At 40.9% G+C, this 144,179-nt stretch overlaps 1 protein-coding gene across 2 annotated transcripts; it reads left to right on the top strand.

The window, feature by feature from the left end:
* Window positions 1-31,585: 31,585 nt before the first annotated feature.
* Window positions 31,586-119,866, top strand: PTCHD4 (patched domain containing 4; the record flags this gene model as incomplete). 2 transcript variants are annotated; one of them, XM_082305670.1, is made up of 3 exons in its annotated part: window positions 31,586-32,185; window positions 56,883-57,363; window positions 118,233-119,866. In XM_082305670.1, the coding sequence occupies 3 exons, from the start codon at window positions 31,586-31,588 to the stop codon at window positions 119,864-119,866; spliced, it is 2,715 nt and encodes a 904-aa protein (XP_082161796.1). The 2 variants fall into 2 exon arrangements, with proteins under 2 accessions (XP_082161796.1, XP_082161797.1); XM_082305671.1 differs by having other exon boundaries at window positions 31,586-32,011.
* Window positions 119,867-144,179: the final 24,313 nt, after the last annotated feature.

The raw sequence follows: 144,179 nt of genomic DNA on the forward strand, positions 1-144,179 counted from the left end.
TACCATAGATGATATTACCAAATTCTGTCCTGGTAGGTGCCACAGTGACTGTAAATGAAGACCAGCTAAGAGGTGATCTTGGACAGAAATATTTTTTTCACCTTGTTTATGGCGTTGAGTTTAATAGAATGATCCAATCTCTATCTGTCTAAGTCAAGAGCAAAAGTAAAAAGCATTAGGGTAACAGGCACGCAGGCTGTAGGTCTGATACTCAACAAAAAATATTATTCAGTAATTCTTAGCTAGTCCACTGTGGTAAAAGGCTATGGAAAAAATATAGCTGATCCCTTAATATAATTGTGTTTACAACATAACACTATACAGACCATCTGCTAATAAGCAAAGAAGCTAAATTAAAATAGTCAAATAGCATCATCTGCCAATGATTTGCAAGGTCATGTCTTCTTTCTTCTTACTATTTTTTTATTGACCCTTTTCTGTGATGTCTACAAAACTTTGATAACATTCAGATTTGTTGGGTGCTGCAAACCACTGCCTGTAACATCATCAGTTTCTTTATGACTGCCTTTTTTGTTCACCTATTAGAAATTACCTGCTTAAGGAGTTTTGAAGAAGGAATCACTTTTTCTTTTATGTTTGTACAGTAGCTGTAGGGACTACAGTAAGATTAAAAAAAAAAATAGCTACTATATTTAAACCCAATTACTCAAACCATTTCTAAAAGTGAATAGCTTTAAAAAAAAAATACTTTGAAACAGATAGCTCAATTCTAGCCAAATATCAGAGTAATCTTGTCAGAGCCATCCCCATCTTTATGGAAGATAATGACCTTCAAATAAAGGTAAATCTGAAAACATTTGGAGTCATCCTTCTTTATAAGACTCCAAGGCACACATTTTAAATGGGATCAGTGTTTACCTCTCATCTTTACTGAACTGATAATTTACTTTATTCCAGTTTGGTTACTCTACAAAATGAAACTAATGCCTTCTAATAATGGTTGGCACAGAATGTTGTGCTACTTGGACATGTTTACATGAATTTTACATAAATGAATAAGTAAAGTAATGGTGGCTGTCAGTGCAATATTTATCATTACTTGCTGAATTGCGAGTGCATAGTTTAAAGGCCATAACTTGCTAGCAATGACAATCTGCACAGTATGCTCTAGCAAATGTCATCTTTTGTGATTTTAGCTTCAGCTGCAACCTAGTAGCCAGCTGTATTAGCTATAATTCAGTTGTCAGTAAAATAGAGTTGTGTTCATGGAAAACATCTGCAGCCTCACTGCTCTTCAGGGTTGTATAATTGTGATCCTGCGCCAAAACCACTCAGGCAGGGACAACTGCAGGGACCCTGTCCCTTTGGACCCCTCCTGGAGAGCGGTACAGGAAGGCACCAGCATCCCATAGGATCCCTGTCACATCTGCCAGAGCCAGGTGTGTGTTTCAGATGCTCTGATGCATCTCTAGAGGTATTAAAGCCTGATGTGTGAGCAGTTGTGTTGAGTCCCTGGGTCATACATAAACATGCCTGTAGACACCTGCAATTAGATGTGAATCTAGAAGGGAATTTTCCAAGTACTTGCAGATGTTCATGAACTGGGACTGAGCTTGAAAAGAAATCCTTACACCACTTCAAAAGTCATTCCTGACAGACAGAAAAGGTGAAAAATTAACCTTAAAGAGCTTATTTCTGAATCTACACGTGCAGAATTTGAGGATGAGTATGATACCGACACACCAGGAGATGAATCCAGCATGAGATGACAGGAAATGATACCTGAACCAAGCCCAACCTTCAGGAAGACAGTAAAACTCACTTCAGAGGAAAAAGTTCTAAGTATAGCAAACTATCAATGGGTTTTGGTTTGTTCATTTTCAATTTCCTCATCTAGTGCTTTGGAACTAGACTAAGAGAGGTGGCACCTCACCCAGATCCCAGAGTATATGTTTTTAGGACAGGATTCATTTTACTGAACTTCTGCTGTCCAACACTTAGCCATAGAGCTTAAGGTGGTTGTCTCAGTTTCTACTGCAATCAGCTTACTTCTGGGGATGGATTTGTCAAACTTGTTTCGGCACTTGCCTTTTGATGGGATGAATTCACTTCAGGAGGTGCCCATCTTTCCCTGCTGACCATGAGTGTTTAAGATCAGACATCCATCGTGTGACAGCCAAAGTCAGACTGGATGAACCATATCCTCCACATAGAAAGTCTTAGCAGCAATTAAAGTAGAGCTAAACATCAGCCTGCAGCTCCACTTTAACGTACATAGCTTGAGTTAGCAAGTGATAGATAATGATAGATTCATAATAATAAGATTTCCTTTGGCATATTTCCAAACTTCACAGCCTGGCGTGGTGTAGGATTCCAGTTCTATGATGGGAAGAAGCTCCTCCTTTGAGTTACCTTTCCCATTCACAGCACCCTGTACAACACCACTACATCTGCATTCAACCTTATTGCTCAGGCTTAAATTGGCTTAATTAGTGGCATTGATTTGAAGTGAGAATCATGGGGGCGGGGGAAGCATACATAATAATTTTTCAAGACTTTTGCTGATTAAACTCTGACTTGCCAAACACTGGGAGGATAGTCATAGATTCTCAGCAAAATGGAGTGGATATTGTGTTGAAGCTTGGCCCAACTTCTGTTCTACCTCAAGCTACTTTTAACATTAGCTCAGGTAGTTACTAAAACAAGAGCAGTGTTTTAAAACAGCCTTATCTAAGCAGCTTGTTGTGATGCATGAGAGCAATTTCTTATACCTGCATAAACTGGAGCCATCCTGGCTGTAAGTTGTTGACACATTGGATGCTGGGTTGTTCTCAGCTGGCCTATGGATATTGGCACCCATTCAGAGCTTGTCCCATCGAACACAACCACAGTCTCCTCTTCGCTAGAAGAACTGCTATGACTTGGACTTGGTAAGGTTTCAGCAGATACTTCCCTTGTATCAATGGACTTCACAGTGTTGCTTCTTATCTACGAACAAAATTGTCACAACTATTAGTTTTGGAGCAATTAGGTTTCCAGCTTTGATTCACACAAGAAATGTGCCTGGGGCAGGATCTAAGTTTGTCATAATTCTCAGAAAGAAGAGGAGATGCAAAAAAGGACTGACCCATCGACAGGCTTTCTGTAATTTTCCTTGCATGCAAAGTGGTCTGTCCCGAGTTATTTTAGCTGAGAGACCACATTCAACATGCAGAGCCAATGTTTGATTACGCAGTTTATCACACCCCTGAGTTTAAATCAGCAGTAACACTCCCCGGTGCTTATCATGGCCTCTGTGCTGCATATAAAACCTATCAAAGATCCTCCGTGAAATGAATGACATCCACGTAAACATCAGCAATCAAGGTGGCAGGCCCAGCTGTGCCACAGTGCCTAGCTCATACATATAATTATAGCAACAATATAGCTATATTATATATATATGACATTATATATAAAATGTGTAACATAATATAATGTAATGTAATATAATACATAATTATAGCTATAATATATATAGTAATACATAATTATAGCTATAATATAGCTATATATATTTGATCTTATCTATGCAAAAAAAAGTTTAATCTTGAGCACATATACAAAAATCATAGCTTATACTCTTTCTTGCATAGATAAGTACTAAATCAGGTCTTGCTCTGTATCTAGTTACATGCAAAGAGTGTCTTCACCAGCTTTCCTATTGACTTACCTACATACTTCCCGTATGTTCTGTTCCTGGAGGGGCAGCTGTTTTGAGTATAATTTACACAGGGTACATGGCATGCACTGCTGTGTGCAGCAGTTCTCTTCCACAGGGATTGCATTTTGGTTATGATTTTCCCTCCAGGTAACACAGAAAACACTCTCTTTGAGATTCTCTGAGTACTGCTTGTACATGGAGTGGTATTGCAATGTCTATATTTTTCCCAGTGACCCCTCAGGCAGCTGGATTCCCTTAAACACCTGGATGATCCACATTATGCAGAGTGTTCTCTATAAATGGCTGGGATAAATGACGAGATTCAACTGCTGGGGGAGTAAGCTAATCAATATACAAGATGACATTCAAAAGCTTGAATGTTACTTCCCAATTAGAGCTATGTATCAGATGGAAGGCGAGAGATTAAATATTGATGATTTTCTTCACTGGCTAGTGATCTTTTTTCAGGGAAGCAGTTACAGTTTTTCAGCCAGTGTCCATGTACAAGATGCATTTTTCCACTAAGTATTTTTTTCTTCCCTTAAGTCAGTAAAATAAATCTCAAATAAAATTTGAAAAGGTACGCTGCAGTGAAGACAAACTCAGAGGTGGGGTTTTTCCGTTATTCACGTTGTGGATTGAAATCACAGAGATAATTGGCTACATTCTGTTTCCAGTTACCCCTATTTCTACTCTACTGATATGATTAGGGATTGCATAGATGATGCAGAACAAAATTAAGTTCACATCTCTTCAAGATGGTAGGTACCTCCATGTAGTGGGTAGATTGTTCAACAGGAGAGGTTTCTGAATGGGAAGGATAAACAAGATCTAGATGCAGCCTTGGTGCACTGAAACAAATGAATCTGACCACTGAGAGAGGTGTTTGGTGCAAGAATGTTGGACCACACTAGCAGTGAATAGGGCTTTTCCCCTCTTCTGCTTATAAAAAGTGATGTGGCAAAGTATTTCAGTGACCAGAAGAGAGTTTCAGGCTGTACCTTTCATAATGCCTATTTCTGGGCTGTAGCTGTCACCCACCCTATGCAGCCGCAGACTTGTTGTTCATTGTTTTCCTATTCTTTTGCCCATTACCAATAATTCATTGCCTTCACTCAACATCATACATTTGCACCATAGAACAACTGGGTGATATTTTTCAGTGAATTGTAGACTTCTTTAACAAAGGCTCCAGAGCTGTTTGAAACAGTGGGCTATAAGCCCACTGTTAAACAGTAGAGGTGAATCTGTCACCAACAATGCTGAAAAGGCAGAGGTTCTTAACACTTTCTTCACCTCTGTCTTTACCAACACTGTTGGATCCCAGGTGCTGGGAATGAAAATCCAGGAGGATCCAAACATAGAGCCACCATCAGTGAAGAAGGTGTTAGTATGTGAATGATTACAGGAGCTTGATCCCTAGAAATTGATGGGCCCTGACACCATCCACCCAAGGGTGTTGAGAGATCTGTCTGATGTCATTGCAGGGCCACTCTCTATAATCTTCGAGAAGTCGTGGAGATTGGGGGATGTCCCAGAGGACTGGAGGAAGGCAAATGTTGCCCCTATCTACAAGAAGGGCTCAAGGGAGGATCCAGGTAATTATAGGCCCATCAGTCTTACTTCAATCCCTGGGAAAGTCATGGAACGGATCCTCCTGGGGGCCATCACGAATCAAATGAAGCACACGATTGGGAAAAGGCAATACGGCTTCACAAAAGGCAGATCGTGCCTGACGAATCTGGTGGCCTTCCATGATAAAGTGACCTGCTTGGTTGACATGGGGCGAGCGGTCAACGTTGGCTACTTGGACTTCTCCAAGGCTTTCGATATGGTTCCCCATGGCCTCCTCCTGGAGAAGTTGATGCGTTATGGCCTGGACAAGTGGTCTGTGCAGTGGGTGAGGAATTGGCTGGAGGGCTGCACCCAAAAGGTGGTGGTAAATAGCTCTGTTTCAAACTAGCAACCTGTCACAAGTGAGGTCCCCCAGGGTTCGATATTGGGCCCAATGCTATTCAGTATCTTCATAAGTTATCTGGATAACGGGATCAAGTGTAGCCCGATGAAGTTTGCTGATGGCACCAAACCGAGTGGGGAAGTAGACACTGTGAAAGGGAGAGCCACCCTGCAGGAAGACCTGGATAGGCTGGAAGAGTGGACTAACAAGAACCTTATGAAGTTTAACAAAGACAAGTGTAAGGTCTTGCACTTGGGAAAACATAATCCAGGAGTGCAGCTCAGACTGGGATCCACCTGGCTGGAGAGCAGATCCATGGAAAGGGACCTGGGGGTCCTGGTGGACAGGAAGCTCAACATGAGTGAACAGTGTGCTGCTGCGGCCAAGAAGGTCAATAGGATGCTGGATTGCATCAAAAAGGGCAGCACCAGCGGAGATAAAGAAGTCATTATCCCTCTCTATTCGGTGCTTGTCAGGCCACACCTGGAATACCGTACAGTTCTTGTCCCCGTTATACAAAAAAGATGTGGAGAGGCTGGAGGGGGTCCAGAGAAGGGCCACCAAGATGATCAAGGGTCTGGGAAGCCTGCTGTATGAGGATAGGCTGAGAGAGCTGGGTTTATTCAGCCTTGAGAAAAGGAGGCTTAGAGGTGATCTCATCACCATGTACCAGTACTTAAAGGGGAGCTACAAAGAAGATGGAGACTTCCCTGTTTACAAGGAGTCACATGGTGAGGACAAGGGGCAATAGGTACAAGTTACTCCCAGGGAGATTCCGATTGGACATGAGAGGTAAAATTTTCACAATGAGAACAGTCAGTCATTGGAATAATCTTCCCAGGGACGTGGTTGACTCTGCTATGCTGAACATGTTTAAGACTCAGCTGGACATGGTGCTGGGCCATCTCATCTAGATTGTGCTAGAAAGGTTGGACCAGATGATTCTTGAGGTCCCTTCCAAGCTGGTACTCTATGATTCTATGATTCTATGAAAGTTTTCATATTATTTGGAGAACAGGTTTTGACTACAAATATTGACATTTATTTGAAACTGTTTGTTTGTAAACTGAAGTATTCCCCCCAACCCCCAGATATTATGTTCCCACATCACCCGGTCTTACGAAATGATCTGAAGGAAATGAAAAGGAAAAAAAGCTAAAAGTTTCATGTCAAATCCATCTACACTGAAAATACAGCTGAGATAGTCACAGGGCAGTAACTGAACTAAAAATACTTTTTCACAAGCTCCCATTCTTTTCCTAGACTCTTCATATTTGTTGATTGCTGGATTTTCTTGCTATAATAACTGCTTCGTTATGTAATTAATTTTACTGGAGAATTCATTCACACAGTCATTGTTTTGCATTTTTCAATAATTAATTCTCTGTAAGCAGGTTCATGTTTTTTGTATATTCCCCGTATTATTCCTGAATTGTCTTCACTTTGTTAAGGTGACTGCAACAGACTTCTTTCCAGCCCTTCTCTCTGTCCTTCTCTCGTCTCTCTTACTCTATCATCCAGTCCTCAGTGCTGCAGCACCCTCCAGTCCTCCCTCTTGACAGAGCAAAGACAAATTTCATTCCTTGCATCATGGCCAAATGAAGCCAGTTTCAGGACACAAAAAAAGTGGATGGATGAGGCAGTTATAAGCTTTTTTGAAGAACGATTCAAGCTAATGCCTGGCTGGCTCTGGGCTTCTTGGCAGTGGTAGGGTGGTCCCAGGGACAGCAGGGTGGGCTGGAAGTGGCCAGTAAGGGTTTGTGATGTCTGAGGTTAAGAACTGGGAGGACTTTAGGAGACTTTCTGAGGTTCCAAAGACCTGGAGTGAGTGAAGAGGCCCGGGAGTATATTTCAAGGTGCCTAGTGGGGGGAAACATAGGATGAGACCATTTAGTGGGGTTTCAGAGGGCTGTTGGTAGAAGGAGGTCCTTTCTGTCTCCTTACTGTGAAGGGCCTCATAATAAATAGAGCAAGTTTGGTGAGCTTACTTCTCCTGGGAGCTTCAGCAAATATCCTTTGTTTTTTTGGATCATAGCACTCAAGTTTTACACCTCCTTGTGGCTTTACTTCGAATTTTGGTATTCACAAAGCTCACATTTTCTTCACAGGTTGGCTGTTTCTCAAACACAGGCTTAATCTTAATACCTGTTTCTTAATTTCACAGTAAGTGATTATCTGCATTGTTACATTGTTTATTAGTTGGTTTCCCCCCATTTGTAGTGCTTGATCAAACAAATCAAGAGTAGGGCAACATTTTTTATTATTTTTTTTTTCTGTGTGATACATTATACTGATCACTGTTAATAAGTAAATGGCTTTTTGGTACAACTTTGGCTTTTCAAAATTGAATGTGACCCTATACTTTTTTGTCTTAGACAGGAGTTATGACAGTGTTATACAGAGTGGACTTTTTATACTCCTTAGGTGGATACAGTTAGGTGAGATGGGTCCTCCACATGGTCTCTTAGAAGAATTTCTTCAGTGAATTTGCATGTTTACAGGTTTGTGAATTTGCTTTTGCAAATATTCTCTATTTCCCTCAAGCTCTTTTTTTTTCCAAGTAAAATTTCTGCCACACAGCTTGATTACTCCATTATCTAAAGGAGATGAATAAAAGAAAACTGGAAAAGTTAGAGCAACGTTATTAGTTGACTCCTTTGCTCAGTCCAAAGGGCACAATCCAAACTTTCTTGATGACTTTATTTGCCTTTGGATTAAGTTCCAACTGCAAAGTTTGGTTTTCAGGCACATTTCTGATGCACAGGACACTGTGTTCAAATCACCAGCCCAAGAGAGATCTGAGCTTCATGGGCAAGCAGTCAGAGCACAATTAAAAGATGATGTCTGGATTTGTCAAGCTTATGGAGATTTTTTGTATCAGAGTAGAACTCACATCTTAATATGTCAGGGCTCATCTACTTTAAATAGTCCATGCTATTCCAAATATTAGGTTCTAAGCTGCTCATCTGAAATATTCTCAGTAACCATCGTTAGAAAAGTAATACACTCTTTAGGGATTAATCCAAATATCATTGCTAGGAGCTTTACTTTAAATACATTGGATAAGAGATACACCCAATTAATCTGCTTTTAACCTGCTTGTTTTGTAGCTGATTTCATGGCCTTTTGCAGGCTGGTATGGGTTCATCTAACCCACAATCTGCAATGGCTCAAAGCTATTAATAATGGCAGCATGACACTGACTTTGAATTATGATATCTTTTTGCTCCATATAGCATCAGAGCTGGTTTCTCGCTGATCATGACTATGCAGCTTCTTGTCAGCCTGAAGTGTGGACACTGAATAAGCTCCAGTCTGCCCGCAGAAGGTGCTGCAGCACATCATTGTCCTCCATCAGTATTGACCCTTAGCAACAGAGGAAGAGCAAATATTTCAACCTCAACCATTCAAGTCTCATCCTTTGAAAGGCTCTGGAAGGACAGCCTTGTGCCATTTGCAGCGTGCAACAACAGACTGGATACTTGGCCCTATCAGAGGCACAAAATCTTTGCTGTGAAATTTCCTTATGCAGGCACAGCACATCAGGATCAGCACATTGGGTGCACTCAAGATGCTCAGAAAGTCTGCCCTTGCTTACCCCTCATTAAAACAAGATTTAATATGAACTTTATTTGAATGCATTAGCATACATATATTACGATTATTCCTTAATATTTTATCATGAGAACACATTAAGATGGCTATATATGGGGACTGAGTCTCTGCTGGGTGAAATTTGCCTGTATAATACACTCACACAGGATTCAAGCTTTCCCTCATCCCTGCCAGCATAAGGTATTGTTAAAAACATTAAAATAAAATTTAAAAAAAACTGAGCAAAGACCAAGGTGTAGTGGTACATGGTTCCTTGCCATGGAAACAACAATGAAATTTACAGTTCAGGAAAGTTTAATTTAAAAAAAAAAAAGAAGAAAGTAATTTAGGTTTAACATTTCTCAATTAAATGCCAATTCCAAATTGAAAAAGTTATGAGTTACATGATAATTTCTTTAAAATTTTCATCCTGGTTTGGGATGAAAACATTTGGGAAAATAGTTTCAAAATGTGTAAATCTCAGTATTTCCCTCAGGATGGAACCTCATGTTTGCTATTCGGCTGCAGACTCCACAAATGCTGTGTGCAAATGCTTGCAAAGACTATGATGTCCTCCATCTGAGAAAAGGGAAAATGTTCTCACTTGGCTAAAGGTCTTGCTCCAGGCTCAGTGAATACCTGCAACAGATCTGCAGTTAGCCAGCGCTTCTTGCTTCTTGCTCCTGCAATGACCTGTGTCCATGGTCGATGGACCCAGCCTGTATCCCTGATGAAGGTATCTTCTGTGAATCTACTTTATTCTGTGAACCAGTAAGGGTATTAATTCTGATCATTAAAATCAAACCTTGGCATGCAGTTTTCTGGTAGCATCCTAATCATGAAGATTAAATACGTGTAAACTATGCTTTCCTTGGTGTTTCAGAGAGGCCTTTCAATGAGATTGAAACTCTAACTATTGCACTTCAGAAACTCGTATTAGCTTTAACCTGAGAGGTGTGCAGAGTTTATATGCTCAGCCATCTTTGTCATCAGAGCTATTAACTTCTGCAGTTGCTGCTGCAGAGTTTATATGCTCTGTAGTTTCCTTCCTTCTCTAGGAAAGAACGTTCCAAAGAAGGAACCTATAGAGATTACTATCTTTGGATAAAATTTCCTTCTGTAGAGGAAACTCGTGTTTTCCTCAGCAATTTTGAAGCCATGTAAGTTCTTCAAAAGAATGCAATTTTCATTAAAGGATTAACTTCTTCACTGAAATGGATGCCTGTGTCACTCTGTATTAACACTGATTCAATTTGATTAAGTGTTAATTTTAACAAAGCCACATATTCCAAAGGAAAAATTGTTCCCAGTCAAAAATGTTGACCAGCTTTGGTATTAGCTGCAGAAATCTATCTTCCTTTTAATTTCTAGATGACTTTCAGGTTAAGTTATTCATTCCTCCTACCATTCAAACACACTGGATCTAGGAAGGGTAGCTGTGGCTTCCAAGATTATGAAAACATATAGCTGCTTCGCTATTTAAAAAAAACCCCCACACCTATTTACCTCTCGCATTAATTCCCTTTCATTTTAATAGTAGCTTATTAAGCTAATTTTTTAGAAGACGTAAAGTAAATAAAAAATACATTTCACATTCTTTCTGCCTTTCTCCACACTTATTTCAAGCAGTGATATTCTCTTTCCTCAGTTTTCTTTCTGTCTTACATCTTCCTTCTCTTCACTTGCCATTACAAGGCCAACTCATGTGATTTCTTACAGTTATGCTCACCGCCAAGGTATGAAAACATATCATGGTTTATGTTTTTGGCTAAAATACCGACATAATTTTGCATCTGAGGCTTTTTGACAGGTATTGATCTGTGAGACTTGGTGTTAATGCGACTGTTATGCCAAAAAATTTAGAAGAAAGCAGAGATTGGTGGCCTAAAGCTAAATTGCTTTCTTCCACACCCTCCTCCACCAGCTGTGTTTTGCATTATGTATTAGGCGCTTTTTTAATGCACATAATCTTTAATGTCACTGGAAAGTTAAGGAGGAAGGAAAGGGAATGTGTTTCAGTGTTGGATGGCAGCCAAATTTTTTTTGGCAGGTCTGAGTTAAGAAAGCAAGAACGAAGTTTTCAGAATCCTCTTTTGAAGATAGATGTTTACCAAGGAAAAAAAAAAAAAAGTCAGATTACTTCAGCATACTCAAAACCAACAAAAATTTTAGAAGTGAAATCCTGACTCAATTGAAATCCTTGGCAAAACTCTGGCTTGTTTCAATGAGGCAAAGGTATTTGTTGTAAACTCATTGATCTTGGAGTATTTTGGCTGATGGAAGTAATTGCAGATGATCTCTTAATTTGGACAAAGAACAATCAATTAAATGATGAGGGATTGTATAATGTTCAGCAGCCCATTGAAGAAAAAAGTCTTAGCCTGAAAAAGACCAAATATCAAGTCAGGAAGGGTTTGCTGTACAGAGCAAGATTAGCCTCATCAACCTTTGTTCTTTAAAAATCAGGCCTCTTCTCTGAGCTTGTCATAGAGGCTGGGATTCAGCTCCAGCTTCAGACATCTACGTGTTGGCACCCACGTCTAGGCAGATCCATGAAAGTGTTTAAATTGCCATTATGCTTAGTGGGAACCTAGTCAATACTGTCAAGCAACCTGCAAAGAGATTTGATTCATGCTATACTCAATGTCATGATGCTGTTTGCAGTCACAGGGAGGAAAATGGTACCTCTGGAGGGAAATTTATCCCACTGATTTTGAGACAAGATGGACTGTGCTCACCCATGGGCCGTTTGCCTCTCTGCTGACCACAGAGGGAGCCCAGAAAAACCAATAGAGATTAGACCTCTGAATTGTTGTGCAAAATAAAAGTATCTTGTAACAGGAGAATTTTTGCAAATGTTTATGGCAGGCTAACATGTCAATCAAATTGATTCCTAATCATTACAGATGTGATATTTGACTCCAGTAGCCTCTTGGCAGATAGAGGATGGTGATGGGATAATTGCCAGGGGTAAAATTTCTGTCTGGGGAAAAAAAAAAAATGTCAGAAAACCACTGGTATTGAAATTTTGAGATCAATAAGATACTTGAGATTTCTGGGGATGAAATATAGGTGAATGCATATACCAGCCTTGAGCACCATGGTCATGTAGCATTATACCTTCTCCATGGAAATATGTTTTGGAGCATTTTCCTCCCTTGGCATGGGACTTCTTTTTGACATCTTACTCCAACCTAAGAATGACTCCTTAGTGTGCTTCAGAAGGGAAGATGGCTCAAAAAAAGAAAGAACACTGTCTTAAAAAAAGGAAAGCTATTAAACACAGGACACTACAGCTTGAAAAAAGGAATTATTTATAAGTAATGGCTATTTTTAAAAAGGCAATTCCATGAGTCTAACATTCACAAGCTCTTCCAATCCCAAACTTAGGAAATGACAGGGATGTAGTATAGAAAGCTTACGCACTTAGAACTGGAGATAAGGAAAAAATGGAAATTAGATAATGCTTACCTTGTCATTGAAAAACAAGACATTTTTATGTCTGTTATAGTGGCTATATGTAAGTGTTATCTGATATTCATCAAGAATTGGGCATATTTGTCAGAGCTAGGCAGTACCACAAAGCCCTTAGTGCCAAACTTTCCCCTTCTGGAGCTACAAAGAAGCAGTTTGGAGGTGGTGAAACAAAACACGAGGTACTGGAAATTAGAAATGACGGAGGCAAGGATGGCAAGATCGCCATCTTTGCAAGCAGGAAATAGCATGAAACTCTAAAGAGAAGAGACTGTAAAGCTGCCAAATTAATACCTGTAGCCTCCTTACCATGGTGGCACATCACACACTAGAAATTCAGTCCCTCAGTAGGAAGTGAAGCCTTCTTAATAAAAATAAAATATTGCCTCTGCTTCTAATGAACATCAAAATCCCAAAGGTAGGGCTTATGTTCTCCAGGTGAAAGCTCAAAGGAAGCCTCTATGCTTGGAGTATGAAGGGTAACAGAAGCAGAAAACTGAGGCTGCAGGTAAAGCATAAATGAAAGTGGTCCAGCTAGAGAGGGAACAGCCTTGCAAAGCTAGATGTCAGATTATGAAGGAGGTAGGAGTTGCTGTATAGGAGTTATGGTGCATTTCATAAATGAAAGTGAACTAGATGTTCAAAATGCTGCTACAGACTCACAGCATTGGAAGATTTTGATCAGCTCTCTTTCCTGGGAACTAAGTCTGTGAATTTTATTAACTGGCTGCAAAAGACTATGGTCGCTGCTTTTCATGGATTTCTTTTTATTACAACATGAGAAATCATTAGTTAGGCTAACAAGAGGGATGGTTCTTATGGGTCTCTGAATAGAGGAGTTATCAGTTCCCCTAAAACAATACATCTTTGAGATATTGAGAAACTGTCTCTGTAGTTTCTTCCAGGAAGCACATATTTCTTGAGGTGTTAGCAGACTATAAACAGTGGCTTTTCACTGGATCCACAATTTAATAAGTGCATTCAAAAGGGTTTTTTGGTTTGGCATTGGAAATACTACAAAACACTATGGCAGAATGCACATCATTTTCATGTTGCATTGGGTTGGTTTTGTCAGTAACCGTATCTGGCCAGTCTTAGAATCTTTTATCTTCATGCAGAAGTAAATGGATGCAAATTAACACCGGGTTCTGTTTACATTCTATTTTAAAATTTCATTACTGGGCATATGCTTAGGGTGATAATGCCCCATAAGATGCATGGTATTACCAGGTTATTCTCTTACTTTGTTTCTAGGCACAGTAAAATAATTATTAGCATCCTCTGAGAGGCTGTGATTCTGTGGTGACAGCTTGTCCCATGCTCTTCGTACATATAGCAAGCCCTGCTCCCATGCAAGGAAGGAAATAGCCCTCCTGTCAATCCAGTTGCCAGGACTTTTCCCACCAGCACCCATTCTTCTTCACCAGGTACCTGAGCTGGTCCATCCCTTGAACCTTGGTGCAGTACCATCACCTGTGTCTTCAAAGATGTGCCCTACCTTGCTTTGAGCCTTCAGCACTGTAAGGCTGGAAATACCCACAGAACTGTAAATTCAGTACCAAAATTTGCTTAAGAGATAATGTCAGTGCAATACAGCGCTGTGACAGGATAATGGTCTCCTGACACAATAAAACTGCCAAAAAGAAGCCAAGCAGTTTATAGATAATAAATGTCAAGACGGAGGTAGATGTTTATTTTCAGAGCATCACAAGCCCATTATCCTGTCAAACCCTCCTGTTTCGATTTCTTTATTTCCATTATACTAAATGAATAAAGAACAGTAAGGAATGAGATATCCTGCAGGCCAATCACAAGCCCGTTCAGCCTGACAGCTCCAGCAAGGCATTAGCTCACGTCAACGTATGTCTTTATTGAGGAACTGCATTGCTCTGGATCACTGACACATGAGCTTCAGACGAAGAGAAATCCTTCCATCTCTTCCAGGAGGTGTTCACCTGCCAACCATAAAGTTCTTGTTGCTGTTAAACCATCTTCACTTCAGTGAAGGGGGACATGTGGAGGAAACAAAGAGAAAATGTTTGTCCTTGCATTACACTACTGACATCTGTATCAGCTTGGCAGAGATGAGCATTAAACGGGTGTGTAGAGGGGGTAGATGAGGGTTGTGGGCAGAGCCAAACAGGTATATATTAGTGTGGGTACAATGGCTGTAAGTTTCTAGAAGGGGATAACGAGTATCTTCATTTATGCCCACATTGCTAATAGATGTGCGTTGGGTGCTATCTTGATATATGTTTCCTCAAATGAGCATTTTGCATCATTCACTCATCTTTTGTTGTTGTTGTTATTATTATTGTTATTATTATTAATATTTAACAATAAGTATATGTTTTATGGAATGGACTGGTAAAAATAATATCTGCTCCAAAAGATGGTACAGTCTGGAAGTGAAAGAAATCTTGTATGTTGCTGAACAAAAAAAGGAAGTGGAAGAGGAGCTGGTTGTGTATTTATTTGCTGCTGTGTATAACAAATAAGATTCAGAGCTGCTGTAGTGGATAAGATATCATGAACAGGCCATGCTGGCATGGGTCTGGAGAATGGATCTAAAGGGAAGCAAGTAGGAGTATCTGAAATGGGGTGAAAAGGGTGTTTCCAAAGGAAAATACACTGAGAAGTAAAGACCATCATGTGAGAAGAATGCTGTGGTGACATTTGGTCTCACAAACATTATTTATTTCGCATGCAGCTTTCCATTCACCACCTAAGTGAAGTCAAAAGGCTTCCAGAAAAAGCAGCATGACAAAGGAAACTCTTGGCAGCTTTCCTATGCAGAGAATGCCAAGGGCACGGTATTAACCTTCAGACTTCCCGCTGGTCCCTTTCTCCTCCTTTGCTGGTTTTCCTGAGGCTGCTCCACCTCCTCTTGGGGGAATGGCATTGCATTAACATTTTTTACTCCCCTTCTTTCTTTACAACTGAAAGAAAAACACCCAAGATAAAAAGCCTCCACAGAGGAGTGCTCATCTGGAGATGAGCCCTAATATACCCTGGACAGCAGCCTGGACTTTAACTCATGTACTGACTAGGAATGCCTGAACATCCAATGGTCAGCATGTGAAAAATACACTTCCAGGGGGAAGATTGATCTGGGCACCAAGGAAAAGTGCCAGCCTGTTGTGATGAGGCTGTTTCAGGATTATCTCATGGAAGATGCAGTCCTTTGCGTTTGCTGTGAATTGTAATTACATCTGTCCACAGAGCCATGTTAATTTACACCAGTACAGAAGGGGGACAGACTTACTGAAACATTCCACAATTTCTGCCCAGAGGGAAGCTTCCATGCCCTTCCTGACTGGGTGTTTTTCAGCCCCATTGCAAGGAGTGATGTCTTTGTTAGACCACCTGGATGAATGATGGTAGCTGACAATGCAAGTGACCCTCATAGTCTCTAAGGGTACGTTCATCTTACCTGACTTCAGCCATCTGAAGGTTAGGTATCTGGTCTGAACTAACCATCGAGGAGCCATCAATAGTCCCTGGAGACAGACAGTCATGTCCAAAGGCTATCCCCATCTAACAAAAAGTTCTACGATAAGTCTAAGATGAATCCCCCCGTGAAGATGTCTTTTTGATGATTATTAAAGGACTTACCTAACTAGATGAGACTAGGCACATAATTTTTAAACGGCCAATGTTAAGTGAGTTGTAACCCATCCCATAAATGAATTTCATGACTTCTTATTGCATACTATTTCAGTACTGCAATACAAAATACACTGTGTAAACTGAAATCACAGGAAAAATGTATAGATAATAAAATGTTAAAAATCAATTATAGCAGATGAAATGATGGAATTTTCAAGTATGTTTTTATTTCAATAATAAGTGTCCTTAATATTTAATTTTAAATTCTGACACCTCTATTAATCTATTTAAAATAAACTAGAACTGAGATATATAGTTACTGCCATTTATATAAATCATTTAAATTAAAACAATTTCAAGTAGTTCAGGGTTCTTACCAATGTTATAAAAATGTGAAACCTTTTAACCTGTGAAAAGCACTGAGCAAGTAGCAGGAAGTAGAACTTGTTAAAGAGCTAAATTAATGCCGATGCCACTAAGCTCTGTCTCAGTGCAGAGTATTTTCTGTTTATACTACTGATATAGTCAAGTTGTTTAGGTGCTAGCATGTTCACAGTAAATAAATCAACTGGGAATCAAAGAAGTGGGAAAATTCTTTATTCCCATCTGGAAGGATGAGATCTACTACTGTAATGCTATGGTAAAATCTTGTGGAGTTCTGAAGCAATCTGTTCAATTTATTTCTATGGATTATAGTTTAACTTCATCCTAGATGCAAAACATATCGTTAAAAGCTCTCCAACCCTGCTTATGCATCTAGGACATTTAAGATAATTTTATTTAACTAATAAAAATGATTTTTAAAAACCTTGGTTTCTGTACTTTAATTAAATTCCTGTATCCATGTGAAAGCTGTTTGGCACTTACTATGCAGGGGGAGAGGAAGCTAATTACGTCTTTAAAAAATAAGAAATTTGTCATTCACACTTTTTCAGCAAAACAGAAATGAAAAAATAAAGAACCTAAATGCGGTTATTCTGGGTTATTCTGTGTGTTTTCTTATGTAAATGCATATAGACAGAGAATATCCAATATTTGCAAAAGTGTGTTCCAGATTCTGCCGACCACTGAAGATGAACGTAAGAACATATATATATTATAAATATTTTTTTCTTTCTCTTCTTGACTTAGGAAAAAAAATACCATCCAGGTTTTCATTTTTTTTTATCCCTGAGGAGGGTGAGATTGGAGAAATATGATCTGCTCCACAGCTGATGATAAGCTTTGCACCCATACTCCTCCATTAGGAGGAACTTCATGACAGGGCCTACTAGGAAACTCATAGCAGACTCATAAAACCTTCCAGTGTTGGATATTGGACCACTTCTCTGGGCAGCCAGTGCTAGTGCTTACCTGTTCTCTGCGTTAGAAGGTTTTGATGCAATATCCAACAACCTGCTCGCTGAAGTTTATTACATTACCCTAGTTACCAAGGACATGCAAAACACATTAATTCTTCCTTCTTTTTTATCTGCTTTTCGTATATTTGAAAAAGACCATCATGTCCCCTTTGTTCTTTGCATATGCATATTGCAAGGAATATGTTTCTTAAAGGGAGCAGTACTGTCTGAAGAGGAAAGTGAATAGGTAAAGCATGAAGAACTGAGAAGTTTGCAGAGGGAAGAAGGTTTAGGATTAGGGAAAAATCTCATCAATACTTGGGAAGAGGAAGGAGTGTGATATTCTTAGAGTATCACATCATATTCGATAAGTTGGTCCTAATATGCAAAGTACTTCATGATCTTGGCATGGCATTCCTAAAAGACAACCTAATTTTCTCCTTTTGGCAAGATGGAGCCATTCACAGCAAAGAGAGGGCAATCAGGTCAGCTTATAGCAGAGCCCTGTGCAATTACTTTACGGAAATTCTACTTCATAGTCCCTCACCATGGCACAGTGTGTAACTGAAATCAGCTCAGCAAAGGTGAAAGAGGCACCTAATGGCTTTCATAACCACTGACATTTCAGCTGGGCAACTTGACTTCACAGGAGACAGAACCAGAAATATTTAAACAGACATAAATTTGCTTTTGAAAAGTTTTGTTTATCTTTTATTGCAATTCAATTAAAAGCCATTGATATCAAATGATGAGGTTTCTGCTGCACTAAGTTACTCAGGCGATCATTTTCATGCTGATAATGACAGAATCTTGAAGTCAAACCCAATAATTAAATTCAGAAAAGAATATCAGAGGAAAAATATTGACTGAAGCATCAATTCATGGTTTGTTGACGTACGATATCTCGTGCCTTGCAGTGGAACCTGCCTGTAGTGAAGTCAGTCTGATGCATTTTGCAGCTGTTTCTTGGGTAAATGGCATGACAGAAGTGGGCACCGATTCCTGAAACTTGCTATCATACGGATGTGAATTTGCAAGGGAGAGAAAAAAAAGCCACTATTGCAATGATAGAGGTTTCTGCAACATGAGGAAGGTACGGGGAGAGTGATGCTTTATATCCCCTTTAGGGTAGAAAAAGGGTAACAGTCACATTGCCTAAAGATAAACACTCAATTTATCTTTGTCTCCTTATAGCTTCTAATGTATAAGTGATGGAAACAGTCCTTCAACAAATGAAACAGGTAGCCTTCTTTGGCCAGTAGGTAGAAATTAAACCTCAGAGCGGACTGGTTATCATGAAACAGCACTGAGAAAGGATCTTTCAAACAGCATGTGGTCCTTGAGTTTTGTCCTCAGAATTAAAAGTCTGGACTACCCTTTACACTGGCCAAACCAAGTATATTTCTGTTTGTGCTGGTTTTGGCTGGGATAGAGTTAATTTTCTTCATAGTAGCTAGCATGGAGCTATGTTTTAGATTTGTGCTGAAAACAGTGTTGATAATATAGAGATGTTTTCATTATTGTTGAGCAGTGCTTACACAGAGTCAAGGCCTTTTCTGCTCCTCACCCCACCCACCAGCGGGGAGGCTGGGGGTGCACAAGAAGCTGGGAGGGGGGACAGCCAGGTCAGCTGTCCCCAATGACCAAAGGGATATTCCACACCATATGACGTCATGCTCAGCATATAAAGCTGGGGGAAGAAAAAGGAAGGGGGGGTATGTTCAGAGTGATGGCGTTTCTCTTCCCAGGGCACCGTTATGCGTGATGGAGCCCTGCTTTCCTGGAGATGGCTGAACACCTGCCTGCCGATGGGAAGTAGAGAATGAATTCCTTGTCTTGCTTTGCTTGTGTGGGCAGTTTTTGCTTTACCTATTAAATTGTCTTTGTCTCAACTCACAAGTTTTCTCACTTTTATTCTTCCAATTCTCTCCCGCATCCCACCAGGGGGGAGCGAGCAAGCGGCTGTGTGGTTGCCAGCTGGGGTTAAACCATGACACTGGTTCATCACTTTATAACCTGCAACAACACCGGGACTAAACCATATCAGGCCTTAAAGTGTAAGCAGAAGGATTATGTGACATGTCTTACAGACACATCTGATATGATGTTTCACCATTTTGGAAACTGCCTGATTTTGTTGAAACATGTCCAGATTGTGATGCAGTAAAACCCCACTTTTATTCAAAAATACCTTTGAATCCAGACATTCCATATCCTGTCTTAAGGTGATTATTATCTGAGTGCACAAACATACATTTAGTTGAATTGCATGCATTTCTCCCACCCCGCTTTGATTTCTATTCCATTCTCCTCTCCTTTCAGTCCTCACCCCATTTGATCCCATTTGCAAGTGTAATACTCCCTGTTTGATCATCCAAGGCATAACTCAAAATATTTGGTAATACCTGACCAAAGAAAGAGTCTTGAGAAATTTCTCACAGTACATCCATTTGGAAAATGAACCAATCATAATTACTTTCAGGCGGCCATTTTTGTAACCAGTTTTTCACCCACCTTACTTTGTTTTTATCAGGACTATCTTTCCCCAGTTTGTTTGTGAGAAAATAATATGAAACAATGTCAGTAGACATCCTAAAGCCAAGTATTTAACTGCTGCTTCTTACCTACCCTGAAGGCTGCCACAGAAGGAAATTAAATTCATTTCACGCTTTTTTTTCCCTTGACAAAACCATGTTACTGCTTATTTCTCTCTATGTGTTTTCAGATAGTTATTGTTCAGTTATGCCTGGTTGGTTGGCTGGTCAGTATCCTTTGGCCTTCTATTCCTCCGCTTCCTTTTTAAAAAAGTCTGTTGTATTTGCTTTTTTCCTATCAGACACCTGATAATAACACTAAGATATTTTTCCATAAATTATTGGAGAATCCAATTTAAATTAATCTAAGTGTTCTTTACAACCTTTTCTATTTTTGTTCCTCTTTGATTTTTATTCCTTTGTTTCTGGCATTCACTTTTTTAGCCATCTGATTTGATCACACCTGACCGTCTTGCTGAAAATGGGAGCAACATTTATATTTAAACCATCTTGTACTGAGTAAGGGAGAAAAGCAGTTTCTTAAAATACCCATCTTGCTGAAGGATCAAGAGGATCCAGTCTAAGAAAATGTTAATGAGTTTGATGTATAGCAGTGTCCATTCCCTCATGGGACGATCTAAACCATCAGAGATTTCCTTATTCCTGACCAAGAATACTACCAGATTCTTGCAACAGTGGATGTGAGCTGAGAGGAAGGAAGGTCCTCGTATACAACAGCTCTTAGAAACTTGAGGTCTTTGGCGAGGGCTAGGATCCACCAAAGGCAGAAGAAGCTGGTTAAAGTAAACAGTTTTAGAGAAGCACTAAATGCACATGCAGAAGGGAGGGGAAGAAGGAGGGGGAAGCATTTGTGTAGTGGGGTGGGCTGGGACTGAAGTGACTGTTCAGGTTTCCGTGGATAGGTGCAGTTCATGTCAGGTCATAATTGCCTATCGATCTTCTTACTATTCTAGCTCTCTGTACTCCTTCTCATATTTCAAAACTACGAGGCTCATTTGGGACTGGAGCGTTTTTTCTGCAGTTGCTGCCTCTCTCCTTTCCTCTGTATTCCTCATCTCCCATAGAAGTTGTCTGAAATGACACCCCTGTTTTTGACACAGCTACTCAACACAATGACAAAAAACTAGAGAGGCTATGTGTCGAAACACAGGAAAATTTGCAGGCTGAGGCAACTTTCATGCCCTAGAGTTTCTAGAAAAGCATTTTCCAAAAGAAAAGAATCCGGGGGATGTTCCAAAGAGTGGGAAACCTGCTGTTGTGTGTCAATAACAAATGACGAATGAGATCTCCTGGGAAAGCCAGTGTAACATCAATAACAGAACTGATACAGGAAAAAAATGCAAAAGTAATACAGAATTAATAAAGAATAAATCAGTAATAGGCAATATAATTAATCAATACTAGTCACCAAAATTTTAGAGAAAACATTTCTCAAAGAACAAGTGCAATTTAAACAGTTGATGATTTTCCAAGGCTGGCTAATTAAAGTAACAACAAAGATGTCATCTATTTAGACTTCTGTATGGTGTTTGACTTTTTGCTGCATAATATTTTGATTAAAAAAGTAGCTCCACATAATATCATGTTAAGGAGATTAAGAACAGGGTAATTCACAAACCTGCAAGAGGGTTTGTCAATGGGAAACCATGATGGAGAGAGGATGCTCTTAGTAGGGTTCTGCATAGACTGTTGCTAGGTCTGTTGCTATCCCATATTTCTGGAAGGCAGTTTGCAATCACCATTGGTAATATTTGCAGATAACACAAAGGCTGTCAGCATGCTAAATAATGCAGAGAATGGAGCAACACTGCGCAGCAATACACATCACTCAGCAAGCTGATCCCAGACAAGGTTATGTAGCCAATGATGAGGAGGAGTGGGGAGGAGGATTCTCGGGGCTTAGCATGTGAATCACTCAACTTGAGCAGTGGTGTGTCAGGAAAGGGACTGCAACCTCTGCAGAGAGCAAGCTAGCACACAGGCAGGGAGGTGAGTCTTTGTTGAAGGACATGCTTTTATTTTTTTTCCTTTCACTGACACCCCAATGCTTTCATGTGATTTTTCTAATAGATCTTTTCCTTAGAAGGGATCCAGTTTGCCAAGGTTGACTTTCTAAGCAACACCTGTATTTTTGGCTCTTATCAGAGCAGTCTTGCAGTAAGTACCTAAGTTCCCAGGCAACTAGTGATGACAGATGCCCTGAAGGCCTTGAAAGGAAGATCCACTTTATCTAATTTAGGTGATTAAATTTAGGCAGGCAAAATCTCTCCTTGGAGGCCTCCAGAGCACCCTGTCTGTCTCCACTGACCATGTTGGGAATTTCAGCTCTTCTTTTGGGAGGAACTTGACACTGAGTCAGATAAACTGGATCACATTCCCTGTGAAGCCACTTGGCCTATATAAATCTATAGTCTCTACTGATAGGAGAATCTATATTGTTCACTCACAGGTATTGGCTAAGCATCCTTTCTTGCTATTAAGTCCATTAAATTAGTCCAGTGCAACAAAAACCTGATACCACATATGAGAATCACCTTTACTCTATGCAGTACATATACTGTGTCAAAAGTTAACACCAGCCAGAGTTTTCATTAAGGCTAAGATATGTCCTGAATTAAATTCATGCTTTGCCAGGAATTTGGGGCATGAAAATTGAATTTCCAGCTGGTGTAAATGGGAACAAAATCACCGAGTTCCTGGTTTTATGGAGAAGTAATGGCCCTTTGTTTTTCGAACGGTATGCTTTTCTTTTCTCTTTGCCTATCTTTCAGTTCCAGTCATTCATAATCCACTCTTCTATTTTTCTGTTTTATAGCCATCCCACAGGAGTAATGTGAAACATAATCAATCAGTATTTGTAAAGCACTATGAGGCTATCAGGTGGAAGGAAGTGTATAAATGCAAATTGTTACGATTGCTCTTACAGTGCTGCCAAGGGACCTGCAACCAGAATCAGGCCCCCGTGTATTCAGATATACACTGACTTAGTCACATCTTGTGAAAGCAGCCGGAAGATAAAACCTGAGGAAGTGTAGGAAGATAGAAGTTTAATGAAATATAGGAAAAGATGGTTCAGGGATTTTTTACGAGTTTAAGACTGAATCTTTGTTCTGCCACAGATCTTTGTCCAGTTTTGCTTCTAGCACTGTCTACAATACCTACATTTGGAGTATAATTACCCTGTGTTGTCTATATTGGTCTACGTTGTTCATAATGTAGTGACCTAGTCTTTCTGGGTTGCTCTTACAGTCAGTGTTACCTAATACAGCTTTTATGGTACAATCCATGTGACTGTTATTAGACATCCACTTAATGATAAGTAGATCTCATATGATGAGAGAAATTACGCCCAAGTGTTTCCCTTCATTGACTATACATTGTCTGGGGTAGACCTAGGCAACTGTCTCAGATGTAGGCATCTATATTTGATTAGGCAAATCCCATCTTATAATTGCCTCTGTCAGTAGATTGAACAGTGCCAGGGAACATTCCCAAGCACTGGAATGCAATCATCTATATTCTTCAATTTTCAGAATGGTGCCTGGAATGATTTTGGCCCAAAACAACCAGCACTTTCCCAACGCATTCCTGAGCGTGGGTCAGGATCCAGCACCAGCCAGGGACTGTTCTGAGCTGTCAGTTTGGATGCAGCTACCCTATTCCAGAGACTGAGATACTTTAATGCTATAGACACAGCTAGGCTGTGCCAGCTGGCCCCAGGGCTAGAAAATGGGCCCTGGCACTGCTTAGTTTACTAGGATAGTCATATCCACAGCTTATCACAACTGTAGCTGGGAACGTTCAGTTGTTTGCCAAAACAGACCTGGAGATCCCCAGTTGACAGAAGACTTACAGCCCGGCTGGATCTAAGCCATTTGAGTAGCATCCTATAGGAACTCTGTGGCAGAGGCAGGAACAGGACCAGATCCCCTCCAGGCAGTATTCAAATGCTTCACACTCCTGCAGCCACTGTCCCACTGGTTTTGGTTGGTTTTTTGTGTTTTTTGTTTTTTGTTTTTTGTTTTTAAAATTCTGCATTACTCTTTAAAAGACCAAAAGAAAGAAGCTGGACTGAGACATTTTGCTTGACTCATGACCGTGTAGGTTTGCTCTTCATGAAACATGTTCTCTGGTTCCCTGTTATAAATATTTTAAGGCAATGAAGCTTTTAGGAACAATAAAGTATTTTATCTTGAGACTTTTTTCCTAGGTAATAAATTCATTAGTTTTCATGCTCCTTTTTACCTCTTGCTGAAACAACTGCAGCAGTGTGCTCCCCCTGCCCCCTGACCTGATCTTTTCCCGTAACTCTGACCAAGTGATAACCACCAGTGGTGCCCATGATGGATGCATCTGGTCTTGGTGGCTGCATCTGGCTCAAGGCTCAAGGTGGATTTGGGGGAGACAGATAACAACACAGTAGCCAAGGACTAATTTATGGTAATGTGCCCACCTGATCAGAGTGCTGATCTGTGCTCGACTCAAGCCAGATTTGGAAGAAACGCATCTGTGGTCAGTATGCAAATATGACTATGAGTCACTCATCTTACCCCCATAAACAGTCAGCAGCCCAAGAGCCTGTTGAGCTCTCCTGCTTGGCAGCGGGCTGCACGCCGGGATCTCCCCTTGAGTAGGGCAGCCTCTCAGGGTTACTCCTCGAGGTTGAGAGAATCCTTATCACATCAGATACTTGGTAAGTGAATCGGAAACAAGTGCAATGAAACTTTGTAATCTTAGCTAATGTAATCTTAGCTTGACTGCACATATATAATCCTTTAGACATAAACCATTGACCAAGTCTGAGGTTAGGTCTGGATCTAGCTGCACCTAGACTCTTCTCTGAGAAGTTTAGAAAGCAAGGGGGTCCTTTCTGAACCTCATGACTCAATGGCAGGGTCTCCCTGACAGATTTTGTCTGACCCTGTCCCCTATGCAGTAACTAATCCAGTGTACCTTGCCATCGAATGTTGTTAAACCACTGTTGCATTTACTATCAAACTTTGTTATCAATAAACATATTGCTGCAGCTCTCTTACGAGTGAAGTGCATCACTCCATCCATGACAACCAACATGCTCTTCATGTCATTAAACAGCCAAAAACACCACGAGGTGAGATTTATTTCATATCTCTTGATTTCATGCCAGTCTAAAGAAATAAAGTCCTGAAGTTGACTGCACTTTGCTCCTTCCCATCAGTTGCTGTAGCAGCTTCTCTTACTGCATTCAGCCCTGTCCTCACAGGACTCACAGCAAAGGCCATCTCAGGCCATCTCCAAAAAGGCAGACTAAGGCTGACAAAATTAGCAGAGCTAGCCTGCAATAAAGAAGAAGAGGGAAGCCTCTTAGGAGGACATTTTATGCAGGCAGTCTCTTCTACAAGACCTATAGTATTGGCTTTCCATTCTGAACTCACCTTTGTAAACAGAAAATAACACTGTCGTATGGCACCACCCTCTGATTTGGGCTAAATAATGACACTACCCTCCATTCTCAATGAGGAGGTGAAATAATGCAAGGCAAGTATCCAAGATGTTGTCAGACCAAGGATTAATACCATCTATTTTCTTACTGGGATTCCTGTGCTTAGGAGGGTCTTTTCCAGCTTCCTTTGGATCTGTAGCATTAAAAACACATTGCAGTAGCTTCCCCAGTCAGCTTGAAAACCCACAGGGTAGATATGGTCTCTATATAAAGCCCTTAAGGAGGACGCAGGTAGCAGGTATAATTTACAGTTCCACAGATCTCCATCTAGAGATGGGTTGTAGCAGACACCTTTGTTTTCAAAGTACTTTTCCAAATAGGCAGGGACATGAAAATAAAGACATATGGTGATGGAAGAAATGAATATTCATTGTTAGCCTTTTATGACAGTAGGAAGCACAGTAACAAGAGTTGAAAAGATGGGTTTTAATTTTTGCAGAAGTGATAAGGAGAAACACATGTGGGAGCGTATTTGTTTGATTTTTTCACTCATCTGAGGTAGCTTCCTCAGTCATTTCCATTTTCTCCAGCTGAATCAATATTTTCTCTCTCACAAAAGAAAACAAAATCACAACTTAACCTCCCCCACCCACACAAAACATATTACTTAACTGCCTGCTGCTCCCAGCTATCCTTGCAAGCTGTCTTCTTTCAGCATTTTAATTTTTCAGTCCTCTCAAGAAATATAATACATTAGCATTATGCATTTTATGATGCTCTTACTTGTCACAGATCTCGCAGCTCCTTGCTAACACTGGAGGCTTTTATCAGGTAACAGTGTGAATTAGCTATAGTTGCTTAGAAAATGGCAAGTATATTTTTGCAACCAAAAAAAAACCCAACCTAAACAGGAGCAAAACCTATTTATTTCTTTCTAATAAATTTCCAAGAAAGCTTCCAATTTTTGACGAAAAACTGAAATTTAAAAAATATTTGCAGAATTAATCAGAAAAAAAATGTATTTACATCTTTTCCCAAAAGCTTGATTTTTGAATTGACAGTTTTTCCTTTTCAAAAGTAAAAGAACTTGTTCGTTGTAGGAGAGACAAAACAATCCGCTAAACGTAGAATAAATCAGTGGGTTTATGCCCAATATTTTTCAAAAGCTATTTTTCATATGTGAGAGTATTGACCAAATTTATTCAACAAATATTAACCCTTTGAAAACCCTGGCTTGGCAATCTTTACTTATGTGAGTAGTATTTTAGCAACTTCATCAACTGCCCTGCACATACTTAAGGAAATAGCACCTAACTGGGGGAATAAAACTTTTATGACAAAGCTGAACATTTGAAAATATATCAGTACATAAAGGATCTGATACTTGCTTCCTCCCATACAAGAGTTTCAAAGGCTCTTTGGCATCTACTCCTTTTGTTATTACCACTATAGCCTCCTGTGTTTTTACTAACAGCCTGACTGTCCATGCTTTTCGTCAGTCATAGGTGTTTCTGTTTAAAATCTCCAAAGTCAATGGGTGGAGGTTTCTGGTCCTACAGGGCCTGACATCCTCCCCAAGAGGCACCGCAGTGTTTCATACTCTCCATTTCTGCAGCTGGCAGAGTTTTCTCAACTATTTTCAAAACCACCACATAGCACAAAAACGAAACAGCAAATTCAACCACAGTAACCGCAGTTTGGGTGTTTTCCCCTGAAGGGTCACCCCAGCTCTTACATCCTTTCTCCAGTGCCCTGGTCCCCAGCGCTATGCACAGACCCCCTCTCTCTCCCCCTTCCCCCCCCACCCTCCCTGCCTGGCTCCTGTGTAGTGCTGGCCCTGCAGTTTGAGGAAGTTCAGCATTTAACTGAGAATTGCTGGGAAGGTATTTTATCTTAAAAATCCACATTTCTAAAACTAAATTCACTGTCACACTAAAGTTTTTCTTTCCCAGTTTGAGGTAGAAAATCATATAAGTGTATAAACATGAACTGCTAGTCGGTCTGAAGTCTGGTTTATTTACTCTTGTATACACAGCCTCTGTGGCTATTCTAAATCATTCCTCTGGTTTTTCACTATTTAATGTCTTTTTGTACCATTAATTTCTACTATATCCACCCAGATATTAAACCATAACAACTTAAAATCACTATGACAATAGGACTGTTTGTAGCTTTACTTGCTTGTGAATCAACGTATGGCAATCTGGCTCTTGGGCACTCAACTCTACCTTCTTCAGTACCTAATCAGCGCACCTATGCCAACCCCTCGAGCCCGTTGATAATTCATATTTAAACTATCGACAAGTCTCTTGTGTCTCAGTAACCCTCCGAGCTGAACACAGTCCCCCAGTGCAGCCACATCAGAGTAACACAGAGGGACTGTTCCCTCCCTGCTTCAGGAGATCTCTGCAAGTAAATTTGTATTGCTTTGACTTTCTGCTATGTAATGTTTTTTCCAAAACCACGTCTACCTTGCCCTGTGCTGTAATCCCGTTTTTTTTTTTTTTTTGTGCTGAATCATTTGTTTCCAAAGTTGTCTCCTTTCTGGGAGTAGGCAGCTTCAACTATTTTCCCCAGATACAGTTGCATTTTTTTCCAAGCTGAATCTTGTTTCAGATATTTCTGAGTGTTTCAAATCTCTCTGTGGTTTGTTATTTCTCTGGGCTCCAGACTCTGAACCATTATTCAGTTCCCCCAGCTAACATCCCTGAGATGCCGGTTATTCCCCTTTAAAGAGGATTCATTGGATGACACCAGGGAGGATATAAATATCAGCATATCCCAACACTGTTCTCAGAAAAGGTGCTGATGCCCTGCTTGTTTCTGAGACATACTTCAAACTGACTTTTTAGATCCTCCGTGGATTTTGCCATTTGAGATGACCAATGTAGTGCATTGGTCACTTTATCATCCACATTACCTGTGGGGGCACTAATGCCGGATCACACTGTGTTATTGTGTACTCCAACGGACAGGCAAGACCAACTGCCAGTGCCCTTTGGCGATATTGCTTTATTTTCCTGCTCAGGAAGGAAGCAGCGTGTGTTCAGTCACACTTTTCATTGCACATATTTCTTTGCCCTGCCTTTGCATGGTCTGTGCTTCAGCAATGCCGTGTCTCAACACTCCACTGCAGCACCCTGGCACACAGAAGTTGTCCAAGATCGGGAGAAGCTGCAGAAAAAAACATCCTTTGCCGTATCTTATTTAGGCACTAGAGGGACCTGCTCCTCCAAGGGTGGTCGGGACTGCTTGTACTGTGTTCCTGAACTCTTCCTGTGGCCTACAGGGAGATCTGGCCAACCTCCTGAGCAATGACCAGCTCTGTGGAGGGCTTACTGGGCAAGGCCACGGCAACCAAGAGAAGTGATTGCAGCTTTCTCCCTGCTGGACCAGGTACCAGCACCATATAAGCCACAGAAGCAATGAGTACCAAGGACCCAAAGGCTCCAGGCAGAGCCTCTGCAGCCTGTGCTGAAGCCCACAGTGCTAAGGTATCTTTGCCAGTAGCACCCACAGCTTAGGTATGGTGACATACTCTGTCAAAGCCTATTATGAGCCTGCATGTGTAGAAATGAAGAATCAGGTTCCGACTTCCCGCTCAAGGTCTCATTTATGTGTGTAAGTACAAAGGCTCCATAAAGCCTTTGCATTTAGACTTTATTCACTGGGAGCACTCAACCATCGGCATAAGTGCATCATAAAATAGACAAAGAGCTGTAATTTGTACCAATGGAGCTTAGCATTTCCTGGGGTTGTTGAGGCAGATTTCCATCATGGGCAATGCTTTAAGACGAGCAAATAGGAAGCTGATAGGGTCTTTTCTACAGAATTTCCCACCTTCAACCTCTCCTTCTTGTTGCCTGTAAGAACTCCAGCCCACATTTACAAGTGCTTCCAGATCAGCAGTATCTAGGCCACTAAATAAAAACAGCCTGAATTTGAAAGGCGTGATGTGCTTGCAGCATCCATTCAAATATCTAAAAATTAAGCCAGTTTTACCAAGGCAGTTGTGAATCTTAGCCACGCATTTCAGTCAGGTAGGTTTCCAATCCAATGCTCCCAGTATATCTCTTGCATCCCTTGGAAAAAAATTCACGTTTCCACACTTCTGCAGGACCTCAGGCTCCCAATGTGAATTACTGTCTCAGTGACCTAACACAAGCCCTCCAAAGCCCTCAAAGATGGGCTCCTTCTTTGGATGTCCTGTTCATCCACACAACAGTGTGTGCATGTGGGTGTCAGCATGAAAGGGATTGCTGAGTATGCTGTTTTTCTCCGACACAGATAATTACTTCAAGCTGAGCATAGCCCGCTGTTTGTCTAGTCCTGGGTCAGGCAGAGTCTGCTAACTGACAGTCTCGAGCTCCCCAGTTTCCACTCTCCCTCCTTCTGTTTCTGTAAGGGTTTATTATGGAAGAACCTTGCTCTCTCAGGCTTTGCACAACGTCCTTGATCCCGTCCCAAAATAAATCGATTTCTGCTTGACAAAACTAGCTAAAATACAGCAGGAATTTGGTAGGGGGAGAGACACCAAGCAGAGATCTCCGTTTTTCAGGTTTTATTTTTTAATTATATTTCTGCAATTTAAACTTAGGAGTTAAGTATAAAGCTCCGGCAAAGCAAGCCTGCCTTTTCTCCTGCCTTGCCTGCAAGGGGCTGTCAGGTCTGCTAGGGCTGGATCTGCTGTCCCAAGCAGTCCTGCCTGAAGCTCCCAGAGGAGCAGAGCTTGCTGCCTGGAGAGTTGGTGGGCAGCTCTCCTGCTGCAAATGCATGCATTTCTCTGCTGCTCTCCTTTGGTCCGGGGAGCTGCAGAATTTTTCTCCTCTTATGTAATGGTCTGCTAGTGTCTTTGCTTGGAAACCCTTTTTTTTTTTTTTTTTTTCCAGCTGGAGGGTGTCAGGATCCCCGTCCTGCCTCTCTTGGGTCACTGCTCGGGGAGCTGCTGGCTGCAGGGGGAGAGGTGCCAGGCTGTTGGGCAGCGGAAGGGAGCAGCTCACTCCCCCTTCCTCCCCTTGCCCCGAGCCCTTCCCGGAGTCACTCTCCCCCTCGTTAGGAGCAGGGGGCAGCTCCGCCTGGGCGACCTCGGGCTGCAGATGGGGGAAAGGGGAGGGGTGGCAATTTGGGCTGGGACCTTTGCCTGGAGTGGTGGGTGTCCCCCCCGCCTGCAAGGGCCACAGCCCGGCTGGGGCAGGGCTGGGTGCGGCGGGGGGGAATGCAGCAGCCGTGGGACCGGGGGACGGAGAGCGGAGCGCGGCCGCTGCTGCTGCTGCTGTGGGAAAGCGCTTCGCAAAGTCTCCGGGCAAAGCTCTCCCTCCTCCGGCAGCCGGCGGGGAGCGGAGGCGCCCGGGGTGGCCCCGCAGCTGCGGCCGGGAAGGGGGGAGCGGCGAGGGAGGGGCACGGTGGGGTCGGGGGCCGTTAAAATGCAGCATCATCCTCCTGCCCCGGCAAATTCCTCGTGTGTGTGGAGGGAGTGGAGGGAGGAAAGCGAACAGCGGTGCTTTGCAGCGAGGCGAGGGGGGACGGGGGACCCCGCTGCCGGCTCTCGCTGCACCGCCCCGGAGCAGCGGTGCCCGCCGCGGGGCTGCGCGGAGCGGCGGCGGGCGCGGAGCGGAGCGGGCACTGCAGAGCCGGCAGCGCTCCCGGTGCAACGCCAGAGCCTCGCCGGCGAAAGGGGGGCACCCGGGCGGGGAGGGGGGGCGATGCTAGTTGGCTGGGGGGGGCGGGGGGGGGGGAGGAGAGAAGAAGAAAAAAAAAGAGAAAGAGAAAAAAAAAGCAAGGACCCCCCCCGCTCCTCTGCCCGGTCCCTTCCACCCGCGACACACACACACACGCGCGCACACACACACCCCATTGATCAATATTTGGCTGTCTTGCTGCAACTTGCTGCAGTCTTTTAAAGGAGTAGTAGAGAGAGAGGGAGAGAGAAAGGGAAACTGACAGGAAGGGGTAAGGAGCTACACATGTCACATGTGCTTTCTAAGACGGCCAGGAGCATCTGCAGGCTGGATCTGGTGGAGGATGCTGCGGCAGGTGATACACAGAGGGCTCCAGTCGTTTTTCTACAAGCTGGGCTTATTCGTGAGCAGGCATCCGGTGTTTTTCCTCACTGTGCCCGCAGTCCTGACCATCATCTTCGGCTTCAGCCTGCTCAACCGCTTCCAGCCTGACACTGACCTGGAGAGCCTGGTAGCCCCCAGCCACAGCCTGGCCAAGATCGAGAGGAGCTTAGCCAGCAGCCTTTTCTCCCTCGATCAATCCAAAAGCCAGCTGTATTCGGACTTGCACACCCCGGGGAGGTATGGCAGGGTGATTCTCCTCTCCAAACCCGGAGGCAATATTTTGCATCAGGCTGATGTGATCCTGCAGATCCACCGAGCCGTGCTGGAAATGAAGGTGAACTACAAAGGCTATAATTATACTTTTTCCCATCTGTGTGTGTTGAGAAATCAGGATAAGAAATGCGTGCTGGATGATATTATTTCAGTGCTAGAGGATCTGAGGCAGGCTGCCCTCTCCAATAAGACAACAGCCAGGGTGCAAGTGAGCTATCCCAACACTAAATTAAAGGTATGCTCTTACTGCATGCTTTTGCCAATTAAAGAGGCAGCACTTCATTTCTTGTCCTAAACAGCAAAGAGAAATATAATCATATCTCTCTATATATATCTAAATGTGTGTGATCTGGGCTTTCCTCGGGAAGCAGCTGAAACCGGTGCCTCGCTATTGTTCTGTACGACGAGGGAGGGTGGGGGGACTGTACGCTAACGCACCAGGAGAAGCAGGGAGTGGAGAACAGCCTCGGGACTGGGAGAGCTTGTGATGCCTTGAAGGGTTAATACATCGGGGAAAAGGGACAGGAGGTCGGGTTTGGGGGGGTTGAGACCTGGGGGTTCACTATCACCTTTTCCAGCCCCACTACCGTGGTGGGATAATTTATCTTTAATATGGCCAGAAAAGGCTTTCCTCAAATGCACAGTGAGCTCCTGTATCTCCCTGCCTCTGCGAGTGCCGTAGGAGCAGCAGGAGGTTTGGGCCAGAAGCGATTTCAGGTGTCCTGCCTTCTTTTTCTTTACCCGCATGCAAAGAAGGGGAAGGGAGGTAGAATTTTTTCTTTTGGTGTGAAAATAATTAACTCTGCCACTGATGGATGGGCTGGAGTTTTGGGACGGATCCCATCAGCTGGAGGCTTCCAGCAAAGGCGAAACAAGGTAAAAGGTGAAAGAAGTTTCAGTCCTTCCTATTAAAAGAATAGACAATTCGGCACAAATGATCTCAGGAATATTTCCCTGGCACAGAAGCACCCATCCGCTTTCCCTCTCATCTGGAGCAATCCAGTTTCACCAGGACTAACCTGCTATGAGCGAATAAGGTGCAAAGTTTGCAGGTGGCTGCCGAAAGAAGTTCCTGCGAATTACAGTGTATCTGCGTGCTCCCCCAGGCATTGCACCAGAAGCAGGATTTCTTTAATAGAGTGTAACAAACTCCCTAGGACACTAATTACTCATGGCTCAGGTCACAGGGAAGAGGACATGGTCCTTCTTGTAAACTAGAGAGACTCGTTGGGGTTACCTGTCCCCCTTTTTTCAAAGAGGTCCTCAGGGATGACAGAGGTAGTGCTCTTGCAAGTACTGGCCAGATCCTGAAGTTACCATTTGTTTCTTACTGCTCATTTACCAGGAAAAAAGTACAGGCAGTCCTTGGCCCAAAAACTGAAGCAGAGATGTAGATTGATTTTATTGGTCTTTTTGCTTCAGTAAAAGGGCCAGGTGGGCCAGGTGGGATTTGGTCCCGTTGCTCTAGATGTTACAGTAATTGCTTTGTGCAGAGTTGTGGCTGTTCAAGTTGAGTGTGTGGAAATGAAAAGGTGTCCTTGCTGCTGCTGGAAAGTCCTGAGTGCAAGTAGTGCTCAGAAATAGGAGTTATTGTGGATTAAATATCCCTGAACAAATTCTATGTTTTAGTTTGCTGTGAAGACAATGCTGCTATTGCAGAATTAAAGTGCTTTCTTTCCATTTTGCTTATTTTTAAAGTCATGATTAAGCTAGTTCAGTGGAGAAGACTGATAATCTGGACTAACGTAATTATAAACCAGCTTTATGCAGAAATAGTTATTCTATTCTCTCAATCCAGATTAATTTTCTTGTGTAGAGAAACCTTAACTGAGCTTGGCAAAACTAGGATGGGGTGACTTGCAATGTGCTTTTTTTTACTAGGAGAATGCCTAGAGCTCCTCCTTTTTTAAAGATAAAAGCAAAGGGAAACATAACCTGGTCTGGATTAGAGATTTATTGGAATTGGTAGATAATTCACACAGAGAGAGGTTTTCCCAAAGCATAGATGTCTGAGCACTGCCGAATACCAGCCTGGCACCTCCAAGCCCCCAAGTAGTTGTTGTGCATCATCTTCTGGATGAAGGAGTAAATGCCCTTAAGCACCTAGGTTTAAAGTTGAACAGAGCGGGCAGCTTTCTACCCACTTCTCAGCGAAGGGAGGTAAAGCTGCCAAAATCTATGACTGCGCTTTAGGGGAAAGCTAATGGTTATGACCCATTTTTGCGGATAGGGAGAGTCCTTGGTGTTACTGAGAAAGAGAAACGCGCTTTGCCACAGTTTTTCTTTTTCTGGTACAGTAAGGACTCTGTTGTGGGACCGTGGTCAGCCCTGAACATGGACTGGCCTTCAGCTATGGCGTGTCCTCAGAGCCTCACCTCCTCTGGTCTCTTTGGCTCCAGCTGCTGGGAATAAATTACTACTTTGCACAGATTAATTCACTAGGTGAGCCCACTCTCTGTCATCTCTGTTGTCCCATCTACCAAGCTACAGGGTTAGGAAGTTGTGGGCAAACATCTCTCGCTCTACTTCAAGCCACGGCCAAAATATTGATTTAATCTAGGCTCCCAGGCTATTTACTGACCTCCCTCTCTCTGCAGCTCTGAGCAAAGAGTGTAGAAACCCAGGCCTGTGTTGCTTGTTTTGGGGTGTTTAACCAGAAATACCTCAGATGCTGCACCCACTAGGGTAGATCAGTCTCTGACTGTTCAGCAAAGGGAACAACCCCTGTGGCTGTAGCTATGAGGTGTTTTATTTCTTTTTACTTCAGTTGTGACATGAAGGAGCAGTTGTGTCTAGACCTCATAGGAATGCAAAGAAGAGGGTCAAATCTAGCTGCCCTTATTCAGCGTGGACCAGTGTTCATCACACTCACCAGTCCATGTCCTCAGGAGCTTTCTCAGCCAAACTTTCCTGCACCATAAGAACCCTCCAGGATCTTCTGGGTTGCCTCACTTTCTCAAAGGACTCTTTGCTTTGTAATACTGGTAGACTTTGCTCTGTCTTGTTCTTTTAATAATGGCTTCAGATCGAATAAAATTATTCTAAGAACAATACGGTGAGTTTACAAACTGCGAAGGTGTCCCAGATGTGTTTAGTCTGCAGCTGACATGGGTCAAGTGTCAACCTGTACTGGTTTGGAAACCACAATGACAATGTTGAGCTGTTCCAACTGCTCCCCTGCATATCTGGGAGCTGCAAAAACATCTCATAGTTTTTTCTTTCCCTCAAGTCTTGTGAGTAGCTCTCACTTTGTCCCTCTTCTTGTCTCCTCCTGGAGCCCAAATTGGTTTGATTCTCTCAGGTGAGGCTGGCTGAAGGCTGGCTGTGGGTGAGCTCTTGCCAGGTCTTTCACGGGAACTTTGTGGGAGCCATACGAGTAGGTTTCAGCAAACTGCTCTGGTTTTGAAACAGCTGTTATTACGCTGCAAAATCTAATGAAATTTCTTGGCTTTTCCTAAGAAGGTCTGGCTGTGAAGGGTAATGATTGTTTAATCGTTACTTGCTGTAGTGTTGGAAGAGCTTATAGCCTTGAATACATCTATCTTCACTGCCCCTCTGTAAGTCAGGAGGTCTTGGTCGCTCCGCTTGCCAGAGGAGGAGCAGAGAGATGACACTTACATCCAGAGTGCAGACTGCAGTGTGGTTTTGAATGCCTGAGATGGGTTTAAAATCCACTCTGGCAACACAGGGGTCATTGTAGCCTAGTTTATTCTTCTGAAAGTCTAAACCAGGCTGTACAAAAATGCCTGCTCCCGTCGCTTTGGGAACACTCTCTAGCCCGTTCACAGTTATTTCTATGCTACGCTGCAGTCTGCAGCCCAGCCAGAAGAGTGACTTGCCCAAGGTCATGCAGATAGACCGTGGCGGAGCAAGAAAACAAAGCTGGAGGTATGAAGTCTTGATGAAGGCTTTTGAGATACATCCTGGAGGAAGATTGTTCATGCTTTCCCCAGCCCAGGACAAAAACCCAATGTTCCTGTGCTTGGGGTCTGGATTGTGCCCTAACCACATAGACTGGGCAAGTCTACGCTGAGCACTGACCCTCGGGCATCAAACTGTTAAATCACAAGTTTTAACAAATCTCAGCATCATTTTTGTCAATGAAGACTTCCAGGACAGTGCCTGGGCATGGCTTGGGAGTTAGTAGGGAAAGGGTCCATTCCTGGTGGGTATATCTACTCCATTCTGGGGATAATAGTGTGTATCTCCTTGGATATGTTGTGCCCCTGTCCCCAGGGCCAGAGTATGGTCTGAAGCACATTTTATTTATTGGTATAGACAGAATTATTGATTACATGGGGATTACTTCTTGTGTACTGTCAGATATGAGGAAAGAGATTGGTTTATGACCCTGATTTGCCAATAACCCCAGTAAATTTGCTGTCCTTATCGGGAAAAAAGAAAAAAAAATCACTGCAAAGAGTGAGAATGATTTCTGAACACAGTCCTTACCTGAAGAAAAGAAAAAAAAAGCACGAAGGTATTTTTTCAAGTATTTTACCTTTACTGTTTCTTTTCATGTTTATTTGCTAGTTTGTCTGAGAAAACATAATAACTTAGAACTTATCTCTCTGAGATCAGAATGAATATGACAACTGCTGGTTAAAAGGAGCCTTTGTAAGCAGATTGGTTTTTGTAATACTGCCTTCGATTAATTAAGTATCAGTCATTTATGAACACTAGGCTAAACAACAGCAAATAAAACAGACATCTCTATTACCACACTTGTGATAAGTGCATCAGCTGGATATTGAATCCTTTATTGCTTAAGTAGAAAAGTTACTTGCATTCGCTTAGCATCTTGAAACCTGTAATTGCAGACTTGCTGCTGGCCAGATTCTCAATTTTTCTCACGCTGACAGCTGTACTTTTAAATAAGCCTTGCTCTGTTTGCATTCATGGAGTCTTTCCCACTGCTCTAAGATGCACTCCTCCTTACATGACCCTGAGGTACCGACCACCTCCGTGGGACAGAGACGATATAAAACCAGAGCCCACCTACATCAGAGTAGGCATCTGCATATCAGTAATATCCACAGTTATTCCTTCAGTAAAGCTGGTTCAAGTATAAGATTACTCTGACTCGAAGGACCAGATGCTTCCTCGGATGCAATGTGGCTCTGTACCCATTTCTGATACCACCTGTCCAGATCCAAGCCTGTGGCTCAAGATCCTGTGAAGTGCTCTGTGGCTGGCAAAAGTTGCTAAGTCAAAGCAAAACAATAAAACATGAGCAGGGAGAGGATCAGAAGAGGAAGGCTGGAGACTGTAGATAGTTTTCAACTCAGCTTCTTGGATCAAGACAGGATTGGGCAGGCTGAGCTTGGAGTAGCTGCTCAGTAGCATGAAAGCAAGCTGATAATATTTGAAGGCAAGTAGCCTCTTCTGGCTCACAGGTTGGGAAAATTTATTTCAGGAAAAAAAAAAAAAAAAAAAAAAGACTGTCTTTTTGTTCTTCCAACTGTGTTTCTGTACTGTCCGGCAGGACTAGGAAAGGCTCCTCACCCACCTTGCCTGGAGGGGCTGGCAGAGCTGGTGTCTGCAGCAGGTTAGCTGTGCCTTTGCTGGGAGATGTCCCTACAGCTGTCAGCTCTTGAGGACATGATCAGACAGCCTGCCTGCTCCATGTGGGCAAAAAATGAAGCATTTCTTTGCATTTTTAGGAAAATTCTCCACTCCTTCCTCTGCTTAGTACATTAGGAACAGTCTCTTAGCTCTGCTAGATCAGATCTTAAGAGAATCTTCTTGCCTAAAAGGAAGGCCAGACTATGAGCCCTGACTGCACAAGGGACATGAAACCAGGTTAACCTCTGCCAGGACAAGCTGTCCCAACATAAACAAACATCAGAAAGACAGCAGAAACCTATCAAAGCAAGGATGGGGTTTAGGGTGCTCTTTTTGCATTGCCATTCTTCAGTTAGGAACTTAACTTTCTTCATCAGTCTCTGGGGTAAATTCCACCTTCACCCCACCAGGGCTGTAGACAGCAAGTTTATTGGGTGTGGGGTTCATTTCTTCCCATCAAGCAGCTGACAGCAGTGGCCATGTCAAAGGTGGCAATGAAAATATTCTCCGTTGACCTCTCAGATGACCTTGGCCAGCTGCTTCATGCCTTTCCCTCCCATCTATTCCACTCTTCAGTTTTGTCAGCACTTGCTGGGAGACATGGCCTTTTGTGCAGTGCCAGGCCTTCTGGAGACCTTGCCGTGATGTGAATAATAATAAAGAAGCAATTGGAAAATTGTTTGGGTAGAGAGAAAAGGAAGATGCAATTGCAAGCCCCTTCAGTTAGTAACAACTGCTCATCACTGTGGATCTGGGATGGATGTCAACCACTTGCCAAAGGTAGGAAGTCCAGTAGCACTTTGCCATCTTCCTACAATAGCTACTCCACTGTGGACAGAGGAAAAAAGTATTTCCTTTACTAAATATTCAGTTAACTCTTGGCAGTGTTTCTATATGACATAACATCTTCTAATCTCAGTCATCCCTATGCCTTTCCAAAATGTCTTTCGAGCCCTGTATTGTACTGGCTCTGTGAGCTGTTGGAGGGCTCTGAACTTCTCCCTCTGAATTTACAATGGATGGGTATTCTTGCTATCTGTAACAAGAATTAAAACAAATTCAGATAGTGCCATGCTAGCAAGGCGAGAGAATACAATTGATGAGCCTTAGTAAAGATGTGTCATCTTCCCAGCCAGAGAAGATGCTTTAAAGGAGAGGAGATCCTTAAACCAACATTAACTGATTAAATATATGTTCTGTGGTAGAAGTGGGAGGAACTTCGTAAGGAGAAAATTAGATTAATAAATATGTCAAAAAAAGTTCTTAAATGTCCTTTAAGCATATGTGGGTATGTATATTACATACATATCTTTCTTAGTTGTTAAACAGTGATGTAGATAAGGTTGTGCTAGACATTCTGAAAATAGTAATCTAAGAACAAAACCTGTATTAAACCTTTTCAGCTATTAAAAGATGAAAGAGTCCTATGTAGAGCTCTGCACAGTTATTATTACAGAAGTCATGGTGGAAAAACCTGGTGACTGGTTTTCCAAGAGGAGTGAATTGAATTATTAAAATAAATTGCATTTCTACAGAAAGCCTTTAATTTATGCAGACCCCACATCCATTGCACACTCCTAGGGCAAACAGTGAGACATGCTGTGCATGGCTGGGACTTGAGCCGAAAAGCAGCTTATAAATACAGATGAAACAAAAAGTTTTCAACAACGTAGGAAAGCAGGTGCTGCGTGTGATGGAAAAGAGAGGGGAAGACAGCGGGAGGCAGAAAGGGCAAGCTATAAAGTCTTTTATACCTCTGTTGCTCACTATATTAGTCCTGTTCTCTGTTTTCCTACCTACCAAGGCGCAAGATGCTCATGTGTAGAATAGATAGTAAACAAAGTTCTTGGTAGTGGGGCTGTGAAGGATTCTACAAAGGCAGAGAACAGTGACAGAGCTCCTGAGCATTGCAGAGGTGATCACATACAGTGGCACATGTCATTGCCCTAGCCCTGGATTCACTGGGTGTGAATTAGCTTCACTTTTACACTGGTTAGGCCATTTGGGAGCAGGAGCTTTGGGTGAAGTGCTCGGAGATCTTTGATGACACTAGTAAGTGTGATCTGGCAGCAGTGGGAGGATTTCCAGCTACAAAGAATTACTGTGGAACCAGCTCAAGGGCAAACTGGGAATAATTTGTTGGTGGGCAGCTCTGGTACGGCAAAGAGATTTTTCTGCAGCTTTTTTTTTCCCCTTAACCCCGCTCACACATTGGTGGGTAATTCTTGTGCGATGCCAGTTCTGCATGCCCGGCAGTAGCTCTGCGAGACATCGAACAGCCCTCCCACAGCCGTGAGTCGGCCAGATCAGCTTTTCTCACTGGTTCTGCATTCTGGCACCAAACGTGGCCTCCCCCAGGCCACTCCTGCTAGCAAGCTGGCACCACAGGCAGGGAGCTGCTGGGGGGATCGCAGGTTGTGAGACCGGCATGTCACTACCTGGCTAACAGTGCAGAAAGGTTTTGGTCTGATAATGATCTATAACTAAGATGGAAAAAGTCAGTCGGCACCACAGGTGTATAATGTTTCCTCAATACATATGATGGCAAATGTTTCAATGTTTCCCAGAATAATTCTTCTTTAAAAATACCAATTGTACAAGCCCTAAAGCCTGCTTGTCTGCTCTGAGGGCATAGGAGAAGTCAAAGGGCAGTCTTGCCTACCTGTCCAGTGCCTTTGAAAGCAATGCCACATTGCAGGGACTTTAAGTGTAATGCAGCCCACTTACCTAGGGTGTGCAATTTGGGATTAAAGATCGAGCTCCTGATGGGCCAGTCCACCACAATTAATTTCCTCGTGCAGTCGGTGGGAGACCTGGAAGGTGCCATTGAACACCTCCACAGGGAAGCTGAAACACCTAATGTGTATCCTCTTGCAATATATAGGGAACATAAACATCACCTATAGGACCAGTCCAGTGGGCACCTAAAACTTGTGCCCAAGTTAGGTACCTAAGCAAGACAGAAAAGTTGCCCTTGTGTAAGACAAGGTCTTGCTTTTCTTACACATTGCATAATTGTTTCCACCAGCGTTACACAAGTGTTGTCAGTCTGATGGGGAGGTGTTATTCTTACCACATACATGGTATATTTTTGCATGTGTGTCAACAGCTTCGTAAAGGGTGCTACGATTCAGAAGTGGCCATGGAGTTTTTTGCTGCTTCTATGCTAAATCACTCATTTACCTGTGCTAAATCGCGCATTACCTGTGCTGCATGTAGGGTGGGCCCATAAAATTTCATCTGAATCTTTTTCTGTCAGAAGTTACGGTACCCTTGAAATCAAAAGTGTCTGTGAAACAATGTCTGCCTTGGCCTTAATTTTGTCTTGGAGGAAGAAAAGAGAAATGCAAGTTCCTCTAGTTTCATTTTGACATGTTCCCCACAAAATGCTTCTATTTTTTTTTGTTGAAATGATTATTTCAAATTATTCTTTCACAATTCTTTCAAAAATATTTTGCTCACATGTTATATTGTAGACTAGAAAATAAAGGAGAAAAAAAAAAAGTTACTTTAAAAAGAAATGTTTTCCTGTGTTCAAACTTTGGGGACGGAGAGGTCACTCTGGTTTGAAAATCACAGAGAAATGAAATCACCCCACCTGCTCTGCCTGGCAGGATCCCTGTGCGGCTGAGGACACAGCCCAGTCCCCGTGGACATGAATGTATCCCCCAGCAGGGTTTAATGCCATTTTTCACTGCAGACCAAGGATCCTCACTTCCAGTTTCCTGAGCAGGTTTAGTTTGTAAAACAATTTGCAGTTCGTTAAGAAGAAAGATGCTGTTAGAGGTACTTCATTATGCAACGCAATCTCTTGTTTAACAGGCCTATAACTTAAACATAAATCACCCTTTTCCTAACCATTTTCCGGGATGGTTTCTTAGAGTAGATTTTGATTCATTAACTAAATACATTAACAAATTCAGTGCTGAGCAGACGCAGCATGGAAATATTAATGTGCATTTTTCTCCTTAAAATTCACACTTCAGTTTGCTCATGTTCTTGACCCCTGTCCTACTGAGAGAGGTTTTATTCACAGATAGGTATAAAACATCCTCCAATAGAGACTGGACCACATAGACTTTTGGATCCAGATGACAAACCCACTTCTCTTCAGGAGTGGCTGGAAGGTGTGGTAATAAATGCTCTACTGGTGGTGTTTCTTTGTTAACAAACATTAATTTTCCTGTCCATAACCGATTTTCTATCTGCACGTAAAAAATACTGGTCACCCAGTTGACGCACAACAGATTTATCATTGTAAATTGCATAGAAAGTTGGGACATCAGCAAAGAAACATGAACGTTTCTGAATATTTACAAATATCTCTCCAACTCTTTCTTTCCCCAGGCTTCAAGATTAGCACAAGTATTAGGCTTTAGGTATATATCCAAAAATAAATTTCACAAGCTTGACAAGCTTAAGAGCTCCCCTGCTCTCATAAAGTATTTCGTGGTGTTTCATTTTTGAGAAGAATTTAATTTTAAAGAAAAGGGGTTTTTTTCTCCTAAAAGAATAAATCTTGTATTCTTACAACTTTTACCATCTTCTTGCCTCTAGTATAAGATTTTGGAGGTGGGAGAAAGGGGAGGACATCCTTGAAGGGAAAAAAATGTGTTACATAAATGCCAAATACTGTAATTGCGTATGTTCAGTGGTCTTTTTTCATCAAAATATTCACCTCAAAAGGAAAGTTAAAGCAGGTCATTTGTCACTACTTAACAGATCTGAACAACACTCCTTTAGGAATGATTCTGATACTTTTTTTGTGGAAAACCCAGTTACTCTTTGAAGTAGCAAAATGACAAGGAAAAATAAAGGCAGAATAGGACTTTTTTTGATTTCCTTTAGAGTAGCTAAATAAAAGGTAACCAAGATAGAGAATAGCCCAGAAAGAAACTCAAAGAAACTCAAGTGCATCCTGAAGTGATAGGACCAGTTTAAACTGGGTCTTTCCTGTAGCCTCTTCAATGAGGATACAGTGGACAGAGAGGACAACATTTCAGATGCTGCTTTGTGAAGGAGCAGTTTGGGGTGTCGGATGGTGATTTTGGTGCAGGACCATTATACAAGAATTCATATTCTGCTGCAACTCAGATCTTCCTCTCCCTTACATTGATTTTCCCCCCATAAAGGAGTGCTGTGGTGCAGCTGAAGAAATTCAGTCAAAGAGCTGTTGGAATTTTATGAGCAATCTCATGCCTTGTCTGGGTAACATCAAGAGGTCAAAGATGTAAAAGGTTTATAAGGTCAGTCTAGCTCATTCCCTGGCCCGTGCAGGATTATGAGGAAATCCTAAGAGAAAAATTAATTCAGATTGGCTTGGATGGGAAATCAGTCATGTGGGTTGGAAACTGGCTGAAAGATTGTAAACGAAGAATCATGATAAATGATAATGTAACAAGTTTATGGAAGGTACCTTGCAGGGTATCTGGAGAATTTGTGTTAGGTCTGGTCTCATCTAACATCTCTATTAACTATCAGGAAGTGGAATTGAATTGCACAGGAATGAAATTCACAGATAATAGTAAAGAAGGAGGAGATGTCAGCAGCAGCTGAGTCAGAAAATTTACACAGACAGAACCGGAGCAGTTAGAAACCCAAACAGAAAAGAAAACAATTTTCTGAAGAGTTTTGTTTGCATTCTGGTCTCCAAAGGGCAATCCAGGGTCCTCCCTTGAAACAGATTCCTGTGAGCTGAGTTTTGCAAATGTTGAATTGAAGATGCCGTGCTTAAATGATAGGACCAAGGTCAAAGACAAAGTTGATGTTAAAGTTGGGATTTTGCAATCTCCACGGAAAGGGCACTTAATTTTACTTCTGACTCTGACACTGCTTTGCAAGTAGGGACATTTCACTACTCAGTGTTGTCCTTCATCCTTCACCTTCTTACAGATCAAGCTCTGCAGGTCAAAGACAGCTCCGTACATTGAATTTGAACAGTGCTTTAGAGGCTGTAGATGATGTGTTAATAATCAGTGAAGCCTTAATAGATTGTTGTTTTACCTTGGTCCTTTTGTCATCTTTCTAGAATGAAATCAGTCAGCTTCTGGAGTTTTGTGCTGACTGTGTGGATTTTGGATGGGCCAACCTTGAAGTTGTTTTGCCATGTTGTGCATCATCTGATTGTTCACCAGCACTTCAAATTTGAATAGCTTCATACCACCAGTGTCACACATTGGCTCCATTTTGTCCCTGTTGAATTTTGTCATTCATTAATTATATTCTGGTTGTGCCAGGGAAAAGTTTTCGTAGCAGTCTTAAAACTCAGTTGAGCAGGACAGTTAAAAAATATTCAGCTGGATCATTTCTACTATTTTTTGTCCAACTTGAGTGTGATTGCAGACCAAGTATCTAGGAACAGGTTGATGATGTTTGTGAAATGGATTGTGGAGTCAGGCCGTTTCTTCTCCTCTTCTTGACAAATGTCCCCAACATCAGGCTGTGACCCTACTCTGCTCTGCCACTGATGTAGCAGTTTGTGGATGCTCATACAGATAGACAGGATGGGAAAACCCATCCCAAAGATAAGATATATTTCTTCTAATTTGAGCCCTTTTATGTTTTGCATCTAATCTAAACTGTGTTCAATCAGAGGAGAGAAGGGTGAACCTCCAGAAGCAAGGCATTTCACTTTTTCTAAACAACTATATTAAGCGGGGATGAATTCACCCTTCAGAGACATCATGGACTAGAGAAAGAATGTTCAGATTATGCATTTACCTTTCAGCTGGTTAAAATTAGGTGAGCTGAATCCCACCATACTTTCATTTCAAATCAGAAAAAAAAAAAAATTCCATGAAATATTCATAAGTGTGGGAATATGCTAAATTTTAAGATCGTTATAGCAAAGACATGCCAGGTAAAGTGTTTCTGAATGACCTATGGTATAATCTGCATTTGCACTGATATTAGAAAAAACTTCCCAGAATAATTTCATGGGGAAAATCAAGGTTTCTTCTGAAGCCCATTGCAGCTTTGTCTCACACCAAATCTGTGAAACAGTTTTGAAAAACTCTTTTTGGAAATTATTATTGGACAGTTGCAAAAGAACTAAAATACATTAATCTGAAAAAGGAATTAGCTTCCACTGAAGGAACTGGAATTAAATGCCATCCTCCTGCAAAATAGGTTGCCAGATATTGGCAGTTTATTGCAGCAGGGAGACTGAGATTTTGCAGAGTACTCAGAAGACACACGCTGAGGTTCTGGAAGTGCTTTACCGTCTGATTACTCTTTGGCTTACTTTATCAGAATTTTTCCCTAAATATTTATTTGTTTGAAATCCAAAGGTGGCTAGATACTACAAGGTCCCATCATCTGCAACATTTTTTTTTTTTTTTTAATTAAAAGTCCAGTCCTTCCTGTTCTGCCGGAACCAAAACCTTCCAAACAGGTTACACTAATATAAATTGACAAATCACTTTGCACTCCAGGGGACTTTGAAAAGCCTTTTTTTTAAAAACATGTATTACATTAAAGTAACCATAAAATGTGTATTTGGGGAAAAAAGTTTTGATGGCTTGCAGGGAAACATCTAAGATAAGTTGAAAAGGTGGTGGTTGTTGTTGTTGTTATGATGATTATTTACGATGAACATACTACATTTCTTCAGAAGTACTTGCGTACAGTAACTAAATATTCATCTTGGTATTTTGAACTCATTCTTAAAAATACCTCTACATTAACATATAAATCTAGGAACACATAGAACCTAACTTCAAGCATTTAATGAAGGTACTTAAATTAGGGTTTGGAACATCTTAGGCTTTAGGAGGACTAAAAACCCTAAGAATGAGATTCAGGCCATTTAAGATCAAAATTGCCCTCCGGAAGTGCCCCGTGTTTCTCTTATCCTTGAGCAGGCAGCCTGGTAGTCCTGGCACTTCTAACCTGGTAGGTTTAGTTAGCCAACCTGACCCAGGGCCTCAGAGTCTAAATTCTGACTTTTCATATTTTGAGTCCTGTTCTGGCTGAAGAGGCACATCCAAATCAGAAACTCTACTTAAAGTTAATAGCTACTGTGTACTCTCACGAAAGGACAAATACTCAGCTGTGAAATACAGCCACCTTGAGGATGAAGCTATTCAGGTGTTGCATAGCTGACACCACCACCAGACTATGGGGTTTGAGCACAGGAATTAAAGAAACCCTGAGCCAGCTGGCAGCAAGTAGGGAATTAAATCTTTTTTTCTTTTTCTTTTTTCCTTCCCATTGAGTCTGCATAAACCTGGATTAGTTCTCCAGTCCAGTTCACCACATGCCACATGAACTGCTGCTCCCAAGCTTGGCAGGGAGGAGGTGCAGGCTCAGGAAGGAGAGGGAAGGGACCCCTCCTTTGGCAGCATCACCAGTTTGTACTGTGAAATACAGCGACTAAGGAAACTCCAGCATCAGATGGGAAGATCTATGGAGCGTGGGCAGGTTCTCCAGCTGTGCGTTTGCACGGAACCTTGCACAGCAAGGTCTTGGGCCATGCCAGAACCTCACTGGTGACCAGTGATTATGGTCTGAACTGAGACCTCAGCATCTGCTGTACCTGATGCGGGTCCTCCTAGGCCTCAGCAGCGTAACGGCTGCATCGGGATGAATTGCTCCCAGCATGGGGAGCTTGATCAGCGGCAGTTGTTAGCAACTCCTGCAATCTCTAGATGAAGGTTTTGGGCTCATGTAAAATTTTCAGGTTGTCGCATGCTGTTGTTTAACACTTGTTTATCACTGCAAACGTTCTCTGTGCCGTCTGAGACAGCACGAGACACCCTCTCCCACAGAGTATGGCTGAAAAAAATAAAGAAAAGCTGTCCCTCATAGTGTCAGCAAACTTCCAGTGGGAGAGCTCTCCAGTGATGGGAGGCAATGAGAAGTCCAAAGTAGAGACGGTGCCATGAGCTTTACTTTTTTGACTGGAATTAAAGAATTAAAGAAAACACGTTAGAGAATGACACATGACACCACCCTCATCTCTGTGGGCTACTAAGAATATGAGATTTTACCATGAAGGACACATGTTACAAGGTGATCTTGAGACAAATTTTACAAATATATAAACTACCTGCTGATGTTCATATGTCCGGGTGAAAAATCTCTTTGAACATATTGAATTCAAAAGTACCTTGGGTGGGACTCAGCTATCTCATATACAGATCCAGGACCCCAGCTTCAGTTATATTTTAATGCATAAATACAGATCTACTTAAATGCCTCATTCCCACTCCCCCTTTCCAGATTCTGGTCCAACGTTATGGAAAAAAAAAAAGCAAAACCATCTGAAACTAGACATTTTTTTGGCTCTCTCCAGCTAACAAATAGCCAAACTCATTAAAAACCAGTGTGTGCTGGAGGGAAGGGGGGATGATTCAGGGTAGAGAAGTTGCTTCACAATGCCAAATTTGAGATTAAAAAAAAAAAAAAAGAGGGAAAACTGATTAATTATCTCTTAAAAAGGAGGAATTTTCAGCAGGAAGTGTTAAGTGCCCTTAACTGTATCTGCTTTGCTTAGTGCCTTGTTATATCTTATTGAGCACTGCAAGAGTGGAAGCTCCTGATAGGACTTGGGTAAGAGCACAGCAGCGCCTTGCGTTCAAAGACTGGGCTTAGTTAAGCCTGCAAACTGCTTAGCTGGAAGTTAACCTCAAAACCACGCTAGCCCCAAAATCTTGCCACATCACGCTTGTCTCTGTGTGATTCTCAGTTATTTCTTTTCTTCTTGTCTTTGATAAAACATTATCGCAGCGTTTCAGTACTTTGGCTGCTGGTCCCCAGAGAAACCAGGAAGAGCAGAGACAAGAGAAAATTAAAGAGATGTTTGCCAACATAAAACATAATTTAAAAAGAAAAAAGCACCCTTTTCTGTGCCATTATTGAAACTTCAGATTGTAAGAGCTTAAATGATTCCTGTGGATCTGCTTCACTCCTCACTTGTTATTCTCTATTGTTTGTTTTTTAACATTTCCTTTAGATGGAGTAGTAAAACTGGGCAAATCCAATTCCTTTTGCTTCCTGGCAGGTTTTCTTCCTATTTCTTGTGTGTATCGGACTTCAAGCTGTGTAGGAAAAACAATTAGTAGTGGTACACAGTGGGATGCACAGAAAACAAGAGGGCCTACAAACCTGTCAGTGAAAATGTGTGACCCCTTTTTAGGATCTCCTTTTAGGGACAATTATTGGATCCCATTCTCGTCCCCCCCCAAACCCTTCAGCTTGGGCATATGAAATGCGTGGTGAAGTTTTGCAGTTTTGTGCCTTTTTGCTTTTGTTGATATGGAAAGATGACAAGAAAGGAGGATTTCTTGATTTTTAGTGGGGTTTGCTGTCCTTTTTTTTTTACTTTAAGAATTAGGTTCTTGTTTAGCCTATAACTCCATGGACTTCAAGAAAGCTTTAAGATTAGACCTTCACAAGAGACACAAAGCATTCTGGTGGAATACTGTCCTATTTACTTCCATTTGGAGAAAGCAATGACCCTCTTCAGATAACAAAACTCTTGCATTTCACTGGGGCACAAGATAGATAGCTTTAATTCATTAATCTTGCTTACTTTTTATTGCCGATTTCATTCAAATCCCTGCATTTAGGAGAAGGATTTATTTGTTCAAAAATGAACAGTTGCATTCTTTCTCCCCCTTCCCAGCAGCTCATTTCACTTTTTTGTTTGTTAAAGATCTGGAAAATCCACAATAACTATGAGACTCCCAAAGGCGTCTTCCAGCCATGTTATGGAAGACACTATCTTGGTGTGTCATGCTTTAGAAATGCACAGAGACTGAAAACTGCGCTAGATGAACCACTGGCCTGCACTGAAAAATCACTTCTTGTCTTTTTACTCTCTGTGTAATTTTCTTCCTTTCCTTTGAACATTTTTAACATTGAGTTTGAGCTGTGGATGAAATCATGGAATATTCTTTAATATACAGTATTCAAGCTATAGATTCCTAGAATTTGCCAAATATGAGAGATGGTAAAAGTGTTCTTCACACACATGCCTGAATACATGAATGTGAGTGTTTGACTGTATATATCCAAATACTGGTGTTTTGCACATGTCCCTTGAGGTACTGCTGTCTCCTTAGTGATTCATTCCTACGTTTCGCCCTGGAACAAACAAAATCCTTTGGGATGAACGCTAACTGTGCTAGGGAGAAACTCAGGTTTTTTTAGTTGGACCCGGGTATTCTTCATGGCTTAGCACCTGGCAGAGGCCTAGATGTTGTCCCAGTTTGCATAGGTGGAAGACCACAATTGTACCAAGCAATGCAGGAACTCGGATTTCCCCTCCTAAAGCCATCTGGCACCTCCTCGCAAAAGTCTGTCATAAAGCAGGATTTTAATATATGAAAAAATATTGACACTGTCCTGCTTGGTGATGTGAAGAAGCATGGAGGTCCTGGGGTAGAAAAACAGTTTTTGAGGAAATTCTCACACGTCAATGCAAAGCTCCTGGTTAGCTGAATCAACCTGCCATGCTCTGGAGCTGGCCTGCAAACAGCGCAGGTGGGAGAATGCAGCCAAAAATCTCCAGCAATCAGGAACACATCCGTACACACAGGTCCAGGGCAGCACAGTACAGCCATGCAGAGCTTGCAAACCAGATGCCCAGGAGCAGATAGACACCAGCAGGAAGAAATAACACATGTGCTACCCAGCCTGAAGTGTGACTTTTGGGGTGGAAATGCTTGCTATTGCAGGAGGATGTCAAAGCAACTCTGCTCCCACCTGCCTTCTCCTGCCTTCTTTCTGGGTGGTCAGGGTGTAGTGAGAACTGCTGCTTCGTTATCCCTCACCCTATGTTTTCTCGTTCCTGCCTCCCTCTTTTTCACACCTCCAGTCTCTTTAGGGCACCCCGCTCCATAGCCCCACTTTTATTTTACAGTCACAACAAACACCACTTCTTTTGCATCATTGGCCACTTTCTTGTTACATAAATCCCCCCACAAAACACACTTCCCACTTACTTAGTTTGTCCACAGTCATACCTCAGACATGAACCCATTCATGGATGGGCAGGGGAAACTGTGCTAGTCCACGGTGATTATTTTTACCATCATCCTTCATCCTGGGGGATTTAGGGGCTAGATGCAGCCTGACTTTTTGCTCTGTGATACCAGGGAAGCTCCACTGGCAGGGACAGGCAGTGAAAAGCAGAGGGCTTAGCCCAAGGTGACTGCCTCGAGGGCTTTTGATCCTGGACAGGGCAGAGCACAAACTCAAAGGGCAATATAAAGTGGGGAGGGAGCCATGGCTCTGTGCCTGCTGGAAACAAGAGGGCAGTGGTATTTTAAGACCTGACCTGGTAGATTTACACACCCAGGCTCACCTACGACTTGAGAGGTCCTGTTGACATGAATCTCCTGTGGAAGGTGAACTAATGTCAAGTTTTGCTGAGCTGCCCACTGCAGGGCTTCCTCTCCTGCCATCTCACCAGTCTCCAGGCCACTGGGCACCCAAAGCCATCTGCGCCCTTCCCCCCTGGATCCATCTTGCAGGGCTGGGGTGCAGCCACCAACTCACCTGCCGCTGCCTGAACTGTCAGTGCCAAAGCTATTTCACTGCTGTGCCTGTGATCCTGCTCTTGGTGGAGGGAAGAAGAAGAAAAAGGCAGATAGGCCAGCTGTGCCCTGAAATTACCTCCCAATGCTTGTCGTCCTCTTTGTGCTGTTTGTAACCCCTCATCTTCCAGCAATACTCTTTCCCACGTAGGGGAGGTGTGTAACCACACCCAACATGGGTATTGCTCCGCAGCTCCAAGGACACCACTGTGTCCTTGGATGCACAGGTGCAGTTTAGGACAACCGGGAACAAAGCTATGCTGGGAGTGAACTGGGCAGTAAATCTACGACTCTTTTCCCAGAAGAATGGGGATGGGATCTGAAAGAGACCGAATGGGAATCTGACCTTGAGAGTGAAGGAGTCAGTTGAGCAATGAAGAGCTTGAACATAGGACAAAGAATACAGGAGGCTTGCAAAGGATGTAAAGGTGAAATGGAGTCTAGGAGTGAAGGTTTGGTGTGGAGTGAGCTGGTCTGGAAGGGAAAGAGCTTATCTTGTACTTTCATTCCTGAGGGATGTGCAGGGGAAGCAAAGGTGGAGGGGCAGCCTTTTCTGCTTTCCCTCTGGCCTTCCCCTCTCTTGACAGCTGAAAACCTAATGACGTGATACTGAAGGAGCAAAGTGGGGAGGAACACTCAGAAATACAGCATGTCCCGCACCAGAAGTTCCTCCACACAGAAGAGGTCTCCAGTATCAATCACACTCTGCTATTGCACCCTTATGAATTCCTCCATAATTTGATTTACTTGGAAGAAATAGATCTGTGTTAGGAACACTTCCCTTATTCTCTGTTATTAATACTAGAGTGTATAAGTCTTTTGAAATCCTTTTCTCCTGTGCTTGTCTCTTTTCAAATTATCTGATCAAAAACTAGAAACCCAAAGCAGTAAAGGAAAGGAGCACGAGCCCAGTCTCATCAGACAGAGGTGCCAGATGGTTCTGGTTGCCTTTTGGATGTTCTGGGTACACATCTCCTTCACTTAAAAATCACTCTGGTGGTCCTTGATTTCGCTGGGAGGGGGCTCAAGGTCCGTATGCTTGTTAACATGCAGGACGTGACTGTAAAGGGGCCAATATGAGCCAAGGATGACAAGACAGGTCAGATAGTTTTGTGTTTGCATCTGCAACTGAGGGTAAAATAATCTCTCCTAGCTTTTTCATCTAATAAAAGCTAGGATCAAGTCTTAAGTAATCTTGTGCCTCTGCTGCAAACAGAGACAGGCAACTGCAGAGGGCAAGTCTGGTTTTTACCTGTGCCTTAGGATGGGACGGATTATCCTTTGGATGTGCCTGACTCTTCCCAGTGACTATAAAACAAATTTGTTTGATGAGCTGGACCTCATCATTGCCAGATAGCTGGAAATAACTGAATTGCTCTTTATTGCAGCAGAGACCTACAGGATTATTTCCTAGATAGCTTCTCACAGCCACTTTCATGCATTTTATTTTTGCTGAGTGAACAGACCACATGGCCATTGCTCCATCCCTCTTCCCAGTCAGCTGAGGTGCAGTTTTACCTCAAATGTGTTGCCCTCAGGGCTCACTTGCCCTGGACTCCCTCTCCATCGCTGAGCCATACAGAATAGCTGCACAGGGACAAGCACAGCAAGCAGTCTGGTGGGTGTGCAAGAGCACCTACACAGCTCTGAGGGCAGGAAAACTGCTGTGCTTGCATAAATCAGCATTATGTGCGACCGTTTGAAAGGGATGCTTCAGGAATTGTTGGTAATTGGTGGCTGTGTAATAGGGATTGACTGGCATAAGGTCTCCATGGATAACTGTACTAGGGACAAGGACAGAGAAATCAATTCGGATGGGGAGAAAACTCCCTCCAAAGTTTTACAGTGAGCTAGAGGGAGGTAGGAGCAACCAAATATGTTAAACCTTAATTAATGTCTTGAAGAAAGGCTTTTTCTTATTCTGTTTTACCTTGAAAACTTTAGGTAAACTAAAACAATTGACTTCATCCTAACCTCTGTGGATTTTAGTGTAATACTTTCTATGACCTACGTTTGGTAGAGTAGGAATGTCCTTATCATGGGGAGAAACAACTGCATTGATCTCATTAGGATGTTTATCACACAATGTATTTCAACAGACACTCCTGGTCGCCCTCTGTTGAACATTTTTAAGCTTTTAAGATAAAATAGAGTTTAACCAGGACTGAATGCTTTATCCTAACATTTCTAGAATGTAGCTTGATAATTATCCATCACTCTAGTTGATAAGAGGTAGCAGTTAAAGAAAAATAAGGACAGAGATAAATTTGCTGGCAAAGGTTCTGCGAATGTACATGAATGAGAGTGATCTGGCAGCAGGGTACAAGGACTCCTCTCCTCCTTGCCAGGGATCTGAAATGACTTTTAAACCTCTCACCAGCCCTAGCCTCCACTGAGCAGGGTGCTGGGAAGGCAGAAGCCATGCCATCTCAAAAATACCTTAAACCCTCTGTTTTTCCCATGAGAAGGAAGTCAGTGGAGGCTGGTGCCATTCAAAGCAGGGAGGAGAAGGCAATCTGCCCAGGGCTGGTGTGGCAGCAGGCAGTGACCACACGGAACCCCAGGGATGGGAGTCAGGGCTGCAGCAGCTGCACTGAAACTATTAAGGAAACAAAAAGGGTCCCAGGTAATTTAGTAGTGAGGAAGTATTGCTAGGATCCCTCTGGGCTGCACGCAGAGAGGATCTATGCCTACATTAGCACCAGCAAAAGATATTTAGCTCAGTAGAAGCGCCTGTTCTTGTTTAACCTGAGAGGTCCTGCACTCAGCTGTGGAGCAAGCCAAACATCCCCATGCCATTTACATGTCTTCTTAGGATATTAAGGGTCCAAGCATCCTTTACAGACAAGTTTCTACCCTGAAATATGGTAAGGGTTTATTCTGCATCCATCCATTCACCATTAATGATTTTTACTGCTGAATGGACAAGGAGTTTGGATTTTCAACCACGTGCAAGGCCAGGTCTGCATAAACATAGGTGGAAAAATCCATCATCCTGGGGGAAAAGGTGGATGATGCTGTTGACATCTGTCATCTCTCACTCCTCTGAGAGTCCTTAGTTCTCGTCCTCCTCCCTTTCAGAGTCTAAATTGAACAAATGGTTTTGGGCCATCTAGAAAAAGAGAAGTGAGTACACAAAACCCAATTTAATAGTATCCATCAAAGCAAAGATTTTTGCTTGGCCCCTGTTGAAGATCAAATATCACATGCCCCAGCGAGTGATCTGTACTTCATGCCATTTTTAAAGATGCTCAGATTATGGAAAGAATTAGCTGCCATCAGAATGGATGATGGCCATTTTTGTCCTCTGGGAGAACAGACACTGTGAAGTTTTCACTAGACATTACAAAAAAAAAAAAAAAAAAAGAAAGAAAAAGACACATAGACACAGCCTGGGAATCTGAAGTTCAGGTTCCAGCCATGCTAGTGACCTTGCTAAAGACAGTTATCATCTTGTGTTGTAGGTCTTCTGGAGATACATGGGTGTAAAATGGTGTACAACAAATAAGTATTATTATTACTCTATTTTTCTAATTTCCTTTTCTGTGTATAAGATCAGAGAGTAGCAACATATGTAGGCAAAAGGTGTAAGGGATCTGTAGTCTGAAACACTAAACTATTGTTATGAAATTAAAAATAGCATCATGTAGGCATATACCAGGAAGGACATGCTAATTAACAGCAGAAAGTGTTTTCTTTTTCCTTGAGGAACTAGGCAGAATGAGGCATCTTGTTCAAAACCTGCCTGGTCTTCAGGCCTTGTTTATACAAGTCACTGTGGCCTCATTTTTTTTCCCAAACATTAGGCTTAGCCCAGGAGCTTAGCTGTTCATGTCTCTTTCTTTCACCAAGATGGTCCTGGAGGATAACAGAGAACTTGGGATGGTGAATAACTCCCTTGAAGTGCCCATGAGACACCAAGAGGTAGTTAGAGTCCTGTCTTGGAGGCCTCTAGGAAATACTGAAAGTCATGCTGGCAGCTGGGTCTTCATTTTCCCACACTTCAGTCTCCATCTGTAAAATGGGATGAAAAGCAATATTTTTTTTCCCATCTTTCTTCTGTCTTCCTTGCTGAGGAATTGCAACCACTGATGTGACAGCCCTGCCCAGCACAACAGGATCTTTATCTCACTTGGAGCATTTGGGAAAGCCACCATGTGAGCTGTATTAGAAAAGGGCCCCATTTTCCCAAATGTCATGGTGGCAGGTTCATGTTTGCATGCTATAAAAGCAGCAAAGGCAAAACTCTTGCATAGATCGGAAGCAATCTGCCTTTGGAAGGAAGGGGATGGACAAAACGACCTCAAAGCAATTCAGCATCTGTGATTTCCTCGATTCCATCTGAAAACTCACTCTCTATTTTGCTGACATATGAGCTGGGTGCCCTATTGTACATCAGTGTAACAAATAGCCCTTATCTTCTGTTTCATGGGAGATACAGCAGAACATGATTTATTTGTGCTTGCTCTGTTGCCTCTTTTGAAATGTTGCCGTCGTTCGGTGCACCTTTTGCAGAGGAAGGCAGATGGTCATCGCAAAGTTTCCCATAACCTTGCCGTGCGTGCTGCATAGTGAATCAATGAAATCTGAATTACAGTCCATTGTCTGAGTTTGAAGCTGTGCTGCTAAAGTATCCTGCAGTGGCTGAAAACGTTTGAATGTCAACACTGCATATATACTGACGAAATATGACATTTCTCCCTAAAATTTCAAAGCAGTGCCAAAGGGGATTTTTAACTGCAAAGTTGCATCTGATGTGAGCAGGGACTGCATTGCTCAAACCTTAATTACCAGCTTGGAAATGTACCTTTTGTGAGTGTGTGTGTTAGGTGTGACCTCTCCTTAGAAAAAAATAGAAATAATGAATCAAAACAGGATTCTAAAATGAAATGCCAGAGACGAGGATTTTTTTGGAGCCCAAACAGCACCAGCTGCCCCTCTGTGCTAGCTGTCTCTGCTTATATGACATTTGCAATGAGGCTTCAGGTGATTTGAGAAGCTGGCATTAGACTGCAAATCACCTTTCATGTCAGCTCATGCCAGGATACCTCGCCAGAAGCCATTATTTCAATGGGAAATAACAACTGAGAATAGGGAAAAAATGAACTTCTGAAAAGCACTTTGTCACGTTCCCTGGGCTGTGGCAGGCAAATGCTGAAAACAGTGTGAGCTCCTGACACGAAAGCAGGCATAGGCAGAAATTTCTCAGTGGGAGGATTACCTCCTTTACATACCAGAGACAAGGCAAGGTGAGTATATAAAACATTTTCAGCACTGTCTCTCAATTTCTGATATTTATTTGCTCTATGAGCAGACATCCTGGAAGACATCTATGTTTCATATAGCCTGGTACCTTGCTTCATTGATTTTTCCTTAGGATGGGAATCATTATGATGAGCAAGTCTGGCAATTTCAGATAATGACTTGTGTGCAGCACAGGTGTTTCTAGAAATGGTTAATGTTGGATGTAATAGGTGTTAAAAGTGTCTCCCCCAAATGCTTCTGGCCTTTTGCAGATGACTGCTTCCATGTGTGAGTGTAGGGCAGAACATCTCCCAAATTCAGGCTGTCAGTCAGCTCATTCCCATAGCACATCTAGGCAGAGTATTATTTCACGTGAACTCGCTGCTGCAAGATGTTTTATATATGAACTGGCTTGATAATTTTATGTTTTTATTAAATACAGGAGGAAAGACATATGAAAACTTTTAATCCCATTTACACAAAAAAAGCAAAATGTTTTTTGGTGTGCAATAGATGTTTAATCCCTGGGTTTAGGGTTTTTGATAGAAGAGATTACTTGTGCTAGGACATTTTTATCCAGTCTACCAAGTCTTTTTCATCAGTTTGCAACTGGCTTTGATCTAAATCCCCACAGGCTTCCCCTGTCTTGAAAGGGGCACATCACAGTTATTCTAGAGAGCTAGAATAACCAGTGGCTAAAAAGCAAGAACCTTTCTTACAAAACCTTTCTTACAAAAAAAGAAAACAAAAACATCTAAATGGGACCAGATGACTCTACACAAAAGTAGCCTGGTCTTGTAAATAGACGGGGGCTGATCATGAGTGCACCTGATGTGTCCTTTACTGATTGTCATGGAGTTTTTATGTCCTAGCATATACTGAAATAAGTGAGACCAGAGTAAGTTTTATATTCTTGAAATATAAAAAAACCAAATCCTGGCTAAATCGAGGTGTAAGGTAGATTCTTATCTCTGTGTCACTGATAGAAGTCTATGAAACTTCAAATAAACAATTCAAAAAGTCTGATTTTAATTATATTGTTCTAGAGCCAGAGTAGCTGTTAAACTGGATCCGTCTACATTTACATCTGTGTACTGAGGAACCAGGTCTCATTTTCTGTACATTCCAACTTTTTAATAGCATTTCCAAAGTGTCAGGAAATCACAAATCTTCCAGAAATTGATCTTCATCTCAAACATTTCATACATCTGTAACTGGAGATTTGTTGCTGTCTGTCACAGTTAAAATGCGGGAACGCAATCCTCCCCCGTGGGGTGAGGAACTTGCATGTTACATTTCAGTTCCCGAACATCTGGGACCGCAATGAATATCTGGGCAGTCCCTGAACTGCAGCACAGAATTGCAAATGAGTCTATAATGAGTAAGGAACAGAGCTGTGGCAGGGAATAGGGATGTGTCCCAAAGCCCACTGAAGTGAATGGCACGACTGCTGTTGACTGCAGTGGTCTTTGAGTCGAGCTCTTGGCATGTCTGTGAAAGGAAGGTAGAGTCAAACGATATCACTGTATCACATCTTACGCAGGATAACCACATGCTCATCTTTTTTACTTTCCCTCCCAGGATGGAAGGAGCAGTTTTATTGGCCACCAGCTTGGAGGGGTCATGGAAGTACCAAACAGCAAGGACCAGAGAGTCAAATCAGCCAGAGCCATCCAAATCACTTACTACCTCCAAACGTATGGCTCTGTCACCCAGGACCTCATTGGGGAGAAGTGGGAGAGTGAATTCTGTAAACTGATGCACAAGATGCAGCTGGATCACCAAGATCTGCAGCTCTACTCACTAGCGTCCTTCAGCCTCTGGAAGGACTTCCACCAGACCAGTCTCTTGGCCAGGGGCAAGATTTTGGTGAGCCTGATGCTGATTCTCCTGACTGCTACCCTCTCGAGCTCCATGAAGGACTGCCTGCGTAGCAAACCTTTCCTGGGACTCTTGGGAGTACTCACTATCTGTATTTCCAGTGTCACTGCGGCAGGGATATTTTTCATTACTGATGGAAAATATAATTCTACTCTGTTGGGAATCCCTTTCTTCGCTATGGGTAATTATTTATCTTCATAATAATAGGATTAACGGAGCTTAATGACAGGATTGTAAATTACATCCTGGGTTATAAAGTGCAGATTTTACCTTGAGTGAAAGTCTAAGTCGTTTTCATCTTGTTAAATTGATCTGTGCCTTGCCAAAAAAAAAAAAAAAGAAAAAAAAAAAAGAAAAAGGAAAAAGGGAAACACAACAAAGCAGTAGCAACAATAAAGAGCAAATGACGTTGCTGGAATCTCAGCCAATATGAGAGAGGGGCAGTTTTATTGATCTCTGTTACAAAACAAAGGAGAAATTGTTATTGAAAACTAGTCAGCTCAGCACAGAAAATGGATATGTGTTGACCCAGCTTTGATGGGAGGCCAGCCGAAAGAGTAAGTTAAAATAGGAGGGTGCCGAGGAAGGAAAGATTTTAGCATCCTTTCTGAGGAGGGCTTCTCTTCCAGCTCTGTCTGAGGGGCAGAGGGGAACAGGTTGGTGTAAGAATAAGATTGATGGACTTTATCTCAGAGAGCAGATTACTGTTGTGGTGTTTGCCAGGCTGTAAGCAAAGGGTGCCGTCAGTATCTGTAGTGCATAATCCCTCGGTTTGTGAAACCCCAGATCAGCTGCAGAGATTTCCCTTGTGTCGCACCCAGGCAGGGGAAGGTGCAGACGAAGAACTAACATAAAACCCAGCTCTTTTAGCAAAGAATTGTTTTCGTTCCTTCTGTTCCAAGCACTTTTAGTGCATCTGTGTGGTTAATGAGTTTGCTGGGAAGGTACGTTGGAAAGGGAGAGGGAAACGTGCCCAAAGAGCTTGCTGAGGCAGCGTTGTTCGGTGCAATCACATCCAAGTTTGTCAGAGTTTCGCCGTGTCATGAGTCTGAACTGCAGCGATGACTCTCTATGCAAAATCTCAGCAGTGGCAACCCAGACCCAAAAACCTTCATGCTGGCTTTTTGATGGCAGGAAAACTTACCTGTGGACAGAACTCTGCATCTTTACACTTAATTTCTTAAATTCCTTTCATGCTTGTAGTACTCAAGCCCAGTCATCTGCTATGGTGGGAGATAACTAAATATGCAAAGCCACAAGATAGAATTAAGGTCTGGAGAAGGGTCATATATTTTTCTTAGAAAAACTCAACCCCCTCCAAACTACATTTTCTTGCTTTTCCACTCAAGAAAAGTCCTGTAGATGTATGCATCCCCCAACACTCTGCCTCCTATTTTGCTGTCTCCTGCCCATGCATCTATATTCCTACCCAAGGGGGCCAAGCCTTGGCCTCACCAGTCCTGCACCCAGCATCTCTGGAGCAGCTGGCTGAGGTGGGAAGGAGTGGGATAGAGTGGATGGTCAAGATTCCAGAAGGGAAAGGAAGAGTGAGGCAAAAGACCCCAAGGAATTGCATGATTGGTTCAGCCTCATTACTACTGATAAACAAGGCCATGCCAAAGCCTCTAATTCAATCATCTGCACTGTTAAATTGTGACAACAGCCGCTGGCATGGTCTGACCTGTGCCAGCTCTTCAGAAGCTGTGCACAGCTCTGCAGTGTAAGTGGGTTTGATGGGAAAAAAAAGTGCTCAGGGGGAAGAGGCCAGCAGGAGGAGCAGAGAATGTGCCAGGTTGTGACAGGGAAGGATCCCAACCTGAGCAAGGGGTGCAGGGTTAGGAAAGAGAGATCTGCATGGCAGGATGAAGAAAAGGATGACAGCAGGGAAGAGGGGGCTCATGCTTGTTGTCAGATTATGTCAGCCTTTTTGTTGGGTGTCAGGAGGTGCGTATCAAAGAGTGGGGGCAAACAGCACTGCCTTGTTTGTGCAGCAAGTTGAAGTAAAAGCAAGAAAACACTGAAGTGATGAAAAACACCTTCCCTCAATTGTTTATTCCTCTGCTGGTGTCTCTTCTTAGTCAGGTGTAGAGAAGGGTGACCCGTCTTTGCTTGACAGGTCCCAAATTTGTCACTCCCAAGGAGTCCCAAACAATGTCTGTCGGTGAAGCTCATCTTCAGGCTGACCTCAGAAGGATCAGCATCCATACAGGTCAGGAGCATCAATTGAAATGGCAGTAGCGTTGCATTCAATTTATACACACCCTGCAGCCCCAGGACGAGGCAAGGGTGGGAGTTTCTGAAAGCAGAGTGGCTCAGTTTCCCATCTAGGATGGTGGTAATCAGGGAATTTGTCTGCTGTCTGAGGAAAAGTAATGTTTATAACTTTCTGTTGTGTTTTGCGCTGTCATTCTTGTTACAGCCACTGCCAAGAGCAAAAGAAAAGAAAAAAACTCCCTTTGAGTGAGATATTTGCAAGGGTTTCTTCCGTAACATTATATTGAATGAGCTTCAGGGTGAAAAAGAAAACATTTCAGTAATCCTTCTACCGAAATTTCATTCAGAAATCTCAGACTGAATGGGAAATATCGTTAGAGAACAGCTTGTGATGCCTGGGAACTGCTGCTGGTAAATATTAGGCAACAGTTTTACAGTTTGGTGAACTAAAAGCCAGGAAGAATGTTTTACCAAAGTCATACTGGGTTACATCCTGCAAAGTGCCATGTGCCTTTAGTCCCCTGAATGACAGTGTCAGCTAATGACACCTTGCTCTATACGTGATATGCCCAGGGCCTCACAGACCTGGGCTCCTCACAGGGCAGGGTTTTCTATTCAACCTGGTTTACCATGAAGTGTCCTGACGCCTTAGAGTAGATCCACTGAAGACCCCAAAGCTGTCAATTCTGTGGGGCAATACGTAACTGTGGCCCATGTTGTACTAGTGTGCCTTGCTGCTAGCACAGCAGAAAGCAAACAATACATCAAATAATAACTGAGTGAATACAGATGAAAAAGTGTGCAAAGTGAGATTTCCCAGAATTACAAATGCCAGATTTGCAAGTCAAGTTACTTAGATTAAAAAAATAAAAGCAAAAACCGGGCAATAGTGTCACAAAGTGCCTGCAAGTGCAATGCTACGCAGAATACACGGGCAACCTTAATTCTGGCAGCTCCTAACTTTGGAATGTTTCAACATGACATTTGCAAAATGTCCATTTAAAGTATATTTGTTTGGTCAAAAATATGCAGTTTCTTCTGACATTCACTTTTCAAAGGATTAATTTTAATGGAAATTCTGTGATGTTCTTCTGCATTTGTCCTTTTTCCTGCAGGGATGGCAGGATGCTGCCATCTGAATGACAGGAATAACCCTGGACTTGTACAAATGTTTACGTCCATAATTCCTATTCCAATGCAGAGGTCTGTGGGTTTCAGTAGGTGATAGAAGCTTATATAAAAATGAAATGTTTAATATTTTTCTAAACTTGGACTGAATGACATATGCATTAATTATTTACTGTAGTCCTGCTGTGAGGGAATGGTCTGCTGGGATAAAGCATATCTCTGATATACTGGGGGAAGAGTGTTAGCTCAGATTGGCTTTTCCCTTTATCCTTGAAGGTGAGAAACTTCAGTCTTAAGTTAGGCATGAGGACAGTGGTGGAAAATCCTGCTTGCTCTGACTGCCTCTTCCCAATTCCATGGTCTTCCCAGACAGCTGCCTCAGGAAACTCAGTTTCCCCAGTACAGTGTCTACCACTGTGTTTTTGGAGCCAGTGAGGAGCAACTCTTCAGAAAGGTCTTGTGCAAATAACATTCTGGCTGCCAGGATCTCCTGCAAACAGGAGCAAGAGGTGTTGATTTTTAGCTGTTCATACCCCAGGCAAATGTCTAAATGTGGTGAGTTAGAGAAAAGGTGCTGCTTTAGTTTCAGGGCTTCCTCCTTTAGGAACCGAACTGGACCTAAATGTTTCATTTGTCTCTTTTTTTTTTTTTTTTTTTTTAAGTGGAGTTTTAGTATCCACCATGTGAAATCAGAATATGGGACAGTTCTAATTTGCATTTCTCTTCTGGGACAAATACAAACTTCAGTTTCTTCTACAAGTTTAACACCAGCAGAGCTGTCACCATTGGATGTGTTTCAGATAGGAGATAGAGGGTCAAATCATTGAGTTTCAGATTTGTTCTAGATGTCAGAAATGAACCTGGTTAGATGTTCACATCTGCCTTTTGTGTTTGGATTCACAATGCAATTTCAAAGGGATGTTACGTACATGACATAATTATGGTTTCCTGTGCCTAATCATCACTAATTAATATAACCAGAAGGTTAACTACATAATTGAGATATTATTGCTCCCATGATTTGCTTTTTAATGCACAGGAACCAGATTGATATCATCAGAGAGATAATGATTTAACTTAGCTGAGGATCTGACTGTATATTTTTAAATGCAGGTATATTCATTATGTCATTTTACACTGTAATTATTTTTGGCCAGTCCATGAAGTACCTCGTTATATAGATTAGTGGAAATCTTAGGTTGAAAATGTAACTACAGTGTAATTAGAGTGTAATTATGCTTTTTGTATCATAAAGTGTATGTGTTTCTTAGAAGGCTGGATTCACAGTGGATGTAAGAAATATTTCCTGCCCTTTGTAAGTCCAGACCATGAAGACCATAAGATCTTCATGGGAGTAGCTCTTTCTCATTGAGTCTTTAGAGAACACTAAGCTCAATGGATGCCCTACAACATATCGCAATATTATTACTACTACTACCAATAACAATACTGTTAGTAACGGTGTAGTAAAGAGATACAAAAACTTTAGGAAGCAATAGATCACCTGTTTCCAGCAGTAACCCCATGCCTGATGTAAGAGTGCAAGATGGATGGCAAAGATTGTACTTACAGTACAAACTTTTCTGGTAAAATTCCCAGTTATTTCTTCCCCTGACTTATTCAAATGGAAGGAAGAAGTAAGGCAAAAGCAGACAAGACTCCAGGCAGTTATTAGCATTTCAGACAGAAGCTATCTAACTTCTTCTGGATGGCAGTTGTTAAAATAATGGCTGGTGATCACCTTCAAGTAAATTTGAGATGTCACAGTATTAGCATTAGTAGCAGACTTGTCGGAAATTACAGAAAAAAGCCCTAGTGCAGATGAGGAAATTTTTTTTTTTTAAACCTCAGAAGACAAATGTGAGTGCTAAAGTGCATACTATCACAAGTTTACCTGTAGATGACACTATTTCTAAACTTTGCTTCAAGCAATGGACTTTCTGATTACAGCTGCAACTTAGAAATATTTCAAGAGTGACCCTGACTTTGGTTTTGTCCCTTTGATGCAGCAGTAAAGCAAATCCTATATGAATCTCATGTTATGTGATCGTCTCATATCTGTATGAGGAGCAAGAGAATGACCCTGTAGAGCAAAGAGACCTACTGACATAAACCCCGACCACTCCATGCCTTAAAAATACAGTGAATCTGTCATTTTAGACTTCATGGCAATTCATGTCCCCACCCACTCAGCAGATCATTAAGGACTTGGAAATACCTTATCCTTAATTAGAAAAAGTCCATTCTCGACTTTTACAGTGGGAAATGGAAATAACAAAAAAAGCATGGGGCAGCAGGAGAAAAAAATTGGCAGATATAAAAATGTTTAAAACTACCTATTTGGATGGGCAGATAACATAGATAATTTGTATGAATGGGTTTAGACATTCTCCATATTTGTAAGGTTGATTTCCCCATAACCTGGTATACTCCCTAACAAGTCTATTCCCAGTTGCAGAGGGTTGGTTTTTTTGATTTCTATAGGAAAGGATAACCTCCCCAAACACTCTTTCCTGGATTTTAAGTAGAAGATAAAAGCCTGTCTGGGATAGTCTGTTACTCTCGCACCATACAGTCTGGCCCTACAGCTATGTCCTGGAGCTGTCATGGTTAGCGAGAGGCAACAGGACTGGGGCTGTCCTTCTCAAACACAGGTGAAATGAGGATATCTCCTTTGAGCCTTCTCACACAGAAAGGGATGCAAGAAGCAGCACAGCCAACCTCAGTCCTAACAACAGGGTTTGTAGCACCTAATTTCAAATGTTCCTCTCTTAACTGAAGTGACACAATCTCAATTTCCTTTGCAGTCAATAGAGAGAAATAAGCAACTCCAAATTCATTTGGACCATCACTTAGTACATATTTGGGATGAGCTGCGTTAATCTCCGGAAGGCCTAGCCGTCTCTGAAAAAGCTAGGGTGACTGCTTAGACTTCAACACCTAGGGTTATATACATAAGCTCTAATATATATATATATATGTATGCATATACAGCATATATGCATAAACTGACTTGAATCCCTTACAGGTTGAATTCTAGCTCTTCTGTTCCTGTAGAGACTTACCAGAAGGTCTCTTATCAACTCAAATGTCATCATCCCTTAGGACAGTTGCTTCACTCCAGGAGGTGGGTCTGCAGGTCAGTGACTCTGAGGTTCCGCTCAGGTTGAAGCATTCATCCTTAGACCATTGCCCAAGCACAGACCATCACTACCAGATCCTCCATAATGACAGAGCAAATACAGAAGACATTGGCTGGGTTTGTTGCTTCAGAACAGCCAGCTAAACTCTTTCTCCTTCTGACTCTAGTGGGAACTCAATTAATCCATTTGTCCAAAGCGAAGTCTCCAAATACAGTTGTCTTTTTTTATTATTATTATTAAAACAGCTTCCTTCTGCAGCTAAGACTGGTAGCTGTCATTTGAGCTGCTTCTAATTTGCTGCAAGCATTTCTACAGTCCTACAGAGCATGTTTTGAGCTAAAAAGTCAAAGGCTAAAAGGAATGGCTTTCTTTTACACTTAAAATGTATGTTTAATACTCTTAATCAATACACACATTTTGTTCAGATAGTAAAGGATGTTTCCTTTTCAGATGCCTCATGCATTTGTCTGAACATCTCTTGCTTTCATTTTTCTACCCTTTTGTGGCAATACTCATTCCTATGACTGGGTTATTTAAGGTTCTTTATTGGATGCACCTTTTCTGCGTGTTGATCTCATTTAGCAGGAGTTTTGTTCCTTGTACTTAGTATGTATCGATGCACATCACATTTACATTTGGCTCACTTGGGCTGGAAAGGAGCTGCATCATGGCAGAAATGATTTAGCTCCATGTATATCATCCCTAATAAGGCAATGTCAAATCCAGCCTTGAAGAGCGCCATTGCTAGCAATTCCATAACCTGCCTCGACAGCTTGTTCCAGTGCTTAAACAGCCATACATTTATAAAGGTATTTCTTAATATTTTCACTGCTGCAGCTTATGCCTATAACTTCAAAGTCTGTCTGACCTGACTGTGGAGCGTAATTTTTCACTATATCTATGTATTTGCAAATGCTTTTAAGATATTTTATATGTAGGGCTGTGCATGCTTCAGCTGGATATAATTTCCTACCAGATCTTTTTTTCCTCAGATATTTTACTGTAGTTCACACTTTCCTGTGAACTCCATCCATTTGGGAAGATTGATGGTGGCTTCTGGTCTCTGCTGGAGCATTGTGGATCTGCAGGAAAGAGCAGATGTGGGATAGGCTGAGGATGTGTTCTGTGCTCTTTGGTGTGTGGAGGGAAAATGCAATCTTGCATTGTCCTTTCTTTTCTGCATAGAAGCATAGAGTGAATGGTCCTATGCTCTGTCAAGGACACTGTCTGCTTGCCTTAGGTACCTTGTTCCTCTGTACGGAAATCCAAAGTTGTGCCTCTGTTTTTTAAGCAAAAATGAAAGGTAGAAAATGCATTTAATTTCTCCTAGAATACATTTTATGTGCAAATAGCCCCTGGAACTCACTGTTGTGAGATATGGTTGTGGCTCTAAATTCAGCCTGATTCAGAAAGAGTTGGGTTTTTACACAGCTAGCTAAAACATGTTCATTATTTTGAACATTATTGCAACACTAAAACATGGTAGTGAGGAAGAAGTATAAAAATTGATGACCATGTTCAAAAGCCCAGTTCAAAAACGGGCACAAAGAAATTTCACTTGTGAAGAAATTTTCCCATAGCTGCCCTCTTTCAGCCTGATAATTTTCCCCTGAAGAGTTAGGAACAGGATACAGAACTCAATAGACCATTTGCCAAATGTTCTGAATCAATATTTATCTGCTATATTCATCTGCAATGTCAAAAACGTTGCATAAAATTAAAAGCTTAAAGAGTCTGTTGCAAATACAAAATCAACTAAAAAGACCTTACTCGATATTGTATCATTTATATGTCTTCCTTTGTACAACCACTAGCCAGCTGAGGTTTTAATAATTTAGTTTTATCCTTCCATTTCCGATCTTTTTTTTCACTCCATTTCTTTCCCATGAAGTGGCTTCTCCTCTCTGGTGGGATAACTGCCTGCAGTAACACACAGCATGCTGAAGCCACGCTGGCTCCAGGCTCATTGCTCCATGAGTGACAACAAATGATAGCATCAGCCTACGTTATTCAACGAGTATCTTCCAGGTCTTTGGCATACGCCTCTGTTATTGGTCTTCAGACAAAGGTATACTCAGGTACTACAGCTGCGACTTTCCATGTGTTAGTCCTGCTGGATGTGGTGAAGCAGGTCATGTTTCATCCACACTTGTCTGACTGCAAGACAAGGATGCTGTTTTGGATGCTCAAAGTGGTAGTGAGAGATGCACCAGCAATAGATGTAGGCACAGGGCTGCCAGTGGTGCCACCAACTGAATGAGATTAAAACCTCAGGCCTTTGCAGCTTTGGATCACTAAATATGCTCTTTAATTTTTGTTCTGTAAAACTGGGTATACTGTCCTTAGCGTCTTGGCTGAATTTCAGCATGGATAATTGAATTTCTATCTTCTTCAAATTTCCCCTGCCATGCAGGTTAAGTACAGTATTGGTGAGCACTGCCTGGCTCAAAGCACTGTGCAGGTGGTGCTCTGTTAAGCAGCTGCTAGTTTTTACCCAGACATGACTGTATTTCACTGGTGAAGGCAATGGCCTCATTATGTGGCTCAGCTGTCTCTAAAATCATTCTGCGTGGCCTGAGAATATGTAACTGTGTCTTGGCACATTGTCATTGCATTTTCCTGCAGTAATCTGTAGTATTTCAGCAGTAGGGAACTTTTTTGTTCATACTCTACTCTTAAAGTCCAAGGAAGAAAAGCGTTTCTTTACAGCCTGATAGGACACTTAGACCTGCCTAACCTATATATCCTAACCCATACTGAAATGCAAATCTGCCACAGAAACTTTAGATGCTGTAGCTTTTCCTGGTGTTATGAACTCTATTGCTGTTGATATCTTGCATATGAAGAAAACTATTCTGCTAGCATAGCCATGAAACCAATTAGCACTGTATCATTTTGCAAACTTTACATAAATTCAGAAACTGCAGGTATAATCTACTAGAGGGAGCACTTGCATTGCTTTATAAAGGGGACCAAACAGCAGATTACTGCACACACGGTGAGACCCTAGCAGGTGAAATTTGCTGTGTTTCTTTAAGTTTCTAGTTGATATTTTTACTATTACTGTTGAGAAATTATTATCCTCCAGGGAGGATACAGTTGCAGAAGCTGAAGGCAGAGAGCTGTTCTGCATACCGAGTGCAGAGCTGTGAAACCTTTTGTCCTTCTATAGTAGCTTAAAACAGTTTAGCACAAAGTTTTCAGTTAAGGCAATTTAAACCTTCTGAAACTAGACTGAGAGCCCTGGGAACAAAAAGGCTGTTTGTGCTTAGAGTAGATACCACAGCAAAAAGAAACTGTGCAAAGAGCAAAACCAGAACCCTTCTAATGCACGATCTTCTCATGGGAGCAGCTGAAAGAGAAGACGACCCCACAGGAGAGATGCTAACTACACTACTGAAAGCATTACCAAAAAGTGTGATGTTAGGGCTATACAAGAGCTGAATATATCAGGCAAAAAAACCTGTGCAAATATCCCTCCCATCACACTGCCAACCACCTTCAAGGCGCCACTTTCAGGAGTGAAAGCTGCTGGACTAACCTAGTCCTCGGGTCTCTGCAACAGTACAGCTCAGTGCCTTTTGTAATCCTTATGTGGGCTTTCAGTGTCTCTCCCATCAGAGCCAAGAAACAGAAAGAACTTTATCATGCAGTCAGCCTGCTTTTAAATGAATAGCCTTGGTAGGATATTGAGGGAGAGAAGGCTTTACTAATCATAGATACAGATGTTCCACCTCTTTCTTAGGTTATTTGAAGTCAAGCTCTGAACAATGCAGCTAATGAAGCAAGTCTCAAAAGATCTCTCTTACATGGATTTTGACCTCTAATATACTTATTCTTTCCCTGAGGGGAAAGTAATAGAATCTCATTACGAACTATTTCCAAAAAACAAGTGTAGAAATTTATTATGATTGAAATCTCTTCTGCTCTGCCGGAATTTTTGAAATTGGTCAGAAGGTATGAAAGTAATGGGTGGTCAAGGACAGAAAAACAAACCCAAATGCATACACAAACATAGAACACTGGGCAAAACAAGGCAAAAATATCAATCCGTTTTCCTTACAATATAGTATAAAAGAAAAAGTAAAAACTGTATATGTGGCAAAGAGTCATAATTCAGCTTTCACAGCAATGAAATCATTAAACCTCATCCACTTGGGAGTTTTGTTCACAAGTTGGAAAAGATATTTTGGCAGCTTTTAAATTGCAAGAATATTGCCAGTGCTCCATGAGACCTTTGCTTGTCTTTTGTGACCGCTTTTACCTGACCCTGTCATGTTTGCACACCACTTCCCTAGGACCTGACACTGCATTGCAAAACACACATCAAACAATGCATTCCTTATGGAACTTTTGGGGTTAGCTATTGATAAATTTTCCTTGGAGTTTATTCAATGTTTATTTTAAAAGATGGTAATATCTTTGGTTTCATTAGTCAGTGACACAAATGTCCCATTGAATGTCTTTTACTGGAACACATTGCAAGGTTTTTAACTCTTAGAGGAGATTGTTTGACCTGACATTAGTAAGAAAAAGTGAAAGCTTCAAAAAATTGTTGAAAAATAGAGAGGTTTTTTTTTTACCTGCAGATTGGGTTGTTCCATGACTTGTCCCTTAACAGTGTGTGTAACTGCGTCACTGATCCACTGATCATCTAGTCCAACTGCCTGACCATGTAAGGGCTGACCAAAAGTTAAAGCACATTATTAAGGGCATTGTTCAAGTGCCTCTTAAACACTGACAGGCTTGGAGTATCGACCACCTCTCTAGGAAGCCTGTTCCAGTGTTTGACCACCCTCTCGGTAATGAAACGCTTCCTAATGTCCAGTTTAAACCTCCCCTGACACAGTTGTGAATGATTCCCATGCATCCGGTCACTGGATCCCAGGGAGAAGAGCTCAGCACCTCCCTCTCCACTTCCCCTCCTCAGGATGCTGCAGAGAGCCATGAGGTCACCCCTCAGCCTCCTTTTCTCCAAACTAGACAAATCCAGGGTCCTCAGCTGCCTCTCACAGGACATGCCTTCCAGCCCTTTCACCAACTTTGTTGCCCTCCTCTGGACACATTCAAGGACCTTCAAGTTTTCAGTTCAAGTTTCACTAAAAGTTGTTAGCAGCTGTTTTTCATAAATTCCTTTGGAAAGAAATTGTCAAAAATTATTTCCTTGGTCCAACTGTAGGAACTTTTTTATTTCCTGAAAAAAAAAAGTGATAACCATTTCTAGTTTTCATATTTTTCAAGTTCTTTACTTTCCACTCTAACCCCTCATTTCTCCTTTATTTTTCTTCTGGGAAAAAGGGAAATAAAGAAAAAGGGGAAGACAAAAAATCAGGGTGTGAGGAAATGAAGAAAGGAAGACATCCAGGAGTTCCTTTTGCCTTTTAAATTGTAAACATGCAGGAAAGAAAAAAAACACATTTTAGCAGATAAAAGATTTAAGTAAAAAAGTTCCAACAACTATATTTTCTAAAATCTTAATGTTAAATATGATGGCAACAGATGTTTTAACACCCTAGATCAAATATTTATGTGGAAAAAAATCAGTAAATATTATCCCATAAAATGGCTTTTTAAATGGTGCAATAGTAGTTTCCATGATATTATGGAAAACAGGTCTTATTATATAAACCTGATTTTTTCAAATTAATCTCCAAGTGTACACAAGAAAAGAAACCATGCTGGTGTAGTCTATTCAGATAATGGTAATTTGATTTAGTCCTGCACAACATTTTGATACATGCATGTATTTGTACTACATTAAATCACTGTAGAGTATATTAAATGTAATAATGAAATATTAGTCTGTAAATGTGCACTCTTCCTTCTGGGAAGACACAATAATCAGGCCAAAAAGAATTTCTTCTATGCTATTCAACACCTTTCCCCATATTCTGGAGTGAAAAAATCAATAGTAGTAAAATTCTCAGATAATGCAAGGTTTGGCAGATAAAAATAATGAAAATGCAGCCCAAGCACATCATCAGGCAGGCTCATTTTGTCAACATGTGCTTCATCACAGTTAAGTGCTAGATTATGCATCTAGAAACAAAGAATGTATTCACATTTGCAAGATGAAGAATTGCATCCCTGAAAGCAAAAACAATGAGATCACAGTAGATAATGCATCGAATACGAATTCCCCGTGTGCTGCTATTGTTAACATGGGAGGATGAAATTGCAAATGTGTGTTAGAGAAAGAACAGGAAGGTGATACCGGTTAGGTGAATGGCTTTAGGAAGATGCTAATTGGCATTTTGAGTGGGATTCACCTGATAGAATGTAGATGTCTATCATGTATGCAGTATCTCTATAGCACTGTTGAGCCCTTCCTGGATTATGTTTCAAAAACAGATTGCAAAAATGGTGTCCTTCACTGGGAGGAATATGATGTTCATGTTGTTTTCAATAGCAGGCAGTATAGGGCAGGTGGAGATGACATAAGATCCAGTGTCTGGAAGCTGCAGTTAAACTACTTCAGACCAGAATAAAGTGGATTCTTTTACACTGAAAGCAATTAACCATTGGGACAATTTTTCAGGGCTTGATGGACTCTGTATGACTAGAAACATTCAGACCAAGACTGCATTTTTAGTCTACAGGCTATACCTCAAAAACTGTGATTTTGATGTGGAAAATGATAGGTTACAATGTTTTGGCATGTGTTCATAATAATTTTCCCTAGTCTTAAAACCTATGAAGTTTCTGGTATGGAAGAACAGAAATTTTGTCTTCCATCTGTGTGACAGATAAGCTTTGCTTTTGCTCGTCCTAGATTTTTGTCTTCTCAGCTTTATCCCACTATTCCTATTTTATGCCCACCTTTAGGGAACTTCAGATAATTGTCTTTACTCACCAGACTGTTACAAATATTTCTACCGAATAATCTTATGTTCATATCTCTATGTTATGTACCTTTTATTTTGCAAGACTTCAGTAATAAAAAACACTCTGTTATTTAATGGTATTTTGTAAGACTGTCACGTTACAACCAATATGCCAAAAATACAATATCACTTCCAAAAACTTCCTTCTTAGTACATTTTCATAAGTGCCCAAGCTCCACTGACCCATCTGATATGCACAGAGTTTTCTAAACTGTTTTGCTTCATTTATTCTAGAAAATTCCTAGTTTTTAGGCTCTTCAGAGCAGCCATGACTCATCTGGCAAACTCTTCCAGGCCTACACGTCTTTTTACTCATATAAATGCAACGCGTGTAAAAATACTGGAAAGCTCTTATTGTTCGTATGGCTCACTGGCTTTTGATCGCATTTTGCTTGAACTCACATAACAGTAGGACTGCGTGAGGTGCTGCATCACAAGGATTTTCTCTATCCAAGACATACTGCATCTCTTCTGTTAGTTTCTATTTTCATATTATTTCCAGCTACATATTAGTCTTAACATCACTCTTCCATAAACCTATTCAGTGTTTCTACCTTGTGTCTAGTGTGGAGTCCCAACAGAGAGCCAGTGAAATGCTCGTATATCTCTTAAACCTCTCAGCACAGAGATTAATTTCACCTAGTTCTGTTGTCTGGTACCTTGTTAATGGTGTTCTTCTTTAATACTTATCTTTCCTTTTGCCTAGACATGAAAGCTAGTTTCAGTGGTTAGCAATTGCTGTAATCTATCTCTTAAGATCAGCATCATGATTATTTCTTCACGTCTTCAGTCCTTTGACATCCTTGTTTATGTCTTTCCAATACAAACTGGCAGCAATTCAGTGAAGCTGGTTGCAGCCATCATTCCCTTCACACTGGTACGGTAGATGAGAAGGCTGAGTATTTTGGCTTTATGAACTGCAGTGAAGGCAGAAGTCTCAGCTGAAATTCCAGCTCTTCTTGATCCGAGTTGTAGCACTTGCTTCTTAACGCACTCACTGCTTCTATGATAATCACAACCTGGATTTCACAACAGGGTAAAACCCATACACAGTGTCTCAGATTGTATCACAGGGCAGAAATAGACCACTTAAAGTTTTTTCTCATCACAGCTATCCTTTTATGGCTTTCTTTTGGTAGCTTGCATTCCTCAGATCACTGCTGGATTTCCAGTATAACAAATTAAGGCAATATCCAAATCATTTGGGAACCTAGCACTTTCTGGAAATCAGAAACTGCTGCTTTATGCAATCTATGTTTAGAATTACTAGCAGAAGGAAGCAATTTTTAAGGGAAATGGAAATAAAGCAGTTATATTGCTTTTTCCTTTTTATTCCTATTATGGCAGTTTTACTTGCTGCTGACCATCTCCTAAAGATATTGCCATATCATTTCTCTGCTTCCACAGATTCATCTAATCACACGTTTTTATTCCACTCTGTTTTTGCCTCCTATACTCCAGGCTTCTTGTGGTCCATGTAGTTCATCAAATGTTCTTCCTTCATCCTTTCTTCCCACAACCTTATATGCCTTTGGCTCTTCAGCATCAAACTGTGCTCTTTCTTGTTTCTCTGCTTCCAGTTATAGCATTTGATTCCTATTTGCATCAAGCGCATGACATGTGACCATGAGCCTCCTCTAACCTCTTTGCAAATCTCTTCTTTGGTTCCTAAAGAATTCAGGACAACAATGTTTCCCCACTGCATCTTCTTAGAGGCAGCATCCTCGTAAATCCCTCTGTGCCAGCTGCATGCTGCATGTACCGATAATCCCCAGACGAGATGACATTGTCGAACCATAATCCATAGTCTCCTTGATGCCTCTTCATGTTTGTTAACTATGTTATTTTAATAGTCAAACACAATAATCTTCCAAGTGACAACTAAGGTCTCAGCTTATCTGCATGGAGTGGCAGAGGATCCAAGCAGCAAGTAAAGCTAGAAGGGGAATTTGCTTCTAGCCCCATCCCAGCAACCCTGAAATATGTGCTGCCTGCTCGCTCAGGTGCTGGTTTGCAGTGGCTCCCCACAACAGCTCCTTAGATCTGGAAAAACACAGCTTCTTGTGGGGCCTGGAAGTAGGACCATGTTGAGGAGCACTGAAGGACCTGACTACTTAGAAGGTACTTGGCTCTCAGCATCCTGACAGCTTTTCCTACATCTTTTGCAATTATCTCATTGTTCTTCAGAAAATGCATTGGTAAAATGAGCTAGGCTACACTGTTCATCTGCACTTTTTGGATTTTGATGGGTGAAAATCTGCCATGGCCTGCAGTAGCTGTGTTGCTAATTGCCTAAGTGGGGTCTGTTCATGTTCCTTCAGGTATAGTCCAGCTCTTACATTTTACTAGTCTCTCAGACCCCCATCTTATCTGATCACAGGCAGTCAAGTGCCTCCAGTAAGGACCTCCATTGACTGGAGGGAGCTATGAAGAGCCCCGCGATGCCAGTGTCAGGAAGGACTTCCTGGTTTGGTCCCGGTATGAGCAGAGAAACAGGACCATCGTGAAACAGGAGAGCTTCTTGTAGCAGATACTTCCGAATGCTTGACTAAGATGTGTTTGTATTTTTCCGTTAGGAAAAAAAAATACTGTTGGCTTTGTAGTGAGACAAAATATATATGTGGTGTGTCAGAGAAGAGGCTTCTCTACTTCACCCTCCATCAATCTTCCCCCTTCCCAAAACTGTTCTCAATAAATCAGTGTGGAAATGACAGAAATCATGCCCTTTACTCCGCAGCTTCTCATTGTCATGGATGAATTCACAGGATGAGTCTATCAAAGTCAATGGAATTGCCTCAGAAATTAATTTGTCTGGGATAGCTTGCAACAGATGTGCTGTTGGCTTCTGCTTTTATTATTTCTGTGCTCATAGTATGGTCCTGTTGTGTGAGATGTCACAGAGGAGACCTGACCTTAGAAATTCAGTGTGGCCTTCGTGTCTTCCTTGCATGGTCTAATTTTGGACCATGCCGCACAACTGCTATACAACATGGGTGGGAGTAACCATGGAGAAGGCCAGATGTCTGCTTGGGAAGGTATCCAGGGCTTGCCATCACCAAATGAAAAGAGAGAAGAACAAGCCACTCGAACTACTTTCTGATTTGATACTTGTGATTTAAACCTTTTCTCTCACTACAAAGCATTTATTTGTGATAGATGCAACTGAACTTGACAGGAATCAGGACTTGAGTTACTTGGCTCAGGAGGGTATTGCTGCAGAGGTGGAGGTGCATTGCACCACTGAAGCTGTTTGCTTCATGTTTGGCCATGAGCCACCACCAAATTCTGTCAAGAGGACTGAGACAGCTGCTCTAATGCTATATAAGTCTATGCTATGCACTCTGGGACTTCCATTCAAGTGCAGATCAGCATTTAAGGTAAAAGAGGATAAAGAATGGAAGCAGCTTGCTCATCTGCTGGTCTGCACCCAGATATGCCAACCCAAAGATCTACAAGCAAGTAAGAATAACCATATCCTCTTAGGAGAGCCATAATGATGTTGGGAAGGTCAGAGTCTTGCTGCAAATACCTCAGACATACTAGACATTGACTGATAAAGGAGAAAAGAGGAAAACTCTTTTGCTCAGTGAAAAGATAAATGAACAAGAGTATCAGCCACGGTGCCAGCAGAATTGCTACAGGCACCAGCTTCACTGGAGAAGTAGCAACAGCAATGGCAAATAATTTTAATAATCCCTAGCTGATATGAGCATCCTTCTGTTCAAGTACCTAGCTGAAGTCACAGCATAATTAACTTTGCTTAGGTTATAAGATCAGCAATGTTCTGAAGAGACTTACACTGAAAGAATATATACTGTCACATATGATTCTATGATGTGTGAGTAGGAAAATCATATAAAAATCTCACCAGAAATTTTGTATATGGCATTTCACAGCTAAAATTGAGTGTTTATAGGAATGAAATATGTTAAAAGTGAGATAGAAGGCCTGAGCATCAGTGTGTAAGAGAACTTTTTTTACATCTCAGAAGTAAGTGTGATCCAGAGTCACAAGCAGGAAGAGGCTCAGGTAGATACTTTCATCGTTACCAAAGTACTATTGTACTATGTAATTAACTATGGTTCTCAAAGTACTATTGATTTGGTGTATTCTTCCTTAATACACAGTTCAGCTGTCATGGGCTTTCACACCAAAGAAGACACTACCTCCCCAGAAAACACCAGCAGGCAGTTTTACACAGCTGTTCCCACATTGTGTAGCTGTTTTATGAAAAGACCCACATTTTTTGTCTTAGTGGCTGCCACCCTGTCTGGGATGGGTAAACAGCAGCCAGCATTGCAAGGCTGTTGATAAGGATTTATCCTGCTTCATCCTCCAACACTGCAATGTATTTAGGTAAGCAAAAGCCCCAAACTTACCACTTAAATATGGATTAATTAAAGCCAGGTTTTCTCCTTTAAACATGTCTTATTGAGTAGGTAAGAAGGTTAAAACTTGGAAAATTACTGACCAGGTTTTTGATCTAAGAACTGAACCTGGAACAGAATAAGCAAAAGGGTGAAAGGGTATCCTTGGATGAGTGAAGAGATTCAAGATGAGGGTGAGAAAGGGGGGGGGGGGGGGGAAGAAAAAGAAAGAAAAAAAAACCACCCCAAAAGAAACAATGACACATTTTGAATCTTTTGTCTATTCTGATGAAGTTTTAACGGCTTAAGTTTCTTCTTTGTGCTAGTTAAAATATTTTTAATATCTTTCTGTAAAAATAAATTTCTACTCTGACAGAAGAAAAGGCGTAAGTGATATATTCTCAGGAACAGCTACTATAATTACACTGTAGTTATAATGAGACGATAACATAGCTACATTGCAGTTAACTTTGAGATACTTTTCATGCCCATTTTTCACATAACTGACAATTCACCTACGTGATGGAGTTATTGATTTTTCTCTCTATTTCTTTCATGCTTAATAAGCACAGTTTGTGACATAGAAGTAGTAACAAAAGCGTTTTAGCCTAAAATATAATTATACAGAAACAACTTCAAAACGACAGCATAATTGAAATGCTATTACTCTCTACAAGCAGTTTTTATATAATGAAGTGTACAACCATGAATGTATAACTGGTAACTTTTGAAGTAATCAGATACTATAGAATCATAGAATCATTGAGGTTGGAAAAGACCCTTAAGATCATCGAGTCCAACCGTTAACCCAGCACTGCCAAGTCCACCACTAAACCATGTCCTCAGACACCACGTCTACCCTTCTTTTCAATACCTCCAGGGATGGAGACTCAACCACTTCCCTGGGCAGCCTGTTCCAGTGCCTGACTACCCTTTCAGTGAAGTTTTTCCTAATATCTAACCTAAACTTCCCCTGGAGCAGCTTGAGGCCATTTCCTCTCGTCCTATCACTCGTTACTTGGGAGAAGAGACCAAGCCCCACCTCACTACAACCTCCTTTCAGGTAGTTGTAGAGAGCAATAAGGTCTCCCCTCAGCCTCCTCTTCTCCAGGCTAAACACCCCCAGCTCCCTCAGCCGCTCCTCACCAGACTTGTGCTCCAGACCCTTCACCAGCTTCGTTGCCCTTCTCTGGACACGCTCCAGCACCTCGATGTCCTTCTTGGAGTGAGGGGCCCAAAACTGAACACAGTACTCGAGGTGTGGCCTCACCAGTGCCGAGTACAGGGGCACTATCACCTCCCTGGTCCTGCTGGCCACACTATTCCTGATACAGGCCAGGATGCCATTGGCCTTCTTGGCCACCTGAGCACACTGCTGGCTCATGTTCAGCCGGCTGTCAACCAACACCCCCAGGTCCTTTCCTGCTGGGCAACTCTCCAGCCACTCCTCCCCCAGCCTGTAGTGTTGCATGGGGTTGTTGTGACCCAAGTGCAGGACCTGGCACTGAGCCTTGTAGAATCTCATACAGTTGACCCCGGCCCAACGATCCAGCCTGTCCAGATCCCTCTGCAGGGCCTTCCTACCCTCCAGCAGATCTGGTAGGAAACTGAAAACAGATGTGTTAAAAAATATTTGTGGTTCTTCCTTCAGCTGACCTATCAGTTCCATGGAAGGGTCTATGCTCAAAAGCTGCTGTTCACTCATCCTTATTTGTTTTAAATAGAATATTCAAAAATACAGATTAATATACAGTATATGACCTCTTTGCTTATCTGAGTATTTTAATAGAATTTCATCTTTAGCTTTCTGTCCTTCCAACATACCGTTAACTCCAATATAACTAGAAACGAGCTGAAAGTAGGAATCGTTCTTTGATTTATGAATTAAAATGTGAGTCTGATAATTAATGAATTACAATAGAAGCATTGCTCTCTAGTTTGAGCCAAATGAAATAAAGAGGCTAGGGGGATTCTTTAATAATAACAAACATGGAACTCTAATTCCTTTTTATGCTCTGTGATCACATACAAAAGATCTAATAAAAATAATTGCATTGGATGTCCTATTTTTGGAGAAATGCATAGCTAGTATTTAAGAAGACTCTTATTGCTCTGATTTATCTATTAATGAAGCAAAACCCAGTTAATTACCTAATTTGCATGATATTTTCCATCCACATAGATGCTGGGATGAGCACCGGGGAGAGGGTTTGCATCAATCCATTTTTAATAAGGTAATGAAGTTGGCTGGGCTGACTCTGCAGATCAAACCATTGGAGGTTTTTCTCCTGTTGGACTGAGAACTTGTAAATCAATGTACAGATCAAACAAGCTTGTGACCTGGGGAAGGCAAGACCTTTCCTCCTCCACTGCCAGGATCCTGTTACTCTACTAGAGCTGCAAATCGGTAACCTGCTTGAGATCCCAAATTATTGCCGCATGGTCTTGAGTGGAAGAAGTAAGGAGGATATTGTAGCTTCCTACCTCTCACCTTCTTCCCTTCCTGCTCCACTGTACCATTGCCCTGAGGCAGGACATAACCTTGAAAACTTCCAGCGAAAGCTGGGTCAGTAATATCAAGGTGATAGGTCTACTGCTGTTTTTGCTTCCTCTTTACATCACATCTTCTGTGTTCCATGGTATTTCTTCCCAGTCTTCATCTGTCACTCCTCTGTCCCCTTGTGTTGGGCTGCCTTTTCTCAATCCATCTATCCTCCTGTCAATGTGTGCTTGACATTTCTGCACTTCATGTATTTGTCAGGAGACAGCCAAGACACAACTTCCTCAAGGAAAAAAAAGACTTACACAATTTTCTGTGAGGCCTTCCCAAGCCCTGTGCAGCAGAGGGTCTGATTTGTCATGCAAAGGTCATTTGTGCAAGAATGCATCTTCCCTATCATTAGTTATTTAAAACCAAGGCATCCAATGTAAGCCAGTTAGTTGTCCAGGCTGAGCCTGCAGTGGCCAGACAGAGCAGTACCTCCAAGGAGTGCTCTTCCTATCCCAGGGTGGGAGTTGGAAATAGGTTTGAATCCCCTCTTTGATGTTATTCTCTCGCTGTGTTGACAAGAGAGGGAGCCAAGGACAACAAATTTAGATTATATACAAAACTCTACATGGCTAAAGTTAGGAGAGATTAATTTCATCCTTAGGGTCTTCTGAAAAACTCCCGCATGCTCTATGGAAGCACAGAAAAAGTGCCATTAAATAAGAAAACTCATTAAACAAACTAGGTCTTAAAATGCAAACATCTGCCACTGCAGAAATGAGGGGATTTGGCAGGAAAGAGCTCTCCAAAGAACAGTCCATAGTCTTCCAATCTCTGCTGCTTCAAGTAACAGTTACAATGTCTGAGCCATTTAATACTGAAAAGAGGTCAGACTCTTATCACTGGAGATAAATTACTAGTTCTGGAGACTCAGCTACAGCATAAAAGTAACAACCACCTAAAAAAAATATTGCCCTAATTACACTGGGTCATATGTTGAAATATGGTAATTTGAGTGCTGAGTCACCAAGAGTGCTGAGGAAAAAGTTTCTGCTATAAAAAAAAAATTGGTGAAGTCGGCGTTTTCTGTTTTTAAAGCCATCATTGGGAATAAGATAAATAAAACTACATGGACTTTTGATCTATCAGTGCAATTGTGCTTGATTTTAATCCACCATTTCTTAATACATTTGGAGTTTTATTCAGATGATTTACCTTTGTGTCTAAGATGAATTTTAACAACTAACATGACACTGAAACTCAAAGAGCAATTCAAGCTCCTTAGTATCCAGGGCAGAAGGATGTTAGATATCTCTGGACCCAGTGAAGAGACACCTACATAAAAATTCAACCTGTGTATTTTAACTATTCAAAAGTTAAGATGCCTAAATTAGGACAGAGAAGTTCCACCTCCAGCACCAAGTACTTGTGATAACGTCCATATCGTAAGCATCTGATCATGGTTTCCTGTTTGGCTGGAGAGATCCTTCCTCAATATTTTTACCTGGGCTTCTTTTCTGAGTTTTAACTCTGGCAGAGCATGGGCTAAATAACCTGGTGCACACCAAGCCATTGTTCATCTGCGACTTCTCTGAGAATAAAGCGAGATCTGAGTAACTCAAATGTTCATGAGATAATCCTCTCATGGCATGCCACGTAAACCTGATGGCACATAATTCAGAAGAGATAAAGAGACATCCAAATACAAGCTTTAAAAAGTACTTGGCTTCATTGAAAAGTGTGCCAGCAGCCTTGGTTTCCCTAGCATTGTGCAAGGGAGGAGAAGAGCCATCTGATAACACATAAAGAAAACAAGATGTTAGAAGTCTCAGCTCAATTTTAAGGGTAATCGCCAACTTTCCCTGTTTTCTGAATAACTCCCTGAGCTTAGTCCAATAATTGTCTGTGGGAACTTTTGAGATTTTAATCTGAATTGCTTAGTTGCCAGAAAGGTAATGAAGTAGGCCTAGATCATGACAAAAAGAAAAATGTAACCCAACAGATTTCAATATCAACCTAACTACTATTATACCACAGAAAACAAAATACAACAATGGGACCCAAAATTCTGCAACAATGTTTCCATACTCTCCTTCCTGATTTAAATTCTGATGCTCTTGAGGAATGATATAAAAGTTTCCAGTTTGATTAGGCTAAAATTTCCAGTTCAAAGTAGCACACAAATGTGTGGTAGAGTTAGCATAAATCAGTCCCAATTCAATGAAGCTTACGATGAATTGAACTCTGCTGTTTTACACAGCATTTTTCCCTGAGCATTTTCAGCCCTGGGTGATGCACCGATGGAGCCCATTGCTTCACACAGCACAGGCTCACAGACACAACAAGCACATATATCATCAGCACTGTGTCCGTATTTGAATATGGTGGCATCACTACCAAGTATTGGTGGGCTTCATTTTCTAACCACAATGCTGCAAAATTACACAGAAAAAACCAGGTAGTAGAAAAACTGTTGGTTCCAGAATATAATAAGAAATCAGCTGGTGACTTAAGAAACTTACTTTCAGGAGACAGATATGTGAGAATAAAAAAGAACAGAAGTCCGTCCCTTAAATCCTCTCCTCTCCTTCTCCCCTCTCTCTTTTTTTTCACAACAACTTTCTCTGGCATTTTAAAATCACCATAAAAGTCACCTCTGGGAATAGCAGTCCAGGCATCCCTGAGCTTAAACTCTGCTTGAGAGCAAAATAATGTGATTCCTCTCTAATTGCCATAAACTTAGTGCACTTAGTGCACCTAGATGTCAAAATTTTAAATTCCCTAATCAGGCTGGCATTTAGTTACTCTATCCAATGAGATGGGAAAATGATATTAAAATAGAAGTAAGTATATAAATATATGTTTGTATTTCTGAGGATAGAATTAAAGTATCTTGTTTCATTTGTGAGAGCCTTGCAATTTTTTCTGCAGCTGAACCTAAGGTCTGACAAAGTAGGAACATGCTCTCTGGGCTGATAAAACCAAGTGAATTTCACAGACTCGGCAGATAAGGGTTGAAGGTCTCCTGATACAGTAATGGTGCACGCTCCACTCCCAAGAGGTGAGAGAGGATTATTTCAGGTTTGCTGAGCGTTGGGGTTTTTATGAAGGGTTTATTGCCACATTGAATTGGTCTGTGCTGAGATCCTTCCTCCATGGGGAAAAGCAGCTGACACTGGTAGTTTTCAAGTAAAATTCTTTGTAGGACAGAATAATGAAAGAGGCCATTGTGATTTTCTGATGTGACCTCCGTTCCAGGACTGACAATAGAAATTATTGCATTCGTGGAACTAGCTGCATAAATCAAGAAAAGAATGAAAGACAAGACACTCTCATCCTACTTGCTTTGTTACTTACCTTAACTCCACTGAATTCGGTGGGAGCCCTAGATTCATGGGCCTTGTGAAAAGCACATATGAAGATTTTTCAAGATGGCACCCCAAAGTGAGTGAAACCTTCTGAAAATGTAGGCTGTGATCTTATTATTCCCAAGTCCACTGTATTGGGTCAGACAGAAGGAAAACAGGCAATAGGCAGAGAGTAGGTGGGAAGGAATATGACCATGGGGAATAAAAACACTCATGAGGAGGGTATAGGAGCAGAGAGAATCCCTTGGCAGTAGGTACAGTTCCTGGGAGTTTGTCAGTAATGACAGCCCAAAGGAAACCTGGCTCTTGCAAAGAGGAAACAAACAAAAACCCAAAACAAAATACAGAAGGAACTTGCATAGAAAAGGACTAGGCCGAAGGAAAAGGCAAAGGGAGTTTTTTTAAGGACTGGCCATGATGCTCCAACAGATAGAGATGGAAAAATTTTCTAGCAAGATGGAGGTGAAGACAATGAGGAATACACATTCCAGGCTCCTCAACCACCTCATAGCCTGTAACATTGACAGCCAAGACCCTCGTGTTGAAAAAAAACCACCATTGTCATCACTGTTTGGATATTTTGCCACTTTCAGCACCTGTTGCTACAAGCATCTCCCCTGCAGTGTTTGGGCTATAGAGACCACGGAGGAGGCTGGAGAGCACTTCAAGGAGGGCTTGACAACAGCCGTGTGCCTGGGTAGCACTATCACGACATTGTAGTCAGTGCTGGGAAGTGCATTTTGCCTTTCGTTGTAAGTTCATTCCTCGTTCATTCCTACTTGCACAGCATTACCTCTCACTCCTCTGATGATTACACATAAAACAAATACTCCGTCATAGCACAGAGAAAAAAATTGTGAGGTTAATTCACCAGGTGAAGTTGGTATGACCAGATATTGCTCTTTCCCTGGTGTACATACTCTTCTGATATTTATTATTGCATTTCTTTTGCCTTATTTTTTATTTTCCTTAGAGCATGCTATAGAAACTTCCTCTTTGACTGGGTTTTGAAGACAGAAAGTTGCCAGAAACTGCCTCTGAATTAGACCCCTTTCTTCAACTCAGGGTTAGTTTCCTGGAAATGCATCATATCATCTATTTAACACTTTTCTCTGATGCACCCTGAGGCTCCCCTTGCCCTCTCCTAACTTGAGGCACTCAGCTGAGATGCTGGCTTGCCCAAGGCACTCTCTATAGCCAAAGGGAAAGAGGGATCTCCGGCAGGTGTTTCTGATCTCAGTAACCTATCTCCTCCCAGTGATTACAAGGAAGCCTGGTGTAACTAACTGCTAGAGTAGGTACCTCTTAATTGCCTAGAATTAGGTGGGATGAAGCCAGGTAGCAGCATCCAAAATTGAATGCCATATTCCATGTAGAAGCCATATAGACATTGTACCCTCCCCATCCCTTAGGCTATTGCTGACCTAAACTGGACGAGCCTTTCTTTGAAACCACATAACACAAAAAATACCTGCTTGATCTGGTCTTTTTCAGCAGTAACCATCACTAGTTACTCCATCACCAGTTACACAAGTATCTGGATCTTGTCTTTCTTTTTTTTATTAGATTGTTATTTTCATAACAATTTTCATTGTGATTTCTTCTGTCTGTGAAACCAATTCTGTGGAGTTTCACTGATGGCATTTTTGAGAGTCAGGTCAGGCTAAGAGAAAACAGGTTGAAAAGAGAAGATCTCCTTTACAAGGAGACAGAGGCCCCATGACTCCTGGTAAACTGAAGGTGATCTTTTATTCTTCAGTCTCTTCAAAACTTTATTTGCTCTATTTTTGAATTCCTGAATCACATGTACAACTGCGTGCAATGATGCTGGAGCCTGGGAGGCTAAAATACAAGAGCAAAATCTCATCTAAGCTTTGCAGTAGACTTCTGTGATAATTGCATCCAGCATTATTCACCACCACCAGGGAATACTCCATGATTTATCACTTTAATCTGTTTCTTTGTTGCCAGTTTTTGCCAAAAGGAAAAAAAAATCTATGGATTAGCTATTTGACTGATGTGAATAGGAATACTTCCAGTTAGCTCTGTAGGCTTATGTTCTCTAACATCCTGTGGTGGATCTGGTGTTATTTATCCCTCATGGAAAAATGTATAAATGCAATGGAATAAAATATACCTTGGCACACCTGTGGTCCTGCAAGAGCCATGCTTCTGCAAAATGTCTTCCTTAGTGCAAAATAGCACAAGCCTTTGACTATTATATAATCAAATAACAATATTAGTAAAGGTACAATCTTGCATCAAGATTTTTTTTTTTGCTGTACCGGATACTTTGAGGGGTCAAGCAAAAAGTTTACTTTTTCTGGTCTGGAAAGTGGGATGAGTATAATCATATAAACCTAGCTGGATCACAAGGGAAATTATTTTCTCTCTATTTACTAGTGAGAACTTGTCTTATTTGTATATTTTGATAATTGAGGAAAAAATTTAAGAAAGCCGCTCTGTAAAAGCATGCTACTTTCTTTAAACTTCAAGGTGTTGGTGTTTCTCCTAAGAATAAAGCAGGCACATAAATTTATGTTGTTGGAATTTTATAACGGATGTCTCTAGCAGATGGCACATTTTAACGAGGTTGAAAAATCCCTATGGGCTCAAAAGAAGAACAGGGAACATAACAAACATTTCATAAGCAAGCTAAATCCCATATATTTAAAAAACAAAAGATTACTTTTTTCCAGTAGCCAGCCTACATACTGAATGTTTTTATTCTCAGGGGTCTTTCAAACAAAACGAACCCCAACCATTTTAAATGTGCTTGAAAATCATTTTGGTCTCCTCTAGGATGTTTCTTATGAATGTTTTACCTCCAGTTTCCACCATAGGCATGCTTGAAGAATTCTGTAGAGAATTACTAAAATTGCAGTGTATTTATATTTCCTAAGGCCTGTGATGAAAAAAAAATCACCCCTTCCCTAATTTCCCTCAGGACAGCCTCATCCTTGGTGTAACTTCTTAGATGACTAGAGATCTACTTTGAATAAAATGAAGCTGAACCAATGGAGTTCATTTATACAGGAGTGAATCCAAAGTAATTTAAGAAATTTTAGCAGATGTGCTTGGGTTTAAGACAGTATAATTGAGATGGCAATTCAGAAAAGTATTTAAGCACAGACATAACTCCATCTCTGTTCATGCTTAGCTTTAAACATGCATTTAAATCCAATCACTTAAGTACATGCTTAAGTATTTTCCTGAATGGGATGCTTTCCTGAATCACAGCCTAGAGCCTAGAGTGATGTTCACATTTTATGATATGCAGTGTATTTAGGTAATGTCACACTTCACAGGCTCTCAGAATGGAAAACTTAAAGTGGTAGTGATGTTTTAGAACAACCTTACTGTTTATTATGCAGACTCGGCTTGTGGCTCTGTGTTTAAAGCCATTTTGACTTCTTTTTCTACTCAAAAAAAAAAATTTAAATTCCTTATTTTTTTCCAGAGACCTTCAGTTACTTCACCATTATGTTCTGAACTCTTAGTCAACAGGTCTGGACAGCCCCATGAAAGATGGTTAGGAAAATCAGATGATACATGCTACATGGCAAACAATGTACATGGTATTTCAAAGCTCTGGTGGAATACCTTGACAAGTCAAAAAAGTTAACTATTGAGATAGCCACTTTTGTTTCACATCCAAGCATTTACAAAGCTCTCTCTTGAAACACACACTATGTATATTTATTTTTTCTCAGACTTTGAACTGCAAGATTTGTGATACTTCAAAATTTTGGATCTCTCTCACATAGGAATCATCATAAAGATTCTTTTGAGAGAGTAAGAAGATCAGTCATTACAGGGAAGAGGATGGGGAACTTGAGAGAAAAAATCTCTTTATATCCTGTGTATTGTCTAGCATGATTAAGTCTTTAGACATTATTTTAAAATAAATAAGCCATAATTATTATCATCAAATCACTTCTCAATATTTCTCAGTAGAAAGAAGTACCTAACTTAGGTACCTGGAGGGATTCCTTTGTCTCTTCAGTGACCAAAGAGGGAGCAGAGGTGATAATTTTGGACTAGATTCCTTTCCCCTTGGCTGAAGATAGGGAAGATGACTAACACCCTTGGTGTCCATAACGTTATCTTCACTATGGACTGATCCATTACTGCAGTAGACACATCTCCATTTCCAGAAACTTCTGGATTCTCTGATACCACAAGGCAGTACCTGAGGAAGCGTGACACAAAGTCATGCTTCATTATGGCATTTATGCAAGCCAGTTTGGGGTATTTATATTTATGTTTCCTCACTTTTTCTTTCTAAAGCACAGCTGATCAGAAAAAAAAATTGTTAAAAGCATTCTCAGCTAAAGAATTTCTACATGAAAGCACATACTTTTCCCCTGGGGTAATGCTTGTTTGACAAAAACAAAAGAAAACCACGGACTCTGTTTTTTAGCAAACACTTGTTTTTAGGCAAAAAGCAACACATTCTGACTGCTACACATCTGGTGGTTTCTAGTTATCTAGAAGTGGTTAAAAGTTTCAGCTACCTGAAACTGGAAACAGTAAAAAAATTAAGACATCCCTTGAAAAACTTAACCAAAAGATGAGCTTTCTGATAGAAAATATATTTTTTTTTCTCACTGACTTTGATATTCTGAACTGTTCTTTATAAGCATAGCTTCTTGAAATACTGTGCAGTCTTATTCTGAATGAGATTTGCTGTGGGTGTGTAGCTAATTTTGTGGAAACATATCTACCGTGTTCACCTACATCTGTTTAGATATCTTGTGTAAGAAAAGAAAGTGGGCTGATATTTCTTCACGCTTCAGGCTTTTCGTGTTCTCTACGCCCTCACATTTCTGAACTGATAGCATTACTGGTGCCACTACCACAACACTGCAGCTGAATAATCTTGGCTATTTTTGCAATTAGATTTTTGTTTAGATTAATGCCATAGAAGATAACTTCCTTCCCCCGCATTTGAATCTCTTCAAATAATGTATTATAGTCTTCGAGCTATAAAGGACCTAAGCTAATGCATTTCTAATCCTGACAGATGTCTCTGGACAAGATTTTAGTAAAATACATTTACTGCCAAATGGCTTTTCAAAGTTAATGGTCCATTGTTAAAAATGGTATCTCATGGTAATTTGAGTTCTTTCTGAATATAGGACACTTCACTTTGCAAGAACGTAACCTCATCAGAAAGAAAAATGAATTGATATGAGTGGTATCCTGCTTTAGCTTCCAGTTTACACCTTCTTGCCCAGTAAAACTAGATCTGTTTTGCTGGAGAAACACACAGTGAAATAAAAAGATGTTTAAATCCTAAAAGTGTGTTTTCCAAACCCATTTTTATTAAAGTTTGAAATACGTTTTGCTGGCATTATATCTGAAAGAGAAATGGTTTAGGGCTTCCTTATCCCCTCTTTAAAAAAAAAAAAGTTGGCAATCTGATCCAATAGAGAGGGAAAAAGGAAAAGCACAAGAGAGGCTACAAAGCTTTGCCTGCCTCATGTGACACAACGCATACAGCGAGTTGCACCGTGGTATTGCTAGGACATCCTTTGTCACTTTTCCTTCTCTCAAACTCCAACCTCTCTAGTAAATTTGTGACCTTTTATGAATTTTAATTCATATTAAAACACACAACCACTATAAGATGCTGTAAATTTGTCTCCAAGCTGAACTACAGGCTTAGATCAAAATAAATGTTTCCAGAGGATGTGAAAAATTATGTTCCTTCATATCTCCACTTCATCTTTGGGAAGATAGGAAGGAGAAAAATAACATTATTTGATCTCTTCTTTTCCACAGTTACAAATCAAGTAAATCCTGAGTTTTCTGAATTAAACTTTTCCATTTATATTTACTTTTTTTGTTCTTCTTGATATGTGCAAGACTGCCAATGTTTGCAGGCCTCACAGAAAATGCTCGCTGAACATATTGATTGAAAAACTTGACTTCCAGGCGTCTTAGTTAAGACAGATGCTGTTTTTATTATAAAGTATACAATACTTTTCTTTAAAAAGTCACCTTCAGAGATTGTCATATTGCACTAAGAACTTATTCTTGCACTGACACCTTATCTTTATTCTATTTTTCCTAAGAACTTATTGCAGTAAGAAAATTAATTATGCAAGCTGAAGGGCAAGATTGGGGGGGGGGGGGGGGGAGAGGAAGAAATTCTTTCTTATCTTTTGAGGAAGAAGATAGGCATAATGTATTAATTTGCCCTGAGCTGCAATGGTAGAGAAAAGCAGGTAGCAGTGGGGAACATCATTACTTATGAGTGGATTGGCTAAAAAAATATCACTTATGAAACTTGGTACCTGCTAGTGCTGTTGAGAGTGACTTCCGAACATGTTCAGATAGTCTCCAAAAACCAGTGAGCCTTTGGATCATTCCAGTCTTCTGGAAACAAAAGATCCACAGTTGTTTAATATGGCATAAAACAGAGCATGACAAGATAAAAAAACAACTACACTTACCTGTATTTCCTACTTGACAACTGCTGCTGTCAATATTAACTTCTTATCTGCTTTCTCTACTTCTGTTCTTGGTGCTTTCTCTAGTCATTGTCATATATTCGTCTTACAGATTTTCCTCTTCCTAAGTATTAAATTTACCCATGCAGATTACATAAGTCCCTCTCCGGTGTCAAGGCAGCCCTGATAAGGAAGCTAATACTCCAAGTGGGTTCTTCCAGGAAGAAGGCTTTTATTTCTGTGAATGTTTCCTGATGGCCAAACAATCCAAACAATTCAACAGTTACTGAAACAATTCAGTCTGGTTCCAGGTCTGGGACTGAAAACACTCCAGGGCTCCAATCTGATAAATGTTGGAATACACAGTGTGTAAGATGGAAAGTTTCACCCAACAGAGAGACAACTTCATATGGGGCTTCTGCTATAGAGGAGTACCTGATGTTGAAGAACTGGAGAGGGCCTGTGGGGTTGTCCGGCACACCATGCAGTCGTTACATAGAATTTCATTGACAGACCATGATATCTGTATGGGAGCAATTACAAAGACCATTTCTTGACATTGGAGGAGAATCATGGCCAACAAGTGAGGAGAAGGTGAGAAAATGGGAAAATGAACCAGAAGAAGCAAAGTCAGGTATTAGATGAGATTTGCATCTCCCCCCTCTATTTTAAAGGATGACTGACAATTTTATCCATTGCAGAATACCCCAGCCTCTTTGCAGAAGAGTTCACTTGTTTTTTAAATTCTTCCAAGGGGCCCTGTCTAAGCTTACAGAGCTGTTTATTGTTTGCCCATTTGGCAACATGCAAGCAAAACATATGAATAAAAGAAATGTCTTCTCTAGCCCTTCAAGTCAGAGAGAAAATGTCACTCAATCCAGGAAGGATAATTGAATATGACAAAAATCCAAAACCTCAAAAGTGTTTGGATATCTTATCCCGCGATTAAGGTGAGGGTTAAGTTCCTGTGCACCTTAGAAGATTTAGGAAAAATCAGAGGCTTTTTTATTCATGAGACACCTCTACCAATCAGTTACAGGGAGAAAAAGTTAGCACAGAATTACTGAGCTGTGTTAATTATTTATTCTGACAGTCTGAACAAGCAATTGAATTGAGGCAGTTTGGGAGTCTCTGTTGACTAATAGGGAAGAAATATTCAAGACCTTAAAGGCAAGGAGTGAATTGAGAGTGAGTGTTTATTAATATGTGATTGAATTTACTACTCCAAGGAGAAGTTTATTAGTATGTTATAGCTCTTTGGTCTTCATCTACAGAAAAAGATAACTTGGAAAGGCTTTAGAATTATCAGGCAGACTCTGAAACATAAACCCATTAAGATAGTAAAAAGTTAGAGTGAAAATCCTGAAGGAGAACAGATAAGCTGTATATCAATCATCATTCCTATGCAAAGTCTAAACTAGACAAACAGGTATAATAAATAAGGTAACTAGATAAAGAACTTTTTTTTAATGAAGACTAAAAACAAATTGCACAGAATAAAACATATATTATCACAGAAAACCAGAAAGACAACAGACTAATCTTGAGCTTGTTTTGTTTGGTTTAAGTCTCTTGGTTTCAGTATTATGATGCCAACTAACTCTTGCTGAACAGTAAACGCTTTGTAAAAACTAAATTAGAAGACACAATTGAAATTCTGAAACTCACAGAAGCCAGAAGTATAAGCTGGGCTTCATCTGTCATAACTTCAGCCATGCACAGTATAGCTGTCTGAGCTGGTTCCCTGAGCAAGTCATCGTAGGTTCCCTTTGTAATCAGTGGGATGAAATATGCACTGTTGGGTCATAATTCATCCGTCCTGATTTAGGACCCCTCCTAGACTGAAATGAATTGTCCCCTAAAAACATTCCTCTGTCACGGACTCAGAAGAGTGTCTAAGCAGCTAGCTCAGGTTACATGTGTTCAGATGAACCTCATTCCAGATGTTTTGTAAATGCATGAAATTCCAAGGAAGAAAATAAAGTCTATTTGATTCTAAGTAGAATCTATATGTAGCAAGGAAGTAAAAACATGGTAATAATTTGTAGCTTGGATTCCCATTCTCTTAAGTATTTATGCATCTAATAACCACTGGAAGCAATGGTTGTGTCCATAGCAGTTACCAAGACTGTGCCACTGTTTATTTTTTATCCTGGAGGCCAGTTGGCATTATCTGACAACATCCATATGTTTCAGTTCTCCTAGCCTTCAAAAGAGAGCAGCCGTATCCAAATTTCCTATTGGGAATGGTTCCTGGCCTATAATACATCCTAAACTGTGCCTGGGAACTATTTGTGAGAATGCTACTTGGCCCAGACCAAACCTGTGCCAGGGACCTCTCTGGCAATCAGAAATATGGCAAATAGATTTGCAGTGCCCATTCCAAGGCATTGTTTAATGTACCGATATAGAGGTACGCACTAAAAATTACTTTACAGCATAACTTTAAGAATTTAGGTTTCAATAACCTGTAGCACACTTCAGTAGAGACAGTCGCAAAAAAATACCTCAGTGCATGTTGGATCCAGCTCCGAGTTATCTTGTCTCCATTTTCAATAAAATATAAAAAGAGATTTGAAAGCTATGAAATAAGATCATAATATAGTGAGAATGAATGACAGCTGGTGTTGATAAAGGGAAATATTTGCTGGGTAACCTAAGCATATATGAATATAGGAGATACGATCAATGGGAAGCAGGTATTAAAGTGATCACTGGCAAATACTGAAGTCAAAACAGACCAAAAGAACAGAAAATGACTACATGGTTTATTTCTGATCACTTTCTATAACAACGTGAGGTGATCACAACAGCATAGAGCTAAGCTTACATCTTATCTTTTAAGTCAAGAAGAGGATAAATCTGGACTTCCACAATATTACACATTGGTAGATGAGTAGCGAGTTGTCCAGTCTAACAATGGGTGTGTCCTGAAAACTCACACTTGATCTCAGTGAGAATAGGTGGAATAAGAATGTCACCAACCATAACACTAACAAAATATCTAGATCAATCTGAAAATACAGACTTTCAAAGACTTTCAAAGTGCAAAGGTGATTAGAAGCCAGCTTGGGCTCGTGGGGAGCAACAGACAAGACCTGGATGGTTACCATCAGGCTTTCCCTAGCATCACCATAATTTTAAGTAAGTGGTACAGCAGGATTACTGCAAGAGATAAGCTTTCTCTGTGGAGGAATAGTATTACAGTAAAAATGATATTTGAAAATGAAAAAAAGAGGAGAAAATAATTTTATTTAGGAATAGTAAATGTTTACCTATTTTGTGCAACAGAAGTTGATTCAGTTACTTAAACAACAATGTCTGCTGCTGCTAGAATCTTGCTAAGGGACATTACTTTAGAGACTTATGGGAAACTCAGGCTTTTCTTGAATCGCAGGCAGAAACCCACTAGGCTGTCTATCCTAGGACATCTTTAATGGCATGAGATGCCTGTCCAGGGGCACCTGAATCAAGATAAGGCTTTCTTGGTTCCAGTTGTATCAACAGAGGTCAAAGGTGGGATTCAGCTGCTTAAATGCAGGTATCTTGTGCTATTTAAGAAGCCCTGGGACATATTCTGTCTGGTTTCTGGCTGCCAGATCAAAAGGACATGAAGAGGCCCTGTGTCATTCTGCCCTACCTTTGTTGGTGTGTCAGATGCTCAAAGGTATCTGAAATGTCAGTGAATGTCTATGTTTGCACAACTGGGTTTCATCACTAGTAAGTAAACATAGTCAAGGGAGGTTTTCAGTTGATCAAATGGATTTTTCCAGTTCAGGTTGTGCTGAATATTTTGGTAGATTTAACTGACTATTGAAAGGACATCCACTGACTATGATGGGGCCGTTAATACTTACCTCCCAGGTGCATACCTGCACTGCAGATGCTGAAATTTACATACCTGAATCTGGATCTGAATCCTTCCCCTTTCTGTGGGTGTCTAAATCAACAAATAAATTCCACTTTCAGGACTCAGTTCAATTTTCTAAGCGTATGAATCCTGTCAGTTGTGTTTGGATATCTTGAATACTCAAGTCCTGGACACCTATGTTTAGGCATCTGAATCAATTCCCTAGTGATTGTGAGTAACCATATATTGTCAGGTAAGATAAATGTCTCCAAGCCAGCAAATCCTGAATAAATTTATTTTCCAAACGTTCAAGAAACTATCTGAAATAACCTTGTAAACTTTAGCAATTATTCCCTTAGAACTTGCAGAGGCCAGGGCAGGCCCCAGAGGATGGGATTAGGGCAAATGTAATACTTATATTTAAACAGCAGCAAAAAAAGAAGGTTCCAGAAACTTATAGACTGAGCAACCTAACTGTGAAAGTCACAGTTGTTGAACAATCACTTTGCAAACACTGGCAGGATAATAAGGTGACAAGAAAGAGCTAACAGGTATTTGTCAAGAACAGGTCACATCCAACCAGTCTAATATCCTTCCCTGATGGAGTAGAAGCATAAAGTTTAATGTAAAGACATATAATTTATTTTAGTGATTCTTGTATTTATTTTCATTTCCCCATAAATAATGGATGCCAGATCATTAGTATCTCTTCATGTGCTTTTTACGTCTTGCATGTGTCAAATGCCTCTGAGTAATGTGTGGTACATTTCCTAGGAAATGTCATATTGTTAATTGATACTCTGCAGTAATTGCCATACCTTGGCAAGAATGATATGAGGCATATGTACCCGAATTTGTAACGGAAGTATTACCACCATGAGAAATTACTTATGCCCTTGAGGGATTCCCCCTTCTTTAATCACAGTTCTTCATCTGTGTCTATCATGGTTAATATTTCTCAGTAAATCACATTCTGCGTTGATGCTATCATCCTGATTTCCCCAACACTTACACTGGTACTCAGAGTGCAGTGGTCATTAAACTACATTGATGTAAAAGAGATATGGATCAGGCTCTTGAGTCACAGAAGCAACACTAAATGCAAAAGCCCTTTTAAATCAAAAAGAAGCCTTCACTAAAAGGATTTGTGAAAGTCCAAAGTCCTTAGGATTTAATATGAAAATTATTGACTAGTACTTTTGGAAATCCTAAAGCTTCACTCTTAATGCTGTTCTGCTAAAGATGCTATAAGTCTATAGCGTTCAACTCTTTTTCTTTTCTTTTCTTTTCTTTTCTTTTCTTTTCTTTTCTTTTCTTTTCTTTTCTTTTCTTTTCTTTTCTTTTCTTTTCTTTTCTTTTCTTTTCTTTTCTTTTCTTTTCTTTTCTTTTCTTTTCTTTTCTTTTCTTTTCTTCTCTTTTCTTTTCTTCTCTTTTCTTCTCTTCTCTTCTCTTCTCTTCTCTTCTCTTCTCTTCTCTTCTCTTCTCTTCTCTTTTCTTCTCTTTTCTTTTCTTCTCTTCTCTTCTCTTCTCTTCTCTTCTCTTCTCTTCTCTTCTCTTCTCTTCTCTTCTCTTCTCTTCTCTTCTCTTTTCTTCTCTTTTCTCTTTTCTCTTTTCTTTTCTTTTTTCTCTTCTTTTCTTTTCTTTTCTTTTCTTTTCTTTTCTTTTCTTTTCTTTTCTTTTCTTTTCTTTTCTTTTCTTTTCTTTTCTTTTCTTTTCTTTTCTTTTCTTTTCTTTTCTTTTCTTTTCTTTTCTTTTCTTTTCTTTTCTTTTCTTTTCTTTTCTTTTCTTTTCTTTTTCCTCTAGTACTATCATGGTGGACTTTTCAGTATGGACTCCTAATCATAATATTTCATTGCATAAAACCTGCACTGGATTATCAGTTGGCTTCCAGTAAAGATTTCAGCAGCTAGAAAGATGTATAAATACTAAATAAGCTCGGTGCACCCATCTTTCTCAGTATATAGATTGTCAGTACTTTCTCCGCTTTTTTAGTTTAAAATAGTTCTCAGGAAAATTGGTAGGGTGACATTTGTGAAGTTGGGCATAAATCAAATTTCAAAAGTGTCTAAGGGAAAATTGACAAATGTTAAGATGTCTGCACATTCATACATAGCAGGATTTTTAAAAATGCCTTTGAGGTAGACGGAGAAATTACTTAGATGGCTATCAGTCAGTTTAGATGTCTACATATATTTTAATTGCTTTTTTAATGTTATGAGTGCCTAAAACCTCTATGTTATCTCACCTACAGTTAGCAGTCTGAAAATTAGGTTTCTAGACTCCCTCAACAGTCAGTGAGGTGAGGCAGGTGTCTCCAGAGGACAATCCATCCCACCTATTTTAAGATCCAATTAATTTTTTTTTTTCTCTAAAGAGGAAGCTCAGGTACCTATCTTTGCCTTGGTGTCTTTGAAGAGTAAACAAGAAATATCAGGGCATACAATGTACAACCTTGCAAAGAAAACAGCTGGGGGTGGGAACTGAGGGAATATTGGGTTGGTGTTTCCCATTTTACTTAAGTATGGACTGAAAAATGAACATGTACAAGCTGAGCATGTAAGATGTTAGAATAGGACTGCATATATTAAAGCATCTAAAATTCATGTGGAAGTTAGTGTTTACTGAGGCTGTTCTCTGACAGAGAAATGGCTAGGTTCTTCTTACAGTCCTCTATTTCTTTGAAGTTCTTTTCAAAGTTTCTTTGAAGTCTATCAACTTACACTTAAGCACCTAAGGATTTACTATATGACAACTTCTTCATGGGTTTATAAAATTCAGGTTCAAGGTGGGGAGTCTCAGTCTGAAAAACTTGCATCTAACTCTTCATCCTTTTCTTGCCAAAATGCTGAAAAAAATTACTTTGACATAAAATGTTCAATTCTGCCTGAATCAAAGCACTTTTTTAGACACTCGGGAAAAAAAAGCAAAACAAAGGAAAAAAAAACCACCTGTATTAACAAATGATGAAAAGTATCCCCTTCCTGTCAGTAGATCAATGGAAAGAGCGCCTACAGCTGCTTAGATCTGGATCCAGGGTTAATTCTCCTATCTGCCTGAAAGCATCAATGCCCACTTGGTTCACAGTCCAGCACAGTCTCCGCATCACCATGCAATAGGAGCACTGGGGGTGAGACAGTGCTTATCTAGGCAACATTAGTCTGCGCTGACAATATTTGTTGAATCAGTGATTGAATTGAGATGTCACTGGATTCAGTCCCAGATGAGTGGCATAATCCCCAAACAAGACAGTCATTCTCTGTTCTCTCACTTTGTCTCATCTAACTTGGTTTATTCATCTAAAAGGCACTTTTAAAGCCAACTCCTAAGAACAGGGGAGGAAAGAACTATGTGTTTCTACAAAAAACAGTAGTTGGTTACATTTGTACTCTACAAATTTATAGCAAACCATAAACAACCTTTGTGGTACAAGACAGCAAACAGAGTAAAATATAATGGCAACAATTCAGTTAATTACCTGAAAGAATAAGGATAGAAAAATTTTCCCACCAAGATTCCTCATTGTTCCAAATCTATTCTCAAATAAGCCTAAAACACTCTTGTGGATGCTGAATATTTACCAACAAGGCTAAAGTAGTTCATCTTCATTAGTAGAAAATAAGAGGTGGATGAGAAGGATTATTGAGACATGATGGGATACTTCAACAGCAGTGATAAAAATTGCTAAGTATAACCACAATAAAAAGGCTTGCAGCTAGCTCATGTTGATAAGCTACCTCTTTGAGTAGTTGAAAGTCAAACTGTGCCTGTGTAGGTTAGAACATATCTTCAAGGTCATTCTTCAAAGGATAGTATTTATGGGGTAAATTACTGTGTGAACAAGTTCCCAGCTAACCAAATTGAAACAAGTGCCAAAACAGGACCCTTGCCTTCAGTAACTTTTATACCCATATTTTACAGTTTGTGCGCTTCACCCTTGTATCCCAAGAACTTAAAATTGTTAGTTCCTTTGAACAAGAACTTGTGATTTCCATCAGAAGTTTGTCTTCTGTTTAAGGCAAGCTCAGAGATAACTGACCAGCATTAAGCTTTTTGCATTTGCAAACAAAAATGGGGGTCACAGAAGCACAATCATTCACAGAGAGGCTGGGACTGGGTTTCCTGCCATGCTGCAAGAATCACTGCAGTGGGAGTCACCAAGTCCCAGAGGACACGGGCGTGTGTCACTGAGCACCCTGCTACCAGTGAGTAGACACCAATGAACATGAAAGTTACACTTGAACAAGCAAATCTGTGAAAAGCAATTGAGAAAGGTCCCTCGATCACCTATGCCAAAAGAAACAGAAAAAGACGTAAGACGACCAATAGTGAGAATGCGCATTTTGTTTTCTGTTCTACTCAGTTCATACCTGAAAGCCCAGGAAGCAGACAGAGATGAGATATATGAGCACACCCTGCCTTCATCTGGGCTGTTGGCAAGTCTGCCTGGACACACCACCTCCCATTCTGCTGTTCCAGAAGTAATAAAATCTGCCATGATTGTTCTGCTAGTGCCAAAGGCAAAGAAGAGCTTTCTGCAGAATGGTTTGCAAGAAAATTAATTGATGACAGGCTTCTTGGCAGTTTGCAACCATAACATTTGTATGATCTGCTGACACCATGGTTTCATTCCCTGCTAATGAGATATTGCTCTCTTTACTATGCAAGGGCATCTCTTCTAGCTATTGTTGGCATGGAGAAGGCAGACCTCCTAACAGTAATAACTCAAGTCCGCAACAACTTTCCATTCATATCGGCACATATTTTTATAAGGTCTCAGAATACTCCCCAGAAACAACCCCAACACATAACAGCCAAAATGTGACAATCTGCCTGACCACTTCATGGTGTGGAAATCCAGCTTTGCCAGCCACCTCCTTGGCTTCAGTACAAATCCCTGCCTCACCAAATGAGACAATTCCCAAGAGATAATCTTGGTCTTTATTTACACACACCTGGACTCATCCCACATAACTGAGTTGTCTACATCTGAAGCTGTCTTCTAGAGCTCCCTCTAAGTCAATGGAAGGAGACAGACACCTGTAGATCTCCAGATAGACAAGCTAGGTTGTCCTCTGTCTGTCTCTCAGGTTACAGAAGGAGCTTAGGATGATTAGACTCCTCAGATAAATACCTAAAGTTACACAGGAAAGAGAGAGAGATCAACAGAGAGAAAGATATCTGCTCAGGGTGTTTATGTGCAAAGAATATCCTTGGGATGACCTTCAGGCTGCACCTATACTAGTAAAATCACAGTGCCAGAGGGTGGGCAGGGCAGGACAGTGGATCCCTGTTCTCTGTACAGTTACAGAGTCCCTGCCATGCTTTTGGTCATAGGCAACTCACATTTTCCTAACCATTAGACATAGTTTGGGTATCAAGAACTCTTTAGAGATAGCCATTCAGTCTGAGAAGAGAGATTTAGATAGATCTGGCTATGGCCAGATCCCACAGCTGGCCTCCAGACCAAGAAATGGTCCCTGATTTCATTTCTTTAACAGCATAGATGTAATCATATTAAGTTCTCCATTCACTGTGGATTACAGTATCTGTGGAGACAGCTTGGAGGACTGAAGAAAGCTGGACTGCAAATAATTGCAAGTCTAAAGAGAGGAAAGCTGGGTCAGATGCACTCTAGTTTGGAAAGATGTGCTCTGATATGGAGGAGTTTGCAGTAAGGAAGGGTTGATGACTACTGCATTGGGACATCCCAGCATGAAGCACAGCAGAACAGCTTCACATCACTACACACAGAGATAGCTGTGACTGTGGCCCCCTGCATTGCTGGGTCAGCTCCACACCTTCTCACGATACTCCAAACCCTCCTCGTGTCCCACCTTCCCCAAGTACTTTCTCTTCTCTACCTTTTCCCGCAGTGCTCCAAAGTCTTCCCAGGTCCATTAAGCCCTGATACTAGAATACCTCCAGCTCTTTCCCTTGTCCCTTACATTTCTCTCCATACCATCATCTTGAGCCACATTCGTGTTTCTCAAAAATACAGTTTTCCAGAAATGTCACAAATTAATTCACTCTCCATGTCTCCTGCAAGGGCAGGTGAGTCTTCTCTCACCCCCAGAAAGAAGAGGGAAGCAGAAATGAGGAGCCTGAGAGAGGAGAGCAAGACAGCCCTGACACCCCATGGTCAAGAGGATGACCTACACCACTGCAGCCTGTGACAGTGACACAGGCTGGAGCTGATCACAGCTCTTCCAGGGCAGGGTCATCTCCAGGAATAGCTATTTTCCTATGACACTGGCAACAGCAGGAGTGGCCACAGCAGCAAAATTAACAATGTGTTGATGCAAACAGGTTGAATAAGTCCTTTTTTTCAATTGTTCACAGAATATCTCCCAAACACCGTGCTCCAAATCCCACCTTTAGTCCACAGGCCTCCCCCTCTCCTCCTGCGATGTGGTGAGTCACCTAGGGCAGACGTGGTTCATGCAGAGAATTGCACGAGACTGTCAGGCTGGTATGGGCATGCTGGCCAGTTGGCAGGCTTTATGGGACAGAGTAAGTAAGAGAAAAACTCCTTTCCTGCCTTGGCCTGGAAGCAGGCACTGAGCAAACATATAGCTTCTACTCAGTGAGGTAAATCCCCGTCACTGAGAATAGTACCCTATAAAACTAATAAACTTTTTATATGGTTTCTGTGAGGCATTACCAACTGAAATCATAGCAGCTGAGGTTTGGTTTACTGCTTAACCAACATTCAGGGAAGAAAAAAGGATACATTAAAAGAAGGAGATGTCTTACATTTCATACATAAATTTTAAGACAGCAAAGAATTGCTAATTAGAAAGAAGATAATTCTGATTTACTGGAATTTATCCAGAAGCATGAGAAGCACTTACAGATCAGTTGAACTGCCCAGAAAAGCATTCAATAACGTGAACATTTTGTATCAGAATTCACCATGAAATTGGCTTTAAATTTCTGAGACTGGCAAAGGGGAAGAGAAGAAGGAAAAAGAAAGTAGTATTTGTGACTGTTTTCTGCTCTCCTGGTAGCCTGCTGTCAGAATTTGGGGGCTTTCTTTGCAAACTAAGAGCGTAGAAAACTTCTTTTTGCTCAGCTGAGAGTCAGGATCCTTGCACAGTCCCAGGACGCCATTAACCGGAGCTGTTAGAGGAATCCCAGGTGCTGCTGCAAATCCTGAGAAAACAGCACAGGGCTGCAGTAATCTGGTGTTAGAACAGCAGAACTCTGCGTATAGTGAGAGCATGGCTACGTGAAGCTTTCACTTTCCCATTTAAAAAAAAAAAAAAATTAATCCTAAGTTTACAGAGGTAAGAATAAGATTGTATCTAAAAAGACATTCCAAAATGCAGATTATGTAGTAATTTTTTTATGGGTAAACATTTGTTTTGGTAACTTACTGCATCTCTTGACAAATACATTTTGGAAGACACAGGGTACATCTTACAGACCCCAGATAATGCAAAAAAAATAATTTTAATATTCCTCGCTGTTATATTTTTAACTTTTGCCCCAGTGCTCTGGTTTGTATTTAGCAATCTTTTAAGTTTGTATAGTGCAGTTGGAGCCTTATAAATGAAAACACTGTTATAACAATCATTTATCAGCTTGAGAGATATAGACTGAAACTGTACTAATTTCTGGCCCAGTCTTGCAACGATAACTCATGACAATATCTGAAATGCCTTTTAGTTCTTTAAAACTGAAGGGAAACAGCAATTTATGATGTCATAGTTTGGATGAGCGGGCAACATTCTCAGAAGCAATCATCTAAAATAAACTCATATACAGGTTCCTGTAGGAGGCAAACAACTTAAAATCTCTTTTTAAAACAAAACATAACTTTGGATTCTGTCCCATATTTAAATTTCAGTGAGATATATATATATCATTTGTTCATTTTATATTTATTGTTCTTTGCCTTTCTGAGTAAATTCAACGTACTGAGAGCACATTGCGAAGTGCTACTCACAAAGCTTTGCTGACATAAAAGTAATAAAAAGAAGCATGCCGTGAGATCAGTGATTCATTGAGAAGAGTCAGCACCTTGCTTCTGGTGTAGATTATAATTTTATTTCTTCTGAGTTTAGCAAGCAAAACCCTTTTTTTGGTAGCAGACTAGCAGAATGCTTCTCTTCCAATTTTTTACATCTCTCAGTTACAGCTACCAAGCAATTAAATGTGGTCTGTACTCTGGGCTGAGGTTATCTCTGCCTTACACCCATTGCAATGACTGACAATGCAACTTCTTAAAGTGTATAAAAAGCACTAAAACCAGAGAGTTTGAAGGAGTTTGATCTAGCAGTTTCCTCATTCCTCCTTTTTCTTTCACAGCACTGGGCTTCTTACAAGGGGTAATCTCCTGTTTGTCAGACTTTTTAGAAAAGAAGAATAGCTGAGACAGCACATCAGATGAAAAGAGAAGCAGAGACCATCTCCCCAATTCCTATTACCATGAAAATCTCTGCCTTTTGGTAATGGTGAGAGAAATCAATAAATTCACACAGTAAAGTCAGGTGGGAGTGACAGGCTCAGAAGAGCCAAGGGTTTGGTCCTAAAGCTGGCACTGGTGATACACTGTTGTATCAGTTATCCTTGAAAGTAAGGCAGCCTCTCTCTCTCCCACCAGTACAGCTGTAAGTACTTTCACCTAGTCTAGCCATCTCTATAAAAGAATGATCAAGTGAATTAGCATATTGTACTTTCTTCCATGTCCACAAAGTGATTAAGAACCCGCACCCACGTTTATAGATATAAACAGGAACGTTAGGTACCTCACCAGAACCAAGAAATTAAGCATCTATGTGGTTCTTGTGCACACACAGTGGCAGAACAGCAGCACCCTTTGGCTAAAGCCTTTACTAGAAAAGAGAAAAGGCCAAGGCTGTGACTATCTCTATGGTATTAAATCCTTTGCATGGTCCCTGGCATGATTTTGCCCTGTCCATGGCACTTTCCCAAATAATTTCCAGGTGCAAATGAGGGTTGGATGTAGCCATTCTACTTTGGAGGCTAAAGAAGTAAAATACCATAGCGATGCTTAGATTGCACCAGCTGGCCTCCGTGACAGAAAATTAACCCTAGAAATATACAATTCATTAGAATGGATGCAGGTTAGGAATCTCCAGTGCCCTCTGTAGGGACCTATGCACAACAAAAGATTCATCAGAGAAAGCATTCCCTCTCCAGTCCTTATCCTGCTCTCTTCCTCCTTGACGTATTAGGAAAGTACACATACAAATTAATTTAATGTTCAGAATTATTCACATCTGAAATTAAGGATATTCAAAATAATAATGGGAAAAGGGTGGGCAGGCAGCTGGCTCACTGCTCCTGGTATTCCTAGGAAAAAGGACACCCCCCAAAACAGAAATGTTTCTCATATATTGCTTTAAGGCCACAGTGAGTTTATGCAGAATAATAATTAAGTGAAAAGCTTAATTATACCTCCCTGGGACAGACTACTGAAGGTCAGGTTTCAGATACATTAATGAGCTGCTAAATGCTGCTAACTGGGAAAGGCTTTTTTTAAGTCCCGCACAAGCCAGCCCACTCATATTTTTCATGCCAACACTGGGCATATCAGACGTCTGTGGGAGTTTTGCCATGAAAAGAAAGCTCATTTTGTGCTTTATTTACAACCATTTCACCAGGTTTTATGAGAAGCAGCTTGAAGATGAGGCCGTGAACCACAAAACTGGGAAAGAGCTCGTGGGTCTAATTCTAGCTCTTCATGGGGTCCTCTGGCCAGTGATCTGGGGGCTGAATCAGCACTGTGCAGGGAAGGAGACTTTTGTTGTTGGCAGCCCTGCCTCTTGAAAAGGCTGAAAATCAACAAGGGAAGGAGTCTAGGGCTTGCAGAAAAAGCAACAGTCATGTGCTATCTTCAAAACTGGGAAAACAACATATTTTAACAGATGCCTATTAGTTTTGTACGGTTTACTTCTTCTGTGTCTTGGTCTAACACCCAAGATATGAATACCCAAACTATGACATATGCATATATTGATTGATTCCAGGCTTTAAGCATATAAATTGCAATAAAAGTCTCCAATAAAAGGAGAACAGCAAGGCCTGCTCAATACTAAGTGCTCGCTGATGGATCCTGGTGATATTTTAAAAGTAGATTTCTTTTTGCCTCAATTTCGGTGCCATAAAATTGGTGTAATACCCATAACAATCTCACAGAGGTCATGATATTCATTAATGCATGTAGTGCATGTGGGAATTGCTGCATGTACTGCCATATCAACACATGGCAAAATAATCAATTTGTAATCAGTGCTGTGTACAAATGGTGAGGGTAAACAGGACCTGAGACCATGCAGTAAATGAGGCAAATATTTGTATCAATTCAAAGACAAGTTTCTAAACGGTATTACTATAAGACTAAAATTAGTAAAGTCAAAAACTTAAATTCCAGAATTAAGGGCCAGAAGATCTGCATAGCTTTAATTCTTTCTCCACGTGCATATGGATTTTAATGCAGTCAGCCCCATGAATACATATGGACATAAAAGCATTCAGATTGATTCAGGCCAAAGGGTTTATCTAGCTCAGCATCCTATCTCTGATAGTAGCCAACGACAAGTGCTTTAAAAATGAGGATTTCAACAGGTCAAGCATAAAGTCACACTTTCCCAAAACACTCCCCCAGGCTCCAGCTTCTTCTTGGCTCACTGGCTTCCACGTCCAAATGTGTTGTCTCTGACTTTAATGATGCTTTCCATGCAATTTTTCTCCATGAATGTATGCAGGTCCTCTTAACCCCCTGAATGGTCCATATTAGTGTTACAGGTTTTTGAACAATTTTGATGAGAATCTAGCTGAGGGTCACGGAGCAGCAGGAGCAGCATCAATATGTTGCAGTTGTAATATTTCAATAGAGCTGCATAATGAAACATAAGAGTAGGGGTTTATTCCAGTCATTTGGATAAGTCATTTCTTCTCTTTTTGGTTCGTTTGATTTTTCACTCTTTGTCTAATGAGAAGAAACTCTTAGGTCCAAGGACAGGCTTTTTTGCCCATGCAGAGGCATGCTGAGGACCATTACAACCATTAGGCAGCGTGGCTGAATGAATTCCTGCATCTACGGCATTCCCTGGCACTGCTGTTTAATAAATGGTATATATGTAACTTACACATCCTGGATCTTCAAACTGCAGTCCCCAGGCTAAATTTATAGGGACAAGCTGGGAATATGGGAGAGGGCTGTTGCTCCCCCACAGCGTTACCCTGTGAGCAGCACAGCTTGTGTATCGCAACGTAGGGCAGCAGCTACATTGCTGCATCAGCCACTTGGCAGCTGCCTGTGTCTCGCAGCCGAAAGGGAGGATGCTTCCCTGCCTGAGCAGTCCTGCCGGCAAGATGACCTGAGCCAGAGCCGCGGTGCTGCAACGGGGCACGGGCAGCCCAACGCTGCAGTGCACCGAACGCCTCCTTCCTGAGCACCGTCTTGGGCTTGGCAAGGGCAGCAGAGCAGCCTCCCTCCACATTCTTGTGCAATGCAGAACCTGGGCTTGTTGGGAAGGGAAAGGGAGATTTAATTCCTCTTTTTCAAATTGCTGAGTCAGTCCTCCATATTTCCTTCACTCCCAGCAAACAGAAGTGAAAGGCTAACATTGCCTCCCTCTCTGCCTTCCCATCCCTTTTCTGAAGTAAACAAATGTCAGCAAATCCTACACTAACAGTGCTGTTAAAAATATCACCCTGTCAGCAGATGAGTTCATTCCCTTCAGTCTGGAGCTATCTTTTCATTGCAGAAAAGGTATGGGTTTACATCAAGATAAGTAGTTTAGATGGAAACCTCAGTGTCCAAGTGAAGAGCAGGCATGCTACGCTCTGCACTGTAGTGTCACCAGCTGGAGTAATTTCCGGATAGAAATTGTTAAAGAAGGAATGGATTTGACCTGCATTAACTATTGAGATAAAAGTTAGTCCTGCTTTTCTCAGCTAGAACCTGACCCTGGGGTAGCAATCAGAAAAGAGCTACTTCAGCCAAGGTGCAGTACTCACGCTCTTTAGCGTATTACAAGCCCCACGAACCAAGCTAACCACAGGACCAGATCTTCAGCCAGTGAGAAAAGATGGTGCTCGATTAGGCTTTGGGGATGTATGAGAAATATCAGTGATCAGACAGCTTATATCCCTTTGAAAGGGTCATAAACCCCACAAAGCTTTGTCCAGGAGAGCTTCCAGCTCTTCAAGCAAGGGGACGTCGGCTGGATAGACAGCCAATTTCACTGGAGAAAGTGAAGGGTGAACATTTTCCTGCTTTATTGCCTGTTACACTCTGGCATCCTGCACTTCAGAAACTGCAGACTGTGCAGACAAATGCATCTTGTCACTGAAAGGTCAAAGTTTTCCGCTTTCATAACTGGGTCCCACCACTGAAAAGGCTGTACACTTCCCTCATGGGTAACTCCAGAAACTTGTCCCACTCTCTTCAAACACTCATGCTCGCTCTTCATTTGCTCACTTACAAAAGCACCAGGCATTTTTTGGACACATATTCTTTCACCTTTTATTTGCTTCTCCAACTATTTAACCATTTTGTTGCTTTTCTTTGAAGAATCCACAATTTCTTTCTCTATGCCAGAAAGTAGTAAGTGACCAAACTCATTGTTTCTGTAATGATTCAAGTACAGATTATTTCTTCTGGATGCCAGAATCCACACTCAATCAAAGCATTTTCCTTTCTTGAGAGTCACTAGTACCTTAATCATCTGATTTTCTTTCAGATGTTACTGGATTATCAAATCCAGGTGATAAACGAAGCGTGATCTGATCAGTGTCACAAATCCATCCTATGCTTTTAGCATAAATGAATATATAATAAATTCATTAATGGCTTGATCTAAATTCATTCCCTTGTTTTCTATATGTCACTTAAACTTCTATCAATGAATAGCAATTTCCGTATGTGCAGTCTTTATTTACAATGTTCATTAGAAGGCTTAGATGAGAAACAGCGAAAAGCATTTTAATTCATTGCTAAGCACAGCAGAAAACTAAGCAGGATTCCAACTTTATATACAATTTGCAAGCAGTATACATTAGCTTAAACATAAATCTCACATAATGAGGTGTGCAGCCTGATGACTAATCACATCCATTGAAACATTCTCCGTGTTCAGCTCTGTTTCAATGCGTGGGGGTGGTGGTGGTGGTGTGGTTGTTATTTAACATTTCAGTTCCTTCTAACAAGAAGAAGAGGAGCTTCTAGGCATGAAAAACTGTAAAATTTGACCTTAAAATGAACTGTAGCAAACAAACCTTGAATACAAAGTGGTGTCACCGTCGTTCAGTTAGAAACATGTCTGTGTCTGGACTAGCAGGTCTTTGGCTCATCTCCAGTGCTCAACCCTGGGCTTCTACCCAGGGATGTTTATGGTGAAGCTCTGGAAAGGCCTTTTCAATATGAAAGATGGAAAACTGGATAAGATTCAAAATCAGAGATGCCAAATTCATGTTAGCGTTAATTATTCTTAATTTAAATCAAGATCAAGGTCCCGTTACGCTGGTCTCTGTGCGAACAGGGATAACAATGTTTGCCTTGGAGAGTCTGCAAAATGAGAAACAGAAACTGAGGAAAGATTGCGGATGTGCTGAAGAGATGTGACATCTAAGTAAATGATCACCATGTGATTTAGCCCAGTTCCCAGAGTGGCTTGCTCATGTCTGGGCTTCTTTATGTTGTCTGGAACAACATTTATTTTGAGGTGGATGGCAAAGGGTAGAGTGAGGGGGCTGTCAAGGACTGTGGAGCTGATTAGCTGAAGGGAGCACACAACAGAAAGGAGACCAACAGAGCAAGTGAACCATCGCTTTTCATCTGTGTTTCCAACAGATTGGCATTAACGTAATTTACAGACTGGTGTTCCTTAGGATCTTGGAATTTAACAGAGAGACTCCGCTATGACTGGTACATCATTACCTTGTTTTCTTCTTCTACAGGCATATGTTTCTATATAGACACCTTTCTGCAATAGAAGGACTTAAGAAAACAGAATGGAGACAGAAGATATGATTAATCTAACAATTTTAGCAATCTAAAATTCAGGCTTCTAGGCTAAACTAGCTGTCTCAGCTCCCTTTTTAACAGGTAAAAAGAGAGAGGCATTTTCATTGGAAGAGTCACGCAAACAGGTAACCTTAGGCTAAAGCAGCCAATATCTCCTGCTGTAGTCACTGCAGGGAGATCAGGTACGACAGCTATGGCTGTGGTTGAGAAGTTTGCAATATTTTATGGATGCAGTGTTAGGCTGATACTGAGCTCTTCTGAAAAGCCATTATACAACAAACACCAGACAGAATCAAATGCTTGCCTCTCTCCTCACTGCATTTCAGTCTCAAACACTCACAGGGTTGCTGTCTGCCAGGCTCCACTGAAATGTCCATGAGGAGACTCTTTTATGTTTTGGTCTCATCAGCAATTTCCAGAATTGTTTAAAAGGCTTTTAGAAGTGTGGAGCACACATAAAGGCATCGGTCATAGTCTGTATGTTTGATAGAAGTACTCCATGATGCACTGTTATTTTTTAATGGGGTTCACATTATAATGGGGATACACCAAATCTTGGGAGCTGGAAGCCACTGATGTGTTCAGGCCTGCAAAGTGGCCATAGGCTGGCAGATATATTTTTAAGGAAATTGAAATATCTATTAGGCATAACTGACTTCATTTATGATATTTGTGATAGCCTTAAGTGCATTTGCTGTGTTTGTTGAAAGCGCTAAAATCTAGCAACACCAGAATCCCTTCTGGAGCACTGGAGATTTCCCTGAGGTCCTTGTCACTAAAGACGCACAGTTCAGCTGGCTGAGGTTTCACTGCACTTGGTTAAACACTCCTGCTATAGAACCCAGCTGTGTAAATTAGCCAATTGATTATGATAGGGATTTGTTGCTTAAAAGAACAATTCTACCCTGCATACTTTTCAAGACGGAAAAGCACAACAGCGTATAAACTCCTCTGTCAGCATGTCTGCATAAATCTGGTTAGAGAAAAAAAAATGTGTATGCCATGGCATCACAAGGGGAATGTACCTAGAAATGACTTCATTTCTCTGTTTAGATGCTTTTTAATATTACAAAATGTGATGTCTCAAATGAGATAAAGACTCACATGTTTAGTGAAAACAAAATTTTTGCAGAAGATTCATTAGCAGATCATGGCTGGACTTTATGTACTTGTTGCTGTAAGCTCAGTGACATTCAGAAGGTGTAAATATTGTAATATCACTGATAGTCCCTATGACTCAAGGAAACTCCTCCCTTTGGACAATGCTAGTCAGTGGTTCATTGCTTCCGCAGTTAGACCCTCTGTCCCCAAAGTCTGAACCATCCCAGGCATCTTACTGGTAGGATGAGATCCTACTTCACTTCTTGCACTGAGGTTCTGGAGAAAGAGTAAACCACTTACCACTGTGACAGTGTTTTAGTCCCTCATCTGCCTCAGCAGACCCCGTTAGTTACCACGAAAAGAGTGTAATAGCTAAGGGAAAACTAAACAAAGAAGATATGGTCAGCAATCCAACTGTGTGACCAATTCAGTTACAATTATTTCAGAGCTACATAGAGATACAAAATGAAAACCATTCTTTTCCTGCCTATATTTTAGATTAGTTAAAAAAAATATATACTTTATCTTCTTATTCCTAATCAAGCTGGGAAGTTGTTTACTCAGCCTTGTGGTCAAGGTCCACTTCTTGTCTGGATTCATTGTCCTGAGATTTACCTTATGGAAGAGGATCTAGATTAAGGTACACTTTTCCTCGTATATCCTAATGCTGCCTGAGGTATCACCAAGCTTCAAATCCTCTTTGCCTTCTGCACCAGGGACTGCAAGGATTTACTGACTCATCATAAAGGAGCACTTTAATCATTCTTTCTATTGCTTCTTCCCTTGTGAAATGTAGACGGTCCTTGGTGACCATGATCAATTTGCTTAATCTCTGTGCTTCAGTTTTCTAAATGTAAGTGAGGATTCTAATATTAGTGATTAAGCAGAAGAACAAATGCATCTTATATTGCACTGTGTTGATATGGAAAGTTCCTCCTCTGTAAAAAAGTGATTGTGTAAGCCTAAACTATCTTAAATGGGGAGTATTTTCAAATCAATAGACCTGGATAAGTTCATAGTTTCATAAATTTTAAGGCCAGAAGAGAATATTAGATCGCAGCCTCACCTTCTGAATACCACAGGCTGTTAAGATGCACCTAAATAAACTATATTGTCTTAAAACATTTAATTAGACAGAGAATAGGTCGCATCAATATGCTACTAATGGCCATGGCCCCTGCTATCACGGGGCATTGATTAGATAAAGCAACAGCAGTTTTTCCAGGAGATGAATTGGCCTCTCTGGTGCTAAGGAAGAAAAAAAATCTCCATGTGTCCTGTTTGTCTGTTCCCAGGGGAAAAAAAAATGTGACTGGCCCCTCTAGGAGTTACAGGTTGTTTTTCTAGATAAAATAATGGAAAGGTCATTTTCTGTAGACTCACAGCAAAGAATTTTAATGTAAAAATATACTTTCTGCCCACCACTATGATTTCAAAGAAAGCTGTCCTTGCATCCTGCATATACATGGCAAGATTACAGGAGTGGCTGTTAATGAAAACTGAATATAATACTTGGGTTTCTTAGTGCAGAAATGTTGAGTAAAGCTCTGCTATGGCACTTACTTCTAAGGCTTTTTTTTTCCTATGATTAAAAGCCCTGTGATTTTTTTCCCCGTGATTAAAAACCCCATTACAGTATCCATTGCAGTTTTAATTTGAAATATAGCATAGACAGCAAGGATATCACCACATTGACTGCTATCACCTGTAGCAGCAAACCCTCTTCTTCATGTCTTTACCCAAAAAATTACAGAGTCAATCTGGTCTTCCTAGAAAGTTTACAAAAGCTGGCAGTACCCAGCTCCTCCTTCCAGCAGTGCCTAGTGACTTCAGACTGAGGTCTCAGTGGATATTATGTTGAGTGATAAATGCAGACCAAATTCCTATCCCAAGAAGCTGACAGATTGTAGCAGAGAGAACAGATAAATGCTGAACAGACATGCTTTGTTAAGACAATACAGAAGGTAGACTAGTTTTCATACTTAAGTAATCCTTAGCATCTTAAGTCAAAGTTAGGTATGATGGTACAAAAGTAGAGATGTAAGAGGTCTTGGGAATCTGCATAGAATCCACCTGACAGCACCAAGATAGGACATACCTAGCACTTCCATTAACATTTACTAATCTAACTTTTTTTTTTTTTTAAACTTGAAGAAGCCTGTATGGCCTTCTTAGTGTGTTCCAGTGTTTAATGAACCTTAGAGGAAAAAAGTTTTGCTTTTTCTGATATCTAACCTAAATGTTTTTTCTGCAGATGAAGCCAATGATTCCTTGTCCTCCTTCCACTAGAAATGAGAAAGGATTGATTGTTGTCCTCTTCATAATAACTTTTTTCGTCTTGAATGTTATTGAGTCCTCACTGGCATTGTGGTCTATAGGGGAAAAAAGGCCAACTAATTCAGCTTTTCTTTGTGTTTTTCATATTTCACAGACAGGGTATTGTTTGCTATTTTCATTCCCCAAGGCATTCAGACCAATTTTTCCAAATTTTTTAAAAAAATGTCCCTGCTCACAGAGGGACTGGAGCTAGATGATCTTTAAAGGTCCTTTCCAACCAAACCATGATTCTATGATTCTATGAAAATATTGTGCCCCATTTCAAAACAGTGCTCCAGTTTATGCCTCCATCACACTAGAGTAAGCAAAATTATTGCCTCCAAATTTTTATGTTATTACTGTTAATTCAGATTTTTACATGTTGTAACAGAATATTTGAAGTTCCCCATATCCGCTAAACAATCTTTTGTCTCACTTCTCCTTCACCTGTTATTCCTTATTATGCATTTCTTTCTTTTGATTTCCTCAAAGCACCTTGCATTTATCTTCATTAAATTTCATCTTATTGATTTCTGACAACTTCTCCAAGTTTAAAGTCTTGCTCTACAGAGGGTTTGAACTCCTCCCCAGTTTAACCTCACACACAAATTCCATAAGTGTCCAGATCATTAATAGAAAATATAAAAAAGAACCAGGCCCAAAATGGACCTTTGATGCAATCTCACTTACAATGTCCGTGTGAAAATTGACAGATCATTGGAAAAAACTCTATATGTGCACACTTTCAATCAGTTGAATACATATTTCCCATGTTTTCCTCTAGACAGTATTGCCTTAATTTGTTTGTCAGAATACTAAGTACAATAGTATTAAAAAACTTACTAAGCCCAGTAGAAAGATATTGAAAGACTTAGTGAGAGAGACAGCCTGTCTCCTTCTCCTTCTTTCCATTAGAATCATAGAATCCTTTAGGTTGGAAAAGACCCTTAAGATCATCAAGTCCAACCTAGCACTGCCAAGTCCATCACTAAACCATGCCCCTAAGCACCACATCTACACATCTTTTCAATACCTCCAGGGATGGGGACTCAACCACTTCCCTGGGCAGCCTGTTCCAGTGCCTGACTACCCTTTCAGTGAAGCAGTTTTTCCTAATATCCAACCTAAACTTGCCCTGGAGCAGCTTGAGGCCATTTTCTCTTTTTCTATCGCTTGTTACTTGGGAGGAGAGACCAACCCCCACCTCACTACAACCTCCTTTCAGGTAGTTGTAGAGAGCAATAAGGTCTTCCCTCAGCCTCCTCTTCTCCAGGCTGAACAACCCCAGCTCCCTCAGCCGCTCCTCACCAGACTTGTGCTCTAGACCCTTCACCAGCTTCGTTGCCCTTCTCTGGACACGCTCCAGCACCTCCATGTCCTTCTTGGAGTGAGGGGCCCAAAACTGAACACAGTACTCGAGGTGCGGCCTCACCAAAGCCAAGTACAAGGGGATGATCACCTCCCTGCTCCTGCTGCCTGCAGTATTCCTGACACAAGCCAGGATGCCATTGGCCCTCTTGGCCACCTGAGCACACTGCCAGCTCATATTCAGCCGGCTGTTGACCAACACCCCCAGGTCCTTTTCTGCCAGGCAGCTCTCCAGCCACTCCTCCCCAAGCCTGTAGAATTGCATGGGATTGTTGTGACCCAAGTGCAGGACCTGGCACTGAGCCTTGTTGAACCTCATACAGTTGTCCTTGGCCCATCAATCCAGCCTGTCCAGGTCCCTCTGTAGGGCCTTCCTACCCTCCAGCAGATTAACACTCCCACCCAACTTGGTGTCATCTGCAAACTTATGGAGGGTGCACTCAATGCCCTTATCCAGATCATTGATAAAGATATTAAACAGAACTGGCCCCAATACCGAGCCCTGGGGAACACCACTTGTGACTGACTGCAAACTGGATTTAACTCCATTCACCACAACTCTTTGGGCCTGGCCATCCAGCCAGTTTTTTACCCAATGAAGAGTACATCTGTCCAGGCCATGAGCAGCCAGTTTCTCCAGGAGAATGCTGTGGGAAACAGTGTTAAAGGCTTTACTAAAGTCCAGGTAGACAACATCCACAGCCTTTCCCTCATCCACTAAGTGGGTCACCTTGTCATAGAAGGAGACCAGGTTAGTCAAGCAGGACCTGCCTTTCATAAACCCATGCTGACTGGGCTCGATTCTCTGGTTGTCCTGTATGTGCCACGTGATGGCACTCAGGACGATTTGCTCCATGACCTTCCCCAACACCAAGGTCAGGCTGACAGGCCTGTAGTTTCCCGGATCCTCCTTCTGTCCCTTCTTGTAGATGGACGTCACATTTGCTAACCTCCAGTCAACTGGGACCTCCTCAGTTAGCCAGGACTGCTGATAGATGATTGAAAGTGGCTTGCTGAGCACTTCCACCAGCTCTCTCAGTACCCTTGGGTAGATCCCATCCAGTCCCATAGACTTGGGTGTGTCTATGTGGTATAACAGGTTGTTAACCATTTCCCCTTGGATTATGGGGGCTTCATTCTGCTCCCCATTCCTGTCTTCCAGCTCAGGGGGCTGGGTACCCTGATAACAACTGGTCTGACTATAAAAGACTGAGGCAAAGAAGGCATTAAGTACCTCAGCCTTTTCCTCATCCTTTATCACTATGTTTCCCCCCACATCCAATAAAGGATGGAGATTCTCCTTAGCTCTCCTTTTGTTGCTAATGTATTTATAGAAATATTTTTGTTGTCTTTTACAGCAGTAGCCAGTTTAAGTTCTATTTGGGCTTTATCCCTTCTAATTTTCTCCCTGCATAACCTCACGACATCCTTGTAGTCCTCCTGAGTTGCCTGCCCCTTCTTCCAAGGGTTGTAAACTCTCCTTTTTTTCCCAAGTTCCAGCCAAAGCTCTCTGTTCAGCCAGGCTGATCTTCTTCCCCACCAGCTTGTCTTTTGGCACATGGGGACAGCCTGCTCCTGTGCCCATAAGATTTCCTTCTTGAAGAATGTCCAGCCTTCCTGGACTCCTTTGCCCTTCAGTACTGCCTCCAGGGGACTCTGTCAACCACACTCCTAAACAGGCCACAGTCTGCCCTCCAGAAGTCCAAGGTAGCAGTTCTGCTGACCCCCATCCTTATTTCTCCAGGAATTGAAAACTCTATCATTTCATGATTGCTACGCCCAAGACAGCCTCCAACCATCACATCAACAACCAGTCCTTCTCTGTTCACAAACAGCAGGTCCAGCAGGGTGCCTTCCCTAGTTGGCTCCCTTACCAGCTGCATCAGGAATTTATGTTCCACACACTCCAGGAACCTCCTAGACTGTTACCTCTCTGCTGTATTGTATTTCCAGCAGACATCTGGTAAGTTGAAGTCCCCCATGAGAACAAGGGCTAGCGATTGTGAGACTTCTCCCAGCTGCTTACAGAACATTTTGTGTGCCTCTTCATCTTGGTTGGGTCATCTATAACAGATTCCCACCATGATATCTGCCTTGTTGGCCTTCCCCCTGATTCTTACCCATAAACACTCAACCCTATCGTCACCATCATTAAGCTCTAGACAACCAAAACACTCCCTAACACACAGGGATACCCCACTGCCTCTCCTTCCTTGCCTAGCCTTTCTGAAGAGTTTATAGCCGTCCATTGCAGCACTCCAGTTGTGTGAGTCATCCCACCATGTTTCTGTGATGGCAACTATATCATAGTTTTTCTGCTGCACAAAGACCTACAGCTGCTCCTTTTTGTTGCCCATGCTGCATGCATTGGTGTAGATGCGCTTCAGTTGGGCTATCAATCCTGCCACCTTTTTAAGGGGAGAAGCCCGAATTCCTATGTGACCATACTCAGGCACTTCCGTGGTTTCTAACACATGGATAACAGTGGTGGGTTGACCCTGGCTGGACACCAGGTGCCCACCAAAGCTGCTCTATCACTCCCCTCCTCAGCTGGACAGGAGAGAAAACATAACGAAAGGCTCTGATTTTACCAACCAAATCAGAGTAAGGTAATGAGAAAATAAAAATTCAATCTTAAAACACCTTTCCCCCACCCCTCCCTTCTTCCCGGGCTTAACTTTACTCCCAAGTTCTCTACTTCCTCCTTCCTGGTGGCACAGGGGAACAGAGAGTGGGGGTTGGGGTCAGTTCATCACACATTGTCTCTGCTGCTCCTTCCTCCTCAGGGCAAGAACTCCTCACACTTCCCTTGCTCCAGCATGGGGTCCCTCCCATGGCAGACAGTCCTCCACAAACTTCTCCAACGTGAGTCCTTCCCACGGGCTGCAGTTCTTCACAAACTGCTCCAACATGGGTCCCTTCCACAGGGCGCAGTCCTTCAGGAACAGACTGCTCCAGCATGAGTCCCCTGTGGGGTCACAAGTGCTGCCAGCAAACCTGCTCCAGTGTGGGCTGCTCTCTCCATGGAGCCACAGGTCCTGCCAGGAGCCTGCTCCAGCACGGGCTTCCCATGGGGTCACAGCCTCCTTTGGGCATCCCCCTGCTCTGGTGTGGGGTCCTGCAGGGGGGACAGCCTGCCTCACCATGGTCTTCCTCATGGGCTGCAGGGGAATCTCTGCTCTGGCGCCTGGAGCACCTCCTCCCCCTCCTTCTGCACTGACCTTGGTGTCTGCAGGGTTGTGCCTCTCACATATTCTCACTCCTCTCTCCGGTTGCAGTTGCTGTTGTACAGTTGTTTTTTTTTTCTCCCCCTTCTTATATATGTTATCCCAGAGGTGCTACCACCATTGCTGATGGGCTTGGCCTGGGCCAGTGGTAGGTCTGTCTTGGAGCTGGCTGGCATTGGCTCTGTTGGGCAGAGGGGAAGCTTCCAGCGTCTTCTCACAGAAGCCACCCCTGTAGCCCCCCTGCTACCAAAACCTTGCTATGCAAAACCAATGCATGGATCTCCATCCCCTGCCTCCACTGAAATGGCAGACCAAAGGACCTTGCCAGCACACTGTCCCTCAAATATTTGCATGCTGCCCCCAGGCTTATCTTTAGTGAATCAGTTTTTATCCCTTTGTTAGGCTAGTTATTTTTCAAAGCAAGAAATTAGGTTGACTTGAGATTATTTGTTTTCGATAAATCTATATGATTTTTTTCTTATCACTTTCCTGTCCTCTTGGTGATGGTAAATTGGTTTGCAATTGCTTATTCTATTACCTTTTGAGATAGGAACTAAGCTGATGGACACTAAGTTCTGTAGGTCATCTTTTTTCTCCTTTTTGAAGATAGATACTGTGTTTGTCCTTTGTTCTTCTTGGACCATCCCATCTACATTCATTCTCTAAGGTTACTGCTAATAGTTTAGATTGCTTTGACTCAGCTTTTAATTCATTAATTTCTCCAGGTTCTTCCAGCTTGAACAAATTTAACTGAATCAAGTGGTCTTTAATCTGTTATTGCACTCTTCATGTTTTTATCTCTATTCTCTTCAAATTTATTTCAAATATCTTCTTATAATTAACTTTTTGTTTTGAAAGTTGAGGCAGAAAAAGCATTACGTATTTATTTCCACCTTCTTTGCAGCCACCCTTATTTGCTCTCCTAACCTCATAAGTAATGGAATAAAAATTTCTCTTGTCTCTTTTCTTCTTAAGTAGTCATAGGCCATTGGTTGTCTGGCAAATAAAAAAATGCTGTACTTAGTTCATGTCATGTTAATACTAGAGAAACTTGGCAGTTTTGACCCAGAGCCAAAGACCCTGTGAACCTTCCTAGAATTGCTCAGTGAACTTAACTCCAGTCAATGTTGTCAGTGACATTAGCCATGAAGCTGAAGGAACAGAATTTTACAGAGTGACTGTGGTGTCTGAATCATCAGAAATGTCAGGAAAATATTGGTTTCTGTCCAATTCAGAAAAAAATGGATTTGTATCCATTGGGGAATAGGGGAATAGACCTGCTTATCTGGGGAGAACAACAGAGGCTGACTGGAAAACTTGGTATAAGAGTAATGATGTAGGAAAACCAGTCAGGGAAAGATTTCTTCTTGTGGCAGCAAGGGAATTACTGCACTGTATTCCCAGTTCCTGTATTTGTGTGATAGAGCTGAAGTTATCTGCAAAAGGGGGGTAAATGGAAATTTTACATTTGTGTAATAATAATCATATGAAAAAAAAGTCAATATTACTGCAAATTGTTGATAGAGCTGGTAGACCATTGCTTCACCTAAGGCTTCTTTGGAAAGCGCCAGTCCATCATAACTTAAACCATTTCTTCAAAAGGACCGCTTTTGCTAAATTTCCAATTTAAAACATTACAATGATCCACAGTATCTGTTTTAACACTTCCAAAATCTTTTGTTTTTTATTTGATGTTGCCAATTACTTTTAGCCATGATTCCTAACAAGAGCTTCCCACAGTTATTCTCTCCATACATTTGCAAGTATAACAACAGCCTGCAAATAATGGGCCAATTTCGGTCACCTCTAGAGGAAGGATAGACATCTCAGAGACTACTGTAGCCCTAGAAGCTTTGTGACAATTGATGCCTAGAAAGAGGAAAAATCCCAGATTAGCATCTCATAGAAGAGGCAGAAGACAGAACTCAGCTATTCTATGTTTTATTGGTAACATCCAGATGGCAAATTAGCCTATGCATCTTGGACAGCCAGCTAGGAGCTGTGGACATGTGGTCAAGGAGAGGTGTCGGAAGGGTGAGGGATGCTGGGACTGTTCAGATGGGAGATCCCAGGAACAAAGGATGCATGCATAGAACAGGTTTTATTAAAGACCCTGCTCATGGACCAACAGGTTTACATTTTGCTTAGTTCAGCCGTAGAGTTATACTGGCTGAGAGTTTGAAACAAAAAAGAGCCAGTCCTTCCTTCATTCGGCAAGTAATAGAATTATAAAGGTCCTGGTAGCAGGAGGCTGTGGTGGCCAAAAGCATGAGTTCATTTAGAAATGGTTTAGACAGATGAATAAAGGTCCCTCAATGCCTCCAAACATGATGTTGCAAACACAGCCTCCAGTTTTGGCAGGCCTTTTGGCTGAATACAAAAAACTCAGAGGTTGAAATGGAAAAGAATTAATCTATATGTTTCCAACATCTTTTTCTTGAAAATCTGTCCCTGCACTTTGTCAGGTCAACTAGACAGAGGTAGAACAATCCTTGGTTCGACGCAACGTGGGTACCATTGTGTTGTCAAAGGGAGAAGAGAGAAGTTAGAGAGGACAGATGTTCTCAAAGTCTCAGCTATACCCTAAATTAGTGTTTCCAATGTGCAGTCTGTGGACCAAGGATTCCCTTAGTCTTAGATCACAGCAAGGTACCTGGGACAGTGGGGGGAAGAGAGGAAACTGAGGTAAAAAACAGCATCTCCACTCACTAAGATCACTCCGCCCTCAGTGCAAGAGTCTTGATGGGATGGGGAGATGGGATGAATGACACCAGCAACAGGAGCAGAAATCCTGTGCTACTAGTCATCCCCCTCAGCCTTCTTCATAAGAGAAGAAAACAAAAAGAGAGAGTAAGAAAGGAGTGCCTAAAGCTGGAAGAGAAGGTGCAAGAATGAGGTCAGGAACTGGCTCAGAAAGACAGGTGTTATGGACATATGGGATATGAACAAGTTTTAAGTGGTAAAGTCATATATTAACGGGACTTTGTCAGAAATGTCTGGAAAAGAACCATCCAAAATGAATCGGTAGATGGAGAGGGGCTGAACACAGACATCTGAGGGAGATCATTGTGCTCTATTGTCCCCAAAAGAGAATGAAATACAGCTCCTATACCGTTAAATTAAACCATGCCAGGACATGGGCACTGGAAGTGGTGACCACCCAGCCTGGTCCACACCCTGCAGGGTACTTACACGCTTATTTTAAGCATAATATAAAATTGCATCCAAATCACTGGATTCTGTAGCTTTACTCAGCCCAAAGAGCCAATTCTTTCTGTTTGATGGTCCAAAAGTGACAGTGTGCAAGACAGCCGTGCCTTGAGAATTTGAACAGGCTCACTCTAAACTTACCAGGGAATTCAAGGTCCCTCCTGTACCAAGATGCTGATTCATAAGAGAGCAACATTTCCACACAAGCTTTTTGCTAACTGTAAGACTTCTGTTATACTGTATGTTTATCTTTCACTAGGGACACTGATTTGCAGTAAAACAGGTAACATTCACAGAACTTGACAGTTTATGCTGTAATTTTCCCTGTCTAGAATGGCTGTCAGGAGTCTGCTTTGGGCAACATAAGCAGCTGTATGAATCCAAACAATTTAAATCAAAAGACAAACTCAACAGACTTTTTGTTCACTATTACACACTTCATTATTTGCAAATCTCCTCTTGTCATATTTCTGGTTTTGTTACAAGAAAATTACCTTTGTGCATGCTTTGTTGCGCTCAATTCTTCTACTGCAGAGAGTGAAGGCACACAAACAGAGCTAGGAGCATCTGCAATCTGCTTCTACTTCTTTCTCTGCTCAGTAGTGTGTTTCCTTACATTGTCCAGAATTTTGTCAGGGCTTGATCCAAAGTGCAGAGAACTTCCACTTTCTCATCCAAACCCAAATACGTGTTTTTAATTTTTGACCAAACTTTTTATTTGAAAGCCAAACCCTTTTGGCTGTATTTTTTAATGTTATTTTTTATATTTTGCCCAAATTGAAATTCTCTAATGGGAAATAAAAAATATGTGTGTTTGTGTGTATATATATATTCAACATATAAATTATATGAATATGTATACATAATGAATAACTTTTACTAGTTAAACCTTTTCTAGTAAGATTAGCTTCAACTTTACCATTCTGTCCCAAAGTTTAATAGCTGTAGACTTCCTGGACTGTGACTGGGATGAGTAAAATGAAAGTAAGTCTGTATTAAGCTTTAATTTATTAAAAAATCATACCCTAAAATACTTCTCAGCATGGAATACAAAGTAAGAACCTGTCATGGAGCACTGATCTTGCCTGGCTCTTTTCTGAGTGTCATCTCATGTGAGCTAAGGGAATTCCTTCTCTGCAGGAGGAGCTCTGGATAGCTGAGAGAGAAAAAGAGAGACAGACATAATAATGAAAAAAACCCATAAGTTTTCTAGGCAATGGATGTGGACCAGTGATTTAGCCAATACTGTACTCTCCATTATTACCACCAGCACATCAACTTTCTTATAGCGTGGAAACTTCTGCTATCACTGAGAAGTTCCAACTTCACTCAGTAGGTAAAGAACAATCATACAAATTATTCTGGTTATTTGTACTTAATGGCAGTAAATTTTTTCCTTTGTCCAGCATGAAGAACCAAGGTATCCCTTTCTTGGTCACACCTCCTCATTTCTCAAATAATGTCTTTAATTTATACTCTCTGGAAGAAAATGTTGTTACTTGCATTTGTAAGTGTTTCAAACTGAATCCCTTAAACATTGAAAGGTGTAGTAGGATGCCACAAGGAGTTTCAAGAATGAAGCCCAGACTTGAATTAATGTTCTCCTTTGTCCTATATAGGCAGTCCATTTGGGAACTATATTCAATGTCTATTAAAATCAATGAGTGTCTTTTAAAGGGTATTTCATCATTTCATTTCTGAGCATGGAGAGTCTCAGAATATCAGGCTGTTGATTTAAGCACCTGCATATGAATTCTGGTACCTAGCTTTAGACAGACACTCCACAATTTTCCGTTTGTTTAACTGGTGACAATATCATAACGAAGCTTAGCTGAGAAAATTTTTTGCCTGTTGGAGGATGAAAAACCTGGAGGATGATGGACCTCCCTTTACATATGGACATGTATATACTTTGTTTTCTCATTTCAGGTCATGGAACCAAAGGAGTGTTTGAACTTCTTTCAGGATGGCGTCGAACCAGAGAGAATCTGCCATTCAAGGACAGAGTAGCAGATGCCTACTCAGATGTCATGGTCTCCTATACAATGACAAGCTCCTTGTATTTCATAGCCTTCGGCATGGGTGCAAGCCCTTTCACCAACATTGAAGCTGTAAAAGTCTTTTGCCAGAACATGTGTGTCTCCATCCTGTTGAACTACTTCTATATCTTCTCGTTCTTTGGTTCCTGCCTGGTCTTTGCTGGCCAGTTGGAGCAGAACCGTTATCACAGCATCTTCTGCTGTAAAATTCCTTCAGCAGAATACCTGGACCGGAAACCTGTGTGGTTCCAGACCATGATGAACGATGGCCATCACCATACTTCTCATCATGAGACCAACCCGTACCAGCATCACTTTATCCAGCATTTCCTCCGAGAGCATTACAATGAGTGGATTACCAATATCTATGTCAAGCCATTTGTGGTGATACTGTATCTTATTTATGCCTCTTTCTCCTTTATGGGGTGCTTACAGATTAATGATGGAGCCAACATTATCAACCTTCTTGCCAGTGAGTCTCCAAGTGTCTCCTATGCCCTCATACAGCAAAAGTATTTCAGCAACTACAGCCCAGTGATAGGTTTCTACATTTATGAACCTCTGGAGTACTGGAATGGCACTGTACAAGAAGACCTAAAAACACTAAGCCAAGGGTTCAATACAGTGTCCTGGATTGAACAGTATTACCAGTACCTTAGAGTGGGTAACATCAGTGCAACCAACAAAAGTGACTTTATCAGCATCCTCCAGAGCTCCTTTTTAAAAAAGCCAGAATTCCAGCACTTCAAAAATGACATCATTTTCTCCAAAGCTGGAGATGAGAACAACATAATTGCTTCTCGTTTGTACCTGGTGGCCAGGACTAGTGAAAACACACAGAGGGAGGCGGTAGAATTGTTGGAGAAGCTGAGGCCACTCTCTCTTATACAGAGCATCAAGTTCATTGTGTTCAATCCTACCTTTGTTTTCATGGACCACTATGGTTTATCAGTAACTATGCCTGTCCTGATTTCTGGTTTTGGCATCCTGCTGGTGTTAATACTGACCTTTTTCCTGGTTATCCATCCTCTGGGAAATTTCTGGTTAATTCTCAGTGTCACCTCGATAGAGCTGGGCGTCCTTGGCTTGATGACCTTATGGAATGTAGACATGGATTGCATTTCTATACTGTGCCTTATCTACACTTTGAATTTTGCCATAGATCACTGTGCACCCCTGCTTTATACATTTGTACTAGCTACTGAGCACACCCGAACTCAGTGTATAAAGAACTCCCTCCAAGAGCATGGGACAGCCATTTTGCAGAACGTTTCTTCTTTTCTTATTGGGTTGGTCCCCCTTCTCTTTGTGCCTTCAAACTTGACCTTCACACTGTTCAAATGCTTGCTGCTTGCTGGCAGTTGCACACTTCTGCACTGTTTTGTTATTTTGCCCGTCTTTCTAACTTTTTTCCCACCTTCCAAAAAGCACCACAAGAAAAAGAAACGGGCCAAAAGGAAGGAACGAGAAGAGATTGAATGCATAGAGATTCAGGAGAATCCTGATCATGTTACAGCAGTCTGAAAGGCTTAGAAAAAATAATAGTATATTCTCTTTTTAAAAAAAGCGTTGCACAGAGATGCAGGGAAAATAGAGCAAAGATCTCAGCTGCTTGTGCTGGCCAGGTCTGACAAGGCAAAGGAAGATCAGGAAGGGGTATTCATGACACATCAAGGTGCAAACTTTTTTTAACAAAAATAATGAAAGTAAAAATAATCTCAAATGTTTCCTTTGAATCCTCATTCTCCACCAGGGAAGAGTCTGTTAGCCATTAAGTGTTTCTGAATCTCAAACTGTAGCTCTAATGGGAATTGCTTAATCTGTCGTATGTAAGACTGAAGCAAAGGTGAAAAAAAGAGTTACTGTTAAGTAAACAGTAGGGGAAAAGGCAGATTTGTTTGATAAAATTGTCCATGGAAAAGAAAAAAACAACAACATTTCAAATGAGAAAAGGGAAGAAGACCAAGAGAGATAAAAAAATGCCATGGTATTTTTTTCTTATTTTCTTAAGCAAGTTGGTTAAGATGAAACCTATGCACTTGGGAAGTAAATGTTTAAAACAATCTAAGCCAAAGTACTTCCCAATTCTACTATACCATGTATATCTGTAACACCACAATTAGAGTGTTATTGTGAATATGGATGGCAAAGCTCTACTGCTAAGGGATAGAGGTATTGTTTATATAGGAGAAGAAATAATCATAGCCATTTGGAAATCTAACATTTAGTTTCTTTAAATGTGACACATAATCTTTATTCCAAGAGGTCACAGCTGGTAACTAATACCATACACACATTTTGGTATTTCTGAATTGTGAAATTCCCCTTGAACTAACAGAGCTCATGAAACTAACCCAGGCCACTGCAGCAGTATTTGCAGTTCCTGCAGTGTAACACTTTTGGAATTTAATTTATCATTGTTGACATTAAATACTGAATATTAATCAAGTAGGCACTTTAAACGTAATGATGGATTGCATATCACAGGCATAATGTGATCATGTAACAGCTGAGTCAGCTCTGGAGCACCCGCACAGTATTATCCTTATATATTTGGTCCAACGGACGAAGGGATATATTTGCTGGTCCCTGCAATATGCTGCAGGAAGTGGGATTTTCCCCTTCTTTAAGCAAAATGTCAGTCAAATACTTGCCACACACACGAAAAAGATGTTGTTACAGTTTGCACGGGGCTGAATCATCCCCTAGTTGTAAAAAGACAGATCAATCCCCTGTGGGAAGGGGAGGGGAGGGCGAAATGTCTTTATTATTATTACTCCTAAATATTTGAGTGTTGATCGTCTGCAACATAAAGCTTTGTTATGGCAGTTGAAATTTCACGGGAGAGTGCAGTAAATCTGCTGTTACTATGTGATGCTAGAAATCGTACTGTAAAGAACTATGAATGACTTTCTCTGTTTTGTAAACTATATGGCTTAGTAGCCCAAAAGAAGGGATGAAAACAGATCTAGCCATTTCAGTTTGCTCTTGGCCCAGTTCTGTGCTGGAGCTTGCCATGTCCATCTCCCCTTTCAGTATTTTAAAAGGGCTTGCTTTCTACTCTCTGGAGTATGGTATAGAATCACCTACATGAGCAATGTCTTCCTGAATATATAGTATCCATGAGGACACTATGTAAAGATATCACTATATGGAGTATTTATGTCTACTTAGTATTACTTGTGGGTACCTTTAAAAGATGTCTGGAAGCTGTTTGCCTTCCAAAATGTGTATACATGTCTATTTGTGGCTGGTTAACTCAGTCTCAAACCTGCAGAGTTTGCTGATGAGGGTGTGTACATATGTTTCACTAAAAAGCTCTCTGCAAGATGTTGATTCTTTGTTCTGTGACATCTCTCACCTCTTCCTATTGTTTCATGGTTAGGGAGAGCCAGAGAAAATTCACCTGCAGCACAAAAAGCCATTTAAACGCCAGTTCTAATGTTCATTAGCTGCTTCTGTTTCCAAGGAATGCAGTTTTGCCTCTTTATATTTTCTGTACTTTGCCATTACCATTTGCCAAATATGACCTCTGTGTTTTAGGAGCGGTCAAAGCTCTTGATTGTTCAAGGGACCTTTTGTGTGCAACAGGTTTTAGAGAAAGATAAACTTTCTAGATAGGTAAAGCTTCCAAAGTTTGAATCTAGATCTAAACTTCAGGTGTAGCTAGATCAGGGTTACTGGTTTGATCCAAGATATTCATCGGCCAGCTGCAAAACTGACATATAAATAGTTTAGTAAGATTTAGGAGGAGGGGATGTTTTAATGTTGGGTTATGGCTCAGACGTGTCTCTAGTTGGGAAGTATTTACTGACCTTGATTTGCATCTTGAAGACATTGTGCAATATCCATCCTTTTTAGAACAGTCGGTTATGAATGTCAAGCTTTCCATATCTTCTTACATTTCCTCCACTGTCCATACAAAACCTGGATTGTTGCAGCACAACTGTGACCCTTGGGTATCACTTCTGGAGGTGTCACAGGGGAAGTTGCTGGTCTTCTCTTGTTCTTCCCAGATGTATCCCAGGGTCTCTGTCATGCACTGTATTGAAGAAAGTAACATTTTCCAAAGTCATCAAAGCCAGGGTTCATCTCATCTAACTTTGGATGTTGACAATGTAGATATTTATATCTGAGCTCCCTTAATGGCCATAGGAGAGGGACAGACACACACACATTTTACAGCTGTGCATTAGGACTAAATGAATCAAGCCTTTAAAAATGCGTATTTCTGTCCATTGGTGATGAAGGAAGCTCAGCGTTATTAGTTCAGACACAGACATGGGCAATGCAGATTCATCCAGATTTGGTGAGATTAACCCCACTTAAAATGAACAAATATCAAATGAAATAGAAAAGGAGAAAACTTTAAAATCTTGCTTCCCAAGCATCTATTTTAGGGGTAAATCCCAGGAGTAGCTCAGCTCAAGTTTTATGTTTGGCTTATAAGGTTTTTATGCAGAACAGATAATTTAAAAATTGCCACTGGAATTCCCCTAGCAAAGAATGGTGAGCTAAGAAATCAGAAGATGTCAATATTGAAGGTGGGATCACACAAATGAGCTAGAGTTTGATGAGATGTCAAACCAGCTTCTCTCTCAATATCACGCATGCGCAGTAGCACTTGTATATACCAGGCACAAAACATATAGATTACACTCTGGGACTAGAAGTTTTTTATTTCTACTTCAATGTGGGAGTGGAGCAGAAAACAAACCAGATCTTCCATGGATGTAATTTTATTACTTTATTTATCAACCATTTTCCACATCCACCAAAAAAGGTCGTTGCAACTGTTACTCCTGCAGATATGTCAGTCTGCAGAAAAACTTTCATCTCAAGCTAAAAAAAAGATTATTTTCTTCTATAATTCAGTTCACACTGGAATCATTTGGGGATGAGGAGTCCATATTTTTTAATTCCTTCTCCGTTTTTTTTCTTATTTTGCTTTCAGTCCTTTTCAATAAATTCCACCCCTTTCTGCAGCACCTGTTCAGCTCAACTGGAGCTACATAAGTACCTGTGAAGAAAGGACACAGCCCATGCAAAGCAATTTGACACTCTGATACATGCTGCATATTGGATCTTCATTATACACTTTTTTCCCAGTTGCCATAAGTCTCCTGGGGTATTGCATATGTTCCTTTAATGTCTGGTTTCATATATGGTCTACATAAGCTGCAAAGAACCCTGTGTGCATTTCCTACTTGGTTTGGTTTCATTCCCTCAAAGTATATTGGTTTGAATTCATTGTTGAGATAACTCTGTTGAAGTCAACAGATTTATTGCCATGATATACCTAGCTTTGCATGCTTTCTGTCTGGTAAGAAGTGAAATCATGACAAATGAACCTCTTTCTTACACTGTTGATATGCTTGTTGAACAATATATCTGTCTATACTCTATAGCCATTGTTGCATGCTGCATTCAGGAGGTTGCAGTGAAGATATATTTTCTTTCTGTAATTTTTTCTTTACACTTTCCCATGCGAGATATTTTAACCTTAATTAATCTACTCTTCTGTCTTTTTTATTAGAGTTAAGTCTTCACCTCTGTAGTCCAGTACTTGATGTTTCATAAATTTATTACCTAACAAAGCAACATATTTTTTATGGCCAAGATAGGTATGGATGCATGGCACCTTGCATGTATAATTTAAAGAGATTATCTTCAGGGTTATCGTTCTCATCCTTTTACTTCAGACAGTTCCTATTTAGGATGTAACCTGCCACACACTAATATCTATTTGAGTTCATTTGAACAACTCTAGTTTTGAAATTTTCTCCAGTGAGAAGGAAGAGAACCAGGGGGGAAGGAAGAAATATGAAGTAAAGTAGTTGTGTAATCAGTGTTCTTTTTTCCCAAAAGGCTCTCGCTGCTCTACTCTTAATTAAGTCACACTGAGTATTGACTCGAACATAATTAAGATTTATTTCAATGGAGTTATTCCATATTTCACTATGACAAGAACTTGGCTTATTGTCTTTATGCAAGTACCATGCTAAGTCTCTTTGATTAATTTTTCTGTAATTATAAACTTTAATAAGTTCTTTTTCATTGCAACACTAGGTTTTTGAGTACCTTGAGCTCTCATTTGATGTCCTAGGAAACACTGAAAGGAAGCAAAGTTAGGCAGTTAGTGAGCAAGAGATATGTAGTGTTGGAGAAAAGGGATACTTCACAAAGAGGCAGTGTATCCTCCAACAAAGATTTAAATAAAAAATTATGTTAAGGCTATCTCAGAAGATTAAGGTGAAGTGAAAACCAAGTGAAACATGTTGTTTGGAGGGTAGTGTAATCCAATTATAGACAGTCAAAAATTTGATTCTTCTTCCATACCATTTTAAACTAATAAGAAGGCATTTGAACAGGGAAGGAAACTGAATATGGAAAGAAGCTCATTCATCACTTAAATGCTTCTTTTCACCGTAGTCTTGCATAAAGCAATGTCACACAGCAAGTGATGCAGGTTCTCCCACCTTAGCATGGGCCTCTCCATGACCTGTTTTCCATGTACAGCAAGGAAGGGATCCCATCTTGGGTTTCACACGCACTCGGGGAGGAGATTCAGAGCTGCTTCCTTACCTGACGAAGCTGTGAATGAGAGCTGAAAGGTGCACACCACGCTGCAAGCACAGCTTGCTCTCTGCCTTCTTACGAGCAGCAACACCACAATCTCCTGGAGATATGCAGAGGTAACTACTTGGCACTGAGTGCCAGCATTCATAATTTCCCCAGGAGTAATCAGGAATATGCGATCACAGCAGCTCACAGGCATACATCTTTGACCAAGAAGACTTCAGGGGCTTTTTTAGAGGTGTTCTTTGAGAGATCCCCATTTCTCACTACAGAGCCCCACACATCACCTCACTTGCCCAACACTGGGGAGGTGCAACTGCTTCTTCTGACATGTCATTCAGGTAGAAGAAAGTTTTCTGGAAGCTTTTCCTTTTAATCCTCAAGGTGTTCTTTTCCCCAACTGTTTCTACCTCCTTCATGGCTTAAAAACAAAGGATCCGATGTGAAACTCAGATGCTCATCCTACCCGTAGGGGTGTGAAATGTCATTGCTTAACCACAAGGTTGAGGTGGGTTGTGGGTTTTCAGGCCAAACACAAGGATCTGGCCTTCTTGCCCAGACAGGCAATCAAAATCCTGCTGAAAACAAGTAAATGTGAAGCAGTTCTGATCTTCATCTTTCCGTGTTTTCTTTGTTTCCTCACTGATGTACCAATGTGCCCACAACACTATTCTTATTTTCTCCCTGCTTCCTTATTAAAGAAAATAAAGTTTCTCTTTCCCACTCCCTGAGGCTATCTTTCCTTTGCAGCTCAACTTATTTTGTACTTTAATCTTTTGTGTGTGCTCTCAACCTCTTCAAAATTTTCCTATTTATTTTTGAAAACTCTGACAGCATAACCCTGTTGAAATAAATGGAAGATGCTTGGATGCATCAAAGTGCAGACACTGGTACAGAACTAGCTAATTTATAACAGCACCCAAAGAGCTAAAAACTTTCTTCAGATAGAAAAGTGTCTGTAAGAAAATTCAGAAAATAATTAGGCCTAAATTTCCATTTTTCTGCACATTTTATCTCATAAACTTCTACTCTTTCTAGTTCTTTTTACTGTAGGGATTTCTTTTTTTCAGCACGCTTTTATCATACAAATGCCTAGTTTTTCACTGCTTTTCTGTCTCAGAAGCAAAAATAAATGGGCATTTCTTCATGCCCTCAAAAAAGAAAATATTGCCCCTGTTTGGAACATTTTGTGCCAAGTTTCTGTTCAGAGCACATTTGCCAGGCTGAATTATACAAGCCTCTGGAAACAAGTATTCTACTGGAAATGCTGATACAGCCTTAACTAGAGAAAAATTAATGGTACCTCAACAGTGTCCTGTTTAACTTCAAGCCCTCTGCATCAGCCTGCTGGGTACTCCAGACAGTATATCTAACACAGATTGATAATGGTCTCCTCATTACTTGCAACACCACTATTCCGGCAATATCAGCTGTATAGTTCTGAGCACACATCAGAGTCTACCCTGCTTATGTACTAAAATCATGAAGAGATTAGCACAGCTTCTGCTGGAGAAGGGATATATCCCTGGGTGAAGCAGTGTGGCAACCCTCTGCTGTAAAACTGCTTCTCAGTTTCCCAGCTATATATGGGATATTTTGCTGAGTTCCTCTGTAAAGGACAAAGAGCATCGCTTTTGTTTCAATAAGACACTTGAGAATAGGACATGAATTATTTCAGATTCAGTCAAAGATATAAATTTTTTACATGGGATTTTGAATAGGAATGTCAATTGAATAGAGAGTAAAAGTCTCCATGAATAAATTGGTCCAAAACATTTTTTTTCTATTTCTCTTGCAATTCTGGCATGATACTTCTTTGATCTTATTTCCTCTCATCAATAAGGACTGAACTTTTTTCACATTTATCACACGGAAGATAATTCCTGACCTATGAAAACATCCTGTCTGCCAGAAGCAGACTTTCTCTTGGAGCAAATCCCATTGGTTTCAACTCCATGTCAAGAGAGATTTTACATCATCTGGCCTAGCAGAAGTGTTAGTATGTACCCATTCAGACATAGGCCCTCATTCCCAACATGTACACTCAAATACTAAATATGTAGGATTTGTGGGATGTGTGATTTTGCCTCTACAGAAAAAGAAGAGGTAGTTGCAAAACTCAGTTCTGTGGCTAGATCAGCTTTCCACCATAAGGTGGAAAACCAAAGAGTGACCAAGGTATCAGCCTAGTTGCAATTATTGCACCTGTGTGGGAACTTCAGAGAGGGCTCGTCTAGCTGTGAAAGCCTAAACAGTGACAGTATCTAGCCCTGAACAAGAACTTTTTCTCTTCTCACTACCTCAGAGAGCCATGTGTAGAAAAACAAACTGCTACTGAACAGCACCATGAAACCTGCTCTAAGACCTGGGCATGATAAAGCCAGTTGAAGCACAAAACTTAGGGTGCAACATCTTAAGACTGAAGCAGTTACCTTCAGAGGTGATTCCAGGTTATGGCATGATACGGGTGCTGGAATTAATCTTCAAAATATCTAGGGAAATCTCTGGCACAGCTTTGGTCCAGAAAACCAGCTCTCTCCCCAGCAATTCCTAGGCACAGTCCAGGTGCTGGCATGGCCCAGGGACAATTCCCACCAGACAGCTTGTTTACAGTTACCTGGTTTTTTTAGACTACAGGAGAGTTTAATAGTATGGACATCAACATACCATGCCCGCCTCCTTCGGGGCCACAGGGCAACTCCTGACATTGCTTGGTTTACTAGCAAAATTATATCTTTAGACACTAATGCAGCCTATATTCATACTGGTATTTTACTTCTGAAGATCTTAATCTGGCAAAGCACTCAAGTAAATGATTTAGTTTAATCAAATTCTTAAGTCTCATGGGCTGGGACATCTTTACATTTAAGCATGTGTTTAAGTACTGAGCTAAATAAGGGTGCACTTATCTCTGCGCTTCAAGTTAAATATGAGCTTTGCAGAAAGAGAGGCCTTAAAAGCAAAGGCCTTTTTCCCATAACATACTAAATCCTGCAATTATAGTAGCAATTTCACAATATGTAGAAAGACCGTGCCAAGCACATATATTTTTCAGGGTTTCAATTTCCCTGATGTGAGACATCTCAGGGACATTTTAGTGATTTGTTACAGTCATACCACACTCAGGCAAGAACAAAGCCTTGCTAAGCACTTTTTCCGGAAAAATAACAAGAAGATATTTGACTCAGAATGAGAATACAGTATTTTATGATGTTAAAGCTCATTTTTAAAAGAAAAAATGAAACTTTTCATTTAATGTAATTCATTATTTCTTTTAAGTGATACTCTGGAGAAGTGCTGGATATGCCTCTATTATGGATAAGAGAGGAATTGCTTGATGAAGTTAAATTCAGCTTTGCCAATAAAAAAATCCAAAAGCTGGCTTTGTGCCTAGTGTAAAACTTGCCATGGTGTCATCTGTTGCTTTTTAATTAAATTAAATGTGAATGGTGACATGAATGGGGCAGAAGTGGAGAGTCACACTATACATGTCCTTGGGCTGCATCTGGTGAGGAACACTTATGTACACCAGGAAAAGAAATCAAGTCCCCACTGCTGCACAAAAAGATGCAACTGCCAAGCTGTAACCATTGTGAATAATCCCATTGGCTTCAGTGGATCCATCAGGATGTATATAAAGATATGCCCATAAGTCTTTGTCAGCCTAAGGACTGGGATAAGCAGATATTCTATTCTAAAAGGAGACAGAAGGTGTTAAATAGGACATTTCCTCAACATCATTAAAAAGATTCAGTGTAACCGATCTCTGTTTCTTACAAGAATAATGCTTTTTAAAAAACTTTGCCCTAAAATATGAGCTCGGTAGAAACACAGGCACTATAAGCATTTAAGAGTCTAAAGACAAACAGTGTCTTTTCATGAAAGAAGTCTTCCCCTGTGAAGTCTGTAGCTAATACTTTATGGAAGCACACAACCAGATGGAAAGGGACATGTAAATATCAGATATCAAAAACCTCCCCTCCTGGGCTATAGTCAAAGGAGAGAAATAGGTACTGCAATTCATCTAGCTCAGATAGTTGCTTTAGGATGAGGGCCCTTGCACGCATCTGACAGCAGCTACCAGAGCTGGTGAATAGCCTAAGATAACTAGTTCGTATACCTGAGAGCACATGTCTAAAGTGGGGTCAGACTAATCCCTCTGAGGCATCTCTGTTCATTGTAACTGCAATGAAAATGTTGATAAATAATTTGCTGGTGATGGGCAATGGATCAGGATGGCAGATGGGTGACTGGAGCATTACAAACAACACAGTTGTAAGCAGGCAAGAGTCACTACAGGAAGAATACAAAAAGGACTGAATTAAGCAAGTACTGTAGGGAAGATGAAGGTAATTTTTTCCAGCTGTTATTTATGTCCATTTGCACCCTAATTTGATGTAATGCTTGTGCATTTTTTTTTAGCCCATAATGGTCAGCTTTTCTATCTCCCTTTAAGTTGCAGAATTTGCTTAACCTTTTTTTGTATGAATTTAGCATTAGGTGTATAATTACTGGAATTTCTCAGGTGTAGGCAACTTTACTATGCTACAAATAAACACCATAAGTCAATATTGGTTTTCTTCCCACATAAAGCTCCCTTGTTGCTGAAAACTGTTAATATTTTTCAAGATTATATACCATGACCATATTTGTCTAACAGCCTTTTACTGAGCTTGAAAGTCTATACTAAATACTTATGTCTTTCAAAGACTGAAGTCTTCAATAAAATATATTACTCTTAAATATTAGAATTTTCCCTTTCTTTAATAGAAAGATATTCAGTATTAATGCATATTACAGGACCATTTTGTCAGGTGCCTGTTCCCTTACATTTAGTTTTAGAGGAAATGAACAGGGTTTCTTTTTAAGAGCAAATGTGCAGCTAAGACCTCGGACAGCACCAGGAGCTGGCACCTCCTTCCTCACAAGAGGTGCAGGGCATTTCAGGACTTGGGAAGAGTGGGTCAGAGTCAGGGAATTGGTGCCCTGAGCTGGCATATGGACCCTCATGGACTATCGGCACATAGACAATTTACAGCTGCCCTGAAGCTATGTTAAATGCAACCAAACGTTTAGATTTCCCAGACTGAGCTGACTAGATAATGGCCTCTATAGGACATAACCCAGTTCCTTTCTTCACCAACTGCTCATGCCAACAGCTCCTTTCTCACCAAGTTCTCTCTTGCTTTCACATTCAGGCTTCCCCTCCCCTCTGCAACCCTGATACCTCTCAGGTCCTTTTCCCGCGGTGGTAGAGTTGGGAGTTCAAGCCCTTCCAGTGCAAAGGCATGGGGCATGGTTTTCTCAGGTTTTCTCTGACCACCTCTGGGAAGCCTGAGGGAATCTGCCTACATCGTGCTTGCACTGCCCCACGGCTACGAGATCTGCCCCTGCCTCTGTGCTATCACTTCTCTTGCTCTTGATAATGGAGGTACCAGCATGAGCATCTCTCAGGCCTTTGAGTAAATAGCGAGCTTAGAACGACACATTAAATCATGTATTTCACATTCATTCACATTTCCTCCATCCAGTGCAAAAGGTAATCTTTGGGTTTTACCTTGAAGTCTCTGGCTGTATCCTGAAGTCCTGGTCCTTGGTACCCTGTCTAGAGGGAACCTAGTGGACTAAGACTCTGTCCTTACCCAGGGACTTGGTTTCCTTTCAAATGAAAAGGCGGGGATGGTGCAGGATCAGAGGACATGACCATGTTGTTCATATTGGAGAGGGCACCTGACCGAGGTTCAGGTGTTCAGCTGAATTGCAAGAAGTCATGAAATTACTTTGGTTGAAATATTATTTGTCATCAAAATTGTATAGCTCATGTTGCAAATCGCTAGTCATACTACAGAAATTTACCAATTTTCTGCCTAGAAATTAAGGACTACCAAATTCTGCAACCTACACAATAGACACCCAGCTGTAGCAACGCATCTGTGCTGGTCCCATGTCAAATGCCCTCTTGTCAATCCATTGCGCAGGCTCTTCTGGAAATCAAGCTAATTAGCTTATCAGGATGATTCCTGCACATACAGCCAAGAATCTCAGCTGACACAAGTCAGCCTGAATCGTATAGCTGCAAATGAAGCACATTTCCTTACCTACTGAGGACTTTGACCTCAAGTTTCTGTGTCTGACTTAAGGCTGTTGTATCAGAAATGTTTAATCAACAAATTTACTAACATTGCCATAAGAGTTTCTTTCTTTTTCTTCCATTTTCTGTTTTTATTTGGTTTAACTGATTTGGTGTAAAGTACACAATTTTCACCATTCTTCTTCTGTCAGATTTATTTGAAGGGGAAACATAAAAGAATTTTCCTTGATTATATCATAGCTGCTTATACAGTCTTACTTGGGACTAGATGTTCACACCAGCCAAAATTAATGAAGCAGAGATTTACTGTTGCCTCAGAGGCTCTGGCTTTGCATGAAACCAGAAGAAGTCAACACTGTTTCTCTTGGCCTGAACTAGGTGCTGCCATTTCTGCTCATGTTGATCCTGTTCTAGTTTCACTTTCATGTACATTTGGCCCAAAGTAACAGAGGTACCCCATAGAATTAACATTCTTTTTTTTCATTGTTTTCGAAGGAATGCCTAGTCCAGAAACTTCATAGATTGCTATGATTAAGAAAAGGTAACCCAGAACTGTGGCATGAAATTCTCCTCTTCTCTTCATTGACAAGGACATAGAAAAGTTTGACAAAGTTTTCTATGCATGTTGCAGATGAAACAGTCTCATTTCATCCACCAAGCCCTTAAACTCTGCTGAGCTCCAAGAAACAAGGCTAGTGGTTGCCTGGCTTGGGACTGCGTTCAAGTTTGGTCATAGCCATGACACGATGAGGGCTTCTGCAACCATATTTGCTATTAAAATTAGAGAAAAATTCAATATGAATTTTGCAAACAAATTTAATTTCCAGAAGCTCTCTGGCCATGGAAAGTTCCTCTCTCTCCCAACCCAGGTCTGGTCTGGGAAATTTTAACGATAAAGAAAAACTGATGACAAGAAAATTGTCTTTCTGTCTTTCAGTGGCAGGTCTCACCTGCTGTCTGCAGGATCTCTTGTTTGTAGCTGGCCACTATAAAGCAGCAGCAATTGCTGTTCCGATAGATAAAGTCACTTAGTTGAGGATGCTGGAGTTATGCTATTTTAGCCTATATTGGTACTTATACTGCCCTCCAGTGATAAGGACAGTTGTTCCAATCTGTATTCTAGTTTTTTGTAACAGCTTATTTCTAGTCTTTGCTCAATTCTAACTGAAAACTGCAGTTCTCCTTCCAGAATTTTAGCCAGTTCTTGTCTAAAAACAATAAAAATAATATAGTTCCAGTTATTTTTATTTGTAATTTTTGAAAAACTAAAAGTAAATACAGGTCAATTTATTGTGAGAAATAAAAGGTAACATGGATTTGAATATAAAAAAACATAAATACATAATTTTGGACCTACTAAACTGTCAGCAATTAATGAGATTTTCAATTAATTCCTTTTTGTAATGCAGGTTGACATTTTAGTTTTAGTTCTGCCAAAAAAATGTCCATTTTCATTGTTGTTATTTCTGAAAACAACTCCCTTATACTCTCAACATTGAATCCGTATGGATTTTGGTGGTGTGTTGATTGATGGACCTTAGATCTGTTCTGAGTTGTTGGTTCTCTCCCACGCACCTCAGCAATCAGTGAATAGTGTGAAAGACAGGTGATATCTTCATGGCAGCACATGGAGAAATGATGCAGGCGTTGTTAGCATTTGAAGTTTCTAAGAGCTCATGTCATCATTCAACAAAATCATGTATAAGGTCCTGCAACTCAAAGGTTTGGCATAGTTTCTTATAGCAAATTAAATGTTTCAGAAACGTTATTGGTGGTGCTGCTATAAGAACCCATCACCTGCAATGAACTGACCTGTATCCTGGCTGATTGTGGGTGCATGTAGAAGAATTAGGGACTGGAAAAAAATTTAGCGTGTTTTACTCTGCCCATCTCATTCACGATCACTTTTGGATGTCTAACTATAATTTACATTTTGCTTGGGAATGCTGCAGTTGTGCTGATGGGTATTTCTCCATCTCTCCTTTAAAGGAATGCAATTATTTAATGCTCTTTCGTAAGATGCATTGCAGAGATATGACTGCAGCTGATACAGACATACCTGAATTTTAGAGTATGGGATGCAAACAAAACATTTCTGAGAAGCTGAGTATGTGCCTGAGTGACTGGCTTGTGCAGAAATACCTGTTGCCCTGATTATCAGTAGTAACTATGCTATTGCTGTTAAAACTAAATTAAACTGTGGCTCCCGCACACATTGCAACACTGGTTTTGTACAGTGACTGGCAGGACAGGTCAGTACTCCTGTGGTCTGAATCTGAAGGAGGTGGCGTGATCTTCCCTTGCTGAAGTCAATGAGAAGCAGCCACTGAATTTGTTAGGTGTAAGATCAGTCCAGGCTAAGGAGCTTTTCAACTGCAACAATGCAACAATCAGAGACTCAGTGTTAGGTGTTGTGTCCACAAGCTGCCACTACATGGAAGGAAATGTTTTCTTGCTTTTTCTTAATTGAGGGTGGTAATTTTACCAATCCTTTTGGTCTAGACTTCTCTGCAGTAGTATTGAACAAGAGCTTGAACAGGACTATGTGACATCCAGGCAGAAAAATTGCTGTACAGATCATACTCACTGAAAGAGCTAATATCTGAAAAGGTTTGCAGAGTATTGTGAGGGCTTGCTGGATTTAGGTCTGTTTTTCTGCAGCCAGTTCAGGAAACGACTTTATGTTAACAGATGATGTGCCTGAAGGTAGCACTGAAGAACAGGCCCAGGGATGGAAAAATACAAGACCTAATACCACACTAGCAGTTTTTACATCCTTTGCACAACTGGAGCTGCCCTCCTAATCATCTCAATCTGGGCCAGGTTAATTGGAGCCTTCCCAGCTGTGAGTCAGTCTCACATGTTTTCTGCATCTTTGCTAATTAAGAGAATTTTTGCCTTTTATAGTTGCTTTAGTATTCAGAGCAGTTTGCCATGGGCTAATTATAATCATTGAGTGATGGCTTTAGAATTTCATGTTAGTGATGACATTTTATCACATTAAGTTAGAATCCCATAATGTTTCTTGAGCTATGACAGACAAGGTGGTCATCTCTATGCTGGATGTTATCCACTGTGTAAGTTTGTGCTGATATTGGACATCTACTACATTTTCGTCCAGAACCATTGCAATCCCTTCTACTTTTCAGCTGAAGAGATTGGAAATCCAGCAGATTCCTGACAGAGGAACACAAAAATACTGAGTTCAAGGTCCAGGGCACAAGCCCTTTACTTTCATCCTATAGATGTTCTTGCTTTGCATGATTTGGTAGCACTGGATACCAGAGTACCAAGGGGCTGGAAGGAAAGAGCCATGACAACATATTCTTCACAGAATTGTCTTCCATTTCCAAGTCCACAGCATTTTAAGAGCTTAAACATTGATGCAGTGTGGAAAGTCTTCAGTCCCGTTGAGCTGAAGGAGCAAGTAGAGGAGATCAGTCTCACAACATAGTCATTGCTTCTTGCAATCTGCACTGTATCACAGCTTAGAGCAGCTTTTCCCCACGCTCTGTGACAGCTCCTGCAGTTGCTCTCAGGGGCTTCCCAACATTGATGCTTCCCTGGAGTAACTCTTAATAGTTCTCAAAACAATGCCAAGGTCCTGAAACATCCTTTTTGCTGCATGGCCAATAGCTTTGCTGCTTATTACTTTAGCTGCAACAGCTTGGCCTTTGATCCAAGTTTGGCAAAGCTGGAAATAGCCAAATCAGGACATAAAGGAGAAGAAACATCACTGACTGTTATAAGCATAGTTTACTTAGACTCATCCTACAGTGTGCAAAGGAATATATTTACTGAATTCAAAGTCTGTACAAACACATAGCCTCACAGAGAGTATTTCTACACTGAGCAGTGTTACAATGATGAGATGCAGCATAGTTGCAAAGCTGTGTCAGCATGGCACTGGGCTAGAGCTAGTTACTCTTGCTCAGAAATAAGGCTACCATGTGAGTAACATCACACCAACACAACTATGCCATTTTCAGAACAAATCTAGTGCCTTTACACAGATCCTCTACAATTAACACTGGTATCTCTAACCCGGCATAGCTTTAGAAGCATAAATATTCCCACTTTTGCTCATATCTTTCAAGCACAGGCTCACATCTCACTGGCGTCTGCGGGAGAGAAGCATGTGCTTATGTGCTTTGTTCATTGGGTTCATGCAGGATTTGAGGAGTTTACTGAACTGTAAGTAGCTGGGTATTTAATTCCTTCTAAGAGAGCAATAAAGACAAATGGGATTTGCTTTGTTCTTGGTTGAGGAAAAAACTATAAAGCTAAAAATGAAATTTAGTAAAGCAAAGAAGCAGTCATATCATAACCATGCTGCCACTTCTTCTTGGCTTCTCATTAGAAAATTAAATGTTTCTGGGTACAGGTGATAAAGTTAAGGAAATAACTCAGAGCAAATCAGAATTCATTAAAGTGTCTGCTTTTCAGTTCATGTGATGCTGGAGCCTATTTTACCAGATTTTCAGATAGACTTGAAAATTTATATCTAAGGGGTTTTCTTGCCAAGGAAATAATGTTAAAGATAATGATCAAGTAACTGCAACTGTAAATTTGAAGCTTATGACTTATGACTGATCATATACATCAGGCTCGTGTTTCTTCTATCGGCAGATAAGGTAAATATGGCTCATATCTCTCTGCCTCTGATCTGCTGCACTCTACAGATCACAGTCTGTTCGAAGTAGCTGACAAAATATAATCCCTTGAGTGTGTGTGTGGAGCAGTTCAAAATTTACCTGACTTGTTTAGTTCCTTCTGTGCCAAGGGGTCATGAGATTTTGGGAAGCCAATGCTTTCTTGTGTCAGCTCAAAGTCATGGTACTTAAGGAATAAATATTTTGAAGGTAATGGTGTCAGCAGCGGTCAGCAGAAACAGATTTGAACAAATCCCTGAAAAATACTGCTAAACATGTGCTTTCTTAGGACTACTCAACAAAATGTGCACCTGTGGCAATACAGAACTGCTATTCTAGAAAACCTCTCCAGGCTCTAGCATTTTCAGAATAAAGAGTTTCAGAATTATGCAGCATTTTCTCTCAAAGATGGTTGCAAATATCTCTCAACAAAAGGCTGGAAGTTCACAGTACTAGTAATTTTCTCAGAGTACATCTTAAAAGAGAGCATTTCCAAAGGAGTCCATAGCCCTCAGAATATTAGTAAATCTACAACTGCCCAAGACAGGGGAAAACTCACTCCCTTCCTACATATATAACGTCTAACACCAGCCAACAAAAAGATTAATAGAAATTGAGAGGAGTAGAACTATTTTTAGAGCTTTAATTTGTTTTTTCTTTCCCTTCCTGGCAATTATCCAAATTTTGGAGGGTGCAGTCATTTCTGTTGGCAGGAGAAATCGATAAAGAATTCAGCTATTTCTTCAGTGTCCTCTTCTTTCACCTACAAGGCATGCAAAAGATGCTGCCTCCAAGCAGGAGGAAACAGCTTCTCTGGCTCACAGAAAGTCCCCTCTTTTTCCTTGATTCAAACCAAGAAGTTTCCCATAGGCATTTTTCAGAACCATGCTCCTAGTCAGGCTGTAGTCTTGGTTGTTTTTATATCTCTGCTTTCCCTGTGTCTTCTCCAGGCTTCCTATCTGTCTTTCCCTCCTACACAGAGGTTCAAACACCCCAAACCAGTCAAGTCGTCCCTTCCCACATAGACTCCGTGCCCTCTGGATGAAGTCACAAGCTTGTGATGGATGGAGATGTATAGGTTGTTTCAACTCCCTGGCTCAGTAGGTGAGCTGCATACTTCATTTTACTGTCTCAGCCTTCTTTTTCCCTTTCCCAAGAGGCGTATCCTATGTGATCGGTTATGAAACATGGCTGGGGGTAAGAAAAGCAACATCAAGAGCATCTCTTACAGTACATGGCATGATTAGTAATGGTTAGGCTCAGTCATAACATTGTCCTTGGCTTTTATGTCAGTGGAGAGCCGAGCTTGACCTCTGAGAGCCCTGAATGAAGATAAATTCAAGGTTCGATATTTACAGATGGTTCAGATCAGAGGTGCATCTGGAAGGTAGTGTGCTACAACCACCAGGCAAAATAATTAGTCTTTCATTGAAATCCTTTTTCCTGTTATCAACAATGACTTGGCTATTGCTGTAAATTAGGATTATAACTGTGACATAAAAATGCAGTTATGCTGGCACGTATTTCCCATCCATATTCAGCCACAGAGATGACAGACAACTTTCTAAATGAAAAGGTATCCATTTCTGTGTATAATGCATTGTAACATTAAAACTGTTCCTCAAATCAATTTGTATATGGATGGAATAGAAATATGGGTGACTTCATCATAATTTTGTCTGACATCCTTATAATGGAAAAGCCTCAGTTTAAAGAGAATATAATTAGTAACAACTGACATCTTGGTAGCATATGACTTTTGTGTACTTCTGTGTGTTATTATTCTCTCATTTTTCAAGCATTTAATTCATCCCCTGGCATTTAAACATAGGTGGCCCTTCTTTGTTTAAGACTTCGTTGGGACATTTTACAGCAATGGTCTCTAAACAGCACAGTTTTTCCTTGTCATCTTGGCCATCCTGCTATAAATAGCTCATGTCCTTAGCATAACTTTGCACTTATGTTCTCAATTAGCCAGATTTCTATTTTTAATTCTTCTGAGGAATTCCCAGAGGAATAGCTCTCAAGACTGCAGAAGTGTAAGGGATCTCCTGCTCATAAAGTCTAACAAGCAGTCCCTTGACAGCTGCTTCATGGAAATGTGATTCATGTGTTGTCTTGCTAAAAATAGACGTGGCTGAACCACAATAGAATATCCAATGTAAGAGAAATCCCCTTGAAACACTGACAGAAGTATAAGCAACCTCCATAAAGCACTAATGACCCAAGGTGGCCAATGTCTACAAAAGTCAGGAAATGAAGCAGATTTTTCAAAAGATACCTAAAGATGGTGCTTAGCTCCCATTGAGGCTCACTGCTTAGGAGCTTTTAAAAATCTAGCAGAAACGTAATTTTATCATTCTAAAGTCTTTGAAAAGCCTGGCTGTATGGCACCTTTGAGATTGCCTCGTTAGTAGAGCTCCCCAGACTGAGAGTTTCAAGAAGCCAGGTTTTCAGGGCTTGTACTTTCACCACTTTTGTACCCGGTAAGGGATATCTAATCAAGGACTTAAAAATTCTTAGATGTACTTGAATATCCTGGCCATCCTAGTGTTAATGGGAGAACCCAAAAAATGTGAAATTGCCTAGAAAGAAAACTGAAATAGACCAAATAAGTTTCACTGCTTTTGAAGAGTGCATTGCAGAAGGAAATGGGAAGAAAAGACGGTTACAAATGCATTAATCTTTTACAAATGCATTCATTATTAATAATGTAAGGTATAGTTTCCACTATTGATGCAGGTAAAGTTAACTTAAAGAGGCTTTTTTTTTAAATCTTGCCAGAATTCCTTTGATGACTCAACCCTCTGCCTTTACTTAACAGGAAAGAAAGGCTCAATCCTAGATCCAGACACAGAACCACTGAAATCAGTCATATTTTATAGAGCTCGACCCATGATCAGATACTCAAAAACAGTAAGTTTGTACTCTCGAAGATTAGTCCAAGCAAAAATTTAATCCTGATTACATCACAGTTTAAGTACTCAAAATGAAAATGCTTTAGAAAATGGACAGGACGTGTCTGTGGAAATATCATTAAGTGAAGTGGAGGCAAGGAGCATACATAGTTGAGAAGGAATTAAATTCTCTTTACAAAAGCCCCTCCTGTGTGAGCTAAAGCAGAGCACCTGTAGAAATGAGGGCTTTTTAATATTCAGGTAGCACATTGCCCTCCTCCCCTCTGTTCTGCAGGTGCCCTGCACTCTCCTGACACGTCCCAAGTCATCAGGAATTGTTTCATAGATCTCACTGATGACTTAAGAGCATTCAGCATGCAGCCATAATCTTTGCATTACATCTTAAAATTACGGAGTTGCTTATCTGAGAAATAAACCACATCCACACTGTCATTTAGGTCATTCCCAAGTGGAGACAATCTGAACCCAAGGATTTGGTTTCACTCACCACAGATTTTAAGATTAGGTGCAGAACGGTACCCTCATATGGTTTGTGCTTCTGACTTCTGTTTTGTAATTTGAGAACAACTGGACCTGAATGCTTGATATCAGAAGCTGAAAACCACATACATAAGAGCAGAATAAAGAATGCCAAGTCACTTAATACCTTTTAGCTGAATAAGCCAAGAAACAGAGTAAATTTTTCACTGTGTCCTGAAACTCAATAAAGTTTAAGCAGAGCAAAGCAAAACAGGAGCCTACTTTTTTCATTAGATAAAGCAGACAGAAGTGAAAAACTAGTTCTACATCAACAGCCACTATCAAGAATATATTTTTACAGGCATCTGTGGCATAATCATCATCATAAACTAAAACCTTTGAAAAATGAGGGGACTGTGCAGACCACAGGGATCTGAGAAACTTGGAGACACAATAAATACATCCACAGGGTCATCAGAAATGGCAGAGAGAAAAGTTATGACATGATGTATTGCTCTTGCGTTATTATGTTGAGATACCATTAATTTCTCTAAGATCAATAGGAACAAAAGAATTCAAAATTTCTAGAGTGTGTGAAGAGCCAGATCTGAGGCTTTGGATAAGAGCATATCAGATATTTCTTTCTTTTTATGTGATCTCAGTAGCTGTGAAAACTGATGGTCTGACAGTCCTAGAAACATAATGCCTTGATGTAGCCAGAGCAGAGATAAAACGTGAAATGCCAGATAACGCAGTGAAGAGTGTGATGAGGAGGTGAAGGAAGATACAGTAGGTAGCAACAGAGTAGGAGGGTAGATAGCAACAGAATAAGAGGATGTTGTTAGGCTCTTAATCTGCATGAACAGCTTCTTGAAGGAGTTGTAAGGAGTTTTGCTGAGTGAGTACACAGAATTATTTTGTCCTGTGAGAGATTATGCCTCTTTGAACAATAGTTAGTTATGTGTTCCTCAATGTGCACATCTCTCTGCTTTTGCACGTTGCCCATAGCGTTGTATTTGCATGAACACTTTTGCATGGCTGTAAGTAAAGTATAAATACTCCACCTAACTCTGAAACAAGGTTGTCCTGGACAAGGCAGGTTTGCTCTGGTAGCTATTGAAAACTTTTTCCTTCACAGAAGGATATAATTATTTATGTGCTGGCAGTGCAAATGTCTCTCGCCCTGAGAGGAGTATGTAAATGTCTGCATGTGTATTTGCACACAGTCAAGGCCAATTCTTTTTGTAAAGAGGTGCTGAGAGCTAAGTTTTTCATTTATTATAGGCATGTCTTACATCATATTGCACTCAGCAACGTAACATATGAAGTTTTCTCTGTGTAAAGCATGAACAAAGATCAAATACTAAATACAGTGGCCACAGGTGGGAAGACTCCTTGGTTGAGCTGTTGTCAAGTTCTCAAGTCAGCAGTGGAGTTTCTGCTCCCATCAAGGCTTTTAACCATGAGCAGAGCTGGTAAGATTTTTCAAATCACATGCAGTACCTGCCTTCTCAACATCAGCTCAGCGTTAAACCCCACTTGCTGATGATATTCAGTAGTTATTCAGAGTTATTCCCTCACTACTTGATTTCTCTATTTTCCCCTCACTACAAGAAGGACATCGAGGTGCTGGAACATGTCCAAAGAAGGGCAACGAAGCTGGTGAAGGGTCTAGAGAACAAGTCTTACAATGAGCGGCTGAGGGAGCTGGGGTTCTTCAGTTTGGAGAAGAGGAGGCTGAGGGGAGACCTTATGGCTCTCTACAACTACCTGAAAGGAGGTTGTAGCCAGGTGGGGGTCGGTCTCTTCTCCCTAGTAACGAGTGATAGGACAAGAGGAAACGGCCTCAGGCTGAGCCAAGGGAAGTTTAAGTTGGATATTAGGAAAAACTTCTTCACTGAAAGGGTAGTCAGGCACTGGCACAGGCTGCCCAGGGAAGTGTTTGAGTCTCCATCCCTGGAGACTGCCTGGAGGTATTTAAAAGAAGGGTAGACATGGTGCTTGAGGACATGGTTTAGTGGTGGACTTGGCAGTGATAGGTTAACGGTTGGACTCGATGATCTTATGGGTCTTTTCCAACATTAACAATTCTATGATTCTATGATTCTCCACCATGTATTGGTCAGGCTCTACAACCAAATGGCACATCTCATGCAGTGCCAAGGTGGTCTATAAGTCTCCCTTAAGAAGGGTTCACAGGAACACTGGATCCCAGGGGACTTGTATTGGCATTGCGGGAGAGGTACACCAGCTCTGAGCCAGTCAGGATGCTGAAATTATAATGCCTAAGAGGAGGCAGTGTGCCATGACAGGGAATTATAGTTTAATGTCACAAGGACAAGAACTGAAAGAATCTAAGTATGTTCAACAAACTGAAACAAAATATTGTGAGGCTGAAATATTAAAATGCTCCATCCCATTTCAAACACACCAAAATGAAATATTTCTAAATCCATCCCTTCCAGGATTTAAGAATAAAATTAAGAATAATAATTACTATATATTAAATAACAATAGTAACAGTAAAATCCAACTTTTAATCCCAATTCGCAAGAAAAGCAAGTGCTGATAAAACAATTTCCAAAGACTAGAAACTGGTTTGTGCCAAGTCATTAGTTGTACAGCAGGGCTCGTAGGGCTCCACTGTCCAGGCTGCCTTGAAACAAAAAAACTGAAGGTTACACCAAGGCAGTTACAACCCTGGGGGAGGGCAGATGGATAAAGACTCACAGAGTGAGGCAGAAGAAATAATGAGACAGTGCTGGTAATAGTTGAACTCTCCCACACTGTACTACTTATGTGATACCTCTCTTATGTGATATGTTAAAATATAAGTTAACAGATTTACAGTAGGTTTTTTGTGGCAAAAAAAAATGAGCAGAAATTCAGCCCTCACATCTTCCTCTTACTTTCATAACTGTCTTAGGTTTTCTCTTGTGACAAGTGGAATTAGACTATGCTCAACAGAAAAACTGAAAAAAGATGATCGCAAAAATAAAGGAGCAAGATACCATTTCTTCTGTGCCTGAAAGCCTGGGCAAGGAGCACCATGTGTTTTCCTATCTATGCAGCAGTTTTGCGGATTGCTCTGGGTCAAAATTTAAAGGAGGAGGGACGCCAGGGATTTTATTTCAGAACATAGTGTTGTACAGCACAAGCAAGAAAAGTTTCAGTGAAATTTTGCATCCCTATTCCTGTTTTCCACTGCAGGGATAAATAATGGATGAGCAACCTCATGTTTTATTGCCAAGTGTAAATAAATGATTCATTTATTTTGTATGTGTGTATATATATATATAGTTAAACAGCTGTTTGTAATCAAATGATAGATTCTACTAGCTCATGACCCAGAGTTTCGTTCATACTCCATAAGGATGAAAATTTACAGTATGAATCAGCAAACAGTTCTGCTTTCTCAGCACATGCATTGCAAAGTGTGATGTCTCATGCATCATTCAAACAATGCAATGCATGCCATAAAGGAGGAAGTCCTAGTTTTCTGTTTCAGTGCTCCAATATTTCCCAATATTAGTTACCACTAAGCAATAAAATGTCCAGTGTCTTAGTAATATCGTTTAGATGATACTCTCATAAGGGTAGTGTGTCTAGTGCTTGATGAACAGCCATTTGTGAGGCTCTATGCATGCTTTCATGACATGACCATCGCTAGAATATATGAACATCAAATGGTTTGAGTCCTGCAAAAGCTTATGAGAGGATTAGTTACTTGATAGCTTTTAAGACTTGAGTCCTTTTGGATACAGGCTCCCACCTTTGCTCATTCTGTCACAACTTGTATTTCACTTACTTGCACTGAGGACTGCTCCACAGCCTCCTGAAACTGTTAGAAATACTCTCTTTGACTTCAGCAGGTTTTTGCATCAGCTACAGTGGGGACAAGAGTGAGCTATTTCCAAAATTACTGATATTACTTGACTGAAATATAAGTAACCTTAGCCTGTTATACAGAGGTAGATCGATTGAACAGCAATACAAGGACAAATGGTAGCATAATCCCCAGGGTAATATCACTTCCATCAATCTTATATTTTGAGACCAAATCTTTCCAATATCCATTCAGTTACTAATGATATTTTCAGGACAAAGAGGAGATAATGCCATGCTTTCTGATCTATTTTATTTTGACCTTTCCTTGTTCTTTTTGAATTTCAGGATATAATTTAGGAAGGGAGACTGTGTTGCATTTATTACATGAAGTTACCCTCTGAACTCGAAACTCTTCAATTTCACGTTTCAAATTGAACACCAGCACAATGAAGCCCAAATTTCAGCCTCATTAACATCAAAAGTTTCAATATGTAAGATTTGTCTTACATTTTTTTAAGCATACAGTACTTCTAGTTAAAAAACATTCAGCATTTTTAAACATGTGGAAGAGCTTGAAACGCATCCATACGTTTAGCCAAACCACCTGCACACCGTAATGCTGATTCTTCTGATGATGATTAGTCAGCAAAAAAAAGAGATCCCAATTTCATTCTGTTTTCTTGATGGAATTTCCTATTCAGCTGTATTTCCTCAGCTGAGACTAATTCATCCTACAGCAAATCATGTGGTTAGGAACTTATGTGCAATTTCAAGGTGGCAGTTTCCTGGAAAGTGTTAAAATCAGACTTTTCAGTATGTTTGAGCTAAACAACCTCACTGGCTTCTGCAGTTAAACTTTGTCTGACCTTGGTCAGAGTTGACAAGTAAATGATGAGACTGCTTTTAAAACTTCCAACCCAAGAATATAAATACGAACCAAGACTCCAACATGAGAGCCTGGGATTCTTCCGACCAAAATAAGGGCATTTGTAGAGTCCATGTTTGGCCAGCAGACAGAAGTAGCCATTTGCTGGGCACAATCCATTGTATCATAACAAAGGTGAAAAAAAGCCAGGACAAATGAAGTGTGCCCTAAAAGTACCTGCTTCTTTCTGTTGATGAGCTTAGCAGGTCTAGTTCAAGTGTAGATGTTGACCTTGCAGAGGTGAAGTGAGGTGAGTAAGTCCTCTGTGATTCTGAAGGGATTTCTTTGGAGTACGTCTCCTCTAAGGATGGCAGCCAACAGACAGAACAATGGGTACAGCCAAATATCTAGCAAAATTTATTCCCAGGGAGCAGCAGGAAAACTA

The sequence above is a fragment of the Platalea leucorodia genome (assembly GCF_965183815.1).
Source record: "Platalea leucorodia genome assembly, chromosome: 3".
NCBI lineage: Eukaryota > Metazoa > Chordata > Aves > Pelecaniformes > Threskiornithidae > Platalea > Platalea leucorodia.